The following is a 113,615-nucleotide window of genomic DNA, read 5'->3' as shown; positions in this document are numbered from 1 at the left end:
GCAACACCGGATCCCAGCTGTATCTGCAACGTAGGCTGAACGGCAATGCTGGATCCTTAACTTGTTGAGTGAGGCCAGGGACTGAATTTCCATCCTCATGGACACTATGTCAAGTTCTTAACTGGCTGAGCCATAAGGGGATCTCCTTCAACTGCTTTTTTCCTTTTTTCTTTCTCTTTTTAGGGCTAACCTTCGGTATATGGAAGTTCCCAGGCTAGGGGTCAAATCAGAGTGGCAGATGTTGGCCTACCCAACAGCCCCAGCAATGTGGGATCCTTAACCCACTGAGCGACAACAGGACGTCTCCTCTGCCTTTTTGTTAGAGAAAATGACATCCTTGAGGTACACCCTGTCCTGTGCTTGACTGCTAGGGTAGAGCCAGCGAAGAGGTTAAAAGCTTGGTAGAGGTTCTACCACCAGTGTTTTCCAAAAATACCTTCCAACAGAATGTAACCATGCCCCTCTAAATCTTTGACATCAATGTATTTAAATAGGAGAAATTATTAAATTAGGTAAAATGGCTCAACACGGCTAAACCCGTTTTCCTTTCTTGCTTACTGGTCTGGCTGAATGTCTTTCAAGCGGTTACTGCACATCTGTGTATTTTTCTGAGTTGATCATGTTTTTTTGCCCATTGCTCTCATGTTTTTCTTACTGAGTTACAGCAGTTGCTTATTTGGAGGGTCTTTTTTCTTTTTCTTTTGGAAGTGAAATCAAGGTTTAACTTATTTGGTTAAATTTTTATTTTTTTTATTTTTTTAGTCTTTTTGCTATTTCTTTGGGCTGCTCCTGCGGCATATGGAGGTTCCCAGGCTAGGGGTCGAATTGGAGCTGTAGCTGCCAGCCTACACCGGAGCCACAGCAACTCGGGATCTGAGCCACGTGGGCAACCTACACCACAGCTCACGGCAACGCCGGATCGTTAACCCACTGAGCAAGGGCAGGGATGAAACCCACAACCTCATGGTTCCTAGTCGGATTCGCCAACCACTGCGCCACGGCGGGAACTCCTAAATTTTTAAAAATCCAGGTAAAATGAAGGTTTTAATATCTAGCGGAGGTTTTAATATCTGCAGTTTTATTAAATCGTCTCTTTTTTTGCTCCCTCATGGTAATAAAAAGAGCAAACCACTTCACACTCACATGTGACAACATGGAATTCAAAAATGAAAACAGAAGCTCTTGGAATTAATCATTTATCACAAAACAAACACTTCCAATTTTTAAACATACAATCACTTTTCTCCATACTTAACTCAAAATTAGTAAACAGAATTTTATTCAAACTTTACAAATATCCTTTACATTTAGCCTGAGATTAAGCATGAGAAAGTTCAACCTGAAGTTAGACGTCATTGCCCAAACAATTAAGCATCTGAAAATAAAGAGGATGAACATGCATGATCAAACACAATTTAGGCATTCCAACGAACTTGGACAATGAATAGTGACCCAAACCAAACTTTAATTTGCTCTGGTCTACATGATCTTCAGAGCCTGAAAGTATGTATTATTTAATAATGACTAAAAAAAAGTCTTCAAATGACAAATTATGGTGTGTCCAGATGCGGAATTTTAGTTTGACATTTCTACAGCTGCTGCTTTAGACTAGCATTAAAAAAAAAACGACTCCCGAATCAGTATTCAACATGTACTTGAAAACATGTAGCGGCATGGTATAGTTTATTTTTATAAATATTAGTACTTGTAGTAAAATATAAAATACAGAGTCTCCCTTTTTCAAATATTAGGTCTCTGAATGCTTCATTCATCCTTTGGTTTCAAACCCATACGATGCACGCATATGACATTGGGGACTTAGCATCAAGACGGAACACTGTACATCCGCTGGGGAAGGAGGGCATTGTGGGAAGATACCAAAGCACTATGTTATAGAAAGTAAACGCCGAAGCAAAAATACTTTCGGAATATATACTGTACATTATGTAAACAAACATTCATAGTAAGAATCAACACAGGCCAAAATATTGTTTTCTAGGAAATCAGAATCTTTCTTTCTTTTAAATCACACACACTGAAGACGCTTTTTGTTAGGAAAAGAATGGAGCCTGTTCTTACAGTTGCTTATGTGCTTAAATATCTTGGAAATAAGGAATTATTACATTCATTTGCTAACGGTTTGTCCTTTTAGTTGGCTGGCTGCTGCAAACAAGGAATACAGTACTGTTTTAGGACCTGTTTTTTTTTTTTTTTTTTTTTTTTTCTTTTCTGCTTTTTAGGCCACACTGGAGGTATGTGGAAGTTCCCAGGCTAGGGGTCGAATCGGAGCTACAGCTGCTGGCCTACACCACAGCCACAACAGCTCAGGATCTGAGCCGCATCTATGACCTACACCACAGCTCACGGCAACGCCAGATCCTCGACCCACTAACAAGGCCGGGGACGGAACCCGCATGCTCATGGATACTAGTCGGGTTCGTTTCTGTTGCACCACAATGGCAACTCCAGGACCTGTTTTTCATGTAATACTAGCTAAGTAATATATAATTAACTCATTTTATCAGTCCATATTAATAATATAAATGGATTATACGAAGCAGTGAATTTCAAAAATTTGTGCAGGGGATAATTTGTTTCCAATAAGGCTAGTAGTAAAATAATTACTACAAAGTCAGTCCAAGCTAGTTAGGAAACCCCTGATTTAGCAAGCTGAATCAAAGTTTGAAGTTAGATCATTTTAATTTCTATATTACTGTGCAATCCTAGGACTTCCTATGTAAGAGAGAGTGCTGGCAGCATCAAAGTCCTGCAATAGGAGCATGAAATACTGAATAGGTTTCTGAAATACAGAGATACTAGAGGAAGAAACTTGAATGTCTTAATGATAGTGTCACAGCAATGGCCTCAGGATTTCTTTAATGAATGAGAAGCTAAGAAAGACAATGCATTAGTTGATAATGTTCTCAATCAAAAGCCTACATTTGAAGCAAAAGATGATAAAGACACAAAATCAAAGATGCCTTTCCTGTGATGACCATATGCAAGAACTTCAAGCTTTATGTCAGCAGCCTGTACCAGCAGCAGCCCCTCTAACAGGAAGAAACTTGGTCATGACTGTCCGTCCCTGTTCAAAGCTTCCAGTCTTTGAAGGAGGGCATTTCCAAATGCTTCCCGGTAGGCAGGGCTGAGCGTGTCCAGCAAAGAGTAGACCGTTTCGTGGTAGGGAGTTTGAAGATGGTCGTCCACCTGATCAAAAGCATAACCTACCACCTATATGAGAAATGCAATGGTGAGTTAAGTCATCGGATTTTATTCTGGGACAAAAGGCAAAGAACCCCAAGTGTCAGCATGGGTCACTTTCTAATGACATTGCACATTCTCCATCAATAGTTAGAACCTGTAATATTGAAGGAGTTCCCGTTGTGGCTCAGCGGTTAACGAACCCGACTAGCATCCATGAGGACGGGGGTTCAATCCCTGGCCTTGGTCAGTGGGTTAAGGATCCAGCATTGCTGTGAGCTGTGATGTAGGTTGCAGACACGGCTCAGATCCTGTGTTGCTGTGGCTCTGGCGTAGGCCGGCGGCTACAGCTCCAATTTGACCCCTAGCCTGGGAATCTCCACATGCTGCAGGTGTGGCCCTAAATAAACAAAAAAAAGAAAAGAAATAAATAAAAATAAAAACAAAACCAAAAAGCTATACAAGGGAGTTGTTGTGGCTCAGCTGGTTAAGAACCCGGCTAGTACTCATGAGGATACAATCCCTCGCCTCGCTCAGTAGACCATGAGCTATGGTATATGTCGCAGATGTAGCTCAGATCTGGCGCTGCTGTGGCGGTGGCGTAGGCTGGCAGCTAAAGCTCCGATTTGACCTCTAGCCTGGGAACCCCATATGCTGAAGTTCCTAGGCCAGGGACTGAACCTGTACCACAGCAGTGACCCCAGCCACAACAGCAACTATGCTGGATCCCTAACCCACTGAGCCACCAGGGAACTCCCATGATTTGAGCTCTTTTTATAAAGAATTATAAAAATTGTTCATAGTTTTAGTTTTGCTTTATAATTAGTTACCTGAAATGTCACACTTTCACATCACTAATATGTTACTTACCTGCTCAACTCTGTGACATACAAGGAAGGTTATTTCCTGTGTGTGCCTTTTTTTTTTTGACTTTTTAGGGCTAACCCTCGACATCTGGAGGTTCCCAGGCTAGGGGTCCAATTGGAGCTGTAGATGCCGGCCACAGCCACAGCCACGGCAACGCTAGATCTGAGCCGAGTCTGCGACCTACGACCTACACCACAGCTCATGGCAATGCCCTATCCTTAACCCACTGAGAGAGGCCAGGGATTGAACCCACATATCCTAGTCAGCTCCATTAATCGCTGAGCTGTTCCTGGGAATGGAACTCTTAGTGTTGTTGTTTTTAATGAAAAGCAGGGGCAGACATCTAAGCAAGATGAGTGGCACCACTTCAGAACCATGCTCTGTCCGGACACCCGCCACAGTGTGCTAAGATCTTGTTAGCCCCTCTCTTATCACTGCTAGATTCTGGTCTTCCTAGGGGACAGGGATCATGTCTTATTCACATGGTCTGATTTCTAATTCCTGACAATGAAAAAAAAAAAAACCCAAATATATGAGTCTCTACATGCCAGATTTTATAACTGATCCACATCTTTTTTTTGGCCGTGCCAAGGGCATGCAGAAGTTCCTGGACCAGGGGAGGAAGCTGTGCTATAGGAGCAATTCAAGCTGCTGCAGTGACAACACTGAATCCCCTAACCCTCTGCGACATGGAGAACTCCTGATCCAGATCTTTCTGCAAACATCATTCACATAATCATCCCCCAGTTCCTTTTCTTTTTTTCTTAAATTTCCAGGTTATAGATAAGCAGGGACTCAGGTTGACTAATTTGCCCACTCGTACTCACAAGTAAGACTTCTCACTCTCATCAGAACCTTTCCTACCTCACCAGAAATAAAGAGTGTAAGAGAGAATTAATTTACCTAGGGTTGTTTATCTCTAATTTGGTTGCCTACTTCTATTTAAGATCCACTTCTACAGACTACAAGCTTTTGGTCCAAATTTAGGGATTTAGGCAGGGAGCACAGGGACTACTTAATTCCAGGACTACTCCCAAAGCTAAGCCGAAGCTGTGAGGGACCGGGAGCTGTGAGGATGCTGGCCGTGCGGTCAGCTTCAATGTAAGTGATGCTCTGTGGAGGGATACACAGAACACAGGTGCTTCACATACACCTTAAGCAAACCGCATCTAGTGAAACAGATGTTTGTGGGCTTGTGTAACCCATCAAATGACATTCTTATTTGCGTAACCATTGCTCTGCTTTATGATACTGTGCAACTTTTGGGGAGCTACTCTTAACAGATATAGAAAGAGGAAAGTCAGAGATCTTTCACTAAGACTGAAGGTTAATTAGTAACTTAGACATTAGTAAAGTTAAACACTTCTGATGTCTATTCCTCTGTTCAGCAGGTCAACAATTTTCATAACACATCGTGGTTTTTTTTGTTTGTTTTGTTTTGTTTTTTTAATAAAAAGCTGCTCTCAGAAGTGCTTCCTACCATTCTAAACTCAGGATTCTGGTTTAAAAGATGTAGAGAGGCCATTCTGCCTAGAAAAGCTTACATTTAATAAAGGACATTCTTGGAAATTTGGAGGCAGGGTGTTCTGCTATGACTTGGTCTTGCTCTAACAGCTAGTGAACAGAGCAGTCACATGTTGTTTTAGTGGAAGAGATATTTATAAGAGGTGGAAAAAAGATTCTCTCAACGCAATGAATGCAAAACTCATCCAGTGCTGAGAATGCGTAATCCCGGTGGATACATTTAGCCAGAAATAAGAAATAAATTAATTTCGGGGGTGATGATTACAACAAAATACTCTGCAAATCAAATCCGTGTTTTCTTTTTCAAAAAATTCAATTTTCCCATGTGGACTGAGAGACTTCGGAACTAATAAAAATTCCTAGGAAAAAAAGCTTTCCTTAAAAAAGCTCGGGAGCTACTGAGGGCTGAACTCTCATCGGACACCGTCCCACTTCCCGACCGTTTTTGATAAAGTGGCGAGGAGGTAATTTTTTTCTAAAGAGGAAAGTGACTCACCCTGAGCCCTGCTTCAGTGAGCTCCAGGCAGTATCTGTTCCCTTCTCTTGTTTCCACGTTGATGTAGGCCACGTCATCGGCGCAGCGCAGGGTTTTGGAGACGTACATGTTGTTCACGGCAAAGAGAACATCGTTGACAACGGCCTCGGCTTCCAGCCTCATGTCTTTCATGTCTGTTCCTTCAAAGCCGTTAAGCGCTGCATCGTCTTCAAATCCTGACATACTGCTCAGCTCCATGGGATTGCAGTCTGTTTCCATTCTGCCAAAAAGAAGATTGAAAACTGGCTCACAGAAGGATCCTCCCCATACTAATGTGGGATTAAAAGCAGCTATTAGAAGGCAGTAACGGGCGAACAACTTTTAGGGCAAATATCGCCCCAAACCATTTTCAGTAGTTTTTCACGGCAAAATCACAGACAACTGTAGATTTTGGAAAAGGTTCTCCATTCTCCACCAAATGTGAATTCCCATATTGAGAAAATTTAGAATGTTGGTTTTTAGCTATTTCAAAAAATGCCAAGTAAAAATCTTAGTACATACTTTTTTAAAAAAGCATTACTTTTCGAGAATAGACATTCAGAACTAGAATTGCTGAGTCAAAGTATATACTACCTTAACTTCCTGCAGATACTGCTGATTCACTCTTCAAAAAAAGGCGGTACTGATTTCTACTCCACCAATGGCCTACGAGGGACTGTATTCTTTTTCCCCACCCTCTTTCTGATCCTTTTTAATATCTGCCAATTTGAGAGGCAAAAAATGATATCTCATTGTTTGAATACGTATTTCCCTGATTAAATATTTTTCAGAGTATTTACAGGATAATTTTAGTTTAAGATCATACAGCTGTTAAAAAAGAAGAAATGGCGATGAACTGGGGTTGTCTGAAATCAGAGTTCGAGTCTCTACTTACTACATTTACTCTCAACAGCTCCTTCTACGACTTCTGGATTTGTGACTTTGCCTAAGCAAACCTTCCTCAGTCCATGATTACATTTAAAAAACCCTCTAAATCATCCAGAATTCCCATTCTCTTTCTGTATATTTAACCCTCTGATCCATCTGGAATTTATTTTGTGTAGTTTTATTTTCCAAATAGATACTTTATTGTCCCAATGCCACTTATGAATAACTCATCTTTTCACTATTTTTTAAAAAATTATTTTTGTCTTTTTGCCTTTTCTTGAGCCGCTCCCGCTGCACATGGAGGCTCCCAGGCTAGGGGTCTAATTGGAGCTGTAGCCACTGGCCTACACCACAGCCACAGCAACGCAGGATCTGAGCCGCGTCTGCAACCCACACCACAGCTCATGGCAATGCCGGATCCTTAATCCACTGAGCAAGGCCAGGGATCGAACCTGCAACCTCATGGTTCCTAGATGGATTACATTAACCACTGTGCCATGATGGGAACTCCTATTTATTTGAACTGGCTCATATTACAGTTTGAAAAAGGTTATTTTTCATGCTAACTTGATCCAATATTCTGCTATGTAGCTCCTGCTTCTCTTCTGTGATGGAGGTAACAGCTGAGTTATTGTTAAAATTTGAAATGTAAGAATGAGAAAAGTTAATAAATGTGGAATGTAAAAATGGCTTTTCAGAATAAGATATTATGCCTTCTTTTTACCTGTAGGCTTTACAAGTGACTTAAGATTTCGTTTCTGTGATACGGATTAAGCACTCACTGTCCTGTATGGGATACACCTCTTCAGCTTGTTATGAACATTTGCTTAATACTGTTTGTCTATGACCTTATACATTCCATCTCTTTTTCTTTTCTTTTGTCTTTTTGTCTTTTTCCAGGGCCACGCCCACAACATACGGAGGCTCCCAGGCTAAGGGTCTAATTGGAGCTATAGCCGCCGGCCTACGCCTGAGCCACAGCAACGTGGGATCCAAGCCATGTCTGTGACCTACAGCACAGCTTACACCACAGCTCACGGCAATGTCAGATCCTTAACCAACTGAGCGAGGCCAGGGATCAAACCCACAACCTCATGGTTCCTAGCTGAATTCGTTAACCACTGAGCCACGACGGGAACACCTCCATCTCTTTTTCTAAAGTTACTAACTAGTGTTTTATTTGTGTGCTGTTCAAAATCCTTTCAATTAGTGGTTCTCAAATTTGGCCACAATCCCAGTTCAGAGAAACTGAATCAAAACCTCTGGAAGAGTTTCCGGGTATTTTTTTCAGAGTTTCTGGGCAATTCTACTGTAGAGCCATTGCTCTAAATTATTAGTGAGAACCTTAAGGAGCCAGAGTTCCTATAGCTGTGAGTCATTTGGACATTATAAAAGTCAAAACTATTTGCTAAAGGCAATTCATGATACCCCTGTAAGGCTATTTCGGAAAACTACACAGCAAATGTACAAATAATATAGTCCTCCAGGCTTCTTTCCACTAATGGTATGCTTTAAGGGTCCTTTCTCTTATCCTCCACAACACTTTATAAGATTAGCCCCCTCCCTACTAACAATACAAGTTAATTATAAATTTGCCCACTGTTGCTGGAGGAAATCTGTCAGCTAACTGAAATCTCATCGACTTACTATATATGTAAATGAAAATACTTGATTTCTTCTTTAGAAATATTCATTATACTCCTTAATATTATACTTGACTTTATATATACGGCATGAGCCCATTTTATTTTATTTCTCACAGAGTCAGTTTTGAAGACTGAAATGTGACTATGCACTACAAACCTCTTAACATCCTGAATACCAAATATCTCTATTTGGCTCAAGTAATCAAGTATCTCACTTAGCGATGTCAGAAATAATAATTATTCTATGAAAAAGATGTTTATATGGAAAGCTTGACAAGAGTCAAGCTTTTAATGAGAGTACAATTCATTGCAATTAGGTCCTTAATTATAGGGAAAGATGAAGAATCCAAAACTAGAAGAGATTCTCACAGGTCAGTAGAGCAGGTAGTCAAGCTACTGTGCAGTAATTAGCACCAAGGGGCAAAAGAGAGGGAGACACCCTTCCTGAGACTGAACTTTTAGATCCCCCCCCCCGAAATATCTTTGAAAGGCACATAAAATAAATAACAGACACATTCAGAACTTTTTTTTTTGGTCTTTTTTTTAGGGCCACACCTGCAGCATACAGAAGTTCTCAGGCTAGGGGTCCAATCAGAGCTGCAGCTGCCCGTCTACACCACAGCCCCAGCAACTCAGGATCCAAGCCCAGCCTGCATCTGCGACCTACACCAAAGCTTGTGCAATGCGAGATCCTTAACCCACTGAGTAAGGCCAGGGATCAAACCCATATCCTCATGGATATTAGTCGGGTTCTTAATGCCCAAGCCACAACGGGAACGCCCACGTTCAGAACTTTCGATGACACATATAAATGAAAACGACAGATTTTACTACTCAAGCATTACACGAGTTGGTAACATTTTATTTATTTATATTTTGCTTTTTAGGGCCGCACCTGCGGCATATGGAAGTTCCCAGGCTAGGAATTGAGTCAGAGCAACAGCTGCTGGCTTACGCCACAGCCACAGCAATGTGGGATCCGAGCCATGCCTACAAACCACACCACAGCTCACAGCCATGCCAGATCCTTAACCCACTGAGGGAGTCCAGGGATCAAACCTGTATCCTCATGGATTCTAGTCAGATTCATTTCTGCTAAGCCACAATGGGAACACCCAACATTTTAAGCTAGCATTATTTTAAGGTATTACTACAATTACTTTTTGTTGGTTATAACAGGCTCTTGATTATTTATCAATATCCTTTCCCCTAGATTTTCCAAGGAGAATCATGATACCTCCCCCTTCCCTGAGTAAAGTAACCAAGTAATCTGGGTGAAATCGACCCCAATCCCATTTAAAGACTGGTCTAAACTAATCAACACACAGAACCCTTCCTAGTCACTTTAACCCAGAATCCTTGACAGCACACAGACTGCACTGTTCCTGGTAGTCATCGGACAATGAGGGAAACCCAAGGATGATGCTGGGAGACTAGAGCCAAGAGATTCACAGAGAAATGGAGCCAGAGCCCTGATGGCTGCTCAACCTTTGCACTCTGCACCATTGCAGCCAATCGATTCCCATTATTCTACTGGCAACTGAAAGCACCCTAGCTGATGCAGGAGCCTACCCGGAATGAAAAGCATTCATTGATCCAGCTCTTTAGCAGCTTTAGAGAAAGGCTTAAATGACAGAACCCTGGTGATGTGTTTGTGCCTGTCATGTAGAAAGTGCTTAATGAAAAACCTTCTAGAATACTGGAGTATCAACGTGTCTGTATTAGTTTCCTATTGCTGCTGTAACCACAAACTTAGTGGTTTCAAATTAATTTTCTTACAATGCTGGGGATGACCAATCTAACCTCAAGGTGTCAGCATGGCTGTGTTCCTTTTGGAGGCTTCGGGAGAGGATCTGTTCCCTGTCTTTTCTATCTTCCAGAAGCTGCCTGCATTCCTTGGCTCATGGTCCCTTCCTCCACCTCCAAGACACATCACTCCAACCTGTGGTTCTGTGGTCACATCTCCTTATTGTCTCCTTACTTCTCAATGGATTCTCTTGTGTACCCACCTGTGGGGGTTTGCACCGCTGAGGATGGGGAAACATACGCCCATGTTGGTGAAGGGACAACTATCAGAATTACTAGTAAAACATCAGAGATGCCATCAGGTTACAAGAATGGTTGTAACCTGTGAATGCAATGTGAGACCTGTAAAACTTCCTGGTTTCCCTTTTCTGTAAGCAAAACAACTTATCGTCATATAAGAAATTCTGAACCAGTAGAACTCTGAGCAGTGACGGAAATGCTCTTTTGCCCTGCTGTCCAATACAGTAGCTACCAGCTACACATTAGACGGAGGCACCTGAGTTTCAAATTGTATTTAATTGTCATTCATTTAATTTAAATGGCTAGTGGCTGTGTATCAGAGAGTACAGTACTTTGTGAATCCTTGTGGATAATACAATGAACTGAGTTTACATTATTATTGAAAAAATTAACAGACATAAAGGTACTAAAGCTTATTTTATTTTTATTTATTTTTTCCTTTGTAGGGCCACACCTGAGGCATATGGAAGTTCCCAGGCTAGGGGTCAATTGGAGCTACAGCTGCTGGCCTGCACCACAGTCACAGCAACACCAGATCTGAGCCACGTCTGCAACCTACACCATAGCTCGTGGCAATGCCATATCCCTAACCCACTGAGCGAGGCCAGGGATTGAACCTGCATCCTCATGGATGTTTGTTTCGCTAAGCCATAACGGGAACTCCCCTAAAGCTTATTTTACATATAAGTAGCAAGATTTGGAAATACACGTTAGAAAATCCATTTTGAATCTTAGCTATTTTATGGAGGGAAATGCACCCTCATTGTTTCCCCTAGTAAAATTAATGAATTACTCCTATTTTTAATCCTGTCAATTTAGACTCAAGTTTATATATTCAGCATTTTTCTAAATATTAGAATATTAATTAAGGGAGTTCCCTTTGTGGCTCAGTGTTTAACAAGCCTGACTAGGAGTCGTGGCGCAGTGGTAAAGATGATAGGACATGAGGTGTGGTCGATGGCTCAGTGGTTACGATCGGGTGCGTGAGTGGGTGGGGAGCGCGGATCAGGTGTGGTCTGGGTAGGGGGCTACAGCTCGATTCGACCTAGCTGGACTCATATGGGGAGTGCCAAAAAAAAAAAAAAAAAAAAAAAAAAAAAAAAACAACAAAAAAAAAAGCCTGACTAGGATCCATGAGGATGTGGGCGGCCCTGGCCTCACTCATTGGGTTAAGGATCCAATGCTGCCATGAGTCATGGTGTAGGTCGCAGACGTGGCTTGGATCTGGTATTGCTGTGGCTGTGGTACACAGACTGGTAGCTGCAGCTCCGATTCAACACCTAGCCTGGGAACTTCCATTTGCTGCAAGTGCAGCCCTAAAAAGCAGAGAAAAAAAAAATTAAAAACATTTACTGGTAGTTTATAGCCTAAATTGGGAGATACACAGGCACATGAAATACGTACACAAATACTAATACCGTGTACATGTATTATAATTACAATATAAGAAATGTATAATTAGAGAAAACAATGACATATCTTGGACCTACTACAAACCTACCACTAACCCTGTATAAAGTGCAGCTGGCCACGCAGCTTCTTTGGGCTCATGGTTTTCTCATTTATAGAACAAGGGGGAAGGAACAGGAAATTCTTCACTGTTCCTGACAGCGCTGACATTCCATGATTTACGACATAATTGTTAGCTATGATGGGCTTGACTCATGGAAAATTAGGCTTGAATGAGCAAAGATGACAAGCTGTGGGTAGGCAGAAAGGACCTGAGCACTGTGGAGGGTTCTTCAGAGGGAACACTGCATAAACAAGGGACAGGGTGTGGCAGGAGCTGTAAGATTAGCCCACCTAGGCTAACACGGGAAAATGTTCAGAGAGCAATGGAATGGCCCAATTGGACAGGGTGCTAAGAACTACACAACAGCATCTGATTTTAATATAATAGGCTATTTTAAGCTCCTGAGAAGGGGAAGAGCAATGCCTTTATATCTAGAGTGGGCTCCTTGCAGTTTCTAGGGGGCTCAGCAGGCTAAGGATCCAGCACTGTCACTGCCATGGCTCAGGTGGCTGCCTCGGCAGTTTGGATCCCTGGCTGGAGCTTTTGGAGCTTTCACCTGCCAAGGGCGTGGCCAAAAAAGCGGTTTCCTGTAGGAAGCGTATAGTTTGGTCCTGCTTTTTCATGCACTCTGATAACCCCTACCTCTTACTTAGTGTTTAGACCATTGACATGTAATGTGATTACCCCGATGACTGATGCTTCCTGGGACCGGAGTGCTTGCTCTCTTTCTGGCCGTGTGTCCCATCTGTACTTTATTCCCCTTTCCTTATTTTTCTACCTACTTTTGGACGGACCACCTTGGAGGATTCTATTTTACATCCTTTGGTGGCTTATTAACGCTGCTGTATGTTCCGGGGGGTTGCTTTAGTTTAAGTATACATCTTTAATTTACCACACGTTAAAGATTCAAGTGTTCTCATACCACTTCACACAGAGAATAAGAACCTTACAAGAGTATATTATATGGTGGTCTTCTACACGTTAGAAACTAAAGAATACATGTTATTTTTGCTTTAAATGGCTAGCTACTTTTCAAAGAGGTTGAGGTAACAAGAAAAAGGGGTTTTATATTTAACCACATAGTTACTATGGCTTTGTGTTGATCTACACTGCCTGTACAATCCGTATAATTTTTCTTCAGGGGGATGGATTTCCTTAAACATTATCTGCAGTGTAGGTCTGCTATTAATTCTTTCAGCTTTTTTATGTCTGAACAAGTCTTCCTATTACCTTCATTCTTAAAAGACATTTTTGCTGGGTACAGAATCCTAGGTTGACTTTTTCTCTTTCAAGATTTTATTTATTTATTTTTTTGTCTTTTTAGGGCCGCACTGCGGCATATGGAGGTTCCCAGGCTGGGGGTCCAATCAGAGCTGTAGCTGCTGGCCTACACCACAGCCCCAGCAACTCGGGATCTGAGCTGCATCTGCAACCAACACCACAGCTCACGGCAATGCCGGATCCTTAACCCACTGATCGAGGCCAGGTATTGAACCTACGTCCTCATGGATGCTACTCAGGTTCATTAACCACCGAGCCACGACGGGAACTCCTCTTTCGAGATTTTAAAGATGTCTCTACTGTCATCTTACTTGCACTGTTTCCCATGAGAAGTCTGAGGTCATTATCTCTGTTCCTCTTGGTGTAGTTTTCTTCATGATCCTTTTGCTTGGGGTTCACTGAGCCTCTTGCATCTGTGGGTTCATAGATTTTAGCAAATTTGGAAAAATCCTGGCCATTATTTTTTTAAACACTTATCTGTCCCTCCTCTCTTCGTGGGCTCCAATTTCATGAATATTACTTCAAGTGAAGTTGTCTTCTCTCGTTCATTTTTTTCAGTCTCTGAATTTCACTTTGAACTGTTTCCAAGGCTATGCCTTCAAGTTCTTTTCTCATTTTTTAGTTGCAGTTATCTCATCTCTTCTACCTGCGTCCTTTTTTAAAAAACATTTTTCATGTCTTTCTACTTAACACACTCAACCTTTTCTCTAGTTTTGTGAACATATGGTATGATAATAATAAATGGTTCAATGTCCTTGTTCACTCATTTCACTGTGTTATTTCTGGGTTAGTTTCAACTGATAGATTTTTCTAAATGTTACAGATTGTACACTGCTGCTTTGCATGCTTGCTATTTTTTTCTAAGGTATGCTTGGTATTTCTGATTGGATGCCAGGCTGTGTGAACTTTTGTATGTATGGTACTGGATATTTTTATATTCCTATAAATATTATTGAGCATTGTCCTAGGATATAGTTATCTGGGAAAAGCTTGATCCTTTTGGGTCTTGCATTTAGGCTTTTTAAGACAGTATCAAAACTGATTAAGTCACTGGTTCATTTTTTTCCCCACTATGGAGGCAAAATCTTTATTATTATTATTATTATTTTTTTGGTCTTTTTAGGGCAATGCCCGGGGGCCTATGAAGTTCCCAGGCTAGGGGGTGAACTGGAGCTGTAACTGCTGGCCTACATCACAGCCACAGCAATGCCAGATCGAAGCCTTGTCTGTGACCTATAGCGCAGCTCACGGCCAGGCCGGATGCTTAACCCACTGAGTGAGGCCAGGGATCAAACCTCGTCCTCGTGGATGCTAGTTGGGTTCTTTACTACTGAGTCATGACAGGAACTCCCAGGTAACATCTGGCCTATGAATTATGAGGTCTTCTATTCTGGGTGATAGGAACTGGATGTTATCACTGGTCCTGTCTGAGCTCTGGAAATTCCTCTAATTCCTTTGGGTAGTTCTTTCTCCAGCCCTAGGTAGTGTCCTCACACTTATGTGCTGATCAGTATCCGCTGCAGCCTGGAGCGGGCTCCTCTGTACACATGTGTAGCTCTCACACTGTCATGCCCTCTCCCTTCTAGCACTGTCCTCGCTGCCTGGGCCTTCCTGGACTCTCGAAGCTCAGAAGCCTCAATTCAGGGAGACTGCTGGGTTCTATCTAGGTTTCTCCTCACAAGGTCATGCCTAGAAATTCTACCCTGGCAATAATCTGGGGCAACAGCCTGCCCCAGAGAGAGCACTGTCTTCTACTGCCTTACGCCCAAAGTCTCACGACCACTGTTCAAGAATTTTTCCCACTTTTTTTTTCTTTCTTTTTTTTTAGGGCTGCACCTGCAGCACATGGAGGTTCCCAGGCTAGGGGTGCAATTGGAATTGGAGCTGCAGCTGCCAGCCTACTCCACAGCCAGAGCAACACCAGATGTGAGCCATGTCTGCGGCCTACACCACAGCGCATGGCAACACTGGATCCTTAACCACGAGTGAGGCCAGCATGGAACCCCCATCCTCGTGGATCCTAGTTGTGTTCTTAACCCACTGAGCCACAAGGGGAACTCCAATACTCATAGTTTTTCACTTAAAAAAATTTGTACTTTGACATTACGTTCAGACTTTTTTTAATCCCTCCAAATTCTGCTCAGACACATCTCTTTCAGGATTCCGTATTTTCTCTCAAGGCAGAGTTAATCACCATGTCCTCCTTCCTTAGAATTTGTTTGGATACTTCTGCACTTACACCTCACTCAAATGGAGGCCTGTGATGTCAATACCACCAGCACAGTGTCTGGCACAAAGTGGGTCCTCACGGATATTTTCTGAATGGATAAACCACAGAGAAAATGCTAACTTCCTGCTTCTTAAGCTGCAGGACTTAGCTTTGTGAAGGGGGCATAAAAAGCCACAGGATAAACATGCTAGACAGTCCTGGAAAGTACACATCACTGTTACAACAACAATATTATGGAGCATGATGCAAAATTAGCTAGAATTTTAAGGCAGATGGCAGCCTCAAGCCATATCTTCTTTAGGTCCTCCTCTGACAGGAACGTTTTAATGAAAAGTAAGTAAGACTGCTTTAACCCCAGGCTTAACTCAAAAGCTAGAAATTGCGGGCACCAGGCCAGGGGGCATAAAGTTAACAGGCAGGGGGTGGAGCTGGTGGAAGAGTAGGATATAAATACTGGCTTGGACCTTCTCTAAGTCTTTATAGCTCCTCTTACTTCAGGTATGATAATGCTCTTTATTAAAAGTTAGGATAGGAGTCTGTCGGGCGCATGGTAACGATCCGACTAGGCCATGAGGTGCGGGTTCGATCCTGCCCTGCTCAGTGGGTACGATCTGGCGTTGCCGTGACTGGCGTAGGGCAACGCGCCGGATCCGTTGCTGCTCTGGGTAGGCCAGTGGCTACAGCTCCGATTCACCCTAGCGGGAACTCCAATGCGCGACGGCCCAAGAATAGCACACAACACAGAAAAGACAAAAAAAAAAAAAAAAGTTAGGATAATTATGGGTAGCTCTTCTGTTGGTATAATTCTGGGGCTGTGTTAGTGTTTTTGGAGGATTCATGAGACTGGTTATCAAGATATTGATTACTAAGTCCTTTATTCTCTACTTCTTAATTTTTTAAATTCTCATTTTCTATATAAAAATGTATTTTGGGAGTTCTCATCGTGGCTCAGTGGTTAGTGAATCTGACTAGGAACCATGAGGTTGCGGGTTCGATCCCTGGCCTTGCTCAGTGGGTTAAGGATCCTGCGTTGCTGTGGCTCTGGTGTAGGCTGGTGGCTACAGCTCTGATTAGACCCCTAGCCTGGGAACCTCCATATGCCACAGGAGCGGCCCAAGAAATGGCAAAAAGACAAAAAAAAAAAATTTGTTTGCAACAAGACAAAAAAACTTAAAAAGTTTGGTTCAGTTTCAAATGAAATGAGATGTTATGAATTTATCTGCATTTCAAACAACTGTTTCGAAAGTAAACCTGAATAAAGTTGGAGTTCCCATTGTGAGTCAGTGGGTTAACACAACTAGTAGAGCTCCTACCATGGCTCAGCAGAAATTAATCTGACTAGCATCCATGAGGACTCAGGTTTGATCCCTGATCTTGCTCAGTGGATTTAGGATCTGGTGTTGCTGTGTGCTGTGTATAGGCTGGCAGCTGCAGCTCTGTTTCAACCCCTAGCCTGAGAACTTCCATATGCCTTGGGTGCGGTCCTATTTAAAAAAATATCTATATATCTATATATATATATGAACCGGACTAGTATCTATCTATCTATCTATCTATCTATCTATCTACCTATCTATATATATATGAACCTGACTAGTGTGTGTGTATATATACATATATATATATAAGAACCCAACTAGTATCCATGATGATGTGGGTTCGATCCCTGGGCTCACTGAGTGGGTTAAGGCTCTGGTGTTGCCACGAGCTTCCATGTAGGTTGCAGATGGGGCTTGGATCCCATGTAGCTGTGGCTGTGGTGTAGGCTGGCAACTGCAGCTAAGATTCAACCCTTTGCCTGGGAACTTCCATATGCTGCAGGATTGGCCCTAAATGGCAAAAAAAAAAAAAAAAAGTGAATAAAGTTGATTAATTACAATTAGCAACATTTAGAATTTAGACAAAGCTAAAGCTAGTTTAACCTTTATTTTCTGTAACATGTGAGATTTAATCTGTTTTTATAGCTCTGAGATGTTTGGGGTGTTTTTGTTTGTTTTTGGCCACGCCTGTGGCAGGGGAAGTTCCAGGCCAAGGATCAAACCAGTGCCACAGCAGCGATAACACCAGATCCTTAACCCTTGAGCCATAAAGGAATTCCTGAGATGTTTATTCTGGAACTAAGACGTTTAAATGAGAGTCATTTGCAGTACTACAAATATTATATATTTGTATCATACAGTGAATCAAAATAAAATGGCTTATTTTTCCATTTGTAAACTGATAAATTGCTCTGCTAAATAAAATCACTCTGCACCCTATTTTCAACAATGACAGAGACATATGCACAATCTAGTCATAAGAAATCTAGCCAACAGAATTGTATTCTGCTTCAGTTGATTAAGGAGGAGGTGAGAGTGAAGAAATAGATAATGTTAGTTCCCTTGTGGTGCAGTGGATTAAGGATCTGGCATTGCTGCCACTGCGGCCTTGCTGCAGTGCAGCACAGGTTCGATTCTTGGCCTGAGAACTTCCACATGCTGTGGGTGAGGCCAGATGACAACAAAAAACAAATATATAATGTTAATTGAGAATTTCTTTTTAAGATTTGCTTTATCAGGCAATTCATGAATGGGCAAAATCCCTTCTGGCATCTAGAATGATACTCTGGAGAAGCCTATTTTTTTTTTTTTTTTTTTTTTTTTTGCCTTTTCTTGAGCTGCTCCTGAGGCATATGGAGGTTCCCAGGCTAGGGATCAAATCGGAGCTGTAGCCGCTGGCCTACGCCAGAGCCACAGCAACTCCAGATCTGAGCCACATCTGCGACCCACACCACAGCTCACAGCAATGCCGGATCCTTACCCCACTGAGCGAGGCCAGGGATCGAACCTGAAATCTCACGGTTCCTAGTTGGATTCATTAACCACTGTGACACGACAGGAACTCTGTGACACGCCGGGAACTCTTGGAGAAGCCTTTTAACCTAAATAAATAGCAACATTATAACCCTTTACAAGTTTTCCTTAGAATTCAGAAACTGTAAATGAGATTCTAAAAGACTACAAAATTAATGCTTAAAAACAAAATTTGAAAAAACCCTCCAGGTTATATAGAGGATTTGGTACTCTGTTTAATATAAAGTATCTACCAGCATAAAACAAATCAATATCTAAAGAGATATGAAATAGAAAACCTCTTGCTTCCCATTTAAACTTTAAATTGGCTCTCTACCAGAATCAGCAATATTCTGTTGCTGGTACCTTTAAAAATTGGAATACCCTACGGGCACTTTTAGTTATTCTGGCAGATTGCATCACCTTGTATAAAGTTTCTAAATGATTCCTTATAACACCATACGTAAATTATTCAGGGACCAGCTCTTACTTCATTTGTTGGTATACTTTTTAGGCTATGTTAGTGGCTTTTGGAGAATTCATGAAACTATTAACTAGTTATCAAGATATTGATCACTAATTTCTTTACTCTCTACTTCTTAATTTAGTAGATTTTGTTTTGTTTCATCACCAATTTATAGCATCAAAGAGCTAGCAAAAGACTGTATATTTGTTCTTGAGGACAAGAATGGGTTTAGAAAGACAGTCTTATATACAGGGTGACAAAAGAACAGAGCCCAGAATGATTTCAAGAGTAGTATACAGATGTCAAATTTTCATTTTGGAAGAAAGTTTAATTTGTCAGTTGCTATTGCAACAGTCAGCCGAGGGCTAGAATGCAATTATCTTGCTCATGATTACAGTTGACCCTTGAGCAACACAGGCTTGAACTCTGCAGGTCCACTTACATGCAGATTTTTTTCAACAGCACCTATTACAGAACTACACTGTCCGTGCTGACTGAATCAGCGGATGTGCAACTGTGTATATGGAGGACTGACCATAAGTTATATGCAGATTTTCAAGTTTGGGAGGGTTTGCGTCCCTTATCACAGCGTTGTTCAAGGGTCAACTGTACTTTTATTTGTATCATACCTCACAGTCTGGAGAAATGCTCTCAACATGAGTAAGGGGCCATATGGTGTGGTGCTTAAAGGGTTTTGTGTGTTTTTTGGTCCTTTTGCCTTTTCTAGGGCTGCTCCCACGGCATATGGAGGTTCCCAGGCTGGGGTTCTAATCAGAGCTGTAGCCGCCGGCCTACACCACAGCCACAGCAATGGGGGATCTGAGCGGCATCTGCGACCTACACCACAGCTCACAGCAACGCTGGATCCTTAACCCACTGAGCAAGGTCAGGGATCGAACCCGCAACCTCATGGTTCCTAGTCAGATTCGTTAACCACTGCGCCACGACAGGAACTCAAGTCTTTTCTCAACACAGCAGTTAGCATGATCTGTAAAAACTTCATCAGATTATGTCACTCAGTTCCTCAAACCCATGTAATTCACCAAGTGAAAAGTCAAAGTCTCTATAATGGCCTATAAGGCCTTACATGACACACCCCCACTTCCATCCCACTCCTGCCAATTCCCCCAGCTCTGCTCCTCTTTCCTGACATTCCTTGAACTCACTAAGCATGCTCTTACCACAGGGCCTTGCACTCTGCTGTTCCCCATGCCTGGAAAACTCTTACATGTATTCACATGCCTTGCTCCCCAGCTACCTCTAAGTCTCTGCTAAAATATCACCTTCTCAACCGAGGGAGGACTTCCCTAACCCCTATGAAAAGCTGACAAATCTCTCCCCTTTCCACTCTCTTTACATTGCTTTATTTTTTTTCTACAGCACTTATCACATGGCTTATGATATATTTGATTTTAGTCTGTGTGCCCATAAAACGTAAGCACTCCCTGAGGGCAAGGACTTGATCTGTTCACTGCAGCATCTCCAGCACCTAGAACAATCCCTGGCACATAGCAGGCAACCAATAAACACTTACTGAATAAAGGAATGGGCTTTTCACTATAGAACATAAGATCCCTGAATTTCTCTTCACCTTTTTCACATCACCAATGGTACAGATTTTCATGTAATGGATCCTTAACAAACATTTTTAAATGAATGAAGAGCAAGGAAACCGAAGGTACTGAGAATGCTTGGGCCAAGTCTACAAAGAATGAGAGGTACCAAAATTCGCAGCACTTGTATGACCCTGGAAAGCACAGTGGTTCTAAAATGAAAAGGTGGTTGAAGGAAGGGGATCCAGAGCTTTTTCCATCTGCCAACGTTTCTGGGCTGTGTTAATACTTCTAAGACGTTTGTTATCAACATACAAACGAAATCTCCTTAAACCAGTTGTCCTAATTGACTATTCTTCATTACACGGTATGCATCTGGACTCGTTTACATTCGTTCTCTAGTTAACCGGTTTAGGATTCCTAATAATCTTTGGAGGTAAGATATTACTAACATGCCTACAGTCGACAAAGACTCAGAGAGGGTAGTGGCCAGTTGAAGGTGTCTCGGCTAATAAGTGCCAGGAGCTGGAGTCTAACCCAGGGCACCTGGCTTCCGGGTTATGGAACACCGGCACTCAGGCCTTCTCGGGGTTGACCAAGTGCAAAGCCGGCTCCGCCTCTGCAGGAGTTGCCTCGTAAAAGGCAGAAATCCGACTGCGCAGATTCCCAGAACAGCACAGGTACCTTGCCCAGGTTTCCCCGGGGTCGGAAGGCTTTGGCATCGATCACAGAAAGCAGTTCTGCCCACCAATGCCTCGAAGACTCGAAGTTTCCCGTCGCTGGCGCAGCACACCCAGGATGGATAAAGCGCTTTGGAAACTGCAAAGCCGCTAGCTAGAGAGCAGCGAAAATGAAGCTTTGGAAAACAGTATCTAAATGAGGCGGGCGACGAATAACTTACCGACAATGGGCACCGGTCAATACTGGGGGTAGGGGAATGTTAGGGAGTGTGTGTGTGTGTGTGTGTGTGTGTGTGTGTGTGTGTGTGGAGGGGGTGAGCCAGACGGGCTGCAGCCCTTCAGGTGGAGCTCGCGGCGTCCCGAGCGCCCGTTTCGGGGTCCTGGTCTAAGGTGACAGGGACGGCCGAGGCTGGAGCCGCTCCCAGACCCCTCTTTGCACGGGGGCCTCTTCCGCCCTAGCCCCTCACGGCCCAACCCGCTGCGCCGCGTCCCGCTCAGAAAGCCCTGGGTCCGCCCCCGAACCCCCCTCGGCCTCCCGCCGCCCATCGCCAGCCCCGCGGCTGCTCACCTGTGCTCGCCCCGCGCCTTCCTCTTCTTCCCTCCGGAGGCTTCGGGAACCGACCTGCGGCGCCGCCCCCTCGCTCCCCACTCTCGCCCCGCCCCCTCGGAGCCGGAACTGCTCCCTTCCGGTCTCCTTTCCCCGCCTCTTTCGGACCCCCCCCCCCAGTGTGGCGTCACTTCCGTCTGCGCCCGGCCCAGGACTGGGAATCCAAGTCTCGCGAACGCGCCAGGGGCGTCCCGCAGCCGGGAGCGCGCCCCGCGGATGACAACAAATTCGTCGCGCGGCAGCGGTGGAGGAGTCCGTCTCAGCCCCGGTCGCAGGCGGTGCTGCCGCCTCGTGCGGTGTCTTGCACCCTCTTTCTGTGCCGACCAGGAACCCCTTGGAAGCCCCCAGGCTTGGGGCCGCTGGGACTCCGCACCTTGCCCGCGCCAGGCCTAGCGCGAGCGGCGCGGCGCTGGTGATGGGGTCGCCCTGAGGGACGCCCAGCGCTGAGCGGGCATGGAGGGCCCTCCCCGGGCCTAGGCCCCGCTGCAGCCTGGGCACACTGGCCGGGATCTGAGGCGCCGTCACCGCCGCCGCCGCCGCCTGGAGCGGGAGCCTGGCCCCGAGGCCGGAGCCGCCTGCAGCCCCCGTCAGCCCATCTGCCAGCCCTCATCATGCCTTGGCCGTTTTCAGAGTCCATCAAGAAGAGAGCCTGTAGGTACCTCCTGCAGAGGTACCTGGGCCACTTTCTGCAGGAGAAACTGAGCCTGGAGCAGCTCAGCTTGGACCTGTACCAGGGCACCGGGTCCCTCGCCCAGGTCCCCTTGGACAAATGGGTAAGAGCTGCCGGCGGCCAGCCTGGCGGAACTCACTCTACTCTTAAGGGCGCTTTGACCTAGTGTCATCCAGGATTGGTGACGTTCAGTCCCTCCCTGGGAATTGTTTGGCTCTAAGTGGGGCAGGACCCCAGAGAAATGTGTTCAAATGTTGTTTAATCTGTTTCTAGCAAGTTTGCGCTCCCAAATCACGTGCTCCAGAAACTTAACAGAGGTGATGGAGTCTACACTGTGGGAATCAGTGGTGTCTGGTTTTTTTTTTTGGTGGAGGGGAGGGCCGGGGGAGGTCTGCGGAAGGTGACCAGTGCTTCCCATGGGGATAGGAAGGGTTGCGGGGTGCTGTGCAAACAAACTCTGTTTCGTGGGCTGGGACTGCAGAAAGATTAAGGATGAGGAGGATCTTTGGGGATGTCAGCATGCCTAAATATTTCTTTATTTAGGGTTGATTCCTTGCACACTGCGGCCCCCCGGGCAGCGTTTGCGATGTGGAGGAAAGTTAGGTGAAGCCCTCCTCTGCCGGTTGCCTGCTTTTGCTTGATGATACGTTTATAAGGCCAGTCGGTGAATAGTTGCGTGGCTTTAATAGTGCTGTCTGGTGGTGCCTGTTTGCTTCACGTGACCGATCGTAAAAGCAGGTGTTGCAAAAGCGCTGACGCTGCAGCTTTCGGACATTTAAAAACCCGTTTTCCGCGCCTCATCCAGAGGTGGTGAATTGACTCCTTGTGTGAACAGGCGCTCATGTCTAGTTGCGCCTGCATCTGTATGTTTTCAGTGTAGAGTATTTTACTTCATGTGTACTCAGCCTTGAATGGCAAGAATGGAGTGGCTCTCTCCCACTCCCCCCCAATTTTTGATTCATTCCACTAGAGTTTGCTGCGTACAGTTTGAATTGGTTGTACCAGTCTAGAGTTTTACTATCCTAAAAGCCTTCCAACACAGTTTACATTTAGGAAATCATCAACTTAGGTGACCTTCCTGTGGTGGTTGAGCAAAACAAACGGAAACTTTTTTCCTTGATTGAAGCTGTGTGAAAAGCTTACTTTTTTTTTTTTAATATAAAAAAGTGCTTTAACAGAGTAATGACTTCCTTAGTGTAGAAACCTGAAAAACTCAAATTATGGTAGTACCTTATTATAATCCTTAAATTAGTTTCTGCTGATATAAGTTAAGCATATGATTTGGTCAGCAAGTGGGTGACTTCAGCTGGGAGTGTACTCAGGACGACCGCAAGAGCCCTGGTTCGACCAGCCAGCAGGAAGACGCAGTCCCACCCCACAGTAGCCCAACTGCTGCAGTCGGTCAGAGGACATTGGACGTGGTAATTCACCTGAGCTCAGTAAACATTGATGTAGTGTCTACCCCATGCCAGGCACTGTGTCGGGTACGGCATTGCTGTAATTCTTATAACAAAGTAGGGATTCTGATGGATACATTTTTTTAATTCATTGACACATGAGTCTGTACTTTTGGTACAGTTATGAATAGGCTATCTTGAAGGAAGAGGACTGGACATTTATTTATTAATAATCTTTTTGGGGTCAAATGACTTTATATGCATTCTTTTTTTTTTGCTTAGGGCCGCACTTGCAGTATATGGAAGTTCCCAGGCTTGGGGTTGAAATTGAGCTGCCTCTGCCGGCCTACACCACAGCCACAGCAACGTAAGATCTGAGCCATCTGCGACTTAAGCTCATGGTAACGCAGGATCCTTAACTCGCTGAGCGGGGCCAGGGATTGAACCTGTGTCCTCATGGATACAGGTTTGATATGGCTGAGCCACAATGGGAACTCCTGCATTATTCTTTAATGACTTTTCTTTTCTTTCTTTCTTTCCTTTTTTTTTTTTTTTTTTTTTTTTTTTTTTTTTTAGGGCTGCACCTGAGGCATATGGAGGTTCCAAGTCTAGGGGTCAAATCAGAGCTGTAGCTGTTGGCCTACGCCACAGCCACAGCAATGTGAGATCTGAGTCACGTCTTCGATCTATACCGCAGCTCACAGCAATACTAGATCCTTAACCCACTGATCGAGGCCAGGGATCGAACCTTCGTCCTCATGGATACTAGTCAGATTCATTTCCGTTGAGCCACAATGGGAACTCCTTTAATGACTTTTCATATTAACCCTCTAAGGATGGTATTGTTATTTCCATTTTACCATGGAGTTCAATAATTTGCCTCAAGTCACACAGCTTGCAAGTGATATAGTGAGAATTGAAACCTAGTTCAAGTCTAATTCCTAAGCCTATTATTTCTTCATTAATCACATGGCTTCAAGTCAAGGAAAGAGCAGTTAATGCTACTGAGCATCTGTTTATTACAGCCATGGTACTAGGCACTCTCACCGTGAGGTATTATTTAATCCACAATTGCAGTGGGGGAGTTGCCATTGTGACTCAGCAGCTTAAGAACCCATGAGGATACAGGTTTGATCCCTGCCCTTGCTCAGTGGGTTAAGAACCTGGCATTGCTACAAGCTGTGGTGTAGATCACAGATGCAGCTCGTATCTGGCGTTGCCGTGATGTAGGCAAGAAGCTGCAGTTCAGGTTCCACCCTGGCTGAGAACTTCCATATGCTGCAGGTATGGAGGTGGTATTAAAAAAAGAAAAAAAAAAATCTAATCCTCATGGGAAACCAGATGGTAATATTTGAATTTTACAGTTTGACTTCAGGATCATTGGAAGAATAACTTATAGCTGGACTTAATCTGAGGGTTATGGTTTTTTTTTTTTTTTTTTTTTTTGGTCTTTTTCCTTTTAGGGCCGCACCTGAGGCACATGGAGGTTCCAGGTGAGGGGTCTAATCAGAGCTGTTGCTGCTGGCCTACACCAGAGCCACAGCAATGCCAGATCTGAGCCACATCTGTGACCTACACACAGCTCATGGCAACACCGCATCCTTAACCCACTAAGCGAGGCCAGGGATCAAACCCACAACCTAATGATTCCTGGTCGGATTCATTTCCGCTGTGCCACAACGGGAACTCCTGAAGGTCATGTTTTATTCTGCTGCTTGAAGATGAGAGCCATGCCCAACCAAAGTGACAATGTCAAATAAAGCATCCAGCAAACACTGGCTCTTGCTGATTTCTTTATTCATATTATAGTGCGCTTCGTTGTTGACTAAGATAAATCTTGGTGTGTGACATTCAGATATAACTAAATTTCTGATTGCAAATTCAGTTACTTTCGACACTTGATTTTAATAGCTTTTAGGACTTAAAAAAGATACCTCACCCAAATGAGATTCATAGATCCAAATGGAAGACTCATATCATTGACAGTATTCCTGTTTCAGTTCTCAGCTATCAATTATGCACAGGATTGTGTTGAAATCTCCTGACATTCCCTTCTGCTTTGATCTCAATTAGTTACTGTTGCAATTAATCAGAAGGTGTTACTTTTTTTTTCTCTCAGGGCCACCGAAGAGGTGGCATATAGAAGTTTCCAGGCTAGGGGTCGATTCGGAGCTGCAGCTGTCGGCCAGTACCACAGCCACAGCAAAACTGGATCCTTAACCCACTGAGCAAGGCCAGGGATCGAACCCATGTCCTCATGGATACTGGTCTGGTTCCGTTAACTGCTGAGCCATGACAGGAGCTCCTGGTGTTGCATTTTTATACATATAACAATCAACTTTAAAATCTCTTTTAAAAACTCTTTGTTCTGGAGTTCCCTGGTAGGTCAGCAGGTGAAGGACACAGCATTGTTACTGCTGTGGTTCAAGTTCCATCCCTGATTCAGGAACTTCTGTTTGCTGTGGGTACAGCCAAAAAAACAACCACAAAAAACCTAAAACTCTTTGTTCAGAAGAATTTAGATTCATTGCTTAATATCTTTCATTTCAACTCCTAAATATTTGTCCTAAGAAAATATAGGACAACAGAAAGTTATTGTCATTTTCTGTCTCCTACAAAGATTCTGCTGTTTAAAAGTCTGTTTTTATTATCGAGTCTGATTGCTCAGGTGTCATCGTGCACTAAGTGTAACATCCAACCAAAGGTACCACTCTTCACCCTTCTCTTTGCGGAACTGCTAGTCTTCTCTTTGTACTGATAAAAGCCTGAGTGCGAATGCAAATGCCCATTTGTATCTTAAGTATAATACAGCTTTTAAATTTGTTTTATCTTTGTTTGAATTCTGATGCCTGGCTTTAAACTAATAAGGATATATTCTTTTCCTGTTTGGTCTCATGGTATGTATGAAAAAGAAGTGTATTGCTTAATGTTTGTGTTTCTTCATTCTGCCAAGCGCACCTGAAATTCCTAATAGGGCTCATCCTTTTGCTAGGTAGGCACTGAGGAAGACATGGAACAATAGTTTCATTTATAGAGTGTTTACTTGGTACCAGGAACCATGTTGGTAGCTTTACATATTATTTCATTTGTGCTTACAGTAATCTTAAGAAATTGGCATTATCTCTATTTTATGGATGAGGAAGTTGAGATTCAGAAGTTAAGAACTTGCCCAAAGCCACCCAACTTTGTAAGTGACCATCTAGGACCAAACACATATTACATCCAATTTTCTTTGAAAGATTTTAGAAAAATTACTATACTCCTTGTACATGTTAAAATTGGCTTAATTTTTTTAAATTGTAAGTTTAAATAGTTGAGGAGGATACTTTTTATTGTGTTGTAAATTCTGATATTAAAAATATAGTTTTTCTGGCCAGTAGCATATAAATACCTGCCATTATATATTTAAAAATATTTGAACAGGTCTTTAATAGTTGGAAATTTAACCTTGTATCTTTTTCTGTTGAACTCGTACATCCATACTACCTCTGCAAAATTTTATCATAAATTACAATTTTATGTTTCTGTCTTATCGATCATGCCATCATTTCTCTATAATAGAAACATGTAACTAACTTGAAATTGATCATAGTAAAATTTTTTGTTACCATTAAGCTTTCTTTTGTAATAGGTGGATATTTCTAGTGTGACACTTTAATTCCCATTAATGATTTCTTCATTTTTTTCTGAGGGTTGTTTTGTTTTGTTTTGTCTTTTTAGGGCTGTGCCCCTGGCACATGGAAGTTCCCAGACCAGGGGTCAAATCAGAGCTATAGTTGCTGGCCTGTACAACTGGATCTGAGCCTCATCTGTGACCTACACCACAGCTCTTAGCAATGCCAGATCCTTTAACCCACTGAACAAGGCCGGGGATCGAACCTGCATCCTCATGGACACTAGTTGGATTCTTAACCTGGTGAACCACAGCAGGAACTCCCCTTTATTTTGAGTTTTTTAACAGTTTTCTTAGTGGTTACTCTAGGGCTTACCATATTGATCTTATCAGAATCTCCAGATGATCATTAGGCTTTACGAATTAAATTTTTCCTATGGATTATATTATTATTGCAGTTATTGTAAGTGCATTTGATGAGAACAATGTAAATACATCGTACACTTGAGTAAGTAAAGAAGAACTTTTATTGGAAATATGTCTATTGATGTTACGGGTATGTTTCCCCTTCTTGATTGTCCAGGTACCATAGATGAATATATTTACAACTAGAGTTTGATAGCATTCAGCATTTCATTCTAAATTTTTAAAGAGTTATAAGCTGGAGAAACGCTGATGTCATAAGTAAGTAGATGAGAATTGTAGGAATTTTGCAGTAGCGTTATCACTTAGTTCTTTGAATATCTTTGAGTGTCATGTCAAAAATATGTATAAGATAGGGAGAGTCCAGAAAACTTATTATTGGCCCTGCCTGGAGCTTTTTACATCCTAGGCAGTGTGTAAGAGAAGATCAGGAAGGGAAAAAAGATTATTTTTGGCATAGTGAAGTGAGAAGGGAATATGGGAAAGGAGACCCAACATGATGCCGATGCTTTATGTCCCGTTTTTAGGGAAGAATGTATTTGAAGATCGCGGGTCTGATATTTATACCTTAAAACCGTCCACGCCCACGTGCTCTTTAAGAAGTGTGTAGGCTCACACCGACACCAGCATGAAGAAAGTAGTAGCCTCCGGTGGTAGACCGTGAGCCCGTCTGAATCTCAGTGTTCAGCGTTAGGTTTGTACATCATCATGACCCGACCTTTATGCAGCATAGCCTACAGGAAGTCCTTGACATGCGGATTGGCCTTCAATAAATACTTTTTACTTTAAAAGTAAAAAAAAAAGTTTATTCTGCTAACTGTTTACATTTGTTCTGTCTTCCTTCTGTTGTAGTTTGACACTCCACTGAAATTGCTCTCAGTGGGATCATACATACCCTAACTTCAGTGGGCATTTAAACATCTTTCATTCTTGTTGGCTTTTGTTGCACTTGATCGCTTTTGTCTGTATGTTGTCTTTCCACAGTTTTCTGGGGCAAGAGGCTCTCTTGATTTTCCTTTTACCTCTCTGTTTGCTTTTTTCCCCATAGTTTATTTTGCAGGTTCCTCTTTCTTAATCTGTTTATCAGGGTTCTCTCCTGGACCTCCTGCCATTTTACTCTACGTTGGTTCCCAGGGTTCTCTCCTGGACCTCCTGCCATTTTACTCTGCATTGGTTGTCTCTCCTCTCCCATGTTTCTTTCCCCGCTGTGTTTATCATGCCTCCCTGAGCTCTAGACCAGAATACCCAGCTGCCTCCTAGACGTCTCACCTCTACGGCTGCTCACATGTCATCTTTGGAATCGAGCTCCTTTTCCCCTTCTCCTTCCCGTCGCAGGAAGCGGCACCATGATCTAAGGCATTGTTCAGGCCAGCAACCTGTTAGTCATTCTTCATGCCTTCTTATCTTTACCCCTCATGTTGCCAGTTAATTCTACTTCCTAATATATTACAAAAATCCATCTGTTTCTGACATTCCTCCTTGTCACTATCCTTGCCAAGCCAGTTTTTCTTTTATGACAGCCTTTTTGCTTGGGTTGCTTTTCTCCAACACATGCTCTGTATGGCGGCTAAAAGTTATAATCTCATAAGGACACCCTTGCTTCAGATCTTTTCCATGTCTTCACATTGCGTTTGAGATACATTTCAGACTCTTTAACATTAATTACAAGGTTTTTGGATCCCACTCACTCTTATCTACTGAGCCTTATCTCTGACTCATCACCCTGCATCACCCAGGCGGGCCACCCGAAAGCAGCTCCCCCGCCCCCCTCCCCGAGGCCACTGCTCTTGTATCTCAGAGACCTGTGCTTGCACTCTGACTTCTGCCTTCATGTCCTTCTACATGCTCTTTATTATCTCTTTTGACCACTGTGCCCAGTTAACTCCTCAGCGTTCTGGTCTCCGCTTTAAATAGCACTTCCTCCAGTGGCCTGCCTTGAATCGCCAGGTTAGGTTCTTTTATAGGCTCAAACAGTACACGGTGTATTTCCTCGGTCATGCAACTCATTACACTTTAATTCCACGTGTCTTTCATGGTAAGCTATTTTATAAGCTTAGTGAGGACCAGGGGTCGTCTTTATTTTGATCCCTGCTTCTTTATTCTTAGCACCTGACACATGTATGAACGAACTTAGTATCTTTGAATACGTTACCATCTTAAGTTCTTGTGATTTCAAAATGCACTTGGTTTCTCTCTTTAGTGTCTCAACGAGATCCTGGAGTCCGCAGATGCGCCTTTAGAAGTCACTGAAGGATTCATTCAGTCCATTTCTCTGTCAGTTCCATGGGGCTCCTTGCTACAGGACAATTGTGCACTGGAAGTGAAAGGGTTAGAAGTGGTCTTCCGACCTAGACCTCGCCTAGGTAGGTGTGTTACGTGCTTCTGTTTGTTTCTATTTTTACTTTTTGGAGATTGGGAATGTAACCTAATTGCTTAAATTCAGTATTTATTACTTTTCGTTGTATTTGTGAACTTTTTCAGTAGATTAAATTTAGGAATGTGAAGCGTAGAGGTGTGTCTGATTGTATCTTTGCAGTTATTTCTGTCACCCTGCCCCCCAGCAGGAACTTTAGTGTACAGAGGGTTGGTTTAATTATTACCAGTTATCTAAAGTGAAGTATAGATTTACAATGTTTCAGGTATCCTGCAGATTGCAGAGTGACTCAGTTGTGTGTGTGTGTGTGTATGTGTGTGTGCGTGTGTATTCTTTTTCAGTTCTTTTCCATTATAGTTTATTACAGGATATTGAATAAAAAGTGACTTATGTTTTAAAGATTCAAGGTATTGTGCCAGAAAGCAAGGAAGTGCTCAAAAATTGATGGAGAAATAGTAAAAGGACATAGGACTGGGTTTGAAGGGGCTCCCATTGGCCAAATCTGGAAAACTTAATAATGACAAACAGTAAACAAAAAGGATGATGACAATGTTGGGTTATAACACACTAAATAAAAAAAAAACAAACCCTAAGTCCATGTTGATACAAATAAGTAAATACATATGTAAGGGGGATAAGGAGAAGGGAAAGCTCTTTCTTGCTACTCGCTATGAACAGAGACACAAGAATAGCATGTTTTCAGCCACCATAGTAAAAATTACTGTAAGCGAGGATCATAGGTGAACACGAATACCATTCGGTGGGGGGTGGTGTTCAGGAACTTGATATCTAGACAGTGTCAGAATATCCCACTGTTTACGTCTTATTTGCAGAGGGAAAAGGTTCTTTTATAGTGGGGAAGATTGACAGATCACACTTAACCCATCAGTAATGGCTCAAACTGACATCATGTGTGTCCTGATGTGACGGACCAGGAAGGACGTGTACATCCTGCTAAAAATGCTTAGTCTCAGTCAGATCATAAGGAAGCAGTCAGGCAAATCCAAAAGAAGGGAAATTCTGGAGTTCCCATTGTGGCTCAGGAGAAACAAATCTGACTGGTATCCATGACGACTCAGGTTCGATCCCCAGCCTCAGCTGTGGCTCAGTGGGTTAAGGATTGCTGTGAGCGTCAGTGTAGGTTGCAGACATGGCTTGGATCCCACGTTGCTGTGGCTGTGGTGTAGGCTGGCAGCTACAGCTCCAATTTGCCCCCTAGCCTGGGAACCTCCGTATGCTGCAGGTGCAGCCCTAAAAAGACAAAAAAAAAAAAAAGAAAGAAAGAAATTCTGTAAACCAACTGGTTAGTGGTGTTAAAAGTCAGTGTCATGAAAAGCAGTAGAGAGAGAAACTGTTCAGATTAAAGGAGATTGAAGACGTGAATACTAATTGTAATGAGTAATTCTGTTTTTTCCTTCTTTTTTCCTATAAAGGGTGTTATTGAGGCAGCTGGGGAGATTTGGGTATTGATTCCATGTAAGGTTTATTGTGTTGATGTTAACGTTGCTTGGGTGTGTTAATGGTGTTGAACTTTTTTTTTTTTTTTTTTTTTTTTGTCTTTTTGCCATTTCTTGGGCTGCTCTCGTGGCAAATGGAGGCTCCTAGGCCAGGGGTCTAATCGGAGCTATAGCCACCGGCCCACACCAGAGCCACAGCAATGCAGGATCCGAGCCATGTCTGTGACCTACATCACAGCTCACGGCAACGCCAGATCCTTAATCCACTGAGCAAGGCCAGGGACCGAACTTGCAACCTCATGGTTCCTAGTCGGATTGGTTAACCACTGCGCCACAACGGGAACTCCTACACCTCTTTCTTAGGGTTGAAAATCTTCAAAAGAAAACTGGGAGGGAAAAGCTTTAAAGTAGTAGTAAGTCATTGCTTATAAGTATATGTGCGTTGTAGCTTTATTACACGTATGATGTGTTCTGATTTATTGCATGCCAGCTAGTGTTCTGGGTGGTTTACAAATACTATTCTCACAATAGTTTTTATTATCTCCATTTTACTGAATAGGAATCAAAGCACAAATAGATTTAATTACTTGTCAAAGTCATAGCTAATTAAGTGGAAAAGATGGGGTCTGACTCAGGCCCTTCAGTTCTGGAGCCCCTGTTCTTAACCATTCTGCTGTATTGTGTCTTGGATTGTCTAGTGCAGAGTGTGGTGTGTGTGTTGTGTGTTCGTGTCTGTATGTGTATTTTATAGGCTTGTAAAGCCATGATGGTGAATCATCTTAAATCATGAAGTTATTAAATTCTTTCAGTGGCAGATGAAGTTTATAAAGATGTGTTTTAAGTATTATAATCCCAAGTGCTGCCTGAAACACCAAAGTTAAAATTATGCTCATAAAATTATAGTATTGTATTTAAAAAATTGGTAATCTATGCATGGGAATTCTTCATTATCTAGTATTTAATTAATGACAATATTTTATCTTTTAACCAAGCTGAGAAGATATAGTAATAGTAATTTCCTACAAGAAGTCAAAATATTTTCCCCTTGCTTTAAAAATATTTGGGACTTTTAAGCAATAATTCTGGTAATCTCTGTCAGTTTGTTTTGAATAACAAGAGGAAGTGTGGTGGAATTCTCTCATAAGGGAGAATGTGGAAGGGACTTCGCAGTCATGTGTTCCTTCTCCGAGGATGCTTTTCTGTTTTATCTACATTTATGCTACCCTTCTAAAGCCCAGGTCACTGCTGCCTCTACTTTCCTGTGAATTCCCTTAGCCAGAGATTTAGTCTCTTCTCTTAGCTGTCATAACATTTTCTGTTGACTCTCAGTAGCTGCCTATTAACCTCAATTTTATCTCATTTCTTCCACTATCTTGTAGTCTCTTTGAGGGTAGAATTAATAATTACTTCATTTTTCCACCCCTTCCAGCAAGGTCAGCTAACTACGGCCTGCAAACCAAATCTGGTCTGTCACCTGCCTTTGTGAATGAAATTTTGTTGGAACATCACTATATGTATACACACACTCATTCATTCATTCTTTGTGGCTGCTTTTGTACATGGTTGAGAGAGTTAAGTAGTTGCATTAGAGACCGTGTGGCCCACAAAGCCTAAAATATGTTTACTCTCTGGTCCTTTCCAGAAAGCTTGTTGACCCCAGCTCTATAGTCCTTTGAACAGTACCACCTATATAAAATATCATTAAATACTTGAATGAATATATGAATTAATATTTGGCATACATATATATATCTATCATGTAATGAGAGCACATGTTTCTGGACTTCTCTGTGATCTTTTTTTATTTTTTCCTTCTCGGTTATGAGGTGATCTGTAAATCTCAGGAGTGATTTTTAGGATTTTGTAACCCTGGGTAACACCGTGATGCTAACTATCTCTTGGAGGACCAAGAATTTATCTATTTAAAATGTATAATTTTAATAAATGGCTTTCTTGTAACTGCATGAAATTATTTAAAATTAATCTATATTTTCTGCAGCAACTGGTTCTGAGCCTATGTATTGGTCAAGTTTCATGACTAGCAGTATGCAACTGGCAAAAGAATGTCTTAGCCAGAAACTAACAGATGAACAAGGAGAAGGATCCCAGCCTTTTGAAGGACTTGAAAAGTTTGCTGAAACCATTGAAACAGGTTTGGCATTGTTGAGTATTTTCAAACATTTGAGATATATTTTGTAATTTGGTACCTTTATTTAGTAACCCTTGTAGAAGAAAAACTCATTGGAGTGATTTTTAAAAGAATTGCTGTTCTTGGGAATTTCCGTTGTGGCTCAGCAGAAACGAATCTGACTAGTATCCATGAGGACGCAGATTCGATTTCTGGCTTTGCTCAGTGGGTCAAGAATCCAGCGTTGCTGTGAGCTGTGGTGTAGATGCAGCTTGGACCTGGTGTGTTGCTGTGGCTGTGGTGTAGGCCAGCAGTTGCAGCTCTGATTGGAGCTAGGTTCCTAGCCTGGGAACTTCCATATGCTGCAGATGCAGTCCTAAAAAGACAAAAAGAAAAAAAAAAAGAATTGCTATTCTTCCTTTAGTACTTTAGAATTGAGGTTATTTTAAATATTGCATTCAATGTAATTTCATGTTCTTCGTTACCCTAGTTTCGCCTTTGTATATTTTATTATTCTTACCTAATGAAGGGATTAGAATTCAGCAGATTGGAGTTCCCGTCGTGGCGCAGTGGTTAACGAATCCGACTAGGAACCATGAGGTTGCGGGTTCGGTCCCTGCCCTTGCTCAGTGGGTTAACTATCCGGCGTTGCCGTGAGCTGTGGTGTAGGTCGCAGACACGGCTCAGATCCTGCGTTGCTGTGGCTCTGGCGTAGGCCGGTGGCTACAGCTCCGATTAGACCCCTAGCCTGGGAACCTCCACATGCCGCGGAAGCGGCCCAAAGAAATAGCAAAAAGACAAAAAAAAAAAAAAAAAGAATTCAGCAGATTGTGTTAGTTGTTGCCCCAAGTTGAGATGTAACATGGGGTAAGTGCTCAGCAAGGCAAAATATTTACTACAAACTCAGGATTTGGGGATTTTCTTTTTAAGGAATGAAGTTCAACTTTTATTTTGTAAGTTCTTAGTAAAGTTCTTTACTTGGTATTTATTCCTTTCATTAGAAGTGTTTATTTAGTATACATATGATCTCATGTTGATGGTTACCTGTTTACTCTAGTACTAAGAAGAGTAAAAGTCACTTTTATAGACACTGTCTTGAGAATTGAACATGTGCCAGAAAATTCCAAAACTGGAGCTGCACTTGAAGTTCGAATAGAAAGGTAAGACTTCTTATGTCTGAAAACAAATCACCCTATTCTTTCCTTTATAAGTAATAAAATCTGACTCTCATGAGATTTCAGGATGCCTTTGGAGATTAGAGGTGATTAATCTAATATATTAAATTAATATGTTATTTGTGAATAAAGTGCTGTTCTCCAAGTTATGTTTTAATCCCATTATTGAAAGTACCAGTTGGGGTATAATTATATATAATATAATATAATACTATGAATATTTGTATTCACAAAGCAAGTCATTCTCTTTTAGTTAGTATCAAATCAAAATAATGGATACTTGGGATTTCCTGTTGTGGTGCAGTGGAAACGAATCTGATTCAGAACCATGAGGTTGCAGGTTTGATCCCTGGCTTCGCTCAGTGGGTTAAGGATCTGGTATTGCCATGAGCTGTGGTATAGGTTGCTGACGCAGCTTGGATCTGGCGTTACTGTGGCTTTGGCATAGGCTGGTGGCTACAGCTCTGATTAGACCCCTAGCCTGGGAGCCTCCATATGCCTCGGGTGTGGCCTTAAAAGGACAAAAGACAAAAAAAAAAAAAAAAAAAAAGACTATTTGGGTGGTACTAAGTTAAGTACTCCTGTTGGAAAATTTCAGTTTTTTCATCTGAACAGTGTACCGTTTAGGTGTCTGATTAATATGGAAGACTTCTTTCTTTTCTTTATTTAAGTGCTACTGCTGCTTTAGACTAAAATTGCTGTTTTAGGATTCTGTGAGGGTATTTTAAAGTCAATATGTACAATAGTGATTTACTTAAAAAGATATAAACACATCACTTTTAGCTTTCTGTGGATGACCACCTCAAGCTCCTATAAATAGCTGTAAAACAGGTATTTACAGTGCACTACTGAGTGTTGCTTTGAGGTAGCGGCTTGTCACTGTTTCTGAATGCCACGTGGACTGCCACAGAGATAAACAGAATGAAGCATCAAAGGAACTTTTGTGGATCTACTGGGAAACTTTACCAAATTCTAAGCAGATATGTTCCGGTTTCTCTTTCACAAAACATACCTGTTAGTGAAACAGTTATTGTTAACAGATCTTTGAAATTAGGCTGAATTACCTTGAATGGAATATTTATTTATTTTTTTATTACTCAATGAATTGATCACATCTGTAGTTGTATAATGATCATCACAATCCAGTCTCACAGGATTTCCATCCCACACCCCAAGCACATCCCCCCGCTCCCAAACTGTCTCCTCCAGAGACCATAAGTTTTTCAATGTCTGTGAGTCAGCATCTGTTCTACAAAGAAGTTCATTCAGTCTTTCCTTTTTTCAGATTCCACATGTCAGTGAAAGCATTTGATGTTGGTGTCTCATTGTATGGCCGACTTCACTTAGCATGATAATTTCTAGGTCCATCCATGTTGCTAAAAATGCTGGTATTTCATTCATTTTAATGGCTGAGTAATATTCCCTTGTGTATATGTACCACATCTTCTTGATCCACTCCTCTGTCAATGGACAGTAAATGAAATATTTAAAAAAAATCTAAAACCTCATGAATTTAGGACAACATTATTTTTATTTAAGCTGTCGATGAGTTATAACAACTTACCTAGGGGGAGTTCCCATTGTGACACAGTGGAAATGAATCCAACTTGTATCCATGAGGATGTGGGTTTGATCCTGGCTTTGCTCAGTGGCTTAAGGATCTGGCATTGCTGTGAGCTGTGGTGTAGGTGGCAGACACAGCTCAGATCTGGTGTGGCTGTGGTGTGGGCTGGCAGCTGCAGCTTGGATTTGACCCTTAGCCTGGGAACTTCCATATGCCAAAAGTGCAGCCCTAAAAAGCAAATAAATAAAAATAAAAAAAGAACTTACATAGGAGTTCCTAACTGTGGTGCAAAAGGGTCAGGACCAGGCAGCATCTCTGTAGTGCCGGGACACAGGTTCAGTCCTGGGTCTGGCACAGCAGATTAAAGGATCTGATGTTGCTGCAGCTGTGGTGTAGATTACAACTTTGCCTTCATCTGATCCCTGGCTCAGGAACTCCGTATGTCATGGGGTGGCCCAAAAAGGGAAAAAAAAAAAAAAAGAAACTCTCATATATTAGTTACAGGCATTCAAGAAATGTCATGTCAGACTTTTGACTTGAGGCAAATGCTGTCTCACTGTTACCAAGATATTTTTTTTCTGAGGAAGCACAGGAATTGTTTTCTGTGAAGCTAACTTTAGAAAGTTATTAATTTTTTCCCCCAAATTTAGGAGCCTCAGAAAGTCACCTTCTTGGGAGTTCTCCTGTGGTGCAGTGGATTAAGGACTGGTGATGTCACTGCAGCTAGAGTCTGACCACTGGGAACTTGCACATGCCACAGGCGCGGCCAAAAAAAGTGAATGTCTCTTCATGAAAATATTTACTGTAGTAAAGCATGGTAATACGGATCCACCGTATAGATATATTCTACGAAGAGCTAACACTTGAACAATTCCTTTAATTTAAACAGCTTTGTGCATTTTTTTTCACTACAAGTCAGTTTTTCTAGAAGTTTCATGCAGTGCTCTTTGTTTTTAACTTTCAGAACCATGTACTGTGATGAAACTGCCGATGAGTCCTCAGGAATTAATGTTCACCAGCCAACAGCTTTTGCTCACAAGTTGCTTCAGCTCTCTGGAGTCTCTCTCTTCTGGGATGAGTTTTCTGCATCAGCAAAATCTTCCCCAGTGTGTTCAACTGCACCAGTGGTGAGGAAAACAAAACAAAAGGCAAAAAACCAAACCGTAGACTTTTGCATGAGGGCTGTTAAAATTGCCTAGGATATGTAATATGTGCTGTTGGGTTCCCTCTGAACTGGGAGTTCATATGAATAGTCAGTAATGGAGACATACATTTCAGAGATTTCAAAATACTTACATTTATAATTAATACCGTTTCTCAAGTTTGCCATGTATTAATTTCATAGAGAAACAAAGATGCTGTGCTTGGGGGGAATGGTATAGTAACATCTAATATCCTTTTTCCAATAAAAACAGGAAATCAGTGTTCACATTTACCTTACGTAAGGAATATATTGCTAAAAATGTATCTTAAGTCCTATTTTGAAGTGTATAATTAAGGTACTCTACTAATCACTGCTAAGAGTAGAGAGTCCTTTTGTAAATTTGTCACTCCATAATTTATCTTTACTTTATTTCATAAATCAGATTTTGTAATTATAGAATGTCCACTGCATTTTCTTATTATATAATATGAACAGATACTGTATTTTTTTCACGAAGTCCTTTCCCACGGTCTGCCTTTATTAAGGTACTGTGCTATCATTCATGCTGGCTGTACGCTACTGGTTTATTCATTGTCATATAATACAGTTTTCATGTCAAATACCTTCTTCTTCTTAAATTGATCATTGCATCTTGTATTTCAATTTATTTACACTAAGGTATTGTAAAGAATTACTTTTTTTCCTATTGCGTTACTATAGGAAACTGAGCCAAAGCTGTCACCTAGCTGGAATCCCAAAATTGTTTATGAGCCACACCCACAACTAACTAGAAATTTGCCAGAGGTGGCACCATCGGATCCAGTGCAGATTGGAGGGCTAATTGGTAGGTTGGAGTTGAGTCTCACACTGAAACAGAATGAAGTACTTCCTGGAGCTAAGGTAAGTATTTGTTTTCTTTTCTGTAGTTAAAAGCAAAATAAAACTGCATTCTTTTTTTTTGTTTTGTTTTTGTTTTTGTTTTTTAGGGCCGCACCCGTGGCATATGGAGGTTCCCAGCCTAGGGGTTGAATCAGAACTATAGTTGCTGGCCACAACCACAGCCACAGCAACATAGGGTCCGAGCCACGTCTGTGACCTACACCACAGCTCACAGCAACGCCAGATCCTTAACCCACTGAGTGAGGCCAGGATCGAACCCCCAACCTCATGGTTCCTAGTTGGATTTGTTTCTGCTGCGCCACAATGGGAACTCCCTGCAAGCATTCTTTAATCTGTACAGTGACCCACCAATTGGTTGCCATGGATTATCCTGTAAGCAGGGTACCCACTGTCTTGGAGTCAGTTTACTCTCAGCTGGTGCCTCTGTCTTCAAGGTCACAGAGTTCATGAGAATGGCCCTTGGCCAGCTGCTGCCGCTCAGGATTTGGAGCTGTCTCCTATACTCACTTGACCCTACTTTCAGACATGTTCGTTAGTTCACATTCTTAAAGAGTCTCTTTCTATCATCATAAAATTGAAAAGTTTAAAGAAGAGAGAAATTTCAGAAAGCAAGTTGATTGAAGGAGATGTTTACTTACGTATATGTAAAAATAATCAACTGTGTATGTTGAATGGAATGACCATTCTTATAGTTGTACAGTATTTAGGAAAAGAGGTTTTTTTCCCCATGATGTCTCAGCTTTTTTTTTTTTTTTTTGGCTTTTTTTCGCCATTCTCTTGAGCCGCTGCTGTGGCATATGGAAGTTCCCAGGCTAGGGGTCGAATAAGAGCTGTAGCCACCGGCCTACGCCACAGCCACAGCAACTCGGGATCTGAGACGTGTCTGCACCCTACACCACAGCTCATGGCAATGCCGGATCCTTAACCCGCTGAGCAAGGCCAGGGCTTGAACCTGCAACCTTATGGTTCCTAGTCAGATTCATTAACCACTGAGCCACGACGGGAACTCCTCTCATAGAGTTTTGAGGACACTATAAAGATAAGAACTGTACTTGTTTCCTAGGAAACAATACTGAACACTCTGGAAAATCTGGAAACTTGTGTTTATTTATTCAGTTAATAAATAATGTGTCTGCCAAGCATTATTTTCAGACTCTTGAGAACTAGTTTTCTATATAGTCAGTGTAAAATGCAGTTTAGGAAGATACCAGGATTTATTCATTTGTTTATTCGCTGACCTAACTAGTTGTAGACATTTGAGTGACTGCTGTGTACCAGGCAGATGCAGGTATGAGTGGAAATACAAGCTTTGTCTTAGTAAAAGATAAAATAAGGGGCAGAGGTGCAGCTGTGAGAACACAGGAGAGGGAGCCCCTGCGTGCAGATGGACCTGCGTAAAAGGTTTTCAGAAGACTGAAGGACCCCCAGATCCTTCCCTGGATTGCAGCACCTGGTTAGAGTTGGAGGAGAGGGAGGTGAGAATGACAGCGCTCCTACGAGCGACCCCCACCTTCCCTTGGGTCACTGCTGCCTCAGACGCAGCATCAGCTCCTTTCACAGGTCTTAAAGCGCTTCATAAAATAACAGAAAGGGATTGTTAATGGAGCGGAGAGCCCTGGGTCTCTGTAAACACTGCAGGGCCTCCCTCTGGAAACATCCAGCCTCTGAGGAAGGGTTTGCTAGTCCTTGGAGAAGGAAGGATCGTGGCGATGATTTCTTTACTTCTGTTTATAGTTATAACTAGTCCTCAATACCTGTGTACTTAATTTTCATACAGATTCAGACTTTTGCACGTTATGAATTGACTTTAGATGTTACTTTTGGACATCTGTGTATTGGTGACAAGTGAACAGCTGGAACAGCTGTCTGGTAGCCAGAGTTTAATTGGAGATGTTACTGTGCTTGCCTCTATGGTAATTTTTTGGTGGCAGTTGGAGTGTTTGAGTACCTTTTATTCTTATTTAATGAAAATGAGTGTTCAATGGAAAAATTAAAGTTCTCAAGAGTAGCATTGAGAAACCTAGATCTCATGAACTTAGTACAGCATAGACAAAGATGGAATTAATTAGAGGTGCCCAGAGTGTCAGATCTTTACTCTCCATCATTAGACTTAAGTCTTTCAACTGGGATCAAAATGTTAGGAAGGATTTCGTGGTTTTTTTTAGTTCTCTGAGACTATTCACTCCTCAAATCGTTTGTAAGTTTGGTGTTGCATATACTCAGTTTTATCAGATATTTTCAGGAATGCATTGTGTATGAAAATAGGGGACTGCCTACATTGAATTTAGAGACATTTTGCTTTAATTACCATGTTACAATTGAGTTTGAAATTTGTTATTTTAGTTATCATGTTCTATCTTTTATATTTCCAGAGGAAAGTAATATGTACCTGTTCTTTGTATGCCAAACCCAGAATTACAAATAATGAGTGCTTCTATGAAAATTAGGAAGGAAACTCTTAATCATGCATTCTAATGAAAATCAGACTGCTTTCAGTTCTAAAAAGTTAACAGAATTTTAAGTTCAGTTATAATCAGAGATTTTCCTGCTGTTCCCAGGCTGTCTCCTTGCTGATTCATGGCCTGGGGCACTAGCAGTCAGCAAGGAGACCTAGAGAAGCACTCCCGGGTCAGCTGGTCAGAAGCCGGCCTCTGGCGCTGTTAGGTGGCCTGTGCAGATCACAGTCTTTGAGGCCCGTTTCCTCGTCTGTGGAACAGGAGAGTGCTAAGAATTAGAGGAAATGAGAGCATCTGACGTAGGGCCCCAGTCCCCAAAGCAAAGGCGATAGAGATGCTGACTAGCAGTGGCGAATGCATTATTTCAGTAGTTAGACCATGGAACTATCTCAAAGTCTCTACATAATTTTTGTTGTTTTTAGACTCAGAAGGAATTTGCTTTTTCCTGAGAAAATGCCATTTTCCAAATAGAAGGGTATTTTCTTAATTGAATTCTGTGAAAATTGTAAAATGGCATCAAGATCATAGGCGTCGGTATCAGCATTAGAACTAAGAGGCGGTAAATGAAAAGTAAGGCAAGCATATTCAGCTTTTCAGAATGTGATGCAGAGAATAGAGGCATTGCCTTTGTCAGGTGTACTCCACAGGAATCAGGGTAAGAGTGGGATGGGGCCTTTATTTCTAGAAGGAAAAATGGAGAGAGTTGGAAAAGAGAAGGGCATTCTACACAAGCACCCTCAGCCATGGCTCCATGCCCAGTGGAGAGGGGGCTTTGTGCAGCAGAGAGGGCATTTAGTGCTGTTGGCAGAGAAGGTCCTTAAGTTCTAGAAAGGAGTGTGATCCATGGGCAAACGCACGAAAGCCAGCTTTATTTGCTCTCGGCTTGAATCAAGTTTTAAAGATTATGGTTTGAGTCTTTTGAAATCATGTTGGGAATGAATACTCTATTACTGCTGTCTTAATATTCTTTCTTGGAGACTCTGTCTTAGGGCCCTCCCTCACATACCTTAAATATTCAGAAGAGACGCAAAGTATGACATTGGACTTGCCAACATGGACTTTCCCAGGAGAATTTCCTCTCTTAGAACAACAGTTAGTGGCCGTACATCTTTCCATTTAGATTATGTGAATCAGTAGAGAGAATCTTAGCTGAAGGTCTCCAAGACTAAACGATCAGTATTCCTCTGAGTGCATTAAAATATACTGGGATTTGCAGTGATAAGTTTATAAAGAGTGTTCATCTTGAGTAATTTCTTTCTTTCTTTTTGAAGTTGGATATTGATGGACAGATAGACTCTATACATCTGTTCCTGTCGCCAAGACAGGTACACCTGCTTTTGGATATGTTAGCAGCTATTGCTGGACCAGGCAAGTATAAATGTTATTAATTCTTTAAGACGTTTTGTTAAAATGTATAGCATACAAATACAAATTTTATTATTACATAGGAATGTGTAAACTTAAAGATGTATTGTAAGTAAGGATCCCCAGTGTTTAAATTTGATGGGATCTTTTGGAATTCTGTGATTAGCAGAGATTTGTATCACATATTTAACATTTTCAGAACTGACTGACTTGCTTGCTTGGGGATAGCACTTCATAAAAATGAGAAGGTATAATTCTTAAACACAGTAAATAGCACACATTTAAAGCTTTTTTTTTTTTTTTTTTTTTGTCTTTTTGCCTTTTCTAGGGCTGCACCTGTGGCATATGGAGGTTCCCAGGCTAGGGGTCTAATCGGAGCTGTAGCCACCGGCCTACGCCATAGCCACAGCAACATGGGATCCAAGCCACGTCTGTGACCTACACCACAGCTCAGGGCAGCGCCGGATCCTTAACCCACTGAGCAAGGCCAGGGATCGAACCCGCAACCTCATGGTTCCTATTCGGATTTGTTAACCACTGCGCCACAACGGGAACTCCTTTTTTTAAAACTTTTTGCATGACTTAATTATCAAAGATAAGATCTGTGATTCCCAGCTAGCTGCTTAGAGCTGTTGCATAGATGTCTGATTAATACTAAATGATGGTTTTGCACTGACTGTAGTACCCCATTGCCGTTGATACTGGATAAGTGGATTGGAGAGAAAGAATTAACTCCAAATTCAATTACTGTTTTGCTTTCCTTTTGTATACTTGAAGAAAATTCAAGCAAAATTGGGTTAGCTAATAAAGATAGAAAAAATCGACCCATGCAGCAAGAAGATGAGTATCGCATTCAGATGGAATTAAACCGGTATTATTTGAGGAAAGATTCCCTCTCCGCAGGTGTATCCTCAGAGCAAAGCTTCTATGAGACAGAAACAGCTCGAACACCTTCTAGCCGGGGTAAGCGCCTCAAAAAGTTGACTCCAGAATCATATACTGTCATAATCATACACTCCAGAGCAAGGTCAGTTTCATTTTGGCTGCTGCGAAATGGACTTCAGTAATGAAAAATAGAAGATTGATGCTGTGCGAAGGTTTAACATTGTAAGTTGATATAACTACAGCATTATAGTCATGCATTGGCACATGTGCTGCAGTATCCTTTTCTAATTGTGTAGTTTTATTCATAAGTCATGATTTATTCCACAGAAAGTCAGTTAAAAATGTGGATTTAAAAAGGAGATCACATACACACACACACACGTGGATTTAGGGGTTCCTTTGTGGGTTGAGGATCTGGCATTGTCACTGCCACAGCTGGCAGTTCCTTTGGGAACTTTTTGTCTATTAATCTTGCTGTCACTTATATGTAAATACAGTCTTTACCTGGTTTACTTTGCATTTACAGGTTTTTCAGAATATGTAAGCACTAATAATAAGTGCTTCATAAATAATAAGAATCACTTTAAATATGGAATGTCGAACTAAATAAAAAAATTAAAAGTCTACTCAAGAAACTTTGGTCATAGCAGACTTCATTTGTATGAGGGTAAACAATCTCCAGAAAGAAGTGAAATGTAAATAGAATTCTAAATAAATTATTCAACTCTTTTTTTTTTCTTTCAAGAAATAGCTATGCCCATGTGAAACCAGAGCTTGCAGGATATTTATACTATTTTAAAATCATATGACATTTAAAAATATACCATATAGGGGGTTCCCTGGTGGTCTAGTGGCTAGGACTTGGCACTTTCAGGTTCAATCCCTGGTCTGGGAACTGAGATCCCACATCAAGCTGCTGCATCCTGTGGACAAAAATAAAATAAACACACACACACACTATGTAATCCAGCTTATCATATAGTTAAAAAAAGTTCACAAGTAGGCTGGCTTAGCCTTTCATTAACCTATATTCAGTTGAGTTTTTATTATGCCATTAATATCTCAGATCCAAAGAAACTACCCTTTTGGAAATAACAAAATTTAGGTCATCACTACACCTCAGAGACTCTGAAGGAAGAATGTGATATTAATGTATACTAGCTTATTTAAGGATGTACATTGGTGGAATTATAATAAGACTGACCAAGTGTAATTCTCTCTAGAAGAAGAAGTTTTCTTCTCCATGGCCGATATGGACATGTCCCACAGTCTCTCTTCTCTTCCACCCCTGGGGGAACCCCCAAATATGGACCTTGAGTTATCATTAACTAGTACATACACAAATACTCCAGCAGGATCTCCATTAAGTACTACTGTGGTAAAGTATTACTTAATTTTTGTTCTATTCTTAAATAGCTGCTTTTGAAATTTTGCACTTCATTCATGTGCTTCAAAAAAAACCTTACTTTCTAGCTTCAGCCAACATGGGGAGATTTCCTTGATCACCAGAAAGACCAGCCAGTGAGAGGATCAACACTACCATCCAACCTAGTTCACCCGGCGTCTTTACAGAAAACTTGTAAGTAAAAAAAGACACCTGTTGATAGTTTGCACTGGGATTTTTAAAAACGTAAAAATTAAAAACAAGTTTATTTTAAAAATGCCATTCTACTGATCCTTTTCTTTTTCTTCACAAAATTTTCTTTGGTCTACACCATTTCATAAAGTTTAGAAAGAAAATGAAGCATTGTCCATTGTGAAGTGTTTTAGAATAGTTGCCTATTATTGTATTCCTTGTGTATTTAAATTAAGTTTCATATTATTGTTATAGTTTAGGAGTCTCAATCAACAATCTGATTTTTGTTTCACCATTTATTTACACTTTCCATGACAGAGAACCTCAGGTTTCTTTCCTGCAAAATTTAATTGAGATAGACATAAGGCTTAAAGGAAAATTTGATGAGCAGCTTCTGGTTAATCCCTGACTTTTTCCAATAGTTTTATTTAGTGCAAAGTTTTGTTCATATGTTTCATATTGTAATTTTTTTTTTTTTTTTTTTTTTGGCCACACGCATGGCATGTGGAAGGTCCTGGGCCAAGGATTGAACCTGCAGTGTAGCTGTGACCTGTACCACAGCTGTGGCAACATCAGATTCCTAACCTGCTGTGCCAGAGGGGAACTTCCTCATATTGTATTTTTTACTACTTCGGGTATCAAGGATCCTAGATTTAAACGTAGAAAGACTATAGTTTATTTTACTTGTTTAGTATCACTCAAGCTGTTGTGTAATCTCATGTTTTTTAAAACAAACCTCAGTTCAGGTTTGATTTTAAAGCTAACACTTGAGTAAATATAAATTTGATATAATGGATTGTTTTAAGTAATACATTTTATGGATATCAACACCTGTCTTTCAGCTCACCCTACCAGATCTGTTTCAGTGGATGAATCCAGGCCTGAACTTATTTTTAGACTAGCTGTGGGAACTTTTTCAATCTCTGTGCTTCACATCGATCCTTTATCTCCACCTGAAACGTCATTGAATCTTAATCCATTGACACCCATGGCGATAGAATTCTTTACTTGTATAGAAAAGATTGATCCAGCGGGATTTTCAACGGAAGATTTTAAGTCTTTTCGAGCAGTATTTGCAGAAGCTTGTTCTCATGATCACCTTAGGTAAAATCTTATATTTACCAATGATCTTTGAAAAAGAACCAAATGTAGACGTTTCATTTATCTATCCACCCATTTCCATTTGTTTTCCTAATTTGCATTTTATTTGTCAGTGGGTGGAATGAGTGAGGTTTTCTTGCAGTGCTGCAAAGATGTTTGCCATAGAATCTCTCATTCAGGTTGTTTGGCATATGAAACATTCAGATATAAGAGCTATGTGGTTTAGCGTTTTCTAAATTTTCTTTAGTTCATTTTTCTTATTGTCCCTGGCTCAGCAGAGATGGCAGTGGTAGTGAGAGGAGAATGGATTAACAGAAAGCTGCATGGAAGTGATTCACTTGGGTGAGAAATGATACCAAGGCTGATTGTTAGCTTGGATGCTATGTTTTCAACTTTTTTTTTTCTTTTTACAAATATATATATATTTTTTTCATTATAGCTGGTTTACAGTGTTCTGTCGATTTTCTACTGTATAGCATGGTGACCCAGTTACACATACAAGTATACAATCCTTTTTCTCACATGTTTTCAACTTCTGCTTAAAAAAAAAAACAACAAAGCTGTTCAAATAAACACTGATCTTGTCATGCACTGAGTCTTAATAGATAAGGATATAATTACATTAATAAATGCATATATAACATTAATATGCACTATTATTTATTTTAACATGAGAGTGATCTGTATATTGTCCGCTCATAATGCCATTATGTATTATGACTTGGGCACATATATTTTTAGAAAATACTTTTGGCTTTTATTTTAACTTTTTAAAGTATCAAAATTAACATGCAAAGTAGTTTTTACATCTAGCAAAAGAAGCTCAACAGGTTAGGATTATATTTTTAATAAAAGTTCAAAAATATTTTTTTCCCTGCTTTTGACAAGGTTTCAAATATCTGCCAGTAGGAAATACAACAAAAGCAAAAAAATAAAAAAACTAGAAGAACTTCATTTGAATTCCACTGATTAAAGTTTTTAAAATACTGCAAGATCCTTCTAGATAATTTTAAGGAACTATTGTATGTATTTTACAGATTTAAAGATTTTATCTACTGCAGTGTAAATTTAAAAGTGTAGGAGAGGAAGGGGTAGTGTTGGGAAATACATGCTTGATAATTTTCTATCAGCATGGCTGTTTTCTTTCTTTTGTCTCTTTAGGGCCTCACCCATGGCATATGAAAGTTCGCAGGCTAGGGATGGAATTGGAGCTGTAGCAGCTGGCCTACACCACAGCCACAGCAACATGGGGTCTGAACTGTGTCTGTGACCACAGCTCATGGCAACACCAGATCCTTAACCCCCTGAGCGAGGCAGGTTAACCCACTGAACCTCCGTCCTTGTGGGTACTAGTTGGGTTCGTTACTGCTGAGTCACAGTGGGAACTCCAGATCTGATTTCTTTATCCTATGTCAGGGAATGGGAAATTTGAAGCAATCTTTCTGATTAATATCCTTAAGACTCTTTGTTATTACTAACACTTTGAACTTGTCCGGACAGGTAAGTATTAACACTTGCGTACTATTTTTTGACGTGTTGTTTAATCTGGAAGTATATGGATACTCTTAACTGCTGCATTTTTTCGTAATAGATTTATAGGTACTGGCATCAAAGTATCCTATGAACAAAGACAGAGATCAGCCTCCCGATGTTTCAGCACGGACATGTCCATCGGGCAAATGGAACTTTTGGAGTGCCTGTTTCCCACCGACTCTCATTCTGTTCCGCCTCACTATACAGAGGTAACTGCCGGATGCGTTTCTCTTAGGGTTAGTCTTTAAATCTGTCTTGGTTTTTAAGTGTTGTATGAAGAACAGTGATTTTCTTCAGAAAAGGTAGGAAGTTGTATAGGAAGACTTTTGGTGTGTGTTTGCACTTACATTTTGTCGAAGAAGATTTTTTCAAGTGTTACCAAGTATAATTGATTTACAAGGTTGTGATAATTTCTACTGTACAACGCATATGCACATATCCATTCTCTTTCAGATTCTTTCCCACACAGATTATCACAGAACATTGAGTCGAGTTCTCTGTGCTACACATAGCATGTCTCCAGGGTCCAGTCATTCCATATACCTTAGTGTGCACAGGCCAATGCCAAACCCCCAGTCTGTCCCTTCTACCCCCTCACCTATCCCTTTTGGTCTGTTCTGCAAATAAGTTCGTTTGTATCCTTTTTTTTAGATTCCACATGTAAGTGGGATATACAATGTTTGTCTTCCATTGTCTAACTTCACTTAGTATGATAGTTTCTAGATCCATCCATGTTGCTGCAAATGGCATTATTTCATTCTTTTTATGCCTGAGTAATTTTCCATTCTATGTATGTGCCGCATCTTCTTTATCCATTCCTCTGTTGATGGATATTTAGGTTGCTTCCATGTCTTGCCTATTGTAAATAAGTGCTGCAGTGAACCCTGGGGTGCATGTAACTTTTCAAATTATGTTTTTCTCTGGATAGATGCCCAAGAGTGGGATTGCTGGATTATGTGGTTATTTATTATTTATTAATAAGAATATTATTCTTATATTATTCTATTTTCAGTTTTTTAATGTACTCCATACTGTTTTCCATAGTGATTGCACCAATGTACATTCCCACCAACAGTGTTAGAGGGTTCTCTTTTCTCCATACCCTCTCCTGCATTTATTGTATATAGACTTTTTGATAATGTCCATTCTGGCTGATGTAAGGTGGTACTTCATAGTAGTGTTGATTTGCATTTCTCTAAAAATTAGTGATGTTGAGCATCTTTTCATTTTTTTTTTTTTTTTTTTTTTGCCATCTGTATGTCTTCTTTGGAGAAATGTCTATTTAGATCTTCTGCCCATTTTTGACTGCTTTTTTTTGATGTTGAGCTGCAGGAAGTGTTTGTATATTTTGGAGATTAAACACTTGTCAGTTGTTTCATTTGCAAATATATTCTCCCATTCTGTGGGTTGTCTTTTCATTTTTTTTTTTTAGGGTTTCCTTTATTGTGCAAAAACTTTTAAGTTTAATTAGGTCCCATTGGTTTATTTTTGTTTTTATTTTCATTATTCTAGGAGGTGGGTCTGAGAAGATATTGCTGCAATTTATGTTAGAGAGTGTTTAGCCCATGTTTTCCTCTAAGAGTTTTATAGTATCCAGTCTTACTTTTAGGTCTTTACTCCATTTTGGGGTTTTTGTGTGTGTGTGTATATGGTGTTAGAGAGTATTCTAATTTCATTTTTTTTTTAATGTAGCTGTCCAGTTTTCCCACTTGCTGAAGAGACTGTCTTTTCTCCATTGTATATTCTTGCCTCCTTTGTGGTGGATTAATTGATCATAGGTGCTTGGGTTTATTTCTGGGCTTTTTATCCTGTTTCATTGATCTAAATTTCTGTTTTTATGCCAGTATCATGCTGTTTTGATGACTGTAGCTTTGTAGTATAGTCTGAAGTCAGGGAGCCTGATTCCTCTGGCTCCATTTTTCTTTCTCAGGATTGCTTTGGATGTTTGGGGTCTTTTGTGTTTCTATACAACTTGAAAAAAATCTTTGGTATCGTTCTGTGAAAAATGCCATTGGTAATTTGATAGGGGTTGTGCTGAATCTGTAGATTGCCTTGGATAGTATACTCATTTTAAATATAGAGTTCAAGGCCATTATAAGAGTGTATTAAATTTTTAGAGTTGAAAATTGTGGGACAAATGGCTTCATTTCACTCATTTTCCAAGCACTCTTAATTTCAGAAGAATTCTATTATTCACGAAATAATAGCAGAATACTTACTGTGTTGTAACAGTGTTCAAGATAAATGAAATGTCTTGTGTTCATTTATTATTAACCTGATTTTTTCCTATCCTAAAAGAATATCCTAGAGAAACTTTTCAAAACTATCAAAATAATGTTTTTATTGCTATTAGTTTGCCCTTGTGTCTTATTTTCAGAATGCTTTTTTGAATCCTCACATATTTTGCAGATGTGATACTAAGTACCACAGAAGTTAACGAACTAACCTAAAATAATGCACATTGCTAGTAAGTGACAAAAATGAAGTTTAAACCTGCTTTTTTGACTTCAAAAAGCTCTCCCCTCTATTATGATAGGTCCTCTACTAATTAATGTGATTAATTAGGGCTTAATATTGTACATTTAATTTATCTTCATGTTTGTTTTTAAGCTTTTAACGTTCCATTCCAAAGAACGGACTGATTCCCACCCCCCTGTGTGTCTTCAGCTTCACTATAAGCATTCTGAGAATAAAGGACCCCAGGTAAGAGATCGCTCTGTATGACTACCACCTGTAAAAAGTTTAACTTAATTTTATAGAATTGTTGATGATCATATTAATGCTTGCTTTCTTTTCTTTCTTTTGTTTTGAAGGGTAATCAAGCAAGACTTAGTTCTGTACCTCAGAGGGCAGAATTACAAATTAAATTAAATCCAGTATTTTGTGAGCTGGACATCAGTATTGTGGACAGGTTAAATTCCTTGCTTCAACCACAAAAACTTACTACAGTGGAGATGATGGCATCTCACATGTATACTTCATATAATAAGCATATTAGTCTGGTAAGTATTTAAAAAGTTGAAAATACCTATCATAATTATAGCTAGCTAATAGGCTTCTTGGGATGATTTCTGAGCTTAAGTATTCTTAATAGGTTAAATAGCACATGTTATTAAAACAGCATTATTGGAGTTCCCTTTGTGGCTCAGTGGTAATGAACCCGACTAGTATCCATGAGGACACAGGTTAGATCTCTTCTGGCCTCACTCAGTGAGTTAAGGATCCCTCATTGCTGTGGCTGTGGTGTAGACCGGCAGGAACAACTCCGATTCGATCCCTAGCCTGGAAACTTCCACATGCTAGGAGTGCAGCCCTCAAAAGCAAAAAAAACAAACAAAAAAACCCCATTATTTATAGTAATAAAAAATTTGTGACGTGTTTTATGTCTGGATAATAGACTAGCTCAATAGGTTGTGCTAATGTATTGAGTAAAATTTTTTGCTGCCACTTGAAATGATTCAAAAGATGGTAAAGCAACATGAAGAAATAGTAAATAAAAAAGACTGTATTATTCCACATAAACTTTTATTGTAACAGTGTAAATAAAATTGTGTAGAAAAAGAGCGGATGGAAATACATCATTTGGTAGCATTGATTATGTTGATTTTTGGTTTTTTTTTTTTTTTTTTTTTTTTGACATGCCAACGACATGTGGAAGTTCCCAGGCCAGGGACTGAACTTGTACCATAGCAGTGACAATGCTAGATCCTTAACCTCCTGCACCACCAGGAGACTTCTATCTGAATTTTATAATTTGTGACTATACATCCTCACAAAACTTTATCTACTCACACGTGATGAACTTCTTGAATCTCCTGTAATATGTAGCCCATATAATCTAGGATATACTTCATAAGTGAACGTAATTTGTCATAGTGTTATTGAACATTACAATAATACCACTTTTATGTAGATCTGGTGATTAATGTCTTGTTTTTTTTTCTTTTCTTTTGTTTTTGGCTTTTTAGGGCTGCACCCATGGCATATGGAAGTTCCCAGACCAGGGGTCAAATTGGAGCTGCAGCTGCTGGCCTACACCACAGCCACAGCAACATGAGATCCAAGCTGCATCTGCAACCTATGCTGCAGCTTGTGGCAACACTGGATCCTTAACCCAAAGGGCGAGGCCAGGGATCGAACCCACATTCTCATGGATACTAGTCGGGTTCTTAAGCTGCTGAGCCACAATGGAAACTCCCTTCTGATTTCTTTTCTAAAAAAACATATTAAGTAATTCAGATTTGTAAGATGTCTGTTAGGAATTTTAGGACCAGGCAAGACAGAGACAATTTTGGCTTGAAAGAAAAGGGAAAAGATATTTTTCTACTTATTTGCCTCTCCCTTAATTAGTGGTGGGTAATCACATTAAATCAACATTCTCTAAATTCTTGTTGTTGTTGTTGTTGTTATTTTAGGCCACACCCGCAACACATAGAGGTTCCCAGGCTAGGGGTCCAATCGGAGCTGTAGTCCCTGGCCTACACCATAGCCAGAGCGAAACCCAATTCGAGCTGCACCTGCAACCTACACCACAGTTCATGGCAATGCCGGATCCTTAAGCCACCGACCGAGACCAGAGGTCGAACCCGAGTCCTCATGGATACTAGACTCGTTTCTGCTGAGCCACAACGGGAACTCCAAATTGTCAACGGTTGCTGGTTATTTTAAGTTTTGTCAGGCTACTGTCTATATTTGCTGTTGGCCATAGATGTGTTGGGATGATTTAATCTCTTGAGTTATTTTTGCTGAGAGTGAGGGTTCGAAAATCAAATAGGGGAGAGAAAGAACAGGTTTGTTAAAAATGCAAGTATTAGCGTAAAATGGAACTTCCTAATCTAGGACGTTAGAGACCGAGTAACGAAATCGAGGAGTGGTACCACCTGTGCTGTACTCTAGACTAAGACTTCAATATATTTTAGAGAAGAAATAGAAACGGACTCATCGGAAGGGCATGTTCGTTGGCCCTTTTATTACAATGAGGGTTTAAGTAAATGGTGAATACATGTTTTGGTTTCTAAGGGTCATTTGATGGGATTATCCCGTTTGATTGGGTGAGGGCTCTGGGTGAGTTATTTAGGGAATGTTCATTTGGAACATGTGATGCCCAGGCTTGGTCTTAGTCCTGGAAATACAACGATGAGTCTGAGTCGGGGATGGGCCTTTGCATTTGGCATAATTTGTCTGATTTCACATTAGAGTCTTTGAAGTAGCTTATTGGTGGATAAATCTTTCAAATTGAATGTTGGGTGCTCTAGTGATTTTTATTTTATATTGTCTTTTTAGGGAACTTCCATATGCTTCATTGCATTGTAAAATTTCATAGCATGAAATTAATATAATAGTAGTTGATTATGCATTGTATTTTAATGCATTATCCTGAATCAGGACATAGTGATTATATCTATTGTGATGTTGTGTCCTAGTGTCATTTATGTTCATTTGCTTAATTTAACCTTTTGGCATATTTTTGACATTTTGTGTTTTAGCATAAAGCTTTCACTGAAGTATTTCTAGATGACTCACATAACCCTGCAAACTGTCGTGTATCAGTACAAGTTGCCACACCAGCATTAAACCTTTCTGTTCGCTTCCCGATACCTGATCTTCGATCAGATCAAGAGAGAGGACCATGGTTTAAGAAGTCACTTCAGAAGGAGATTCTTCATTTAGCATTCACGGATCTAGAATTTAAGACTGAATTCATAGGAGGATCAACCCCTGAACAAGTTAAATTGGAACTTACCTTTAGAGAACTAGTTGGTAAGATTGAACGTGCCTACAAGAGAGCCACTAGAGAGAAACAACTGCTCTTGAAACTTACAGTAGGAAAAATATGGCAGCCCCCAAACATAATAACGTTGAACATACTTTAGGGAACGAGAGTAACACCTTTTTTCCAATACTGTAAATATGTGATATTTATCAGGTTTTTGAAGGAAACGCTGATGCATGGCGATTTATTCACTTGGAGAATAGCATGCGTAGGGCTGATACTAGCCAAAAGTTTTTGAGTGCCGTTCTGTGTTTGCTGTGTGCTGAGTGCTTCATACACATTATATTTCCAATTATGTTTGTCTTTTATAAGTGAGGACTCCGTCACCTTCTGAAGAGGTACCTTCCAAGGTCCTGTAGTAGTAATGGCAGAATCCAGAGTCAAACCCAAGTCTGACACTAGAGCTTGAGCTTTCAACCATGAGGCTAATCTCCAGTGACTTTTCTTTATAAAACTTTTTTTTTTTTTTTTTTAAGTTTTCCTGTATTTCTTTGCTTTTGTCAACTAACGGAAACAGTATATAGACCTAAAGTGAACCAAGTGTGTGAGGAACTCCAAAAGATCCTCACATTTTCTGTGGCTCCTAAACGGCCCTTCTCTGCTCCCTGGCTTCTCCAGCCCCGACCCCCAGCCACCACCACTACAGCCCCCGCCACCGTTGCGCTGACCTCTTTCTCTGGAAATAGGCTTGGGTTTTCCTCCCCTTGTTCTGAGTTTTACATCTTTAGAGATATTTAAAATCGACCATTTCCAATTATGATTTCATGAAAAAGCCTTTACAGGTTATCTGGAATCTTCCCTTGTCTCTAGTGATAAGAAACTTATTATTCTGGTGGCAAGTCATTCTTTGTAAAATGGAATGAAAAGACATATTGTGAAGAGGTCATTCTTACAGGGCTTGGTACAAAACAGATGTATCTCTATGTTCCCAGATTAACTGTATAAACTCTTATGAAGAATAATCCCTAAGTGGCACTCACTGAGTGGTAACTCTTATATTTCACATGTCATGACTATGCCCCTTACACAGTAAACCTTGGCACTTAAGAATTTGCGTTTGAAGGGAAAACGGCGTCTTTAATTTATCGGTTCCTCCCATCCCCACATGTCCGCGTGCAACAGGAGCAAACAGGTGAAGGCTGTGGGACGTAGTGCTGGCTTGTCCCTGATGTAGACAATCTTTGCCCCTGGAAGCAGGACAGTGTCTTTTCTGCTCGCATTTGAGAAGAAGCGCATTTCCATCAACCAGTCTTGTTTTCGTAGGGTCATTCCAGGAAGATAAAGGAGAGCCGTCCGTTAAGTTTTTCCACGTGACTAGTGGAGGCGATGGAGAGACGACGCCACCGGATGACTTCGACTGGCCGCGGTGAGTGAGCAGTGCACGTGATGCGCACATCGAGTTGCTGCAGTTTTTTGACCAGTGTTTTGGCTATTGAATTTAACCTAAACATACCCAGCCTTGATAAGAGAACCCAGAGGAAGCTGGAAAAATTAATTAGTACTCAATATTTATTTTATAATTTATCGAAGGTGTCTATTAGACACTGACAGAAATGGAAACATCAAATGTTTTCTCTGGCCTCAAGTTATCTAGCCTGACTAGACGGACAAAAGTATCATTAATCATTTAAAAATAGTTCATTTTTAAAAAGGGCTTTAGGAGTTCCTGTCAGGGCTCAGGGGTATCAAGCCCAACTAGGATCTATAAGGATGTGGGTTCGATCCCTGGCCTCGCTCAGTGGTTAAGGATCTGGCGTTGCCATGAGCTGTGGTGTAGGTCACAGATGTGGCTCGGATCTGGTATTGCTGTGGCCTGGTGGAGGCTGGTGGCAACAGCTCTGATTCGACCGCTAGCCTGGAAACCTCCATATGCTATGGGTGCGGCCCTAAAAGGACAAAAGGGGAAAAAAAAAGGCCTTTATTTGAAAAGATATATAGCCCCGTTTGGTTAATCACCAAATGAATTTTGTCGTCAGTGATTGTTTTCGAAAAGTGTTTTCAAATCTGGGGAGCTTTTACAAGACACTGATTCTTGGGCCCACCTTGAGTTTCTGCGTTAGAGCCTGGGCATCAGTATGGTTTAAAAATTACACCAGGTGTTACACCTTTTGCAGTGGGACTTGGAAAAACACTGCTTCAGGATTTCTTTTTTTTTCTTTCTTTCTCTGTTTTTTTTTTGTTTTGTTTTTTTTTTTTAGGGCTATACCTGCTGCATATGGAGGTTCCCAGGCTAGGGGTCAAATCAGAGCTGCAGCTGCCGGCCTATAGCATCTCAGGATCCAAGCTGAGTCTGCGACCTACACCACAGCTCATGGCAACCCCGGATCCTAAACCCACTGAGCAAGGCCAGGGATCAAACCCACATCCTCATGGGTACTCTTTGGGTTTGTTACCACTGAGCCACGACAGGAACTCCCTTTAAGATTTCTTAGGTAGAAGAAATTATCCGTTTCTTTTTCCTCCCTCTCTCCCTCCCTTCCTTCCTTTTTCTTTTTATGGCTGCACCTTTGCCATATGGAAATTCCCAGGCTGTGGGTTGAATCAGAACTGTAGCTGCCACCTGCACCACAGCCACAGCAATGCTGGATCCAAGCTGAGCCACATCTGCAACCTACACCGAAGCTCAAGGCAACACTGGATCCTTAACCTACTGAGTGAGGCCAGGGATCAAACCCGCATCTTCATGGGGACAATGTCAGGTTCCTAACCCACTGAGCCACAGTGGGAACTGCATTCTTTAAAATACATTAGCCTGATAGTGGGCGTGGATTATATTTAAAAGAACTTATTTTACCCTGAAGAATAGTGCTTTATTTTATTGAAAACTGAGTATGTGAAGCGTCTTTAGGAATTAAAGTGATTTTTCTTGTGCTGTTTTCCTACCTGCTTTCTTTTACCTCCCGTCCCGTATGTGCCAGACCTGTCGGAACACCTAGGACAGGCCTGATCAGTGCATGTCTGTTAATGAGTAGTTTTCATAGGAAGAGGATCTACTTTAGTTAGGTACTTTGAAAGCACAGTTTACATTAGGATATCTATGAATTACCAAACAGTCATTTTCATTTGTAACTAGAACCAACTGGCACCACTTACTCAGGGGAAGACAAGCTGTTATTGATGCAGCACGGCTGTTTGTTTGCGAGTGCCATGCCTCCTCCTGACAGCAGGCCGACGTGCTGATAAAAAGGAGCCCACAAAGCCTTGTGCTGGTGGAGAGCCACAGAGGGTTAAGAAAGGAATGGCTTTGCTCTGGAGCAAAGCTAATGTCATCACAGTCTGTTAGTTCCTGTTATTTTGGGTTTGTAGCTATAAAACACCACCCTGCTAACACAAGCCTTTTATTATTGAAATTCCTGAAGGAAAAGCTTACTTTGTTGTTGCAATTCTGAAAATATTCCCTAATGAGTGTCTCCTTTTTTCATTTCAGCAGTTTACATAACTTGAGGTTTCTTAGGTATGCAAGTATTCTGTAACAGCCTAAGAGATGGCATGTAGGAGGTTTAATGATAATTAATGGAATTCTTAGGGAAAATTTGCTACCTTTTAATGAATAAAAATGTTTTAAATTGAAGTATGGTTGATTTATAATGTGTAGGTTCCAGTGTACAGCACAGTCTTTCAGTTATACACATACATAAATACATTCTTCTTTATATGCTTTCCATTATGGTTTATTGTAGAATATTGAATATGGTTCCCTTTGCTCTACAGTAGGACTTTGTTGTTTATCTGTTTTATATTTCGTGGTATGTGTCTGCAAATCCCAAACTCCTTTCTCCCAAACTTCTAGTTTACCCCTCCCTACCCCCTTTCCCCTTTGGTAAGCATAAATGTGTTTTCTGTATGTGTGAGTCTGTTTCTGTTTTTTTTAAACAAGTTTTTTAATGAACTCTGAAATAACCTTTTTATCTCAAAAGATCAAATTTTCACTAGTCAAGTATAAAATGTTAATGCCTTCTTTTATTGTTTCACCAGTTCCACACGTCTAAGTTTATAGCATGCTCCACTTTGTAGAGAAGTTGACCTCTGTTATTAATGATTTAATTAATCAGTGGGCTTGGTGTCCATATGTGTACAAGTCAGTTCTGTGGATTACGCTTAGATCTTGATTTTTCAATTGTCTTTGCTATCAGAATTGTACTGAAAGTAAACCCACCAGCCATGCATTCCATTTTGGAGAGAATAGCAGCCGAGGAGGCGGAGGAGAGTGACAGCCACTACCAGGAAGAGGAGGAGGGGGCCGCTCATTCCCTGAAAGACGTTTGTGATCTGAGACGACCAGCCCCATCTCCCTTCTCTTCTCGTAGAGTGATGTTTGAAAATGAACAGGTAAAATAAAAGTGAGCAAGCAACAAAGGAACTGCCCTCTGTCGGAGAGGAATGGTTTTAATGCTTTATCTTTTAAAAAATACTATGTATATTGTTTTTGCCAGATTTTTAGCTCTCTGATTGAACAACACCTGTTTTTTCCCTTGGCTTAAAGTTGCATGCTTATTTATTTGCTCGCATACCAAGTCGCGTGGGGAGGGTAAGATGATGCTACTGCTATTTTAAATATAAAATGGTTATTTGATGCATTTTTTTTCTTTTTTTTTTGCACGAATCTGTTATGTTTTAGATGGTGATGCCAGGAGACCCTGTAGAAATGACAGAGTTTCAGGATAAAGCCATCAGCAATTCTCATTATGTGCTGGAACTTACATTACCCAACATTCATGTAACACTACCTAATAAAAGCTTTTATGAGAAGCTTTATAATAGGTGAGTTCAGACCCATTTAGTTGAGTCTTTGGGATGGAACTTTCCTGCCTGACTGCCTCTCTGTTTTCCCTCTTCCCCCTTTGCTTCTCTTGCGTTAATGGGATCTGCTTTGTAGGGTGTTGATTATAAAACTGTGACTGTTATGATGGGCTGTTGTCATAGTAGAGTGTCTTAACTAGTATATCTGGTAGTTTGGTTACTTGAGGGTGAGATATTTAATTCCTCCATCTTCAGATTGGCTGGGCACCCTCCATCACCTTACAACAGAGTACTGAGAAAATTTCTTTTTTTGTGCAGCGACATGAAAAGAGTTGGGAGATACTTGTGTAGAGGGCCAACAGATACTTGTGTAAATCCAAGTCCCAGAGTCTTTGGAGAAGGAGCATCCCTTCTCAGAGTTTAAAAAAAAAAAAAAAAAAAAAAGCGTCTTATTAGAACTAGAAATTCTAACTTGTAAACTTGTATATAAAAACTGAAATTTAGGAGTTCTTGGTAGCTGATGCAGTGGGTTAAAGACCTGGCATTGTTGCTGCTGCAATGGCGCAGTTCGGTCCCTGGCCCAGGAACTTCTGCATGCTGTGGATGTGGCCAAAACAAAACAAAAAAAATAAATAATTAAAAAATATAAAAGCTTACATTTATTGCATTTAAGTATCCTTAAACATACATACCAAGCAAATGTGTTGAAATAAGTAGCCTTTCAAAGGGGAGAGATCGTAGACCCTGAAGACCCCGGACAGTTCACCTGGTCCCTGTGAGCATAGTTTCCGCATCTCTGAAATGGAGAGGATGCTCACACAGGCCTCAGGGGTCGTTGAAACACTGACCTGACCGACAGCATTTGGAAAGTTCTGAGACCAGCGCCTGGCTTCGAATGAGCACTCAGTAGTCGGCTGTTGTTGTTACCGCTCCCACTCGCTCTAGTGTACCTGGACAGCGGTCACGTCGGGTTCTAGAAAAAGAATCCTTAGTGTCTGTCATCTCTAGCTTCCCACACGCGAACAAGTCATCCAGATTTTTGCTCAGCTTCTGACTCCAAACTGTTGTTTCTCCTGTGGATTTACTTGGTATCACATAAGATTTGGATTTATACATGTTCTAAAGTTTGGAAACCACCAATCTCTAGACTACTTCTTATTTTATAGTTGAGGAGTGTCTGCCAAGAGCTTACAGGTATGCAAAGCTAATAAGGCTGAGCAAAATGAGACAACTGGTTTCAGCTCTAGCCCAGAGGTCAGAAGGGCTAAAGCTGTTTCTTTTTCCTTCTGCATTGATTGAGCATGTGGCTCTTTGGTTAAATTGAGATATCAGAAGAGTAATACATACCTTAAACATTCAGTTTACAAGTATTTGTTCATTTACCACTTTTAAAAATACAGGACAAGGCCTTTTTTTTTTTATTATGAACCACTGGTTAGAATGTTTGCTTCATGTGTACCCAGAAGGCTTTGTCTAAAATTTTCAGATTTTAATTTCTTAAAAGTAGAGTGGAAAAATAATTTCAAAGTAATGAATACAGGAGTTCCCTCATTGCTCAGTGGGTTAAGGATCCTTTTGTTTTTTCTTTTAAGGGCTGCACCATGGCATATGGAAGTTCCCAGGTTAGGGGTCCAGCTGGAGCTGTAGCTATTGCCCTACACCACAGCCACAGCAACACAAGATCTAAGCCACCTCTGTGACCTACACCATAGCTCATGGCAAAGCCGGATCCTTAACCCACTGAGTGAGGCCAGGGATCGAACCTGTGTCCTCCGGATACTAGTCAGGTTCGTTTCCACTGAGCTACAACAGGAACTCCAAGGATCCATTTTGTCACTACTGTGGCTCAGGTTTGATCTCTGCCCTGGGAGCTTCTGTATGCCATGGGTGCAGCCAACAAAAAGCAATGAATGCAGAACCCTTTCAGGTTTGTAAGGTTTTTTTTCACTTCAGTCTATATACTGAAAAGCCGTGAGTTAGCACAATATTGAATTAAACTATGCTTACATTTACAGCTGGGATGAGCAGCTATGAGGCCAAACATAATTGACCCTTGGTGGGTCAGGTGGGCTGGAGAGTTGTCTACCAGCAGCAAGCAGTTAGCATATGGGGGAACCTGGTCAGCATGGCAGGTGGGGTAGCTTAAATCAGGGAACTCGGGGGTATCCATTCATCTGGGGAACTGGTTAAACGGCGGTTGCTTAAGAGAGTTTCTGTTCTCTCTTCCCCTGCCCACTTGTCTGTCTCTGAAACCCCTAGAATTACATAGCTACTGTAGTGGTCTCCGCCCTGTGGCTCAGGTAAATCACATATATAAGTTACTCCATGTGTGAATTACTTGCACCTTATTTGGCTTTGTGTATTTTTTTGTTTTAAAAATGTTCAAACGCATAGAAAAGTTGCAAGGACAATACAAAGAGCTTTTTTCCCTGAACCATTTGAGAGTAAGTTGCTAACTTGATTGTCCCTTGAGCAATTGAGTATGTATTTCTCACCAACAGGAACATTCTTCTGTGTAATCATAATTCAGCCATCAAAATAAGAAAATTAATATTTTATATAACCATCTAATCCTCAGACCCCATTCAAGTTTTGCTAAATGTTTCATAATACACTTTATTATATATAACATTTAAAAATATTTTTTTCTGAGCAGGAATTATAAATGACTCTGCCTTCCTTAAATATCTTCTGGTTTTGGGGGGGTTTCCTTTTTTTTTTTTTTTTTTTTTTTGCTTTTTAGGGCCGCACCCTTGGTGTATGGAAGTTCCCAGGTTAGGGGTCAAATCGAAGCTATAGCTGCTGGCCTACACCACAGCCACAGCCACACGGATCCAAACCACATCCACAACCTACCCCACCACTTACGGCAACACCATGTCCTTACACTAAGTGAGGCCAGAGATCAAACCCACGTGTTTGTGGATATTAGTCAGATTTGTTTCCACTGTGCCACAAGGGGACTCCCAAGTGTTTTCTTTCTTGATGGAAACATCATCCAATGATTTATAGTTAATGGTATCAAGACTGTGTTTAGACCAAAAATGTAAAAGGAAAACATAGTAAAATCATATGAAACTTACATTTACAGGTCATATACCATGAACTGCAGGTTTTATTTAAAGTAATAACTTTGGAGTTCTCTAGTGGCACAGTGGGTTAAGGATCTGACATTGCTACTGCAGCGGCTTGGGTCATAGCTATGGTATGGGTTCCATCCCTGGCCCCAGAATTTCCACATGCTGTGGGTACGGCCAAAAAAAAAAAAAAAAAAAAAAAAAAAAAAAAAGTGTTAGTTTCTCTTTCACCTACGAAGAGAATGGGGGTAGGGGAGTTCCTGTTGTGGCACAGTGGAAACAAATCTGAGATACAGGTTCCATCCCTGGCCTCGCTCAGTGGGTTAAGGATCCCTGCATTGTCATGAGCTGTGGTGTAGGTCGCAGACATGACTCGGATCCCGAGTTGCTGTGGCTGAGGTGTAGGCAGGCTGGTGGCTGTGCTCTGATTCAGTCTTTAGCCTGGGAACCTTCATGTGCTACAGGTGCAGCCCTAAAAAGCCAAAAAAAAAAAAAAAAAAAAAAAAAAAAAAAGAATAGGGAATAAGGTAAAAAAAAATTTGCTGAGAAAATTCATTTTATACTTTCACTGTTTGTTCATATAGGAGTTTAGGCTGCGACCTGGATATAGACTCTTGTTTCTTTGTCCTGTGAGTAACATGCCCAAGAGGTAGGGAGCCAAGTGCGGACCGCACAGTGGGGGCATCGCTGTCAGCGGGTCTGAGATGAGACGTGCCTCCGCCCTGTGTCCCTGATGGGCACCTGGTGATGCTTCCACAAGGAGACCTTTTGGGCGGGGATTGCAGTCTGTTGAGGGTGACAGTACTCAGTCCCGGTTTATACTTTCTAGGGCCTCAGAAGCTCAGGATTGACGGGGAAGTTCCTAGACAAGTGGCTTCTCACAGGCAGGGCTGGGGCCGCACTGTCGCTTGGCACCTTGAGTGGTATTCACACTAGGCTTTACGATGAGTCTGCTTTTGGCAGTCCTTCCATGTGAGTCATCCACTGGTCCTTTCACCACACCCTCAGTGCTGCTCTGTGACAGCCACTGTGCCAGGCACAGAGAGAGATGCCTGCGACGCAGGTCCCTCTCCCTCAGGGGCTGCGGTCTGGGGGCGGGACAAGAAACTGGAGTTACAGGTGCCGTGACTGCACTGTGTGTGTGTGAGGGAGGTGCTGTGGGTCCAGACCTCACAAAAACCTTCTGTGGAGGACCCTGGAAAGTCTGATTTTTCATGACATCGTAGAGGTGAGTGGTGGGGCTGGGGAGTGTCTAAGTAGTGACAAATATTTCTTTGACAGAGTAGGACGTGGTGGTAGCCTGGCTTGACATGTGTTCCCCCCAGCAGTCCCCAGTATTGACTTGGCTGTTCCTCTAGTTAGAAGGGTTTCCTCTCTTTATTCCGTGTTCTCTGTGCATTCTGCATCTCATGCAAACTTGTCGGTGAAGCTGTGCCTTCTGTTGAAGAAGGGAAAAGCAGATAAACATCCCTAGAGGAAGTGAATAAGGAGCGAGAATTGATGTGGGAGCTGAACCAGCTGTGTGACCTTGGGCCAGTCACCTAACCTTTATGAGGCAGTTTCCTCAAGGGTAAAGTGGGAGTATTAATTCTCCCTTGGCTGCCTCGTAGGATTGAGGGGCGACAGTGCCTAAGCGGTTGTAGTTTACAGAGTGCTCTCGTGTATGTGAACGGTCTTCCTGTTGTTCTTTATGGGATTCTATTTTTAATAAACTTCTTCTTTTAAAGTGTTTTTAGATGTATGTAATTTGATGCATATAACATAGAGAAACCTAGACAGATATCTATTTAGGTATCTGATGGGAAAAATTCTTTTCTCAAATGCTTTTTAAAAGAAAACTCTGTGTAAGATAATTTCCATTTTACCACTTAGAGAAATTATTATTCATGTGACTTCTTAAAGGATTAATCCTTCGTTTGCCTTCAGTTGAACTCAGAGTTCTGTATTTACTTTTCAACTTTTGTCTTTATAGGATCTTTAATGATTTGCTGCTATGGGAACCAACAGCTCCTTCACCAGTAGAGACATTTGAAAATATTTCATATGGTATTGGGCTTTCAGTAGCCAGTCAACTGATCAATACCTTCAACAAAGATAGTTTTAGTCCATTTAAATCTACTGTTCACTATGGTAATATATTTTAAATTTCTTCTGAATTAAAATGTCTGGTTTATCAATTAAGTAATAACCTCTTAAATTGGTGGATTTAAAAATGTTTCTTTGGTGTTTTCCCTTTATAACTATAGTTTATAATATCTTTTAGGAATTTATAGTATTTTCCCATTTTTAGCTGTGTATTGAGAAAGTTATCAATGGAGTGTTATTTTTATAATGATAGTATATACATTGTCTGAAGTTAAGTGGTAAAGAGGAAAACGTAGAAAGTACATTTTAGGAGTTCCTGTTGTGGCTCAGTGGTAACGAACCTGACTCGTATCCACGAGGATGTGGATTCGATCCCTGGCCTCCCTCAGTAGCTTAAGGATCTGGCTCGGATCTTGCATTGCTGTGGCTGTGGTGTAGGCAGGCAGCTTTAGCTCCAATTCTCCTCCTGGCCTGGGAACTTCCATATGCCATGGATGCAGCCCTAAAAAGCAAAAAAAAGAAAGAAAAAAGAAAGTACATTTTTATTGTCATGCCAGATTCTTTGTTAAGATAAACAGATTGTAAAATAAATAGTCTTGTTATAATGGTCAAGTTTGAATGCCATTTTATTTGAAGAAGCTGTTGGAAAGAACCATGTCATAGTGACCTTTGTGTCTTACAGATGAGGAGAGTGGGTCTGAGGAGGAGACTTTGCAGTATTTTTCTACCGTTGATCCCAACTATCGTTCCCGTAGGAAAAAAAAACTAGACTCTCAGAACAAGAACTCGCAGAGTTTTCTCTCAGTTCTTCTGAGTATTAATCATGGATTAATGGCAGTGTTTACAGATGTAAAGGTAAGGATTTACAAGTCTATAGTGGTTTTTCAAAGTGTGTCTTAATTTAAATCTACCGTGATTATACATCCAGTAATTGAGGTGGCCTGAGGTTTTTCTCAGTGACGGATGAAGCTCAGTTTTCTGAGGCGCGCCATGATGACAGCAGCTTGGAAGTTTAATTTCCACTGCACATCAAAGACAAACATTACATGGACCTTCTTTTGGAAAATGTGCTGGTTCTACTCCTGAGTGATAACTAGTAATTTATTCATTCTAATAAGGATGAAGTACAGGGATTCATTTGGCAGAAGAGGCCGAGCGCTGCTTTTCATTATTCAGCTTTCAGTAGCACCATGTTGGATGGTTCAAGATCCAGACCGCCTAACTGAACAAGGAGTCATTCTCACTTTTCTGCATTTAATTAATGACTGCTGTGTCTTTCTGATTTTTTGTTTTGTTTTGTTTTGTTAGCAAGATAGTGGAGATCTGTTGGAAAACAAACATGGTGAATTCTGGTTAGAATTCAATAGTGGTTCTCTGTTTTGCGTGACAAAATATGAAGGTTTTGATGACAAGCACTACATCTGCCTTCATTCAAGCAGTTTCAGTCTCTACCACAAAGGTAGGACAAGTGTTAAATATGTGTATTTTGTTCACATCTGCTTAAACATGTTTAAATTTTGCTTAATAAAGAGAATCCGTTGAGAACAGAACTCTTACCATAGAAATTAGTTTCTGTGGGGTATTCTGATGTCACTGGCAAAGTAATAATTATTGTAAATTAGAAGTTGATCCTGTGTTCTCCCTGCCTCACACACCTTTTTTTTTTTTTTTTTTTTTTGTCTTTTTAGGGCTGCACTCAAGGCATATGGAGGTTCCCAGGCTAGGGGTCCAGTCGGAGCTGTAGTCGCTGGCCTACACCACAGTCACAGCAACGTGGCATCCAAGCCATATCTTTGACCGACATGACAGGTCACATAGCAACCCCGGATCCTTAACTGAGCGAGGCCAGGGATCAAACCCTTGCCCTCATGGATGCTAGTTGGGTTTGCTAACCTCTGAACCACAATGAGAATGCCATTTTTTTTTTTTTAAGTGGCCACACATGAGGCATATGAAAGTTCCCAGGCCAGAGATTGAATCCGATGTGCAGTGTGACACATGTCACAGCCGTGGCAACATCGGATCCTTTAACCTATTGCACCAGGCTGGGGATCCTGGAACCCATGCCTCTGCAGCTACCTGAGCTGCTAACAGTCGATTCTTCACCTACCGCACCACGGCAGGAACTCCTCTGTGTTCTTCCCCCACCCCGCCAGGCCCCGTTCTTTTTTTGCAACAACTTTATTGAGATATAATTCACATACCATACAATTCATCCACTTAAACGATACACTTCAGTGGTTTTTGGTATCTCACAGAGTTGTGCAGGCATCGTCACAGTCAACTTTAGAACATTTTCATCATCCCCAAAAGAAAGTCTACACCCTTTAGCTATAAATCCTCACAGCCCTCCAATCCCCACTAGCCCTAAGAAACCACTTACTAATCTACTCTGTCTCTATGAATTTGCCTTTTCAAGGCCATTTCATATAAATGGAATCATTAGGGTTCCAGTCATTAATCATCAGAGAAATGAGGACTCTCTGTTGTGTCCCAGCAGAAGCAAATCCGACTGTGAACCATGAGGTTTTGGGTTCAATCCCTGGCGTTGCCATGAGCTGTGGTGTAGGTCGCAGACACAGCTCAGATCCTGCATTGCTGTGGTGTAGGCCGGCAGCTGTAGCTCCAGTTTGACCCCTAGCCTGGGGACCTCCATATGCCATGGATGCGGCCCTAAAAAGCAAAAAACATAATAAAGAAAAATAAATGGAATCATACAATAAAATGTCTTTTGTGACTGGCATCTTTCATTTGGCACAGTGTTTTCAAGATTCATCCAGATGTGTTAGTGTTCATTCCTTTTTATTGCCAAGTAATATTTCATTTTATGGATATACTATATATATTTTTATCCATTGATCCGTCGATGGGCTTTACAGTCTTTATTCTTTCTTAAGTGGTATTTCCTTTGGGTAACAAATACAGAATTTACTTTTCTTTTTTTTGACCAAGCCCATGGCACATAGAAGTTCCTGGGCCAAGGATCAAACCCCCACCACAGCAGTGCCTGAGCCACTGCAGTGACAATGCCCAGTCCTCAGCTCCTGCACCACAAGAGAACTCCAGAATTTACGATTCTTTGAGCACATTCCCTCTGTTACTTTGTGACTAGAAATGAGATACTTGCATATCCTTAATGTTTATCAGATTTTCCCATTTGAATATAAGGTTCCTAGCATTTAAAGTCTCATTTTTTTTTTAACTTGGGTAGTCAGTCATACTGACGTTAGTGGAGAAGAATGGATGATTAATATCAAGCTGGCTCTCGGTCGTTTTGCCTCCAGGGCTATGTTATAGTCAGTGGAAACACATGGGTTTTTGTTTTGAGTTATAGAAGTTCATGAATTAATTTCAGATAATCACCTTGTTCTGTTTTCACCCCATTGTGGATACAGGCATAGTGGATGGAGCAGTTCCTTCTACAGAAACACGACTGCCCAGTTCAACCCGCCCACACTGGCTGGAACCTACTATTTATTCCTCTGAAGAAGACGGCCTCAGTAGAGCCACTTCGGATGCTGTGGGAGGGGACCCACTGAATATGCTCTCAGTGGCAGTTAAAATATTATCTGATAAATCAGAATCCAATACAAAGGTTTGTGTTTCATACCATTAAGTATTTGCTGCTGATATGATTACTAGCTAATGAAAATAATTGCATAAATACATTATTTTCTTAGAAAAACTTCCAGGTTTTAAACTAGAGGTTTATGTAGGCGATAAACGTAATTCTTCTTCGTGTTGCTTTGTGTAGGAATTTCTCATTGCTGTAGGACTGAAAGGAGCCACTCTCCAGCATAGAATGCTTCCTTCTGGCCTTAGCTGGCATGAGCAGGTAAGAGAGATGTTGTGTACGTGTTGGTTTATTTTTTACTTTGTGTTAATATATAAGGTACATATTGAAAGGTTCACAGATCATAAATGTTGAGCGCTCATCGAATTTTCGTGAAGTGACTACTCCTGCATCAAGACGACTACTGATGTTAGGAGATAGAACATTGTCACCAACCCAGAATGTAGTTGATTTTTTTTTTTTAACCTTAAAATCTGGTTCTAAATATCTCAAAGATAGCATTGTCTTTTATGCCATTAAAGGGAAAAGACCTATAAGAGTGCCTGGGATAGAGGAGAATAACTGTGTTGACTTGTATCTATATATTCTTTATAAGCGCACATATCCTTTAAGTGCCATAATTTCAAAATTATTCCAGAGGCCAACAATGTATTTTGAGGCATTTATAAGGATTTTTAATTAATTTTTAGTGTAACAACTGTATTTGGTTAATTACATTTTTAAAGAGGAAACTTTCAGTAAGAAGTTAACTGTTCTTTATGTGAGAAAGAAAACTAATGCGCTATGATTCTTGTTCATTTTCTTTAGAAAGAGGAACCTTTTCTTTGTACTTGGAAAATAATAATTATTTTAAACTTGAATGTTGTCAGAAACATCCTGAAACATAAAATATCTATATAGAGTGGGAGTAGAGAGATGCTTAGTCACGTGGCTGGATGTAAGGGAGAGATTTAGTCTAAGCTTTTTATTTAGATAGAGTTTTAGGAGGATGGGTATTAGTGAGAAGGGCTGATTTTCAGACTGAGCTGGCTATAAATTGAGGAAAAAGAACTTCTTCCAACAATGGATTTTATAGAGGACCAGATGGAGAGTTTTAAAGTCTTTATCAACATTTGTTTTCTTATTTTTTTTCAAAATAATTATTCCAAGCAAAGTAATATTGAAAGTCTATTATACATACTTTATTAGTTTCATAGAATATGATTTTTCCAAGATCTCTGTAGCATTGCAATTGTTGGGAAGGCCTCTTCATTTCAAATTCTAGTTTGGCAAATACTTTTTGAAACGAATTCCTTCAAAGTGATTTTTTTTTTTTTATTTAGCATTATGATTTTCCACTAAATGGTTCATTTTTTTTGTAAGCTGTTTTATTTTATGTTGGTATTAAGAATATCCTATCACAACTTTTTTTTTCTTCTAAAGCAGGGCATTTTATATTTTTGTGATTATAGATTTTACACTTCTTGAATATTGCTGACGAGCCTGTTCTGGGATACAGTCCTCCAGCTTCATTTACCACCTTCCATGTGCATCTCTGGGGCTGTGCCCTTGACTATAGGTTAGTTCACAAATGGAGCAAAATAAAGTTTTACTCCTTAAAATAGGTACTAAGTTCTGAAGAAAAGATATGATTGAGCAGAGTTAAAGTTCAGAATGCTCTTTAGAGGGAGTGTCTTTCGTTGCTGCAGGCTGACATTCTCTTGTTTTTTGGGGTATTAGGCCTCTTTATCTACCGATCCGATCCCTTCTCACTGTTGAAACATTCAGCGTTTCGAGTAGTGTTGCCTTGGATAAATCGTCTTCCACTCTCAGGTACCCAGTCAGCATCACTGTCTACCCAAATGCTGTGCAAAACGTTCGGAGACGTTTCTCTAAAGTCTTTGCTGAAAGTCTCAGTCTTTGTTAAAATCAGTGTTCTTCTCCTGTCATGTTCCTTCTGCAGATTTTCAGCTTTTCCTCTCAGGTGGTTCCTATTTCTTCAGTTATTTACTGTGTTTCATTTTTAGAGAGGAGACTAATTCTTGAGATCGTTAGTTTACTTTTTAAAACATTTATGTATAAACTTCCCATAATACCTGATACACTTTATTTGGCTGATTTAGACCTTGTGAATTTGGGCATCTGTTAAAACTGTTGAAACTTTAGAATTAATTTGAGCAGATGATTTAATCTCATTCTTTACACCATTTAAATATTTCTAGTACTTGTAAACAGGGAGTTTTAAAGAAATATTGGTGACATTTCTAAATTAGAAACTGCATATGACTTTGATTTTGGTAATATATTAGAAAGAATGATATAACTCAATTATACCATCTTTATAATAATTATATTGAGATCATGTCGCATATACTTGAGGTTAATTTTTTAGATTGTGATTTTATCTTTCTTTTTTCCCCCCAGAATAATCTTGGATGAAGCTGCTTTACATCTTTCTGACAAGTGTAATACTGTAACTATAAATCTGAATAGAGGTAAGAGTTAAAAAACAAAATCTGGGATAGAGGAATGCCCTTTTATTTTTTACATGTGAATATTTTAGGGCATTTTACCTCTAGAATAATGCTAGTGAACTAAGGACCTTATCAGTTTGAGTGTTGTAATATTAGTTTGTAATATCAATGACGTTGGTGAAATCCATCGAACTGTCTATACTCTTTAATATAAGGCAGAGTTCCTTTCTCACAAAAAATAAAATGAACTGCAGGATTTTAGTAGGATGAAACTCTGTTTCCATTATAGTGTAAGTATTTGTAGTACTACCTGTCATGAATTTTAAAGAAATGTTCGTTTTTGTTGGTTAAGCATTTTTGGAAAGTTAGACATTTTATTCATTACTTTTGAAATTTTTAGATTACGTTCGTGTGATGGATATGGGGCTTTTGGAATTAACCATAACTGCAGTAAAGTCTGATTCTGATGAAGAGCAAGTAAGTTATTAAAATAAACAGGTTTTTTTGTTTGTTTGTTTTTTGTCTTTTTAGGGCCACACCCACAGCATATGGAAGTTCCCAGGCTAGGGGTCCAGTCAGAGCTCTAGCTGACACTCCATGACGACTGCATGACCACTGCAATGCAGGATCCAAGCCACGTCTTCGGCTACGCCACAGCTCACAGCAACGCTGGATCTTAACCCACTGAGTAAGGCCAGGAATCAAACCCGAGTTGTCATGGATGCTAGTCGTGTTCGTTACTGCTGAGCCACTGTGGGAACTCCTAGACCTATTTTTTTTTAATGGAAGAGAATGAAAACATACTAAACTTACTGTGTAATTATTTTTACACTTACCTAACTTTGGTCAGAAATAGGTAAAATATTTTAAAATTAAGACTGAGCTATTATAAATACTTATTTCCTTTAGCAAGACAAATTACCATGTTTCATTTAATGTAAACTTATGCAGAAATTTTTTTCCTCTTGTTCTGGAAAACATTTTTATCCTTTTTTCCCATATCCTGTCCAGACTGAGCCACGCTTTGAGTTACACTGTTCGAGTGACGTTGTCCATATTAGAACATGCTCAGACTCTTGTGCTGCGTTAATGAATCTCATTCAGTATATTGCAAGCTATGGGGACTTACATGCGGCTAACAGGGCGGACATGAAGCCTGGAGCCCCTCAAAGAAAGATGAAGGTACAGCTGCCAACCTACTCCTCAGAACTCACTCAGCCCCACCCCATGCCAGCCACATGAGTGGCATGTTTGCGTCATTGAGGTCTGCTTGAGAGTCATAGGATGGAAGGGAACCTTTGAGCAATCATCTGTCTGTTCCTTACTTTCAGAGTGGTGGAGTCTGGAAAGGTGATTCCGTGGGCCTTTTTGGAAAACTGTTTTACTCTTTGATATTCTTTGTTTCAGGACGTTAATCTTCTCAATCAATGTACGTTTTCCCAGACTTAAATTATTTTCATGTGTCCTCAGGGAAGGAAGAAAATATTTTATCATGTGACAGCCTGTTGTATTACAAGTTGTATATAAAAGATGCTGTAAGAAGATAGACAGCAGGAATTAAGATTATTACCAAGGACTTATTTTATATAATATCATCTGTATTTGTTATCTAGCGCACCATCCAGTTTTGAGTGTACTTTCTCATATGTGATGCCTTTTACCCAGGGCGCTAGAGAGGTTAAACATGGCCATCTCTCTTTTGCAGATGAATGTGGTAAGACCCAGAGAACTTAGGTGACTTGTCCTAGTTAGTAGCAGACTCAGCAGCAATCCCCAGATATTTTGATTCTCAGTTCAGTGCTTTCTTATGGCCCCATCTGTCACCGCTCTGCCCTGTCTTGAACAATATGCAGTTTGTTTAGCATTTTCTATTTTTTCAGTGTTTTCATTCTTCTTCATGGCCTCTTCTGTGAAGAGATTTTTCGAACCGTTAGGTTAATGCAACCTCTGCTAAGGGACGGATAGGCCTTGCGTTGTCTGTCATTCAGGTTGATCTTACACCTCATTTGTGTTACACTTCTGTTTTTGTTTCCTCGCTCCTGCTACATTCTCCTTGGTAATAAAGTGATTTAATGACACACTTTCTCTCCTGTTGCTTCTTAAAAGTTATTTTAAATTATCCCTTTTTCTAATGGGATCTTTCCATTTTGGAGTCATGCTGATATTTTTTAAAGCCTGGTTTGGGTTTAATGAATCACAGTTCACTAACAAAAACGGTTAAGCATCTGTGATGGAATTGAAAGCCATGAATTACCATTTAGTAGATTTCCCCTCTTAGCTCTACCCCCTACTGTCTTTAAGTGTCTGTCTGTTCCACGAAATGAGGCTCTGACCTCCAGTGGCTTTGTCTCAGAGGGTGAAGGTCATGGCAACTATCAGATTTAAGCAGATCACACTCCCTTAGACAGATCTCCTCTCCTTCAGCTTTATTGCACTTTTTTCCACTTTCCTTCTCTACTCTTGTATTAATGTGTCAAGATTCCAGTTCACTCTGCTGGCTTTCAGATCAAAACACATTTATTCCTATTTTCCAGGAGTTGTTGGAAGTGAAAATGATGATACTAAAAACTTAAAATGAACGCAGCACATGTAACAGCTGCTGGGGGAGAATATAGAAAAATGAATATGTTCCTCTTTCTGGTTTTTTTATTTACTTACTTACTTACTTATTTATTTATTGTCTTTTTGCCTTTTTCTAGAGCCACTCCTGCGGCATATGGAGGTTCCCGGGCTAGGGGTCTAATTGGAGCTGTAGCTGCTGGCCTACACCACAGCCACAGCAATGTGGAAACTGAGCCGCATCTGCGACCTACACCACAGCTCACGGCAATGCCGGATCCTCAACCCCCTGAGCAAGGCCAGGGATCGAACTCACAACCTCGTGGTTCCTAGTTGTATTCGTTAACCACTGCACCACAACGGGAACTCTGCTGGTGTTTTTTAAATGTAGTGTATTTCTAGGACAAAATAATGTTAAGTAATTTGCTTCTTAGAGCATTTTTCAGTTGTTTTTAATGAAGTTTTTTGGCTGTAGGTAGATTCTAGTGGCCGATCATCCTCACGTGGTCCAGTACTTCCTGAAGCAGATCAGCAGATATTACGAGATTTGATGAGTGACGCTATGGAGGAGATTGATATGCAAGAAGCTGCTTCGTCTGTAAAACCACAGTCTAACGGTGAGACAGACCAGGACATTTTCTCTGGAAGCTGTGAATTTGTAGTGGAGGCTTATATTTTTTGTGTTCTTACAAATTCTTCAATAAGTAACTTATCAAAGAAAAAAACAAGCCTGAGCTTTGGTGGATGTTTTAGTCAAACAGCCCGTGTTTAGTGAGTGTCTAGTAGATAAATAATACTGGCCAGAATTGAAAATGTGCCAGAATTGAACCTTGGAATCTTTTTACCTAGGTGTTTTGGATGCGAAGTCTCAAATTCAGGAGCCGTGTTGTTCAGACCTCTTCCTGTTCCCAGATGAGAGTGGGAATGTGTCCCAGGAGCCTGGCCCCACCTATGCCTCATTCACTCACCACTTGACCAGTGATGCAATGACAGGCGCGCCCACAGAGAATGATGACTTTTGCATTCTTTTTGCACCAAAAGCAACCATTCAGGTAATAAATTGATAACAAAATTAAAGTCTTAAAATAGTATTACAATTGAATTGACCAATGGGCACCTGAAAAAGTTTCTCTGGATTTTGTAAACTGTACACTCTTCAGAATTTCTTCCTCTTGTAACTTACTGTTGATGCTTTGTAAATGTTCGAACTTGGCTCCTTTTTCTAAGTCCCTTAGAGACTTAGAAAAATGCTCTCTATTTGTAAAATCTCTGACATGGTTTCTTGAACTACAGAGATAGTATGTAGTAAGATACCTCTTCAGGGTAGTGAAATTAAACGGCAGAAAGAACTTCTGTACAGAGTTGTTACCTAAGAGTTGGGAAGGATAAGATGTACTTTGTGTGAAGGCTGATGGTTTCTTAATATATATAATTTCCATTTTAGCATCATGCTCACATTTAAAAAGCATGGTCTGGACTTAATGAATCCACAGTTCACTAAATAAAATGACTGGGCATTCAATCTGTATCTTTTTATTGGCAAACAAGTAGTAAAAGCCAAATTATAGACTGTAAAAAATTCTTATGGAGTAATTCACATAGAAGAGAGTTCATTTTCTAGTTAATAAAGCAAAACATCTTAAGTGACGATTAATGTATTTGTTATCCTACTTTATGTGTTGAAATTATTGGGAAGAATGCAAAATCAAGAAACCCCTTGGGGTACAGTGTAATTGGTGGTTTCTACTTAGATAAGAGAGTGTGTGCCGTCTGTGTCTTTGTCTTAGGAGAAGGAAGAAGAACCAGTTGTAAAAATAATGGTCGATGATGCAATCGTGATAAGAGATAATTATTTTAGTCTGCCTGTTAAGAAGACAGATACAAGCAAAGCCCCGTTACACTTTCCCATTCCTATAATTCGGTACGTGGTTAAAGAAGTCTCCCTTGTTTGGCATCTTTATGGAGGAAAAGATTTTGGAACAGCCCCTCCTACTTCTCCAGCTAAAAGTTTTATGTAAGTTAATTTCTACGTAAGTTTATTTGGTGGGCCAATATATTCTTTTCATAAAATATTACACAGAATTTATCCTTTAAATAATTCTTAATAAGTAGTATTAAAAACTGTAATTTAACTGTTCCTCTATTGAATAACTATACTCCATTGTATGGTTGATTTACAGTGCTGTGCTAATTTCTGCTGTACAGCAAAGTGATTCAGTTTTTTATACACACACACACACACACATACACACCCCCACACACACTCTTTTTAAAAAAATATTCTTTTCCGTTGTGGTTTATCATAGGACATTGAATGTAGTTCTCTGCTGAACAGTAGGGCCTTGTTTAGTCCCTTCATGTGTAATAGCTTCTACCTGCTAACCCCGGCCTCCCACTCCATCCCTACCTCAACGCACTCCCTTTGGCAACCACAAGTCTGTCCTCCTTGTCTGTGAGTCTGTTTCTGTTTCCTAGATAGGTTCATTTGTGTCATATTTTAGATTCCACATGTAAGTGTTATCCTGTGGTACTTGTCTTTCTCTTTCTGACTTCACTTAGAATGATAATCTCTAGGTCCGTCCATGTTGCTGCAAATCTTTTCTTTTTATGGCTGAGTAGTATTCCATTGTATATATGTACTATGTTTTCTTTATCCATTTGTCTGTCAATGGACATCAAAGTTGTTTCCATGTCTTGGCTATTATGAACAGTGCTGCTGTGAACATAGGGGTGTGTGTATCTTTTTAAATTATAGTTCTCTCTGGATATACACCCAGGAGTGGAATTGTTGGATCATATAGTAGTTCTGTATTACAGTTTTCTGAGGAATCCCCTTACTGTTTTCCATAGTGGCTGTACTGACTTACATTCCCACCAACAGTGTAGGAGGGTTCCCTTTTCTTCACACCTTCTCCAGCATTTGTTATTTGTATATTTATTGATGATGGCCATTCTTTTTTTTTTTGTCTTTTCTATGGCTGCACCTGATGCATATGGAGGTTCCCAGGCTAGGGGTCTAATCAGAGCTGTAGCCGCCGGCCTATACCACAGCCACAGCAGCTCGGGTTCCGAGCCGCATCTGTGATCTACACCACAGTTCACAGCAACGCTGTATCCTTAACCCACTGAGCAAGGCCAGGGATCAAACCCACAACTTCATGGTTCCTAGTCAGATTCGTTAACCACTGTGCCATGATGGGAACTCCGCAATGATGGCCATTCTTCTGGTGTGAGGTGGTACCTCATTCTGATTTGCATTTCTTTATTAATTAGCAATTTTGTGCATCTTTTTCTGTGCCTCTTGGCTGTTTGTATTTCTTCTTTTTGAGAAATGTCTATTTGGATCTTCTGCCCATTAAATGTTCCTCTTTTAATGTTAGTTTTCTATTTGAAAACTTATTTGCATTCTTTGTATTTATTTTTCTAAAATATGACTTAAGCCATTTCCATCTAGAAGAAATTTTTGGGTGCCTGCCATGTGCCAGAACCTGTGTTAGAAGCACATTCACTAAAATAAAACCCAGGCTTTGTCCCATGTTCCAAAATGGAGAAACAGTTCCATGAGCAAATGAGGGCAATGAAGTGAGGTGTGTGTTTCAGGAGGCAGGGGCCATGCCTACTCCTGAATCGCCGGTATCCAGCAGGGTACCAAGCACTGAGTTGATGCTCCTGAAGTACCTGTTAAATGAGTGCCTTATTCGATGGTTCTAGAAGAGAACTGGATAGACTAAGAGTAGTGGGGGCAAACATTCTCATTGGGGTGAGGAGGGTCAGAAAGGCTCCATGGAGTGGGAATCTTTGGTACAACATTATAATGACTTAATATGATTAAGTGCTTTTTAAAAAACTTATGTCTTTACATAATTCTTTTCTTTTTTCTTTCTGTGTGTGTGTGTGTGTGTGGGGCCACACTAGTGGCATATGGAGGCTAGGGGTCAAATCAGAGCTATAGCCGCCGGCCTACACCACAGTCATAGTAATGCTGGATCCAAGCCACGTCTGTGACCTACACCACAGCTCATGGCAATACTGGATCCTTAACCACCGAGCGAGGCTAGAGATCAAACCCGCATCTTCATGGATATTGGTTGGGTTTGTTAAACGCTAAGGCACGTGGGGAACTCCCCCCTTTTTTTTTAGTACTTCTTTTCTGTGTTAATTAGGATTTCTAGGACTTGTCCTCTGACTGTCAGGGGATTCTGAAGTAATAGGGAAGTTCTAAGGAGGTCTCATTTCTAAATCTGTCTTGTGATAGGAACACCAGCATCATAGTTAGGTTTTTCTGGGTTGTTTTAAGTATTTAGCAAGCAGATGGTTGCTGTAATGACAGTCATAAAATTTGCATTCTCAGTATCACCAAGGTGTAAAAGATGTGGTTTTGATTTATAGCATTCAAGTTATGGCAGTGTTTTGATAGTTCTATAACCTTATTTTCTCTTTTCATCTTATTTTTCTTTTCTGTTGTCATTCATTACTTTTCTTTGAGTATTACTTTAACAAAGGTTTTATTTTTTTCATTTATAGTAGCCCCCACAGCTCACCGTCTCACACGCCTACAAGACATGGACGTACTGTGGTATGCGGGGGGAAAGGAAGAAACCATGACTTTTTAATGGAAATACAGTTCAGCAAGGTAAGACCCTCTGAGGCCAGAGCATCGCCGGGGGTTCTTTGCTTAGTCTCCACCCTTCCCCCCTGTGGTCTTGGGCTGTAAGTGGAAAAGTGCAAGGGTCTTGTATCAAACTCTTACCTCTTCTCCTTTCTCAAATGTTATGAGAAGATTTAGGGTTGTTTTTTTTTTTTTTTCCTAATTGAGGCATGGTTAATTTACAGTGTTGTGTTAGTTTCAAGTACACAGCAAAGTGGTTCAGTTATATATAACATATATCTGCATATATTCTTTTTCATCTTCTTTTTATTATAGATTACAAGATACTGAGTATATAGTCCCTGTGCTATGCAGTAGGTCCTTGTTATTTACCCATTTTATATGTAGTGGCAGGTATATATTAACCCAAACTCCTCATGTATCCCCCCACTCCCATGCTGTCCCCTTTGGTAACCGTAAGTTTATTTTCTGTGTCGGTGAGTCTGTTTTGTAAATAAGTTCATTTGCATCATTTAAAATACTTCCACCTACAAATGATATCATGTGATATTTGTCTCTCTGTCTGAAGTTACTTCACTTAGTATGGTTGTCTCTAGGTCTACCCATGTTCCCTGCAAGCGGCATTATTTCATTCTGTTTTAAGGCTGAGTAATCGTCCACTGTATATATGTATCATATCTTCTGCATCCATTCCTCTGTTGAGGGACATGTAGATTTGCTTCCATGTCTTGGCTATTGTAAAATAGTGCTGCAGTGAACATTGAGTGCATGTATCTTTTTCAACTATGGTTTTCTCTAGATATATCCTAGGAGTGGGATTACTGTATTATATGGTAGCTCCATTTTTAGTTTTATAAGGAGCCTCCGTATTGTTTTCTATAGTGGCTGTACCAGTTTACATTCCCATCAACAGTCTGGTAGGGTTTTTTTTTTTTTTTTTTTTTTTTTTCCTCCACACCCTCTCCAGCATTTATTACTTGTAGACTTTTTTTTTTTTTGGTCATTTCTTGGGCCACTTCTGCAACATATGGAGGTTCCCAGGCTAGGGGTCTAATCAGAGCTGTTGCTGCAGCCTACGCCAGAGCCATAGCAACATAGGATCCTTAAACCACTGAGCAAGGCCAAGGGTCAAACCTGCAACCTCATGGTTCCTAGTCGGATTCGTTAACCACTGCACCATGACGGGAACTCCTACTTGTAGAGTTTTTGATGATGGCCATTCTGACTGGTGTGAAGTGGTACCTCATTGTAGTTTTGATTTGCATTTCTCTAATAATTAGTGATGTTGTGCATCTTTTCATGTGCCTTTTCATTGCACATCTCTGTCTTCTTTGGAGAAATGTCTGTATTTAGGTCTCCTGCCCAATTTTGATTAGGTTGTTTCTATTTTGATATTAAGCTGTATGAGCTGGTTGTGTATTTTAGAAGTTAGTCCCTTGTCGGTCACATTGTTTGCAAATATTTCTTCCAGTTCATAGGTTGTCTTTTCATTTTGTTTATGGTTACCTTTGCTGTGCAAAGGCTTTGAAGTTTAATTAAGTGCCATTCCAGGAGATGGATGCAAAAAAGTATTGTTATGATTTATGTCAAAGAGTGTTCTGCCCTTGTTTTCCTCCAGGAGTTTTATAGTATCCAGGCTTACATTTAGGTCTTTAATCCATTTTGAGTTTATTTTTGTATGTTGTGTTAGAGAATGTTTCAAGTTCATTCTTTTACACGTAGTTCTTTGGTTTCCCATCACCACTTGTTGAAGAGATTGTTTTTCCCCATTGTATGTTCTTGCCCCCTTTGTCATGGATTAATTGAGCGTAAGTGTGTGGGTTTATTTCTGGGCTATACTGTTCCATTGATGTAAATTTCTGTTTTGTGCCAGTACCATTCTGGCACAGGATTGCTCTGGCTATTTGCGATCTTTTGTGTTTCCATATAAATTAAAAAAAATTTTTTTCTAGTTCTATGAAAAATGCCATTGGTAATTTGATAGGGATTGCAATGAATCTGTAGATTTCCTTGGTCATTTTAACAGTATTGATTCCTTCAGTCTAAGAACGTGATATATCTTTACATCCGTTTTTGTTGTCTTTAATTTCTTTTCCCTTTTCCCCCCCTATGGAACATGGGTTTGCTTTATTTCCCTTTCATTTTTTTAAAATTAAAGTATAGTTGATTTACAATGCTGTGCCAGTTTCTGCTATATAGCAAAGTGACTCAGTCATATCTCTATATATTTATATAGATAGATACACATTCCTTTTTTAATACTATTTTCATCATGTTCTATCCCAGGAGATTGTATATAGCTCCCTGTGTAATATAGTAGGGCTTTATTGATTATGCATTCTAAATGTAATAATTTGCACCTACTAACCCCAACTCCCTGTCCCTCTCACTCCTTCCCCACCTCCCTTGGTAACCGCAAGTCTGTTCCCTATGTCTTTGAGTCTGTTTTTCTGTTTTGTAGATTGGCTCATTAGTGCCGTGGTTTAGTTTATTTATTTATTTATTTGTTTTTAAATGATTTTTATTTTTTCCATTATAGCTGGTTTACAGTGTTCTGTCAGTTTTCTACTGTACAGCAGTGTGGCCCCGTCACACATACATACATACATTCTTTTTCTCACATCATCCTCCATCCTGCTCCATCATAAGTGACTGGATATAGTTCCCGGTGCTGCACAGCAGGAGCTCATTGCTTATCTATTCCGAAGGCAATAGTTTGCATCTATTAACCCCAGGTTCCCAGTCCATCCCACTCCCTCCCCCTGCCCGTTGGCAACCACAAGTCTGTGCTCCAAGTCCATGAGTTTATTTTCTGTGGAAAAGTTTGTGCTGTCATTAGTGCCATATTGTAGATTCCACATATAAGTGATATCATACGGTATTTCTTTCTCTTTCTGACTTACTTCACTTAGTATGATAATCTCTAGTTGCATCCATGTTGCTGCAAATGACATTATTTAGTTTTTTTGTGTGTGGCTAAGTAGTATTCTGTTGTGTGTGTGTATATATATATATATATCACATCTTAATCCATTCATCTGTCAGTAGACATTTAGGTTGTTTCCATGTCTTGGCTTTTGTAAACAGTGCTGCTTTGAATGTAGGGGTGCATGTATGTTTTTGAATTATGGTTTTGTCTGGATAGATGCCCAGGAGTGGGATTGCTGGATCATGTGGTAGTTGTATGTTTAGTTTTCTGAGGAACCTCCATACGGTTTTCTGTAGTAGTTGTACCAGTTCACATTCCCACCAACAGTGTAGGAGATTTTGTTTTTCTCCACTCTCTCTCCAGCATTTGTTATTTGTGTCATCTTCAGTTTCCTTCATCAGTGTCTTAGGGTTTTCAGAGCACAGGTCTTTTGCTTCCTTAGGTAGCTTTATTCCTAGGTATTTTATTCTTTTTGATGTTATGGTAAGTGGGATTGTTTTCTTAATTTCTCTTTCTGAGTTGTTAGAGTATAGAAATGCTACAGGTTTCTGTTTATTAATTTTGTATCCAGCAACTTTGCCAAATTCATTGATGAGCTCCAGTAGTATCTTTAGGATTTTCTGTGTGTAGCATCATGTCATCTGCAAACAGTGAAAGTTTTACTTCTTATTTTCCAGTTTCCTTTTATTTCTTTTCCTCCTTTGATTGCCATAGCTAGGACTTCCAAAACTGTGTTGAAAAAAGTTGCAAGAGTGGGCATCCTTATCTTGTTCTGATCTTAGAGGAAATGGTTTCAGTTTTTCACTGTTGAGTATGATGTTGGCTATGGGTTTGTCATGTATGGCTTTATTATGTTGCGATATGTTCCCTTCATACCCACTTTCTGAAAAGTTTTTATTATAAAAGGATGTTGAATTTTATCAAAGCTTTTTCTGCATTTAATGAGATGATCATACAGTTTTATTCCTCAGCTTGTTAATATGGTATATCACATTGATTGATTGCAGATATTGAAAAATCCTTGCACCCCTAGGATAAATCCCACTTGATCTTGGTGTGTGATCCTTTTAGTGTATTGTTAGAATCGATTTGCTGGTATTTTGTTGAGGATTTTGCATCTGTGTTCATTAGTGATATTGGCCTGCAAATTTTTTTTTTTTTTTTTTTTTTTTTTTTTTGCGATATCTTTGTCTGGTTTTGGTGTCAGGGTGACAGTGGCCTCCTAGAATGAGTTTGAAAGTATTCCTTCCTCTGCAATATTTTGGAATAGTTTCAGAGAATAGGTATTAACTCTTCTCTAAGTGTTCGGTGGAATTCATTCTGAAGCCATTTGGTCCTAGACTTTTGCCTGTGGGGAGCCTTAAAATTACTGATTCAATTTCAGTACTGGGAACTGTTCATTTTTTCTGTTTCTTCATAGTTCAGTCTTGGGAGATGTACCTTTCTAAGAATTTGGCTATTTCTTCTAGGTTGTCCATTTTAGTTGACTTATAGTTGCTTGTAGTAGTTTCTTATGATACTTTGTATTTCTGTGATGTAACCTCTTTTTCATTTCTGATTTTGTTGATTTGGGCCCTCTCACTTTTTTCTTGATGAGTCTGGCGAAAGCTTTATCAATTTTGTTTATCTCTTCAAAGAACCAGCATTTAGTTTCATTGATCTTTTCTGTGGTTTTTCTTTTCAGTCTCCATTTTATTTATTTCTGCTATGATCTTTATGATTTCTTTCCTTCTGCTGCCTTTGGGTTTTGTTTGTGCTTTCTGTAATGGCTTTAGGCTCTAGGGGTTTTGTTTTTGTTTTCCCTGGCTACCCCTAGAGCAGCATCTCAGAGTTGAGTAAGCGTGTCAGCATTCAGATCCCCTTGAGGGCTTGTTAAAACAGGTTTCTGAGCCCCAGAGTTCCTGATTCGCTAGGTCTGAGGTAGCGCCCACAAATTTGCATTTTTAATGAAGTTCCCAGATGGTTCTGATTCTGCTTTTCCAAGGACCACACTTGAGAAACTACTGCCTTGGATCTATCTGCAAAGGCCTGCCATTGGCTAGCACATGAGTCAGTTCCTTTGCGAACATATAGACACCAACAGGGCCAGGCTGCCGGTGCCATTGATGCCTTTAATTCTGTCGGCTTGTCTGGGATTGTGCCAAGTGTCTCACATGAGGGTGCTTAGTGTAGAAATATTGTAGTGATGATAATCGCATATACTTAATTGTGTCTTTGCCCCCTTTTGGAACTTGAACACCGCCTCGTTTTCAAGCAATTTCATAGGGATGCAAATGGTAGTTTTATGACTTAATCCTATTGAGTGTTTTGCTTGGAAAGGGTAGGGATTTCGCCAAGGTCAGATAAGAAAAGTTGGTCAGGCTTATCCTTGTGTGGTTGTGGACATGTAGATTAATAAATAATACATGAATAATGTAGGAATGTGATGTTCCCTGAAAGCGAGATGGGAAGCTGAGAATTTTTTTAAAAAAGAGTGATATTTTGCATTTAAAAGAAAAATCTAATTAAAATGTACGGGTTGCTCTGTGTTCTTTCTTGTCTGTAAAGGTGAAGTTTCAGCATGAGGTCTACCCCCCATGCAAACCAGAATGTGATTCCAGCCTCTTGGAACATCCGGTCTCCCGGCAGGTGTTCATTGTGCAGGATCTAGAAATTCGAGATCGGCTGGCAACATCCCAGATGAATAAGTTTTTGTACCTGTATTGCAGTAAAGAAATGCCCCGGAAAGCTCATTCCAACATGGTAAGATTTTAAAACTTTATATATTTGGTATATTATATTAGTTTAGGAAAAGTATTTTTATTATATCTCACTGCAGAAGAGTTAGATTGGGAAAAATTATGGGATATTTTTCCCATTTTAGTATGAAAACCTCTTTTAAATATGCTGCTTAAAGTTTTATTTATTTATTTATTTTATTTATTTGTCTTTTTGCCATTTCTAGGGCGGCTCTCACGGCATATGGAGGTTCCCAGGCTAGGGGTCTAATCAGAGCCATAGCCGCCGGCCTACACCACAGCCACAGCAATGAGGGATCTGAGCCGCGTCTGCAACCTACACCACAGCTCACGGCAACGCCGGATCCTCAACCCACTGAGCAAGGCCAGGGATGGAACTCGCGACCTCATGGTTCCTAGTCGGATTCGTTAACCACTGAGCCATGATGGGAACTCCAAAGTTTTATGTTTTAAAAATTATTTCACGTGTCATTTCTATGATCGCCAATATATTGATACCTGAGGAAAACCAGAAGTCCATAGTGATCCACACAAGACACTTAAAATATTTACATGAAATTATAGCCAGTGTTCGAGATTTCTAACACTTTTTAAATCTTAGTAGAAGAGAAATAATCAGCGTAGGACGTCAGAGGCGTTTTCTTTGGAATACGGGTCTGTGGGTTGATTAGCCTCAGGGCTCAGTGGACTCCTTTACGACTGTGAGCACAGCTTTATCATTTGCATTCTTTCCTCTAAAGAGAATCCGTATCTTTCATCAGATTCTTGAAAGAGTGTGTGACCAGAAAAGTTAGATTTAGGCATCTAGGGAAAGAGGGTAAAATAATTCCACTTTTTGTTCTGATATAGGAACTAGAAATAGGATTTTTTTCTTTTTTTGATACTGCTTTTTAAATGAAAACAAGGTCATAGCATCATTGGGGAAAACATGTGCTTCTCTTTCTCATCTTGTAGTTGACGGTTAAAGCATTACACGTGCGCCCAGAGTCTGGCAGGTCCCCACAGGAGTGCTGCCTGAGAGTGTCACTAATGCCACTTCGCCTCAATATTGACCAGGTTTGTACTGCAGTCGTAATGCGCGGAATTATGACTGACCGTATACCCTGCATTCAGGATGAGAGATTTAATTTAGTAGAATTAGAATGTTGATGATCATATAACATTCGTGGAAGCTGCATAATTAAAAGCGACTTCTGCCGATAAGAGGGCAAATTTCTTCTGAACTGCTAGTGGGTAAAGGTTGTTAGGTGTTAGCCTCTAGTCTCCCACTCTTGGTCTGTGTGACATAGCACCTCATACCTGCCTCTCATTTTCTCTCATCTTTACATACATACTCCTAAGGCAGATATCCAGGTGGTTTCAGAGTATTAGAGGATCTCTGTTATATTTTATTGAAATATATAGGAAATTGTAATCACAGCGCCTGAAAAACAATTCCTTCTACCCTGGGCAAATGACCAAATTAGTAAATTGGCACATAGCAGATCACAAACAACAGAGGATTATGGAAAGAGATAAAGAAATCCCCTTCCCTGTATTCTAGCAGCATCCCTTAAATTATTCTGGGTTTTTTCTTTGACCAGAGAGCTATTTAAAACATTGTTGGTGCCTCTTTTACGAACTTTGTTTAAGTTATATGAAGCCATGATGTTGTGTTGTGGTGCAGTGTAGCAAGGCGCGTGGGTTTGGAGTCAGGCTTGGGCTTTCAGTTCCGTTCCCTTTTACTTTGGCTTTGGGTGAGTAACTTCACTGCTCCAAGCTTCAGTTTCTTAACTGATAATAGTGCACGTAACATCATTTTTAAAAAAATGAGGACTGAGAGCAATGTATGTAAAACTTTTTGCTTGCTGCCTGGCACTCAGTGTTAAAGGTCAAAAGTGTTAGTTGTTATTCATATTAACTGGAGCACATAAAACTAGAAAACGAGTGGTATTAATAGGATTATAGTATAGGGTGGTATTATATGTTTGATTAAATAGTATCGATTGAATAATGATTAATTATTTGAGTAACAGATATATCAGGAGTACTTTTAAATGTTTATAAACAGAATGTAGGCATATCAGATAAAATGTATTGTGAAGTACAGTTTAGCACAACTTTGTGCTTAATATCTGACGCTTCTGAGCTGGGTCAGACTTGCCAGTGAGTAGTTTGGACTTATGTTTTCTCATTATAAGAGGACTCTCTTTGGAAACCCACGTTTTAATTTTATTTATCCATCTTGTCCCAGAAGCAATACGATCACGTATTTATGGGAAATGTGATCTGTGAAAATCACCAGTGGGAGCAAGAATTTCAGCAAGATTTATCTTTGTGTCATGACTTTACCCAACTTAGCAAGCCCAATTTTCTTTCTTTTTTTCTTTCTTTTTTTTTGTCTTTTTGCCTTTTCTGGGGCCACTCCTGTGGCATAGGGAGGTTCCCAGGCTAGGGGTCTAATCGGAGTTGTAGCCTCCGGCCTACACCAGAGCCACAGCAATGCAGGATCTGAGCCGCCTCTGCGACCTACACCACAGCTCATGGCAACGCCGGATCCTTAACCCACTGAGCGAGGCCAGGGATGGAACCCGCAACCTCATGGTTCCTAGTCGGATTCCTTAACCACTGCGCCACGAGGAGAACTCCCCAATTTTCTTTAGTAGACCTTTTCTTTACACGGAGCTTAATTTGTTCTTTGTAACTATAAAGCATTATGGTTTTAAATGGAGATTTTAATAGTAATCTTAGCAAAAATAATCAGGGAGATAAATGTGATGACTAAACTGAGGAGGAATGAGAAATAACTCCCCAGGATATGAGACCCGGGGAAGCAAATGTATACGCCTTTCCTGACGTAAATGTGTACGTAAAAGTCCTTTCTAATTTGCGTCTTCGAAGATCGACATGCCATGCCAAGTGGCATCTGAATAGAAAGCCAGATATTTGCGTCCCTCAGTTTTTCTGTTGAAAACAAATCAGCTGATGAATGATAATGCTTCCAGTAACATTTTTCTTACCAAGCTTATCACTGACTGACTCTTTCAAAGACAGTATGAAAGCAACATATTGTTTTCCCATGTTTTCAAAAAGCCGCATTGCTGTTGAAATTTGGCATAGTTGCTTCCTAAACTCAGTGTACCCGTAGGGCAGGCAGGACTCGAGGCAGGTGGGTGTTTTCCCAGTCGTGAGGTGAGTAGGTGGTGGAGCTCGTGTAACTAGGCAGTTTGAGATCCGAGATCCGAAGGGCCACATTTCCTGACTTTCCTGGTCTGGTGATCATTTTAGTATGGTAGTGCCTGGAAATCTGCGTAGGGAAATATGTTCATTCCAAATCATTTGCTAAGCACCAGCCTCGTTCCAGTTCTATACTAGGAATACGCAGATGAATAAACATCCCCTCCTCAGAGGTCTCTGTGTAGTTGGGAAACTGATGTAAAGCAGATGATTTTAACTCCCTGTGATACAGACCGGCAAAAAGATATGTCCCCCAGGAAGAGGGCTCCTAAGCCAGGCTGGGCGTTCAGAAGATGAGGGGTGATCAGGAAGGGCTTTCTGGAGGAGGTGACACTCAAGCTGTGTCTTAAGGAATGTAAAATTAGGAATTTCTGTAAAGGCATCGAGGGCCTAATTCAGGTTGTGAGATGAGATGTGAGGTCATTGGGTAGGATAAGCGCTCTAGAGAAATAAGTTTTTAACTTCCATCATTTATCCTGCTGAGAAATGTGACCAGGGGTAGATCACCTGACTGGAATTAGCAGTCAGACTTTGGTTGCCACCACATATATAATTCACCTTCGCGTTGCGTTTTGGTGCAATGTTAATGTTTTATATTAATGTAGGATTTTTCAACTGGAAGGGAAGAATAAGAAAGAATAGGTTCAGGTATTTAACATTCAAATTCTCAAAATGGATTTGTTGGTTTGAATGAGGTAAGCCTAGTGGAGCTGCTAATAATGGGCAGATATGTCTTGCATACACATCAGAACAGATCCATTTCACAAAAGACCGCACTGAAAGGGTGATTTTATTTTATTTAACTTTTATTTTGAATATCATGTTCAAGGAAGACAATGTGTTAAGGCGATATAACATAGTGGTGAAAGCAGAAGTAAGACACTGAGAACGTTTAAGGCACATCCTAGTGTCCAGTACATGCTAGCTGCTATTTTTACTGTGAGTAATGTTATCATTACCAATTCAGAGAGAGAACTAAAGCCGAATGAGACTGATATATTTCTTTTTTTTATATGCCTGCGTCACTTTATTTTTTTAAATTTAATTTTAATTTTTTTGTACAGAATAAAATACATATATTTAAACACAATTACATTCACACAGATTATTACACCATGGATCTTAAGAAACAGACTAAGTGACTCACTCTGGAGAAGTGGAATGGAAAATATGCTGAGACAAATAGGAAATTTATTCTATACTTTATCCCATTTTGTATGGCTTTCATCTTTACTATTTAGTATTATCTATTACATTTCAATTTTTCTTTAAAAATTAGCATTATATTAAAATTGTGTATATTGTGCAACTAAAATTTATAAAGAAGAAAGCCTTATATATCATTAAATGTTTTATATAGCATAATACAAAGAATAACTGGTAAGAATAACAGAAATAATACACTCTCTGAAAATTAGTAAAATATAAAATGCATAAATTGGTTAAAAAACAGTGTAACTATATAAACATGTCCTCACAATTTGTTACATCTTATTGATTCTTCAGTATAGGCATTACACCATTCTAGGTGATGTGATCTACAAGACATCATAGACCTTACATTATACCATGGAGAGAAATGGTACAATTGGAGAACTGTATTATTTAATTGTACAGTTGCATTATTTAATTATAATTATCATAAATTCTTTGATGAAGAGGAAATCCGAATCAGATCTAAGAAGACTTCAGCATCCCAGGAATGATGTCAAATGACCCCATTCATGGTGGATTATGCACTTATTTACTATGAGATATATTTCTTCTTCAGAGATTCCTTGTTTGTGTATCAATTGTAGATTTTTGGTTTGTAGTTATTCTGAAATTTTGATATGAGTCTATATGTATATGAGATTGTTTTAAGTTGTTGTTCTCTTAATTGCTAGTTCATCTCTAGTGTCCTGTATTTGTACCCACCTCTTCTCATGATTTCTGATTTTGGTGGTATAATCGTGCGTGGATGATTTCGTATCTTTACTGTATATATACCTTTACTGGTGAGCCTTGTCATTTGGGGAATTTTTGTTTCCTGTTGCTGTCTTTTCTTTTCTGCCGAGAGAAGTTCCTTTAGTGTTTGTTGTAAAGCTGGTTAAGTGTTGCTGAATTCTCTCAACTTTTGCTTATCTGTGAAGGTTTTGATTTCTCCTTCAAATCTGAAGGGAGCCTTGCTGGGTAAAGTAATCTTGGTTGGAGGTTTTTTCCTTTCATCACGTTAAGTATATCATGCCACTCCCTTCTGCCCTGCAGAGTTTCTATTGAAAAATCTGCCAATAACCTTATCGGGGTTCCCTTGTATGTTACTTGTTTCTTTTCCCTAGCTGCTTTCAAGATTTTCTCCGTCTTTAATTTTGGTTAGTTTGATTAATATGTGTCTCAGTGTATTCCTCCTTGGGTTTATTTTATATGGTACTTATTGTGCTTCCTGGATTTGAGTGAGTGATTCCTTCCCCGTGTTAGGGAAGTTTTCAGCTATTATCTCTTGGAATATTTTTTCTGTCCCCTTCTCTCCCTCTTCTCCTTCTGGCACCCCTATAATATGGATGTTGGTGCTCTTAACATTGTCCCAGAGTTCTCTGATACTCTCTTTATTTGTTTTCAATCTTTTTTCTCTTTTCTGTTCTGCATCCGTAATTTCTACTAATCTGTCCTCCACCTTGCTTATTTGTTCTTCTGCCTCCTGTATTCTGCTGTTAGTTGCCTCTAGTGAATTTTTTATTTCAGTTATTGTATTTTGCATCTCTTCTTGTTTAAGTTTTATGTCTTGTATCTCTTTGCTCAGTGTTTCCTGTAAGTTATCCATCTTTGCCTCCAGTTTATTTCCAATGTCTAGCATCATCTTCAGCATCAACAATCTAAAGTGTTTTTCCTGGAGGCTAAGAATCTCCTCCTCGCTTAGCTGATTTTCTGGGGTTTTTCCTTTCTCCCTCATCTGAGTTATTGTTCTCTGTCTTTTCATTTTTCTAGGTTTTTGGCGTGGTGACCTTTTTACAGCTAATAGGGTCATAGCCTCTCTTACTTGTGGTGTCTGCCCCCCTTGTGGCTGAAGTCGGTATGGGGGCTTGCTGTAGGCTTCCTGATGGGAGAGGCTGATGCCTGCCCACTGGCAGGTGGAGCCATTTCTAATCCCTCTGGTGGGTGGGGCTTAGCCTCTGGATGGGATTAGAGGCAGCTCTGTGCCTGAGGGGTCTTTAGGGAGCGAGAGTTTACTGAGGGGCGGGGCTGTGATCCCACCTGGGTTGTTGTTTGCCCTGGGGCTTCTCAGGTGGACTGATGGGTGGGGCCAGATTTTCCCAAAATGGCCCCCTCCAGAGAAAGGCAGCTGCTGAATATTCCCGAGAGCTTTGCCTTCAATGTCCGTCCCTCACAACAAGCCACATTCAGCCCTGTTTTCCCAGGATGTCCTCCAAGAACTGCAGTCAGGTTTGACCCAGATTCCTATGGAGACCTTGCTCTGCCCTGGGACCCAGTGCACGTGAAAGTCCGTGTGCACCTTTTAAGAATGGGGTCTCCGTTTCCCCCAGTCCTCAGAGCTCCTGCACACAAGCCCCACTGGCCTTCAATGCCAGATGCTCCAGGGGCTCTTTCTCCCAGTGCCAGGTCCCCGCACATGAGGGTTTGATGTGGGGCTCAGAACTCTCCCTCCTGTAGGTGCATCTCTGTGAACCAGTTAGTTTCCAGTCTGTGGAGCTTCCCACCCGGGAGGGCTGGGGTTGTTTATATCGTGAAATCGCCCGTCCTACCTCTGGATGTGGCCTCCTCTTTTTCTTCTGGAGTAGGGTGTCTTTTTTAAGGTTTCCAGTCCATTTGGGTGGAGATTGCTCAGCTTTTAGTTGTGAATTTTGTTGTTTTTAGGAGAGAAGTTGAGCTCCAGTCCTTCTATTCCGCCATCTTAATCTTCTCCCCCGAGACTGCTGTATTTCTAAGAAAACTAAAATGTACTTTGATTTAGAAATAACCATTTAATTTCTAACTTACTTGTGTCTTAATTTTTGCATCTATAAATTAATTTTCTCAGTATGAGAATGAACAAGAGTGTATGTGTGCGTTTGTTTGTGAGAGAGAGAGAAAAGTTAGGAGCAATGCCTGGCACAGAGTAGGCACCGAATAAATTTTAGCTGTGTATGAACAATGAGCAGAATGTGAGAATTTAAGATACTTTGTTTCATGGTTTTAGAAATAGATGCACCTTTTTAAAAAAAACCATTTTAATTACAATAACATCTCTTAATTAATTTTAGGATGCCTTGTTCTTCCTGAAGGATTTCTTCACAAGTCTTTCTACAGAAGTAGAGATTCTCATGGCTCCAGATCCTGAAGGTATTAAATATGTATAGTTTGAAAAAATCTATAGGAAGTACTTGGATTGACTTTGATTGTTATGAGGCCTTTCTGAGAATGTGCTTAAAATATTTATTCTCATTCATATAAATATGTTCTGTGTTAAATTGTGCAAATGTGGTTTCTGTAAAAGTACTGTAGTCCCACTTTGTCGTCAGGAGATATGTTCCAAGCCTGCTAGGGGATGCCTGAAACTGCCCATAGTACCAAACCCTAAATATAGTCAATTTTTTCTATGCATACATGCCTGTGATAAAGTTTAATTTATAAGTTGGGCACAATAGGAAATTAACAATAATACCTAATAACAAAATAGAACAATTATTTTATACTGAACAGTATACTATATATAGTATTCATTATACTATATAGTAAACGTTACATGAATGTGCTCTCATGCTTTCTCTCTCTTAAAATGTCTTATACAAATTTAGTGCTTTTTCCGTCTTAACACAGCACTCATCGTGCCCTGTGGCTGTAACTTTTGCAGTTTCAGGTACAACAACAACATGAACATGAATTTCTTTTTCCTTTTGCAGTTTTGCAGATGTGTTCTTACTGTTGATCTTAGCAGCTTGAGCATATGATTTTTTTTTCCCTTGTTAAATCAGGAGTTTTCACCTTTTCACTTAAAGGAAACATGTTATGGCTTCCCTTTGGTGTATCTCAATTGTTCACTGTTCTGGTGCTTTGGGGCCATTATTAATCAAATAAGGGTTACTTAACACCAGCACTGCGATACACACCAGTTGGTCTGATAACCGAGACTGCCACTCAGTGAGCCACGGGTGGGATATGCCAGACAAAGGGATGACTCCCATTCCGGTGGGATAAATGTGACGGTTCATTATGCTACTCAGAGTGATGTGCAGTTTCAGATTTACAAATTGCTTATTTCTGGAATTTTCTGATTCATACTTTTGGACTAAAGTTGACCTAGGGAAGTGAACCTGAAGATAAGGGGGACTCCTGAAATGATTTGAAAGGTGAAAGATTTCTGTCAGCAATGGTTGTATTTATTAAATGAAATGTAGCAAAAGAAGTTAAATGTAGATTGATGTACTATATGTGTGTTTGCTTTAAAGGAGCGTATCTAATTTTTCAAATGTGCACATTACATTTTTAGTTAAAAAGTCTCCTGGAGCTGATGTCACCTGCAGTTTGCCAAGACATTTAAGCACCTCGAAGGAGCCAAATCTAGTCATTTCTTTCCCTGGGCCAAAGCAACCTCCCCAAAATGACAGTGCCACCTCCGTGCAAGTGGTCAATGGGGAAGAAGAGACCTTCTCAGCTGAAGAAGCATCGTTTAGTGATCAGCCGGTGTTTTTTAGGTAAGTCCTTTAGCTTTGATAACAAATGAAGTTATCTTTGGGTCTTGAAGGTTGTTCTTTCCTGTGTTCATGTGCCGGAACTCATGAGGTTACATCAGCTTTTCTCTGCACTGACAGGTAATCCGCAGGGCGCTGTGGGCCCCACCTGCTTGCCCCTCTCGTTTACACACAGTAACCCGGGCTCAGGACTCATCGTCCTGTTGATTCTGTAGCAGGGATTTCCGCGTCCTCCTAGCTTCTTCCTTCTCTTTTCCACCTGTCCCTCTCTTCCCAGTCACCCCGTGGCCTGTTTGTGTCTCCTCCAGCACGATGCTGCCTTCCTCCTCCTGCCTTCCCACACCTCAGCTTCGGCAGCCTCCACTGTCCCTCATGGGAATTCTCTGCCTCATTTCTCCCCCCATCCCTGTCCTGCCTTCCGCGCCCTCCGCTCTGGCTGAGCTGGCGCTGTCAGGAAGCTCAGGCCCTGTGCTGCTGCCGGCTGCTGTGACCACAGCCCAGGCCCTTGCCAGCTGGCTGCGCGGTGGAGCTCATCCCTCATTTCCAGGCCGTTCGCTCTTCTCGTCGTCTTTCCTTCCCAGCCCTGGAGAGTAGGGATGGAGCCCGGCTCTGTTGGAAGGAGACAGTGTTGTGACAGACAGTTCGTTCCCTCCCCTGGTTTTCTCTACTGCTCTCTCACTGACAGCAGGGGTCCCCAAATCCTGTCTTTCTCTGTGAGTTCTGAGGTTAGACTTTAGGTATGACCCAGAGTAGGCAGTATAACTACTTTAAAGTGTTTTCATATTGTAATTATCTTGCATATTGATGAAAATAGAAAATATAGTAGAATATGAGAATTGGAAAGATCCTGGGTAAGAGGCTCTCAGGTGGTTCTAAACTTTTCTACTGCAAGAGAAGAGCCACCGCTTTTCTTATTTTCCTACGCTGATTTTTTTTTTGTCTTTTTAGGGCTGCATCCATGGTTTATGGAGGTTCCCAGGCTAGGGGTCCAATCAGAGCTATAGCTGCCAGCCTACACCACAGCCCCAGCAATGCCACATCCGAGCCGTGTTTGCTACCTACACCGCAGCTCACAGCAATGCTGGATCCTTAACCCACTGAGCAAGGCCAAGGATCGAACCTGCATCCTCATGGATACTAGTCAGATTTATTTTCACTGAGCCACAATGGGAACTCCCCCTGATTTTTTTTAATTTAACATTTTTACTCCCCCCAAAATTGTAATAATTCAAATTCTTATTTAATATTAATGATATGTAAACAGCCAGTTTGTTTTTTGTAAACACTGGGTAACCAGTATAAAAAAAAAATTGAATTGTTAACAGTTCTGGCCTGAAGGCACAGAAATTGGGCACTTTTTAGTCAGTTTGTGTGGCCTCGCTGACTTAAGTAAATCTTTGTTTTTTTTTTTCATTAGACTACTTAAAACAGCTTGTGGAGTTCTGTTTCAACTGTTAAAGCTCCAGAGGGCCAGGGACCCTGCGGTGGTAATTGGAGAGAGCGTTCAGATTACGTACTTTACAGATGAGGAAGTTAGTGCCCAGACGGGAAAGCTGACTTGCTCAAGGCCACATAATTAGTGAGTGGCCAAGCCAGGACTAGACAACAGATCTTCTTAACCCCAAATCCAGCAAGTTTCTAGTAGTGGTGTAAGAGTCCCTTCTCCCCAGACATTTATTCATTCCACACACATTTACTGAACACTTATTACATGAATGTCAGATTTTGATCTAGGTACAATGAACAAAGTAGAGAAAAATCCCTACTTAATTGAGCTTACAGATAATAAAGAGACATGATTTGGCTTGTTATATACCCTGGAGGAAAAGCGTGAGGAAGGAGGAGGCAGGTGTCAAGGGGCTCTTGCCAGGAGAATGAAATGCAGAAGCATGTTGAGAAGGGCGGGGATACCCTGAGTTCCTAGGCGTCTTGTGGTGATTGATACAAATATAGCATTTCCCTCTTACTGTATGTTAAGTGGACTTTTGTGAGATGCCTTAGGATATAACTGCTGATGTTAATTTTGTAGTAAAAATGTGTTTCAAGTTTCAGTTTGCAGTTCAGCTTTTAGAAGCTAACTGCTTTTGTTTGATGTATACCATTAGTGTCTAATTATAATTTCATTCAGAATTTCTAACATTTGTGTGTTAATATCCTACTTGCAAGCATTAATTTCAAGAATGTTCACTAAAATTCACAAATGTAGGTGGTATTTAAAAAGTTACTGATGGGAGTTCCCATTTTGGGTCAGTGGTAACGAACCTGACTAGTATCCGTGAAGATGTGGGTTTGATCCCTGCCCTCGTTTAGTGGGTTAAGGATCCAGTGCTGCTGTGAGCTGTGGTGTAGGTCGCAAACACAGCTCACTGTGGTGTAGGCCGGCAGCTGCAGCTCCAATTTGACCCCTAGCCTGGGAACGTTCAATGCTGCAGGTGCAGCCCTAAAACGCAAAATAAATAAATAAATAAATTTTAAAAATAAATATTTACTGAGGAAGACCTTTGGGCTCAGAACTTAAGTTACTTGCCATGACTGCCGCCCTCTAACTGATAGAACTAAGGTTCCTCTCTGGGTCTTCTGGGTCTTTCTGTTTCATCTTCATCAGAGAACTAAAATAAATACCTTAGCTCTTTTTTTTTTTTTACTTCTTGTTAATGATTATATTATTTGCTTTAATCTTGAAGGTTATTTTATTAACTTGTTCTCTGTATGAACGGAATATCTGCCAGAATAAATTTCTCCAAGATAAACATTGTTTAGTGAGCTAGGAAAAGGTTTTTGTGAGAAAGTTTAAATATAACAAAATCAACAAAATTTATAACGTCGGTTTAGTTGTTATATTGCCTAAAAAAGGCAGAGCTAAAAGACACTCTTTTACTTAGGCCTTAGTGTGGTCCCATTCTTCATTTTGTGGTTTTGTTTTTATTCTCCAACTGAACAAGTTAATTTATATCTAATTTCAGCTATTAGTAAATTTGGTTGTAAATAACTCCCCTCCTTTCTTCATCTTCAGAGAATTTAGATTCACATCAGAAGTTCCCATTCGACTTGATTATCATGGCAAACACGTATCAATGGATCAGGTCTGGAAATCTTGTACAAATATACTCTGCAAAATTATCTCATTTGTTTTTCTCGTGGGTGCAATTTTTAAAAAGTTTTTCCATCATAGTTCATATTTTGAAATGAAATGCAACATTTTAAGATTTAATTCTGTTTTCAAAGTAAATTAAATATAATTTTCTTAAGAATCCATTCATACAATTTAGTATAAATTGGGTCATATAAAATACATGTTTTTTTGCTGTAAATATTTTAAGTGTTTTAGCTTCATTAGCGAATATTGCTTTGACTCAGATAACAACTGTTTTAACTGTTGAGTATCTCAATTAACAGATTATTTTGGCCCTTTTTTTTTTTTTAATTTTGAAGGGTACATTAGCTGGGATTTTGATTGGTCTGGCCCAGTTAAACTGCTCTGAACTAAAGCTGAAGAGACTTTTCTATCGGCATGGGTGAGTTGATTTATTATATGAGACTCTAAGATATAGTTTCTAAGTTAATTTACCATAAATTAAAAATTAAGTTTTCTTAGTTAAGCATATATAATTTTTTTTTTTTTTTTTAAAGGGGCTGCACATATGGCATATGGAAGTTCCCAGGCTAGGGGTCGAATTGGAGCTACAGTTGCTGACCTACACCACAGCCACAGTAATGCAGGTTCTGAGCTGCATCTGTGACCTACACCATAGCTCATGGCAATCTGGGATACTTAACCCACTGAGCGAGGCCAGGGATCGAACCCACATCCTCCCGGATACTAGTTGGGTTCATTACCACTGAGCCACAATGAAACTCCCAGCATATATAATTTAATTATTTCACAGTATTACTTGTAGAGAGCTCAGTTTTGGAGGATTTTTACTGGTTAGGGGCTAATTTTTATTCTGAAGGTATAGAGGTAATTTGAGAGAGGATAATTTTTTAAAAAACAGGTATAGTTAGGAATGTTTTTAAATTATTTCCCAAAGTTATAAATTAGCTCAGTTAGTGAAAAGCCTGGTCCTTAGTAGCTGTTTATAGACATTGAGTTAATCCTGTGCCAAAGCTTTAGATATTGAAGAAGTAAGAACAGTGGAAAAACACACTTGTGTATATTATTATCTAAGCCTTGTAGAAATTATTACCATTACAGTTGGGTCGCATTATATATGTGTGTGTGTGTATATACATATATGTATGTATGTATAAAAACACATTATATTACATGTAATATACATGCATATATTATATGTACACACATATACACACACGTATGTATATATTTAAATTGAAAATCCACTAAGTTTTGTCCTTGTAATTTGTCTGTTTTCTTTTGTCTTAAGCAAAGAAATCCCCCAAACTTACATAAACCTCTAAATTTCATTCTCCTTCCTATATTCTAATAGTCATTTGCTCTAGTTTGCTAGGTGTTGACAAACTGTTCGCATATGCGATCACCGAATGGCTTACTGACATTAAGAAGAACCAGCTACCAGGAATCTTGGGAGGTGTTGGGCCTATGCATTCCCTGGTACAATTAGGTGAGTTTTCTTTTTTTAATTAGAAGATAATTTGTTTTGCCTGGTGAGTGATTCTTAACCCTTTCGGGGTAGTGGGTACCTTTGAGAGTCAACGTGAGGGCCATCTTCTAGAAGCCCTCCGTGTTAGTCGCACGCAATATTTTGCCTCCCATTTGAGGGTTAAAAACCCCAGGGTTAGAATGACAGCAGAGCCCTGAGCTCCAGCACTGCTCCTGATGCCCGTGTGTTGCCTTTTGTCCTAGTCCAAGGCCTGAAGGACTTGGTCTGGTTACCAATTGAGCAGTACCGGAAGGATGGCCGCATCGTCAGAGGATTTCAGAGAGGCGCTGCCTCTTTTGGCACCTCAACTGCGATGGCTGCTCTGGAACTCACCAACAGGATGGTTCAGACCATACAGGTATCTTTCCACAGCCACCTTCATCTGCACAAAGCGGAAGAGCCACTGCAAACAGATGGATTCTTTTGTTTTTAAAGTGGTACTGTGAAAATATGCAAAATACTGAGAATATTTTGGTATAATATCATTATTTTATTATTATTTTTTGCTTAGCTGTCCAGTGTTAAAAATAATTAGTAGAATAAAGCAACGGACTATAGTGTCACATTTGTTTGCCTATTTTAGGTAAATTATAACTATTAACATTAGTTGAGGATTTCTTTACCACATTTACATGAAAAGACATAGTTGAATATAAGGAGGACATTGCCGATCCAATAGAAGTCACACTAAGGTTTGTTATATTAAGTATTAAGCTCCAGTTAACCTTATCCAGTTGTCCACAGACCATGCATTCTTGTCTAACCTGGTAACATCGAGAGTGTTCTCAGAGGACAAGAGGAGGGACCGAAAAAATCAGGTCAATCCAGATATTGGTTATGAATGTGCACTTGACCGGTCTTGTTGTGAAGTCAGGCATTTAAATGCTACAGAAGTGCCTGTCTTCGGGCATGAGCTGCTGCTCCTCTTCCTCACTCCTGTAGGAGGTACACTTGGAGCCTCATCTCCGGGCTTCGTTCTGATTCGTTTTTCACTCTGATAAAATGATCCAGGCAGCAGCAGAGACCGCCTATGACATGGTGTCTCCTGGTACCCTTGCCATCGAGCCCAAGAAGGTCAGAAGGTTCCCTCATCACCGGCTAGCCCACCAGCCAGTGGACCTGAGGGAAGGCGTGGCCAAGGCCTACAGCGTGGTGAAGGAGGTGAGTACCGAGGGACGAGCCAGAGCCACGCTGTGTGCTCTCCTGGTGTCGTCTAAGAGCGCTGGTTCGTTCTGAAGAAACCCCTGGGGCGGGTTGGGAACTGCTGCCGATGGCGCACTCAGGTACCTGCCCGAGGAAGAGAGGAGGCCGCCTCCTGAGAGGCGATCTAGTGGAAAAACGGATTTCTTCACACACAGAAGCAAGTAGGGCGTGAGAGCAGCACACCACGAGAGCTCACCAGTGGAGTTCACACCTAATTTATTTTGTCGTATTTTCCTCAGCTTTGTTTAAAAGATGCCGTCTTTCAGGTGAATCTTAAACCTTGATCCCATCTCACCTTCTGGAGATGGTACATATTTTTTCTGTGTATGATTTTATAGTTTCACACAAGTATGTATTCATAAGCAAATACTGTTGTTTATATTTTAAAAGTTGAATAGTACCATATGTATCCTTCGATAACTTTTGTCTTTCAAGATATATTCATGTTGGAGTTCCCGTCATGGCGCAGTGGAAACGAATCTGACTAGGAACCATGAGGTTGTGGGTTCGATCCCTGGCCTCGCTCAGTGGGTTAAGGATCTGGCATTGCCATGAGCTGTGTTGCAGGTTGCAGGCGTGGCTCAGATCCCAAGTTTCTGTGGCTGTGGTGTAGGCCCACAGCTATAGCTCCAATTAGGCCCCTAGCCTGGGAACCTCCATATGCTGTGGGTGTGGCCCTAAAAGGGAAAAAATAAAAAAATAAAAGCATCACCAAATTGTAATTTTGTTGAACCTGGTCTTTATGGCTGTTGACAGGGGCATTCCCTGTCTTAATCTTTTTTTGGACATATGACATGGAATTTGCTGCCGTTTTACTTATAATTCGTGTATTAGAATTTCATTAAAGGTATTTTCCCCTGTCATATTCTGATAGGCAAAAGTCTTTTACCTACAGAAGTAGTCTCTGTGATCCCAGATGGTGGGAAGACCACTGATGTGGAGCCCCCAAGACATGTTTTAGTGGGTAAATAAAAGCAAGACCACTGGTCATGTGTCTTTTTTAAAAAGAGATTTAGTCAGGAGACTAAAGAGATAATCACCAGTCAGACCTATTCCTACACACGTCAGGATCGGCCGGTTATCAGCAGACATGTTAGAAATCAGGTTTGTAAAACCATCCTGAGCTTAAGGCACAGCAGGGGCAAGTTGGCCGCCAGATAGAACAGCGCTTGGATATGTAGCCCTTTGCGGTTCACAAAACGTTTGCCTAGGCGTTCCTGTTGTGGCTCAGCAGGTTGAGGACGTGGTGGTGTCTCTGTGAGGATGCTGGTTTGATCCGGCCTCGCTCAATGGGTTAGGGATTTGATGTTGCTGTGGCTGCAGCATAGGTTGCAGCTGCAGCTGTGATTCAAGCACTAGCCTGGGAACTTCCATATATGCAGGTGTGGCCATTGAAAAGAAAAAAATAAAAGCTTGTCTAGTTTAATCTCTACTCATTTAAATGTATTTGTGCACTTAACTTTGTGCTCAGTGTATAGTTATCCTTAAAAATAGGTGGTTTTCCCCACTTGGAGTTGAAGAAATGGGCTCAGCAAGGAGACCCCATCCCCACCCCCCAGCCCCACTGAGGACCGTGGTCAGTCGGTAATAGAGCCTGGACTGAAACCCAGGAATTTGGGTCTAGTGATTAGTTCTCTAAAACTGCCAGTGTGAAGACGGAAGGAGCCGGGTGAGCATGAACGGCTGTGGAAGAGAGAGCCTGATGAGGTGGAGTCCGGATCCTGTGTCGTCAGTGTTCTAAGTAGAGGTTTCTAAATGGTGTTTTAGGAAAGACTGCCTCTTTTCCTTTTAAAAGTTGAGAGCCCAGAGATCAAGAGAAAACACTGCAGGTGTTTCCCAGGATCAGGGGTTGGCAGGCCATAGCTCGCAGGTCAGATCTGGCCTTTGCCTGTTTTCCTATGGACCTTCTAGCTAAGAATGATTTTTCCAGTTTTAAAGGATTGTAAAAATGTGGCGGGTGGTGGGGGGAGCGTAAAGGAAGAAGAGGAGGATCCAAGGTTCCATTCATGTGGCCCACAAATACCTCCCGCCTGGCAAATACCTCCCGCCCAGCGCTTTGCAGAGGCGGTTTGCCAGCCCTTGCTCCACGTGGTCTGCTTTGCGGTGGTCAGGGAGTAGCAGTGAGGGGATTCCTGGCCATCTAGGCGTTAGTTAATGAGCACTTAGCACCTCCTACGCTGCGCCAAGCTCTTTAGATGCCTCCTTTCATCTAATTCTGACAAGCAAGTATTCTCATTCCCCATTTAAAGCACTTGTCTAAGGTCATGCAGCTCAGTGATGGGACTGAGATTTCAGTTTACTTGCATGTACGTGTTAATCATCACGTTAGGATAAGCTGGTACCTGGTCGTTGTTTGTTGGTTAGGGAGAGGAGCTGCGGGGCGGGGGGGTGGGGGGTGGGCAGAGGCTGAAAGCGTAAGCGTTTTCTTCATTGTAGTTACAGTTTTACTTACTGGTTATTATTTGGTAGATAGTCTTAAAGATAGCGTTTATCTTTAGTTTTAAGTTCTCTGTGCTACCTTTTCCCTCAAATGATATTACATGTGTTTTCCTGCTGTGCTGGGTAGAAATGTCACTCTCGTGAGGTTGTCAGAGCGATGGCCGGATGTGGGGTCAGGTCAGGGTTTCTTGGTTTTCCCTGGAGCGCCCTGAGTTCCTTGAGCTGTGCCCGTCACTGAATGGTCACGCTGGAACAGTGCCTCGTGGCCCCTTAGGGACTTTGAGCTGCTAGACAGATGAAAGAGATTTGAAAGTTACATGTGAAATTTTACTACTTTGGCTGGACCTATGCATTTATGTATCTAGCTGCTCAGCAGTCATGATTATTTTAATATTATATGGTTATAAGAAAGGTGACTTATACAGAAGCTTTGTTTCTAATTATTAAACATGTTCCTGCTCTGTGTTCTCAGAATATTCTCTGCTTAATCCAATAAAATGTCCTATTTAGGCTCTTCTTAATTAGAAGTTCCGCAGTTATCTTTTCCAGTACATAGCCAGAAATTTAAAACAAAGTAAGTTGTTTTCTGGAGCTTAGTAGAATTAGGTTTTCTTGTTACAGTTGAGTCGAAGGGGCTGTTACTATATTCCTTTAGTGATTATGTTTATTCAGGCAGCCTTGTTTGCTAAGTTCGATTTAACTAGAATGATTAAAACTGCCAGAAAAGCTCCTCTCGCCTTGCTCACCTTTTCCGTACGCTTCCCTTTGTGAACTTGTAGTTTGGCTCCATTTGCCTCACAGTCATGTCACAACAAAAGTTTAGGTGGTAATAACTGCCTCTTACGTTCCCTTAGAGTTTTAGTCATCATAAGTAAGTATCCTGGGTTGTCTCAGAAGTATGCTTCTGTTTTTGTGTTTTGTCTAGCTGCAAACCTGACATGAAGAACTCTCCTGAGGTGTGTATTTCGGGATCATTTAGAGGGTTTTCTCACCGCTTCTCTCCCCGCCCTTCCAGGGACTCACAGACACGGCTCAGACCATTTACGAAACCGCAGCTCGGGAACACGAGAGCAGAGGGGTCACGGGCGCCGTGGGCGAGGTCCTGCGCCAGATCCCTCCGGCGGTGGTGAAGCCTCTGATTGTTGCCACAGAAGCCACCTCGAACGTCTTGGGCGGCATGAGAAACCAGATGAGACCAGATGTTCGGCAAGACGAATCCCAGAAGTGGCGCCACGGGGAAGACTGACATTTTGGACGGGGTTCTTGGAGACGCTGACGAGGCTGGAAATAAGGAGCATGGTGTCCCACTGGCAGCTTTGGAGGCAACTCATTTACTTTTATTGTGCTCATCTCAGGAACAAAACCATTTCATAGTTACATGATTTAGTATCAAAACAACATGCAGCCAGAACCCTTTGACATTTTAGGGCTAGTGTGGTACTTGCCTGTAGAAGTGTTTGGTGGCTGGTGTCCAAAGTCTGTCAAGCATTTGCTGCCGAGTTAGTGGAGTGCTTGCTTTTGTTAAAGTGACTGTCATTTACCTTGTTACAGATGCGCTCGTTCAGAACCTCCTCTGACAGTACAGAGTGCTCAAAAACATTGGTGCCCTTTGAAAGCATTATTTACGTTGCTCCAAGGAGTCACTTTTTCTCCAGGTTTAAAACGAATCACAGCTCTGAAACTTTCATTGAAAATGAGAGACTGAAGCCACAGGGAAAGTAAAGCAAATAGGGTTTTCAGTATAAATACCAGTGAGGAAAAAACAACCTGGTCTGTCGAGTTTAGTGTTCATGCACTTGAGAACGTCGCTCCCATTTATTCAGAAAATCCTTCCGTGGGAGCTGGAGAACCTGAATGTCACAGACTTGTTCTGTTGTGTTGCACTTTATCCTGTGTGTGTGTGTGTGTGTGTGTGTGTGTGGTGTGTGTGTGTGTGTGCTGCGTGTAGATTAATGTGCTATATTCCGTATGTAATTTACAGAGTCACACAAAATACAAAGAAGAGTAAGCCTGAAGGTTTTTGGCAAAGGAAGGTAACTCAAATGTAATAACTTTCATTTATCTGAGTGTAAATGAAAAATGTGTGTATTCGTGAACTGGGGCCCATGTAATTGTTTCTGTGTTCCGTTTTAAGCAGGAATGGTGTAAGCTTATTGGGAACGTGTGGAAAGGGAGATTGGAAGTGATTTTTACGCTTTTGAAATTAACCAAAAATCCTCCACATGCGCCCTAGTCAGCTATTTCGAAGTACCATTTTTACTTGGTTAACAGTGTACATTTTGATAACCTGTCAGGAATGAATAAAATATTTTTATTTAAAGGTGAAATTGTTTTATGCTTCCATGAATATTTTGCTTTTCTTAGAACATATTCGTAGATGCAATACTAGGATTTATTCCAAGATCCTTGGGAACACTTTTCTCAAAATTGATTTTGGTTAATATCAAGCAAATCATTACCTAGGAATGAGAGGGAAACTGTTCTCAAGAACTTAGTCTCTGACTTTCTTTAGCAGAAAGAAAATTTAGGACTTTGTATTCATGCACTGTTTAAAGGTTCATGAAGTGATTTCTCATTTTCTAAAGCGAGGGGAATGTCGCCGAGATGAATGAATTTGCATTTCAGAACTGCATTTCAGTTTGGGGTTGGAAGATGCCATTGAACCAGTTTCATTCTCTAAACTTTCTAAACAAGAAAACAATGTAACCCAAAAGTCTGAACATTTAAAATTTATAAAATTATGTTAAATGGCATTCAGTTTTATTTCGTTTCCTTTTTACTGCTAAAAGACTTACAAGGACAGTGCTCAGAAAACCCCCTGTTGAAGCCTCCCAGGACTGCGTTACTCTGCGCCAGTGAGACGGAGGCCCGTGGAACGCGGTCCTGAATGAACGCCGGCCATGCTGATACCACATGACGCCTCGGCCTGCTTCGCGGACGCCTGCCAACCACTCTCACGTCGACCCCAGGATTTTCCCTAATACTGGAACATGCTGGGTATATTATCTGTGATGATTAAACAAAATGAAAAACACTTGCTCTAACTTAAAAATAGAAAGTCTCATATTTTCTATAGTCATTATTTGAGCTCAGTTAGATAAAATATAGGGAGAAATAGGCATCCTCTTCTTTGCACTCCGGGTTGTAGGTGGACCTGGGTCTTGGCAAATTAGGTTTATAAGTCCCACTTAAACTTCTCTCTCTATGAAGTGATCTCCACGGGGCTCTTTCTCTGCTCTGCCCTGCTGCCCCTGCTTTGACAGAATCCACGTCTGGTGCCTCAGAAAGATTCGGTGTCACGGTCTGTTGATTGTCAGTTCAACCAGGGAAGGTGCTCTTTCCTCGAGATGTTTACATGGAAGACCTGCTTATATTTGAACACTTGGGCATTGTTAAATATTCTTAATTTTGTCTTTTTTCATACTGTCTTTTCAAATTTTTCATACTGTCTTTACAATTTTTTACTGTGTCATGATGACACAGTAAAGAGCGTTGGGCAGGATCTTTGTGTTGCCAGCTGTGTGACTGAGCAAGCAGATGACTTTGCCAAGACGTTCAGCTTCTCTCAGTGTCCCTCTCTGAACAAAGGGGTTTCTTACTGCAAAGCCCAGCGGAGGTCTTCAAACGAGTACGTGTGCACGTGTGCATGATGGGGAGGGAGGTGGAGCTCAGCGGGGTGCCCGCTGCCCACCCCTTGGACGGGTGGCGTTGTTGAAGAAGAGCTCTCTGGCCACACCACACCCACGGTAGTCTCGGCTCCTCCAGATCGTGGGTCTCCTAGGTTAATGTGTTTCTGAACGGCCCCAGTGCCTTTGTGGCTGACTTGAGGGTGGAGGAGGCTGTGTCCACGTGCTGCTGCGTTGTGTCTGGACGTATCGCCCAGGGGTCCAGGTGAGCAAGCTTGAGTTTCAGAACCTCACAGCGTTACAGCCCGGCTTATGTTTGAGAGGCTTCGGAGGCCACGCTGACATCTCTTGCTTAGGGCTGATGCGGATGCCCAGTCTCCCTCCCCGTCTGTCCACAGATGGCTGAGTTTACAAGAACGTCCGCTCAGCATTTGCCTTTTAGCACGGACAGGATGCAATGTGTTTTCTAGACATCAGAGTGTAGACGTTCATTTGGGGCAAATCTGGGTCCAATTTGTATAGCGCAGAACTCACGTTAAGAAAAAAAACTTCCCAAGTAGCAACGTACCTAAAATGGCGAAAAGACTGAAAACCAGTGTTTCCTGCTTCCTGCTATGTGTCATTTTTAAATGCTATTTTAATATTTCCAGGTTTTAAGGGAATTACTTTTTAACCATCTCCTTAAAAACTCTGTTCTGTCGGTTTGGTGCCTTTGCTCAGCCTCCAAACAGCCCAAACAACATGTTTGCTCTCAGGGGCGCTTAGCTCCCTTGGGTGCTGTTGATTCCGGTCCTGGGCACATGTGTGCTCTCACCAGGGAGGAGAGACATGATTAATTGTTTTTAGACGATTCATTTAGAGTCTGCGTATGTAAAAAGCTGCGTGACTCGGCTTAAGAGAAATCATTGAACTTTGCTTCTGTTTCGCACACCTGCATGGGGTATGTACTGTGTCAGGAACATGGGGAGTTCCCGTCGTGGCTCAGTGGTTTAACGAATCCAACTAGGAACCATGAGGCGGTGGGTTCGATCCCTGGCCTCGCTCAGTGGGTTAAGGATCCGGCATTGCCGTGGGCTGTGGTGTAGGTCATAGACGCGGCTCGGATCCGGCATTGCTGTGGCTCTGGCGTAGGCCAACGCTACCGCTCCGATTAGACCCCTAGCCTGGGACTCTCCATATGCCGCGGGAGCGGCCCAAGAAATGGCAAAAAGACAAATACGTAAATAAATAAATGAAAGGAACACGGGGATCGTGGCAGGGCTGCTGATCCGTGGTGAGCAGTCTTATTCCCTGCTTTCCTTCACATCTTTCTGACCGACTTAAGACATTAGAGAAAATGTCTATAAAGCTCTTTAAACTTCTTGAACGTAAGGGCCGTTGCAAATACCAGGCAAAGGCCTCAGCTGTGCATACCAATTGGTATCAAATAGAAAAAATCAAATATAAATTTATGATCTTAGGTTAAAAAGGAGGGTTATGTGAATAGTGTGTAGACAATGCCGGAAAGAAGATTTTTTTTTTCGTTACCAAGAAATCTTAATTTCTGTTTACTGGATGATCTAGTCAGTCTTTTCAGAAGAATAAGTGAGAGTTTTAATACCAGTTTACTTTTATCTCAGTATCTTCAGGATCACGCTAGGCACACAGAATACACTGTATACACACAGTGGCAAGTCAGCCAGTAATGAGAAGTATTTTCCTTTCATCGTAGTGTCTGCAGATCAGAGATAGAGAAGGCATTCTCACATGCCACGATAGGCTTCTTTGGGGATGAGAAAAGCATTTCAATAGTTTTATTTTTTGTCTTTTTGGGCTGCACCCGCGGCACGTGAAGGTTCCCAGGCTAGGGGACTAATCGGAGCCGTAGCCGCCGGGCCACAGCAACACCAGATCCGAGCCACGACTGCAACCTACACCACAGCCCACGGCAACGCCAGAGCCTTAACCCACTGAGCAAGGCCAGGGAGTGAACCCGAAACCCCATGGTTCCTCGTTGGATTCGTTTCTGCTGAGCTCCATGGGAACTCCTCAATAGTTCATGTTTTGAAATGTCAGCAGTTTTTGCAAACAGATGTGAGAAATCTTTTCACTTCCCGTAACAAGGGTTGGCCCCTTGGTTTCAAGCGTGGTGTTCCATCGTAGGCTCCAGAGGGCCATCTGATGTATTTCAGGAGATTGAAACGTCATGTTGGCTGACTCAGTGACATCTCTAAGGCTCTGGCGGGGGTTGGGGTCTCAAACTAGCAGCCCCTTCTTTCAAAAATATGTTTGCTTTGCTGTTTCACATGCATTTTGTATATACGACATGGCAGCTTCCAATTTCTAGTTGGATTTGTCTTACACTGTTTATATTACTTGCCACACAGGAACTGTTTGCTTTTTCATTGCGAAATTTGGTAGGGGCGCCAAGTTCAGCTCTACGTTAATCCGTCTTGACTTATTTTAGACGTTGAATTGATGTCAGCACGATTAAATACATACGTTGTATATGTTGACCATGGTTGCCAAGTTTCCTAATGGAGGTAGTTATGGCTGTGAATCCTTCAAGGATACTGACGCTGTAAGAGTGTTTTTTGTGGAAATGTTTACTTGTTAGTGTGACTATTTAAAAATATTATGAAATGAAGAATACTCTTGAAGAAAATTAAAATATTCACTCTTTGGATTTTGCTTTAAACACTATTGTCTTTTGCTGAGAAATGTTCCCAAAGCCTGTATGAAATATTTTTGAGGCAAAGAACAGGTCTGTGTCAAATCCTGCTTTTGGGAAATGGTGTTCCTATGATCCTAGTACTTCTTAATTTTTTTTTTTTTTTGGTCTTTTGTCTTTTTAGGGCCACACCTGTGGCATATGGAGGTTCCCAGGCTAGGGGTCGAATCAGAGCTGCAGCTGCCGGCCTACACCACAGCCACAGCAATGCCAGATCCAAACTGCGTCTGTGACCTACACCACAGCTCACGGCAATGATGGATCCTTAGCCCACTGAGCAAGGCCAGGGATCGAACCTGCTTCCTCATGGATACTAGTCAGGTCATTACTGCTGAGCCACAAAGGGAACTCCAAGCACACACCCTTACAACAAAAGTTGTGGTCCTTCTCATTTTAAATTCAACACGTGTTACTCCCTATGTGACTCCTGTTTTGTTCAGCTCTCAACAAATGGCATTCACATTCAGTATGGGCCAGAGTCCTGGCCGAAAGCAGATGGCCATTTGTGCCCCTGAGGGAGGTGTAAGGAAGGGACTTACTTAGCACAGGTGGGCAGGGGCAAGGGGGACCTACCAGCATCTCAGCGGTTGACTTGCTCACAGAAAGTCTTGATTCCTCTTTGCACTTTGGCTCTGGGCCTGCCCTGGGCCTCAGGTCTGTGAATCAGTGGTGGTGTCTCACTTTTTTTGCTTTCTTGGCAACAGGAACAGGAGGCCTGTCCTCCTTCCCCATCACGTCTCTGACAAGACCGAAGCGACACTAAGCCCCATCACAGGCCTGCGGGGACAAAGGGAGAATGATTCACAGAACCCGGAGCTGACGAGAGTGTGCCCTGACAGCAGCTGTGCCCTTAGGTAGAGCCAAGTCACCAGAGGGAGCCAGGGGACTAACCCCCGCTCAGGCTCAGCCTTGCGGGTCGAGCAGGCCCGAAGGGTGGAGAGTGGATCTGGAGGGGCAGTTGAGCTCTGCCCGGCCCGCACACGTCCTTTCTACTTGTGCCTTCCTTCTGCAAATGACAGCACAAAGGCTTAGGATAAACGAGCTACCCCAAAACACAGTATACCAGTTTAGGAAACTAGTCTTGAATGACATAACCCCTGAATCCCAGCAGCTTAACAAAAAGAAGTTTAGGAGTTCCCGTCGTGGCTCGGTGGTTAACGAATCCGACTAGGAACCATGAGGTTGCGGGTTCGATCCCTGGCCTTGCTCGGTGGGTTAAGGATCCCGCATTGCCGTGAGCTGTGGTGTAGGTCGCAGACGCGGCTCGGATCCCGTGTTGCTGTGGCTCTGGCGTAGGCCGGTGGCTACAGCTCCGACTGGACCCCTAGCCTGGGAACCTCCATATGCCGCAGGAGCGTCCCTAGAAATGGCAAAAAGACAAAAATAGTAACAATAATAATAATAAGTTTATTTCTCATTTACATCAAGTGCAGTCAGTGCTCCTGAATATTTGGCAGCTTTTTAAGTGGTGATGGAGGAGCAGGACTCCTTCCATGCTGTGGCTCTACTTCCCCATTCAGAATCCGCCTCCCAGGAGCGAGGACCGCTGCTCACCGCTTATTGGCCGGAGTCCTATCACGTGATCTCGCCCAGCTTCAAGGGAAGCTGGGTAATGTAGTCCTGTAGGAAACGGGGGTTGGTGAGCACCTAGTCTGACTCTAGTCGACTGAAAAAACGGACAACCTTAAAGTTGAGAATTCTGTTTTATTCTGCCCTTCTTGCTGAGGATTTCAAGCCTGGAAGCCTCTCGGACAACTCTGAGGGACTGCTTCGAAAGGGTAAGTAAGGTAGGACCCAGGACATACAGGCGTTTTTGCAACTAAGAGAAGGTAGTTGGAACTTCCAAAGATGACTGTTAGGTAAAGAAACCCCGACATCTCAAGTTCAGGAATGTAGCCCTTTTCTGTGCATGGAGAAGATGCAAGAGTTCGGGCTCACTCAAATCATTCCTTTGGATGCCCCTCAGCCTCTGGGGCCGGTAGCTAGAAAGGCGTGTTTTCCCATCCCGAGTTCCCCGAGGATGCTCACACCTCCTCCTGTGTCGTTTCTGTCCCGAGTTCCTTCAGGGCTCACCAGCGGGGGCAGCTGCGGCAGCTTGAGGGCTGCACCGTCCTCTCTTTACTGACGTGGCAGCAGTGTTTTCCACTCACACCCCGCTGCATGCAGATTTTCATCCAAGAATGTCTGACTCCAGACCCATGCTCTTAGCACAGACCGCCAGAATCACACTTCCTCACACTCCAAGGCAATTTGATGCTGCTAAAGTTGGATATATTTTTCCTCTTTGTTTCTATTCCTGAAGGCAGTTCCTCGTGGAGCAAACAAATTAAACTCAGTGAACATTTGCTGAGTAACGAGGAAGGGTAGTATACGGTAGGGGTTCTTTTTTTTTTTTTTTTTTTTTTTTTTGGTCTTTTTGCTATCCGTACGCCAGAGCCACAGCAACACAGGATCTGAACCGCATCTGCAACCTACACCACAGCTCAGGGCAACGCCAGATCGTTAACCCACTGAGCAAGGGCAGGGACCGAACCTGCAACCTCATGGTTCCTAGTCGGATTCCTTAACCACTGCACCACGACGGGAACTCCAGGGGGTTCTTAAAACTTGTCTGTAGATTGGAATTACCCGAGGATCCTTTAAACTCTCAAACCCAGGCTCATCCAAGACGCATTAAATCACAATGCAATATATTAAATACATTTTTCGAAGGTGTGGTTTTGAAGCTGCCCGGTGACTCTAGGGTGCAGCCAAGTTTGGGAACCACTGGTATAGTTGTTGCAGGAAGGGGGACCCCTCTCTGGGCCCAAGCAGAGGCTCCTATCTGACACTTGGAAATGAACTGTCTGAGGAGACACATGTGCTGACAAAGCACAAGGAGCGACTGGGCAGGACGCGCAGGATAAGGCAAGCCAGGAGGACTAACTGCTCTGCCGCATGGCCCGCAGCCTCACTTTTTCTGGGAATGTGGTTAGTGTCCATTTGTCTCTGGCCAGTCATCTTGCTTGGGCCATATTCGATCTGACTCCAGGTCCTTCCTTGTGACGCAAGCATCTCTCAGCCAAGATGGATTCCGGCGCCAAGGATCCTTGGGGTGGGGGGGATTGCTCATCTCCTCCCTCCTGTTGGCCCCTCCCAAATTCCCTCAAGGCAGCACCTTGTTCCTCCTCCTCGGGGCCGCCTGCTGTGGTGAAACCTCTTGTGCGAGCAGCTATTCTCATGCTTGGCCAAAGTGGGTGGTTTCGGGAGTTCCCATCGTGGCTCCGTGGTTGACAAATCTGACTAGGAACCATGAGGTTGCGGGTTCGGTCCCTGGCCTTGCTCAGTGGGTTAAGGATCTGGCGTTGCTGTGAGCTGTGGTGTAGTCACAGACTCAGTTTGGATCCGGTGTTGCTATGGCTCTGGTGTAGGCCAGTGTCTACAGCTCTGATTAGACCCCTAGCCTGGGAACCTCCATCCATATGCCGCGGGAGCGTCCCTAGAAAAGGCAAAAAGACAAAAACAAAACAAAACAAAAACAAAAAATAGTGGGTGGTTTCAGTCAGTGGTTCCCTAATGTGGTGGCTAAGAATATGCATTTTTAAGTTAGATTGCCCGGGTGTGAGCCCAGGCTCAGGACGGGTAAGCTGGCTGGCCTTGGGGAAGTTGCTTAACTTTTCTGTACTTCAATTTCCTCCTCTATGACATGGAGCGGATAATAGGGTGTTATGAGAATTACGTGAGTTAACATGTGCAGAGTGTTTAGAACCGTGTCCAACACACAGTATGTACCATCTAAGTGTTGGATACTGTTGTTCCTGTGTCCTGAGTGCCTCGCCTAAACAATGCCCTCCTCGAGAGATGAAAGATAAGGGTCTTGGGCGGGGGGACCTCAGAACCCAGAGGGAATACCTCAAACGTGAATATAAAACAAATTAAATGCAGCTCCTCATTCCAGCCATGGGTCCCTTACAAATGGAAATCAATTTGGTTTTGCTCCTGAGAAACTGAGCGGCATTTTACGAAGCTGAGGAAAGATCAGAAACCACTCAGGGCAGTTTTAGAATTGAAATTCCTGGTTTTGGAGACACCACCTGCTCTCCTCTTTCACTGCCGTCTGGACATCTGCTTCCTTGGCAGTAAACACAGATCTGCGGCAGCCTTGGGGTGGCTGGGGGAGCCGGTTCCCTTGGCAGCCTGATGTTCAGCATTGACGGGTTACGGGGAAATGTGACTTGAAGGGTAGGTAGCTCGTGGGTAGTATCTGGAAATAAAAGTCCCGGAGCATGCTGGAGGCCAAGCTTTTGGGTTTTGAGTTTGCTGAGGAAAATGGGCATTAGCCCATCCTTACAGGAAGAATTTCTAAGGCTGTCAGAAGAGGACACAACATTCTTTTAAATTTAGATCTCATTGAGGTATGAAGGAACACACAGGCTGCTTGTTGCCAAGTACTAACATTGCTTCCAAAACCTAATGTGAGCATTTTGTCAGCCCAGATGTGGCCCATTTATTTTTAGAGTGGTGGAGACCTCAAGGCTATAACTCCAAAAGCATTTAATATTTAGTAAAAGTTAGGCAATCCCCCCCCCAAAAAAAACCCTATACTATTTAAAATTCAGTACCAGTATCATAGTTCTGTCATTAGAAATCCTTTCATTTATCATAAAAACTTCTAAGACCAAATAAATACCTTCCTCTCCTCTTCATTACCTTTAAACTGAAGCTTTACTTCCCCCTCACCCTCTGATTTCTTCAGAATACTCTTTAAAAAAAAAAAAACAAAAAAAAAACCCTGCCTTCAGGCCAGATTTCATTTTGAAAACCACCTTCTTGGTCTTTATGTCCTATTTGCTGAACTGGGGTTTCAGCCGACTCTCTACCCCAAAGATCGACCTTGAACAAGTCCCTTAACTTGACTGCACCGCCCTTTCTCAGTGGTTTATCTGTTGGAAGCTCCCTAAAAGGGGGAACACCCAGTGACATGCGACGCCCCATTTAAAATTTGAGAGGCTGTTGCCATCTGCTCTCTTGCGGAAGCTGTGCCCACCAACACACCCACCAACCGGGCTCCAGAGAAGCCGTTGCCTTTTCACATTTCCATGTATCATTACGCGTTGTATCAAATCTGTTGCAACCCATTCACGGAAAATTTGTGCAGAAACATTTCTGGGGAAAGAGCACTTCTCCACTGAGGCCAGCAGGGGGCGCCCGCTCTCCTCTTTAGTGGAACTTGGGTTTGTCGCGTTTGCTCCCTACAAAGCCCAGAAAGCCCATGTGAGCCTGCGCAAATTCCACCCCACCCGCGCCCCACAACGTGGGAAGGTTTTGGAAAAATCTTAACTATCCCACCCCTTTCACAAGGCTAGTCGGTGACAGCTTCCTCTTAGTCGAGGAATTTAAAATAAAAGTGTCATTTTATGTCACAATTAATTTCTCCCTTTAAGCACTGGGTTGGGCAGTAAAATCCACAAGACTTGTGAAAGGTGCCCCTGTGCAGTTTTCACAGCAGGTTGATAAGAGAATACTTGGGACGTGAGATAATAGAAATGTGCTGTATATTCAGATAAAGATCTTTTGTTATGTCTCTCCCATGTGGGTAGGTCAACCCAAGTCTGAAACAGAAACCTGTTTCAGCTTCTCTGCGAATTCATTCCTCCACGGGAAATGCAACCCCAGATCCTAATCCTGCCACTCCTGGGCTGGGACTAGGCTGAGGGGATGGAGGGATTGGGCTTGAGCACAGAGTTTAAGGGGGGATAGACAGGGAGACATCTAATCAAGATGACAATTACTGCAATGTTTTAAAAAATCGAAATGGGAGTTCCCATCATGCGTGGCTCAGCAGAAATGAATCTGACTAGCATCCACAAGGCTGCGGGTTCGATCCCTGGCCTCGCTCAGTGGGTTAAGGATCCGGTGTGGCCATAGGCTGTGGTGTAGGTCACAGACCTGGCTGAAATCTGGTGTCGCTGTGGCTGCAGTGTAGGCCTGCAGCTACAGCTCTGATTGGACCCCTAGCCTGGGAACCTCCACAGACTATGGGGTCAGCCCTAAAAAGACAAAAAGAAAAAAAAATAAATAAATGCCAAACAGCCATGATGAAAAAAACATGGACATTTTAAAGCAAGACCGGATGAGCCCTGCACCTTCGTGCTCATCTCAGGTGCCAGGTCTGCCGCATCCTGCCTTTACGGAAAACATGCTATAAAGCTCATATGATTGAGCCTCACTCTTGCCCTTGCTCCCTCTTTCCCAGTCTCAGCCCCCCACCACCCCCATCACAAGGTTGGCTATAGTCTGATGTGGGGAAGATAACATTGGGAAAAGCCAAAAGGCATAGATGGGTGGGAGTATTTATTGTAAAAACCTGGGGAATGATGCCGAACTCATTAATGGCTAGTGGCTCTGAGCAGTTGTCACTGTTGGGGCTGGAGGAGAGCTTCTGCTGTGATATTAGCAAACATTTATCGTGTGCACGGTGGTGAGCGATTCTCTGTGTTTGGCTGTTTAATCATTCCAGTGGTTGTGCAGTGCCCACCCCACCCCCACCCCGTGTGCCAGCCTCCAGGCCTCCCTTTGCATGTGCGTTCCTAGCGCCGTGGCTTCTCCCCTTTAAGTTCAGTCCTTCAAGGGCTGAAGTCCTGCCACCTCCAAGAGGTCTCCCCAGACCCCTAGCCCCTCCTTGAGGCCATCGTAGAATAACTGCATCAGATCAGCCAAAATGTGCTTCTCAGCTGGGGATGCGGAGAGATGTGCTCCCAGACTGGGAAGTCAGGTTTGGGGTGCTCCCCAGCCCACTGTCATTACACCTAACCCACTGTGGTCTTGAACTCTATCTGAGGTCAGCCTCTGCCCATTGCACTCCTCTGCTCAAGCAGAGTGGCTAGCTGACAGGCTGCTGATCACAGATGGGTGGGTAAACCCAGCCAAGACCAGCAGAAGAACCACCCCACTGAACCACCACGAGCTCAGGGAGTTGTTTTATATTATTAAGTATTGGGGTGGTTTGTTATGCAGCAATAGGTGACTGATACACTCTTCAGGCCATCATCCGTATTCTAGTGACGTGACTGCTCTAGGATGCGGGTCTAAGACACTCCCCTGTTCAGAGTCTCCAGCCACTGGCGTGGCCTGTAGGAAATCCTGACCCCTTCACCTTGGCATAAGCCTTCCAGCTCTTGAGTTCACTGGCTGAGAACATCGGCACTGGCTGGTCCACACCGTCATTGTCCTGTTTAAGACCCAGTTCTGGGTGACTCCAGCCTCCGCCCCTGGAGGGCCCTGGAAAATGGGGGTGCTGCCTGGCCTGTCTGCAGGGTTGCTACTCAGCATCAAAGAATGGGCGCCAGGGGAAGCGCCAGGAGGTCAGTTCCGAGGGAGCCATGGGTTCCTCTGTCTCTTCTTTGCTGCTTAAGGTCCCTACTTACATGCCTGCAGAAGTAGATGCTCAGTAAATATCAGCTGAATGGATAAGCGCAGACTCTGTGTTGCAAGAACTCCCATGTGTTCAAGGGAAGCCCCCAAAGCGAATTCTTTTTATGCCCGTACCTGTGGCATACGGAAGTTCCTAGGCTGGGGTCAAATCAGACCTGCAGCTGCGACCTATGCCACAGCCATGGCAACGCTGGATCTGAGCCTCCTCTGTGACCTAGACTGTGGCTAGCAGCAATGCTGGGTCCTTAACCCACTGATCGAGGCCAGGGACTGAACCCACATCCTCAGAGACACTGTGTTGGGTTCTTAACCTGCTGAGCCACAGTGGGAACTCCTAAACGGTGAATTCTCATATGGAATTTAGATTGTTGAACACCATGTTGTCCGGATTAGATATATGTGGAGGCCAGATCCTGCTTGTTGACCTAAATCCAGGCCACCTGAACCACTCTGCGCTCTCCAGGAAACCTCCAGGGGCTGGGGCACAGATCAAAATGTTGTCACTGATGGCTTATGAAGCCCTGGTGGCCCAGCCCCTGCCAGCCTCTCCATCACTGGGCTCCGGGACCACCGGC

The 113,615-nt window shown here is 41.4% G+C and overlaps 2 protein-coding genes across 7 annotated transcripts; one reads left to right on the top strand and one right to left on the bottom strand.

The window, feature by feature from the left end:
- Window positions 1,058–21,891, bottom strand: GSKIP (GSK3B interacting protein). 2 transcript variants are annotated; one of them, XM_005666425.3, is made up of 4 exons: window positions 21,809–21,891; window positions 13,792–13,893; window positions 6,089–6,347; window positions 1,058–3,231 (listed from the first exon to the last, which is right to left on the bottom strand). In XM_005666425.3, the coding sequence occupies exons 3-4, from the start codon at window positions 6,344–6,346 to the stop codon at window positions 3,070–3,072; spliced, it is 420 nt and encodes a 139-aa protein (XP_005666482.1). In that variant the 5' UTR covers window position 6,347; window positions 13,792–13,893; window positions 21,809–21,891; the 3' UTR covers window positions 1,058–3,069.
- Window positions 21,982–102,335, top strand: ATG2B (autophagy related 2B). 5 transcript variants are annotated; one of them, XM_021098162.1, is made up of 42 exons: window positions 21,982–22,620; window positions 30,151–30,313; window positions 33,781–33,933; window positions 34,967–35,069; window positions 37,613–37,796; window positions 38,513–38,692; window positions 42,420–42,516; window positions 43,291–43,476; window positions 44,622–44,776; window positions 44,872–44,977; window positions 45,817–46,078; window positions 47,667–47,817; window positions 50,219–50,311; window positions 50,422–50,610; window positions 53,095–53,368; window positions 54,645–54,747; window positions 57,515–57,710; window positions 58,000–58,142; window positions 63,171–63,328; window positions 63,966–64,138; window positions 64,592–64,742; window positions 66,679–66,878; window positions 67,038–67,118; window positions 68,309–68,415; window positions 68,577–68,669; window positions 69,261–69,331; window positions 69,711–69,787; window positions 70,322–70,492; window positions 72,345–72,486; window positions 72,719–72,921; window positions 73,657–73,883; window positions 76,394–76,502; window positions 81,955–82,149; window positions 83,100–83,201; window positions 89,600–89,678; window positions 90,826–91,030; window positions 94,041–94,110; window positions 94,460–94,542; window positions 95,489–95,610; window positions 95,853–96,007; window positions 96,661–96,810; window positions 100,307–102,335. In XM_021098162.1, exons 1-42 carry the CDS (start codon window positions 22,459–22,461, stop codon window positions 100,535–100,537), a joined length of 6,255 nt encoding a protein of 2,084 aa, XP_020953821.1. In that variant the 5' UTR covers window positions 21,982–22,458; the 3' UTR covers window positions 100,538–102,335.

Source organism: Sus scrofa, chromosome 7, assembly GCF_000003025.6.
Source record: "Sus scrofa isolate TJ Tabasco breed Duroc chromosome 7, Sscrofa11.1, whole genome shotgun sequence".
NCBI classification, from domain to species: Eukaryota; Metazoa; Chordata; class Mammalia; order Artiodactyla; family Suidae; genus Sus; species Sus scrofa.
Note: the sequence above shows the minus strand (reverse complement) of the source record. Positions and strands in the feature narration are given on the sequence as shown.

Bases quoted from the DNA above. Each gene is read 5' to 3' on its own strand.
- GSKIP (XM_005666425.3), bottom strand. From the start codon at position 6,346: ATGGAAACAGACTGCAATCCCATGGAGCTGAGCAGTATGTCAGGATTT. The intron at 3,232-6,088 runs GTGAGTCACTTT...TTTCTCATATAG, and splicing joins TCACTGAAGCAGGGCTCAGG to GTGGTAGGTTATGCTTTTGA.
- ATG2B (XM_021098162.1), top strand. From the start codon at position 22,459: ATGCCTTGGCCGTTTTCAGAGTCCATCAAGAAGAGAGCCTGTAGGTAC. The intron at 63,329-63,965 runs GTAATATATTTT...TGTGTCTTACAG, and splicing joins TAAATCTACTGTTCACTATG to ATGAGGAGAGTGGGTCTGAG. The intron at 64,139-64,591 runs GTAAGGATTTAC...TTGTTTTGTTAG, and splicing joins CAGTGTTTACAGATGTAAAG to CAAGATAGTGGAGATCTGTT.